This window comes from Tasmannia lanceolata, unplaced genomic scaffold (assembly GCF_043159265.1).
Source record: "Tasmannia lanceolata isolate RefF3 unplaced genomic scaffold, GAP_Taslan_0.1 ptg000015l, whole genome shotgun sequence".
NCBI lineage: Eukaryota > Viridiplantae > Streptophyta > Magnoliopsida > Canellales > Winteraceae > Tasmannia > Tasmannia lanceolata.
In genome coordinates, this window is record NW_027518692.1 from 25,338,555 (window position 1) to 25,439,893 (window position 101,339).

A 101,339-nucleotide genomic window follows, 5' to 3' on the forward strand; every position below is an offset into this window, starting at 1 on the left:
GAGGAAGCGCGTCGAGCATAGCCACTTAAAGAAGAAATCAAAGCCATTGATAGTGGTATCGAAATCCGAAACTCGGGATGGATGGATTGGAAAAACTTTATCTCCTAAGGAGCGCAAAGAATTGATAAACCTGTTTAGAGGGATTTGAGGTAGTTTTGCTTGATCCTATAATGATAAACCAGGGGAATGCCCTGTCGTTGATCAAAGCAAGACTTCATCTGCTTTAGACATCCAGTTGAGGAATAAAATTTTAAAGAGATAAGCGTCAGGCATCCTGTGGAGCTGATGAGATATTGAGAGAAGATTTTCAGACAGAGTTGTGGAATCTTGAGCATAAATTCAAGATCTTTGAGACGGGAGTGGAGCACAGTGGTTGAAGTTTTGCCAGAAAACCACCAGACTCCTCAAAAAAAAAAAAAAATTTCAAAGGCTTTGAACCTTAAACAAAAGGGCTTGTACATCAAATACATCAGGAGGCCATCCTTGATCGTTTGAGCTTTTATAGCCAAAATCCTAATGTTTTAAAATCCATTTGTAAACCCTTTGGGCCAAAAGCAAAATTAAAACAACTTCTTTTCAAACACATTATAAACCCGGGGCATTTATGCACCCGAACTACGTCGGACCTGATCCCCACCTCTTCAGGGGTACGTAGGCAACTTGATTAATTCAAGTTCGGTCAAACCTTGGGATAAAATCCCCTTTGAAAATTTTGAAGCTAAATGCTAAACCATTCTTTGAAAAATCCCAAAGCGAACTACGCGGACCTGATCCTCCATTTTTGGGGTACGTAGGTAGTCTGGCTAGACCAGATTCGGTCCAAATCTTTAGAACCTTAGGTATTCAACCCTTTGGAACCCAAGCTCACCTAGAAAGTCCTTCTGGTGAAACAAGCAAAGGTTCGAGGCGAATGAAAAGAAAAACAGAAAGAAAAGAATGAGAGTCTGAAGACCCACTAGGTTGAAAACCCGAAAGGGCGGCCTAGAGATATACATTTGCTAAGTTAACAGCCAAAAGAGTTAGCTTATGCAAAAAGTCAGGGTAGTGGTCTGCTGGATTGAAAACTTGAAGAGGTAATCCAGTCAAGGGCAAAGACTTCCCATGAACAGTTGAGTTGAATAGAAGCAGAAGGAGTTCCTCAGTTACGTAGAATTCCCAAGTTTGAGTACAAGCAAAAGTTGAGATAAGTGGTCTTTCAGACTGAAAGCTTGGAAAGCAAAAGTTATGACTTCTTTTGAAGAGAGAAATCAGGGAGACGGAGAAGCCACCTCTGCACAGGGCAGAATCCTGGAATCCGAGTAGTGTCAGCGAGACTTATTTTGACACCTTTTTAAACTAGGGGCATTAAGACCGAGCAATCCGAAAGGGGTAACAACCATGACGGAGATCCCGATGGAGGAAATTAGGTCATCTTGACATAGTTTTTGAGAGTGCTCTAAGAGTGGCTAACCTTACCATAACAAAATAACACATTTTATCTAAGGGTGAATCAAAATTTAGTCAAGTCCCTTGAATATTGTAAGTCTTCTTTGAAAGAGTCATCAGAAGTCTGTTTCTGGTTTATCATTGTTTTTCTTTTAGAATCAAAAGTGTTTGGCACTGGAGAGAATGGGTGTATACCTTCCAAAGTGAAAAGAAAATTCAAAGTAGATCCTGGTTTAAGAATCAAAGAAGGGCAAGAGATTTGTTATTCAGACCTGCCTGAAACATCAAAGCCTCAAGCACTGAGCAAAATGAAGAATTCTTACATTCAGCCTTTGTGTAGATGGTTTTACCACTATACCAAAGAAAGAACCCATGCAAACTCAAATTTTTTCTACTTACCTTGCTTTTGCCTTCTTAAGACTTTGTCATGGAAGCACATCATACTAGGGGCATCTTTTATGACTTACGTCATAAAAGATATTACACAATGATAACTGGGATATCTATTCTTAGCAAATAGAAAGCAGAGAAGCTTGAACATGCTCTTTGAGTTGAATTCCTTGATCCAATTGTTTCTTTTGGAGTCAGTTTCAGAAACTTTAATTCCCAGCGGAGTATAAAATCTACTCCTGCATCCTTCAAACCTCATCAAAATGCTTCTCACCTGTTAAAGAGAGTCAGCACCTGAAAATCTCATCAATCTATTTGAGTTTTGCTTTCAGCAAAGATCATGCGCTCCTAGTTATTCTTGGTAAGAGATGACTGGCCCATTAGTGAAATTGATCAAAGATGGTAAATTCTTCATTCCTTTTGAAAGATTTTAACAGAGTTTGAAATTACCGAACTTGCGTTACGCGGTTTGGTCTTTTTGAAAGATTTTAACAGAGTTTGAAATTACCGAACCTGTGTTACACAGTTTGGTCGTTTTGAAAGTTTTTAACAGAGATAGAAATTACCGAACCTGTGTTACACGGTTTGGTCCTTTTGAAAGATTTTAATAGAGATGGAAATTATCGAACCTGTGTTACACGGTTTGGTCTTTTTGAAATGTTTTAATAAGGAAAATATTTCCGATCCTGTGTTACACGGATTGGTCTTTTCTTCCTTCTCCCGGGTATTTAGTACCCCGATGATTAGTAGTGTAATGTCAAGTAGTGACTTACCTAATCATCGTTCCGCAATGTGCAGCTTCTTAACGAGTTAGGAGTCATGTGTATCTGCGAAGAGGTTTGTAGGGGACTGTTTAGCAGGACCTACGAATTTGGGTTTATGTGGAACTGTTTAGCAGAACCGCGTGATCCAGAGTGATTCGCTACCTTGAAAGAGAGGAGTCAGAGTTACTCGGATAGTTAAACAGATTTATTTTCAGTAATGATCTGTATAACTATCGCTAGGCTTGAGACTTAGTCTCGCCTCTGGTACTTAGTACCCAGATGATTAGTAGTGTAATGTCAAGTGGTGACTTACCTAATCATCGTCCCGCAATGTGCAGCTTCCTAACGTGTTAGGAGTCATGTGTATCTGCGAAGAGGTTTGTAGGGGACTGTTTAGCAGGACCTACGAATTTGGATTTACGTGGAACTGTTTAGCAGAACCGCATGATCCGGAGTGATTCGCTACCTTGAAAGAGAGGAGTCAGAGTTACTCGGATAGTTACACAGATTTATTTTCAGCAATGATCTGTATAACTATCGCTGGGCTTGAGACTTAGTCTCGCCTCGGGTATTAGAAGTTTGAGTTTAGCTTGAATATTCGATTACCCTAATAATTGGTCGAGTCTTTGACTGATCGGCATGATTTAAAAAAAAAAAAAAAAAAAAAAAAAAACTCTTTGAGTGTTTGGTTTTGAACTTGTTTTGGACGAGTTTCAATACATTGGTCTTTGGCCTATTTTTGTAGGTTTCTAAAAAGAAAAAAAACTCTTTGAGTGTTTGGTTTTGAACTTGTTTTGGACGAGTTTCAATACATTGGTCTTTGGCCTATTTTTGCAGGTTTCTAAAAAGGAAAAACTCTTTGAGTGTTTGGTTTTGAACTTGTTTTGGACGAGTTTCAAAACATTGGTCTTTGGCCTATTTTTGCAGGTTTCTAAAAAGGAAAAACTCTTTGAGTGTTTGGTTTTGAACTTGTTTTGGACGAGTTTCAATACATTGGTCTTTGGCCTATTTTTGCAGGTTTCTAAAAAGGAAAAACTCTTTAAGTGTTTGAGTTTGTGCTTGTCTTAGACAAATTGCAACGTGGTTTCTAAGAAAAAAAAAATGAAAGCTCTTTGAGTAATTGAAGTGATTGGTTTGTTTGTTTGGTTTGTGCTCTTTGAGCAATTGTTATGTGTACTTTGGCTTAGCCTGATATATAAAAAAAAAAGAAAAAGAAAAAATGTTTGTGTTTTTGTAATCGTTCGTTCGTTTTTTATTAATTAGTCGAGTCATGAGTATTAGGGAGAGACTATCTCTTTGAGATGTCTTAGTTGCCGAGTTAAGAGTCGGTGAGAGACTATCTCCCTATTGTTAGTAGAGTTTTATCTTTGTGAATATCGTTTTAAAACTGAAAACCCAAAAATTTGCTTTGTTTTGGTTTCGGGTCAGTCAAAATGTGTCGTCTGTTCAGCTTTGCCATTCGCGTGTTACACACGCTCTGCCAAAGAGGGGCATCTGTAGACACCCCATTTTGACCGGACCCAAGTTCGCTATGCTTGGGAGAAACCCCATCCGATCATTTCCGCCATGTTTCGCATTTTTCCGTGAGAGGTTGAGAGAGATTATTCATAAGAATCCAAGCGAGGGAGAATTTGGACCAGTTTGGTGGGCCCGCATTGAACATTTGTTTAAAATTCGAATCAACCGAGGGCCCACATTGTGGGGCCCACGTTGTGGGGCCCGCGTTGTGGGGCCCACATTGTGGGGCCTCAGTAGGGCCTCTTGTGAGGCCTCTTATGAAGAACAATAATGATGGATTCTCCACTAAAGAAACATGATGGGCCCTCCACTAAGAACAATAATGATGGATTCTCCACTAAGAAACATGATGGGCCCCCCACTAAGAAGAATGATGATGGATTCTCCACTAAGAAACATGATGGGCCCTCCACTAAGAAGAATGATGATGGATTCTCCACTAAGAAACATGATGGGCCCTCCACTAAGAAGAATGATGATGGATTCTCCACTAAGAAACATGATGGGCCCTCCACTAAGAAGAATGATGATGGATTCTCCACTAAGAGGGACAACATGATGAGCTCTCCACCAACACATCTCTCTCTCTCTCTTTCTCTCCCTATATATATCTTCCTTCCCATCCATAAAAGAGAGGAGAAAGAGGAGGAGATTTACCTTCCATTATCTCTTTCTCTTCCATTATCTCTTCCAATCACTCCCTCAAATCCCTTTCCCTATATTCTTCTTCCATTATCTCTCCCAATCACCTCCCAATCCTTCCCTCTAAGAGAAAGCAAAAGACGGCGGATCGGATCGGCGGCGGCAAGATCTTCACCACAGGTAGGTGCATTTTTCTCAAAATATTTCTGTATTTTTCCGAATTTTTCTGATTTTTTCCGCAAATTGTGTTTTAAAAATAGAAAACTCTTCAAAAAAACATCTTTTGACGAAGAAAAATTAAATTATATACCAAACAGATTCCAAATTTAATGCAATTTCGTGGGAAATTAATATGGTACTGATTCATTTTACCATGAATTTTTAAGGATTTTTGGAGTTTATTTGGTATATTATTTAATGCTTTCTTTGAAAATTATCAGATTTTGTGAGACTTGTTACTGACATCAAATCACCCTTAAAATTCTTAAAATTTTTACAGTAGTCTTATCTTCCATATTTCTTGTTACTGTAAAATTTTCGAGTGATGTGGATCTGTTTTCATATGGGATGTAGTGTTAATTCTTAATCTGGTCTGAAAATTGTAAAATCCGAAATCGGTAGTAAATAGTCTTTATAATTTATGAAATTCTCACCGTATGCTCATTTTATTGATATCTTATTTCTGTAGAAATTTCATAGAATTTATATGTCTATTTCTTGTAGTTTCTGTGTTAATTTGGCAATCTGGTCATTTAATTGTTAAATCAAGATTAAATATGAATTTAATGTAAAAATCTGCAAAACTCATCTATTAAGCTACATACATTCCCATCTTGCTGCTGTAGAAATTTGAACTCATTTCGAATTCGTTTGCAATAATTTCACTTGTAAAATCATTCATATGCTTAAAATTGATACAATCCATTGAAAATTTGAAATTAATTACTACCAAGTGATTTTCAACATTCGAAATTCGAAATTAAAATTGATAAAATCCATTGATAAAATCACATTTACTCAAACTTAATCTAACAAAACCTGAAGGTATCATAGATTGCGCGAACTTATTGCACACACTTACATCACTTGCATCTAAACCCCTGCATCTCACATGCACACACGTCCTATTTTAGGAACCCGGAGTGTTATCTAGCATGGTTGACTGGGATTTCATCACCTGGTGCCTCTGTGCTAGAGAAGCATTCCACCCTTAGCCTAGTACCTTTATGGTACGTAAACAGATCTCTTGTTCACGTACTGATACGCCGGACACTGGTACAGTATATCGAACATGGATTCGCGCTAAGGGAACTCTTGGCCTTACCCCTAGATTAACCCACACATGCATGTAGTATACGAACACATGTGCATCACGTGTGTGAGCCTAGTTTAGGATATCCTACCCATTTATGTCTAGATTAGGCCGTAGTCCATCTTCCAATGGCTACGATCGGTCCTAGGTACACAAACAAAGTCATGAGTCGAGATCCTTTCTCCACTCCGCTAGATTAGGGTTAGGGTTGATGCCTTCAGGTAACACTGATAAAATGCGCGAAGATTAAAAAACTTTTCCTTTGGGGTTAGGGTGTAAATCCCATTCATTTCCAAAGATCTCATAGGATTAGTCATTCATGATCCATCCGTTGAAAGCAATCTTATGCTATCTCATCTCATCTTGATCACAGATTTTCAATCTTCTATTATATGATTCGATCGCGTTTCCATCTCTTTTAGAGAGTCTTTTGACTCATCTGTCTTTAGTTGGTGTTATTAGAGTCTTTGACTCGTATTCCTTTTCTTTTAGGGAGTCTTTGACTCATATATCCTTTAGTTGGTGTTAGTGGAGTCTTTGACTCGTATTTTCATCTCTTTTAGAGAGTCTTTGACTCATTTATCCTTTAGTTGGTGTTAGTGGAGTCTTTGACTCGTATTTCTTTTCCTTTAGAGAGTCTTTGACTCATATATCCTTTAGTTGGTGTTAGTGGAGTCTTTGACTCGTGTTTTTCATCTCTTTTAGAGAGTCTTTTCTCATTAATCCTTTAGTTAATGTTAGTGGAGTCTTTGACTCGTGTTTCTTTTCCTTTAGAGAGTCTTTGACTCATTTATCTTTTAGTTGGTGTCATTGGAGTCTTTGACTCGTGTTTCCGTTTTTAGAGAGTCTTTGACTCATCTGTTTTATTTGCAGTATTATTAGAGAGTCTTTGACTTCGTTATCTCATTTCAGTGTTATCAGTTGCTCTTATTAGAGAGTCTTTGACTCGTTTATCCTTTAGTCGCTTTTATTAGAGAGTCTTTGACTCATTTATTCTCCAGTTACTGTCATTAGAGAGTCTTTGACTCATTTGCTCTTATAATAGTATTATTAGAGCATAGTTGATTTGCCGTAAGTGTTTGATAGGTAGAGAGTTCGTTTCGAACTACGTTGGCTTGATCCTCTTCCACGAGGTACGTAGTGCAGCTTGGGATCCACATCCCAAGTCCAGCCAAACCTTTAAAAATAAAAATTTTAAATCTTTCAAAGTTACAAAAATATTCAAACCATTTTCAAAAAGATCTTCCTCTAGAGTTAGGAGTATGTCCTAGCTGTTTAGGTTGTATTCTAGAGTTAGGAGTTTGTCTTGATTTGTATTGATATGGTATGTCCTGTCGTGTGAGTGTCCCTAGAGTTAGGAGGCCTCGAGTCGATCGGTTAGACATTTAGTCGAACCGATGGCTAGACTAGGCATATAGTCATCCCGTGGTTTTCATTAGGTTGCACGGCCTAGTTACACATAGGATTGTAGGAACCACCTGCATTAGCTTAAGGCTAATCAATCTGCATTTAGTTAGGGCATATAGGATGTCCTAAAATCCACCATTCATTGGAATTTAAATAATAGTTCAAGAAGCTTTAATAACTAGTCCGGTCTTTTAGATCGAGTCTAGGATAGAGGTCTAGGTGTCTTAGGCATCATAATTTTGAATAGGGCATCGAACTACGTGGGCTCCGATTCTTCCCGAGGCCGGGATACGTAGCGCAGCTAGGATGGATGGCCATTCTGGTCCGAGTCCAGTCCTGCATTAGAGTTAGGACTTGTCTTGTCCCGTCATACATAGCATAGATTTGTGTCTCATGTTTTGATATGTTTTCTTACTTTCTTGTACTGATACTATACCTTTGGTTGTAGCTTGCATGTGCGTGTCCACCAGAAACTTAGACACCCATTAGGCATGTCACTCATAACCTAGCTTTGCTTAGGTGACACATTTTTCATTTCATTTTACGTGTTTATTTCTCCATTCTCAGGAAATGCATGCTTAGGTAGACGATTCCTGAGGATTGTTCCCATTTCACATGATTTTTACTCAAACTTCTTTGGAATTAATGAAAATGGCATAAGAGACCAAGTGCTTGCACTCGGGCGAATTGGGGGTGCTCTCAGACCTTCCCCATTCGTAACCAGGCACGAACCCATATATATTTCTGGTTATCCATTGCACAGAGGATTTGATTTTAGGGTTCCATGGCCTATCCATGGATGGCGACTCTGAGTTCTTTTTAGGTACATCTCGGTTTCGAGCCCTGGCTCCTGATCAGGATGTATCTCATTCGTTTTGTATCGCCACTCGTGCTATGCTGTGAGGGTGGCATCCGTTTCGAGAGTTCCTTGGCAGAGCTCTCCTTCACATTGTGGAGATCTTAGAGGATTGCTGTGGGGACCTCGCGTCCCTCGCCGCACTCGTCCTCTCAGGATCGGGGTCCACATTATGCGGTCTTCGATCCCTCTATTTTCGCCAATACTTTCTCTTTGATTGTGAATCCTTGGGTAAGTGGGTGACTCAGTACCGTCGAAATCAAGGTCAGCCCATTCGAAATACTCACACCTGTAGCCCTGCATGTCGTTTCCAACATTAAAATTTATACATGTTAAGAATTAAATAGATAAAAACTACAAAATAAAATACTCACTTTGATTCTAGCGCATTTGTAATATGGCCGGCCTCTATTGTTGTTTGTGTTACTGCGAGTAATTTTGCGAACTGCCATCTCTTTACAGTCACATTCGGGCGGTCGCATGCCCCGTGAATTAGCACTGTAGTTGCTTGAGGATGCCATTTAATACGCTTCTCTAAATAGAATATACAGTCGTAAGGAACACAAATCATATGAACTCAATATTCATTATTTTACAACAAAAATTGCCCACTAATCCCTGCCCATTTGGCATTTCCACTATTCCATTCAGCTGATTACAGATGAATACATTATTTAGGTGCAAATAATGAAACTTGCAAAGTGGGAAACTAGGGTTTCATTTGGCACAAGACCACAAATAAGTAAAAAATTCCAAATTTCCAGAAAAACAAAGAAGATTAAAAATCAAGAAAATTTCACCCTATTTTTTCATGAAGATGAAAAAAGAAAAAAAATAAAAGAGATGGATAGCAGAAAGAGTAAGAAACGCACCTGGTAGAAGAGGTGAGAGATTCAGCAAGGGTTCGCTTTTTCTTCTTCCAGATTTCTGATTTTTCTGCAAAAGAGGATTTGCTTCAACGAGCAATTTGGGTAATTTTTTTGGGTGACAAATTCCAACAGAGAGAGAGACAGAAGAGCGTGCGAGAGCTTTTGGGGGTTTTTTTCACCCAAAAAATCCAACAGAAAGAGAGAGAGAGAGAGAGAGAGAGAGGGTTTGCTGGGTTTTTTTTTCACCCAAAATTTCTTCACAGACAGAGAGAGAGAGAGAGGAGCGTAGGTTTTGGGTTTAGGTTTTGTTTTTCTCCCAAATTTCTTCAGAGAGAGAGAGAGAGAGAGAGGGGTAGGAGAGCCGATGGGTTTGGGTTAATTTCTTCACAGACAGAGAGAGATCGGGGTAGGAGAGCCGATGGGTTTGGGGTTTTTTTTTTAAAAAAAACACAGTGAGAGAGAGAGGAGCTTAGGTTTTGGGTTTTCTTTGTTGGAAGAAGGTTTGCTGGAAGAAGAAGGTTGATTTCTATGTCTTCCAATGGAGTGAACCCAATAACTCTTGTGCTAGCAAACCCAGCTATGCATTCCTGAAGGAAAACATCTAAAGAAGCAAAAGGCAACGCATCTTGAAGGATACAATAGAAGCATCACAAAACCTTTTAAAAAGAGCGATGGTTTGGGTTTCTTTTTAAAAAAAAAACACAGTGAGAGTGAGAGAGGTTTTGGGTTGATTTCTATGTCTTCCAATGGAGTGAACCCAACACATCTTGAAGGATACAATAGAAACATCTAAAGAGCGTAGGTTTTGGGTTTTCTTTGTTGGAAGAAGGTTTGCTGGAAGAAGAAGAAGAAGAAGAAGAACGATGGTTTGGGTTTGGGTTTTTTTTTTTTTAAACATAGTGAGAGAGAGAGAGAGAGAGAGAGAGAGAGAGAGAGAGAGAACTCCGTGAGAGAGGAGATGAAGATGGAGAGCCGATGGGTTTGGGTTTGGGTGATCCAAACCGTGAAGATGGAGAACTCCGTGAGCCGATGGGTTTTTTTTTTCTTTCGAGGGTTTGGGTTTAAAAACACAGTGAGAGAGAGAGAAAGACGTTATTTTTGTTTTAATTTTTTTTCGAGGGTACGTCGAAGACGCACCCTCCATAACGCCACAGCATTTGTTTTCGAAAATGCCATTTGGGCCCACCATTTCAACCAATCAGAATACTTCTCTTTCCTCGAGCGTATCTAACGAAATGCGCTTCAAACGTATAATCTTTTTCCTCATATATATATATATATATATATATATATATATATATATATGAGGAATATGTTCGTGCGCTCAAGCTCTAATAAGGAATGGTGCACTTGAGTGCACCAATCACATGGGTCCCACAATTTCTGTGAGGATCCAAACCATTCATTTGCAAGGGCCTATCATAGATAGGGTGTGTACCAAAAATTAGCTCCATTGAATCATCCTAACCCCTCCAAAAGTGAAGGGCAAAAATGGGCAGATTTGTGGTCTGTCCATTTTGACCTCCACAAATGGATGGGTTAGGATGATCCTATGGAGCTGATTTTTTGTACACACCCTATCTATGTAAGGCCCTTTCTAGCGAATGCTTTGGATCATCCTAACAATGTGGGCCTCATTGGTTTGAGAGCTCAAGCTCACCAAAAGGTTCCAACGCTCAAGCTCACAATCCTTTTCCTCTATATATATATATATATATATATATATATATATATGAGAATAGAGTTCCTAACAATGTGGGCCCCTAATGTTTTGTGAGAGCCACCTCATATAAGCTATATGAGGGCACCCTTAGAAACTCTACTCTCTCTCTCTCTCTCTATATATATATATATATATAAGAAAACGGTTTCTACACATTAAGTGTAGATAAGTTATCTATACACTAGCTTAAAATACAGTGGATGGCATATTATTTGGGTGATCTAAACCATTCATTTGATTGGTCCTCACATAGATAGGGTGTCTACAAAAAATCAGCTCCATAGGATCATCCCAACCCTACGATTTGTGGAGGTAAAATGGACGTGTATAAAACCTTCACAAATCTGTCCATTTTTTGCCTCCACGGTTCGAAGGGTTAGGATGATCCTATGGAGCTGATTTTTTGTGGACACCCTATCTATGTGAAGGCCAATCAAATGAATGGTTTGGATCACCCAAACAATGTGGGCCTCCACTGTATTTTAAGCTAGTGTGTAGATAACTTATCTACACTTGTGTGTAGAAACCGTTCTCTCTCTCTCTCTCTACACTTATATATATATATATATATATATATATATATATATAAGTTTCACTTCTGAAGATTTAAATAGTTAGCCAATAATGGGTCTCTCACCCAATATATCTTGTCTCGTATACAAAATTCTACCGATACAAGTGTAGAAATCTAATTTCACTAATAGGTTTTGGTTGAAATGCTTATTATCACTTTGCAACTTTTTTTGGAATGGTATCACTTTGCAACTATATGTCTTATTTTCTACAAATAGGATTCTCTTTGAAAAACTTTTTTAGCGAATTGGCAACTTCAAATAACAATAAAATCACACAAGTGTGGTGAGTAAACCAACTTATTTTTTTCAACTCATATAAATGCTACTTTTTTTGTAAGCCTCTCAAAAAAAACCATAAAAAACACATCAAATGTTGTGAGTCTTCCCACATAAAAGATAGTTTTATTGTAGGCCCTTAAAAAAACTATAAACTACACACACAAAATGTGGTGAGGAAATAAAGTCATTCTTTCAATGTGATTCCATCTATAGATATATGTGCTACTTTCACATAGGTTGTAACAAGAAGAGGAATGAGGCTTGATAATATAATACAATTTAGGTAATTTACTTTGCTCTAAGGCAATTTATAATAGTTTAAATTAACTTTGTCATTTTACAGTTACAATATATTCCTATATAGATTTTATTATTAACGCCAAAATGTTCTTACTTTTATATTTGTTTTCTTATGTGCATATTAGGTTATTATTAAAATTTTGTTTAAATGAAAATGAGATATTGGAGGAAGCCAAACAAAAAGGTTCGTATTATTGCACCAATTTAATATATTTTTTAAAGTTTTAAAAATACTTTACTATTTCATATTTCCATTATGTTTTCATTTAATGGGACTAATTGAATTGATAAACATGTAAAATAGAGTAATAGAATGAAAAGTTTGAATCTGTCTCTTTCCTAGTAAGTTTTAGAAAATAGATCATAGATAGTATTTTTGCTGTTAATAGTTTTGAGAGAAATATGATTCTAAGATTTTTAAAGCCTTATTCCTTGCTAATGCAGTTTATATATTGTTACTAATCAATTTATATATAGTTATTTTATGTGATAAACTTGATCAATTGTCATGTTTATTAGAACAATCTACTTTGATGTATGAAATAATACTTATATTTGATTGCTCTACATGGAACTTACTACTATGGTATGAGAAAATACCATCGATCTTGGTTTGACCAATCCATTTGCATGCTATTGCTTAGTTACTATGGTTCTTGGTTTTTTTTTAATTAAAGTATTTGTTTTTTTATGAAAACTACTGTCGGTTTATGTAGTTTTACTGCTATGGATGTGTGTTTTTATTTGTACCATGAACTTATGAATACTTTTATGTACAATTTGACTAGTAATGACATAGAAAGATGATAATTGTTACATGTTCTGATGTGGTTATTGCATTTCAATAATGACTACTTGTTCAACTACAAGTAAATGGCGAAAAGAAAAGATTATGTTGTTTTGGGGCAAGTGAGTGGCATATTTTAAACTTGGCAAGTCCAAGTTAATCGTTATAGTGGAGCTATCTACTGTTAGTATAACAATAAGGAGGAGGCAGAATAATGATTCAATGCGTTTATGCGTCAAAACGTGGTAGATTCGCACGAAGAAGTGTCTTTCCAGGTTGTACCTACACCATTGAGTCTATCATGTTCCTTTGTCGAGGTTATTTTCCTTATTTTTGTAGTTGTATATTACATGTTAGACTATCACATTAGGTCCAAATGATGGTTGGAATATTTCCTTTGAGTTTCAATACAATCGAACGCATCTTATTGTATTTTTTGTTTAGTTGCTGTAGGATTTCTTGACAACTGAACAACAATCTCACAGGTTTTCTATTATGTTTCTTTTCCTTCTTTTGTTTTTCCATTTTTGTGATATCAGTTTCCTTTCCTCACCTTTCTGTGGAAAACAAATCAACAGAGCTAAGGTGAGGTTGATAAATTAGAATCCCAGTTTTTCACAAATAGAATGAAAGGATCCTTCATCGTCCATAGACATAAGCTGATAAGCACACTATCGAACCACATCAATATGTGTCTCAATTTCTCTATTTTATTTTTGCTTCTGATATTTTTTTTCTCGTTTTTTCAACATGCCTATTGAACATGGATCATTCATCATTTTTTTTTTTCAACCATACGTGTCGAGGCCAGCCCACCCATCAGAGATTCTAGGTAAGCCCACTGTAGGCCCCGGGATATGAAAAAAACCCTACCAAGAATTAGACCCTTCAAAAGCGACCCGTGCCCGTGGGTCGACCTGGCCCACCCGCAAATTTGCGGGCACGGGTCTGAGATTTAGTGACCCGTCAAAACTAACCCGCGGGTGACCCAACCTGCAAAAACACGGGTCGGGTCGGGTCAACCCGCGGGCACCCGCGTCTCTTTCTATGTCTTTCGTTTACCAAGAATAACTCTAAAATATTCGAAAAATTGAGCTGTTATACAGGTAGTGTCTGTGTATTTCCTACATAGAGGGCCCCCTATGGCCCTATGGATGAATCATGACAAAAAAAGATTTTCAGAACATGGCTCAGCAGATAAATGGTTTAGATCATTTTAGGCCCCACCTATAATTTTAAGTGAAGTAATTTAGGATTTCATGTAAATTACAAAAATACCCTTCCTTTCCTTCTCTTCATTAATGAGAGGGTAGACTCGAGGGGGCTGTCCCAGGTAAGAAAAAGGAGTGAATATATAACTTTTCATCCCACGGTTTGGATCATCCAGTGACAATATTTTCAAAAGTAAACTACTGTTTGAATTTGCGGGTGACCCGCGGTTTGACCCGGCCCACCCGCGGGCCGCGCGGGTCACCAAACATCTCCTGACCCGACCCGTGTGACCCCCACCGCATCACCAGCAGGTTGACCCGGCCCGACCCACCCGTTTGCCAGGTCTAGTTTATCGTTACTTGAAATCACTGACATAAAACTCACTCCTATTCCCTAACCCTCAAAACCCTAATCAATATGGACGAAACCCAAAACCCTCCAACCACCGAAATGCAATCCACAACCATAACCTCCGAAACCCTCCCTTTCGAGAACTTCTCTCGCCGAGTCCTCATAAAAACCATCCTAAATAGACCGGACGGAGGCCTAGGACTCGCCGGAAAAAGGGTTACCGTCGGCGGATGGGTAAAAACCGGCCGAGAACAGGGAAAAGGCTCTTTTGCGTTCTTAGAATTGAACGATGGATCGTGCCCTTCGAATCTTCAGGTTTTAGTCGATGCTTCTGTTTGGAATCTCGGAGATCTTGTTCCTACTGGAACTTGTGTTTTTGTTGAGGGGGAATTGAAGAAACCTCCTGTTGGGACTAAACAGAATGTGGAGCTTAGGGTTATTAGGGTTCTTGAAGTGGGTCCTGTTGATCCTGTTAAGTATCCTTTGCCTAAGACTAAGCTTACTCTTGAGTTTCTTAGGGATGTTGTTCATCTCAGGCCCAGGACTAATACGGTAATTTTTAATTTTTGATTTTCTATTGAGACCCATTTCGAATTTGATGCCAAAATTGGATTTTTTTTTTTTTTGTGTTGAATGCTTGTTGATTTTTTTTATGGAGGGAGAATAAGTAGATTTGTTTATTTTGAGCTGTTGACTAGATTGGAAGAGAAGCTATATGATCTGAAAATAATAATTAGAAGAAGAAAACAGTAGTAAAGATTTATTGGCATTTAGATTAAGCAAGGTAAAATTGAGTTTTTTCTAGCGTAGAGAACTTGTTATCTGTTTTTTTATGGTAAAAAGTAGTTTTTTTTTTTTTGGGTGATCTCGAGCAGTTTTACTAAATTGAAAGAAAAGCTATATGATCTGAAGATAATAAATAATTAAAAGAAGAAATAAGTACTAAAGATTTATTAAATGCCAAAATTGAGTTTTTCTGTACCGCTGCGGAAGTGGATTCAATGATTTTCTGAAAGATGACTGATCTTCAATGTAGATTTTTGATTGATTCTTGTAAGGAGATGCAAGATCACTTATATCAGGGTTAAATCTGTCACTAAACAGGATGAAAAATGAGGAAAAGAATAGAAGAAACATAACCTTCAGTTCTATTTACAAGAAGAAAACAAAGAGATAAAAGAGGAGGAAAATCTCTCTCAAAATTCGTAGAAAGCTCATTAATTTTTTTAATGGCAACAAAATAAGTCAATTTTGTTAGAAGAAGAAAAAAGGTAGTAAAGATTTATTACCAGTTAGCTTAGGTAATTCAAATTTGAGTTTTTCAGCTTTAGAGAACTTGTTCTGTTTTATGGCAGAAAAACAGGTAGATTTTTTAGTAATTTTGAGCAGTTAAAGAAATTGAAAGAAATGCTATATGGTCTGAAAATAATAATTAAAAGAAGAGAAAAGGCAGTAAAGATTTATTGGCAGTTAGATTAAGCGAGCCAAACTTGAGTTTTTCTTAGCCTAGAGAAATTGTTGTTGTTTTTAATGGCAGAAAAAATAAGTAGATTTTTGTTCTTTTGTGATTTCGAGCAGTGAACGAAATTGAAAGAAAGGCTATATGGTCTGAAAATGATAATTAAAAGAAGAAAAATGGTTGTAAAGATTTATTAACAACAAGAAAATACTAATGGGGCACACCGGTTGATATAGAAAGAGAAGGGCAAGCCTGTCAGAATAGTCTTGATCCGATTCCAAACAAACTATTAGAGCCCAATTAGAGTCTAGTTTTCTCTTGTTCTGTGCTTCAATAGATACTTTTCATAGATTTTATTGGTGTTATTGTCAGTTTAGGTGCAAACCTGAACCCAGCTTAAAGCATGCTTAGCAGGTGTTGTTGTTGGGGTTGTGGATCATACTTCTGTGAACTCCATTGCTCAAGGACTGCACTGTTTTTGTTGAAAAGGGTTGATGTTGTGGACCACAATGTGGTTCCATGAGCCAGTAACATATCAAACATAAACCCCAAATAGTTAAAAGTCTTGAAGTTTGACAACATTCTCTGGTGGGAATTTGGTCTTACAGAGCACCCAAATTCAAGGGCGAGATTGGTTTGTATGGTGTTAACTAACCGGCCATGCATTCAAAGTTCGGGGGTTTGACACAGTTAGCTGTGACATGGCGCTGTTGACGATAGCTCCAGTACTTCACAATGACTTGATGATGGGTGGTTGGGTTCCAAAATGGTCAAGGTAAAAGGAGTCTCTATATATTCTAGGCCTTGGGGTATCTACACATATCTTTACATCCAAGGCATGGCCTTTAGTTGGGTATGATCATGGCTTTGCATATGGCGATCCTGTGAAATGACTTGTAGTTGGATATTGAAGGGATGTGGTAAGCGGCAACAAGTTGCTGCTGGGTACGAAGTGGATAATGAGATGACAAAAGGTGGGTCCAGGTGGGATTGTTGCAGTTTGATAGCGTCCGGTTTATTCATTTCTATAAGTTCATCTTTATGTTTTCAAAAGAAAGATTGTTGTCTCAATTGGGCTCTTTTATCTGGCTACTGTTTCAGGCATTGTGTGTGTACATTTTTAGCCGAAGGTTATGGTTGCCAGTCAAAATATTTTTTGGGTGGGTACAACTGCCGTGCGAATTGTCATTGTCGATCATGTTAGGTCCTAGGTAGGAAAGGATCATCCAACTCTCTAATAGTGGAGCTATCTAAAAGTAGGCTTGGACATATGGTCCATGGTCCACCTTATCGCTATTGTGTGGTTATGCATTCCTTCCCCATATGTACTGTATGTTTCCAAACTTTAGACTTGGATGAAGGAACTCGGTATCTTGAGCATTTTTATCAAAGGCATGGATAACATACTCAACTTCCAGTCTAGCTTACTTCTTTCCATTCATCTATGTCAGGGAATTCATTTCAAATCTACTACCTTTTTTCCTTATCACCTAAAATTTTACCAATGTTATGACTGTTTTTTGTGCATGTTTTCAGATATCTGCAGTTGCTCGAATCAGAAATGCACTGGCTTATGCAACCCATACCTTTTTTCAGAAGAATGGATTTCTTTATGTGCAAACCCCTATCGTCACAACTAGTGATTGTGAGGGTGCTGGGGAAATGTTTCAAGTTACAACATTGCTTAGTGATGCTGAGAAGGTGGAGAAGGAGATTAAAAAAAATCCTCCTCCAACAAAAGCTGAAATAGAAGCCGCAAAGCTTCTTATTTCAGAGAAAGGGGGTGTGGTTGCAAATCTAAAATCTGCAAAAGCGAGCAAGGAAGATCTTAATGCTTCTCTGTCTGAACTTAAAAATGCTAAGGAGAATCTTTCAAGGCTGGAAGAGAGATCCAAGCTTAAACCTGGTATTCCTCAAAAGGATGGAAAGATTGATTATACCCAAGACTTCTTCGCCCGCCAGGCTTTTCTAACTGTATCAGGCCAACTTCAAGTTGAGACCTTTGCTTGTGCACTCAGTAGTGTGTATACTTTTGGTCCAACTTTCCGGGCCGAGCACTCTCACACATCAAGGCATCTGGCAGAATTTTGGATGGTAGAGCCTGAGATAGCGTTTGCAAATTTGGAGGTATTTGAAATATTGATCTATGAATCTTAATTAAGTACCAACATGTTGATTACCCCTATCTGGCTTTTTATTGGTTGGTTGGGCTATTTTTTGTAATAATTGTGTCTATTGGGTCCGGTTTAATGTTACGATGGCCTATTTTTTTTCTTCCTTGCATGTTTTTTCGCCTTATCATGATATTTTCAGAATGAACAACAATATCTTTAGGAGAGCCAAAATTTTGGGATTTTGTGAAGTATATTCAGTCATTTAAAATTTGTGTACATTTCACAGGACGATATGAACTGTGCGGAGGCATATGTGAAATTTCTCTGTCAGTGGCTGCTTGACAATTGCCTCGATGACATGGAATTCATGGTTAAAAATTTTGATAAGACGGCCATAGATCGGCTAAAGCTGGTGTCATCAAGCCCTTTTGAGCGTATTTCATATACAGAAGCGGTTGAGCTTCTACAGAATGTCACAGAGAAGAAGTTCGAGAATAAGGTGGAATGGGGCATAGATTTAGCATCTGAACATGAAAGGTATTTGAACTTTATGTTATGAATTTAAGTCTTCCTTCTCTCTTGATTGTTTCTACTGAGTTGATGACATGATGTTTTGTCCAATAATGCAGATACTTGACAGAGGTGATATTTAAAAAGCCCGTCATTGTATATAATTATCCAAAACAGATTAAAGCATTTTATATGAGGCTCAATGATGACTCGAAGACAGTAGCTGCTATGGATGTTCTTGTGCCCAAGGTATGCTGATTTTTGCCTTTGATTTGATAAATTTATTTCATTCCTAAAGTCATCCCAATCACTTCATTTGCACAGTTAGTTACAATATACAATTCTATGGACATAAGAATTGTCTCGAATCGAAACTTTCAAAGGAATCATATCCAAAAATATTCACTATTTGATTAAGATAGTGCTTTATGCAACTGGGTAGATGTCAAGTTCCATTCTCTTTTCAGGTTGGAGAGTTGATTGGAGGAAGCCAAAGGGAGGAGCGGTACGATGTCATTGTTAAAAGGTATTCAAATCTTATCCCTTTCTTTTGTTCAATGCTTGAGATTATTGGCTCCCCTCTGCTTGTACTTGCAGCCACACATACATTTAAAATGACTACACTGAGAATGTAGTTCTTTTAAATTTATGTTATGCAGAGAACTTCATTAGTTGTTGATGTGTGTGATATTCGTGGTTGGATTGTGTTATATTAAATTATTAATTAAATGTTGATATTTAATATGCGTGCAAAATAAGATGCTGCAGTTATGGTGATGTATCAAAAGACCTGCCAATGGACTCACAGAAATGGCTTTTTTTCTTCACTTGAAATTACAGTTATGCCACTTTAGGAACCTTATAACTTTAGTCTGTGGTAACTTTGGTGCGTTGTATGTCACTTCTTTGTAACTTCGAACTTGTAGAGTAGTATTTGACAACTGTAAATATGATGCAGTTAAATTCAAGAGAGAGACAATAAACTCAACTCCAAAATCATATCAAGCAATAGAAGGGGAGAACTATATACAAATAATGCTAGTCTTAGACAGGGAAGCCAAGATTCAAAGCTTAAACCAAAACTCCAATAACATCCATAATAAATGATCTTTGTAACTTTATATAGGGAAAAATGTGAGGAGGCAAAGGTACAAGCGTGGCCCACTTGCTCAATGATCCAAACCATTTATTTGCTAGACTTTGCTATGGATGGGCCATGGAGCAATCTCCACTCCTATTGGAGGATTCTAACTCTCCAATTTGTGGTGACTAAATGGACAGTGAGAAAATATAAAAAGCAATGATCTATATTCATCAAGGAAGCCTCTACAAATTGGAGGGCTAGAATCATCCAGTGGAGGTGGTATGTTTCAGTTTTTGCTCCCCTCTAGAAATCTCCATTGTGTGGGAAGAAGACAGTAATGCAATAAACCTCAATAATGCGGGTTACTCTCGACCTCTGGTGCCAGTAGATTTCATCTGGAGCAATATTACTCAACCTCCTCACCCATTCAAGTGAAGATAGAGGGAATGCTTTCCACTAAAATCTCAGTTAGCACTTGGCCCCTTTGGTCTTCAGCTTGTGAAAGACTACTCAACTTTCAAGGGCACATTTTAGGGCCTTTAATACCTCCATGGACAAATAAGCAAAAGTAGAGGTTTAACACCTTTTCTTGTAAAAACTACGTTTCGACAATATTTTGTAATTGTAAGTATCGATGCATACATTCTATAAACTCTGCAACTTTATTGTTGTTAACTTTTTGGGTAGATAGATGAGGTGATTGGAGAAGTAGGTGACAATAGTGTCGTGGTTTCATCCGAAGAATGTGTTTAACGGAATGCAAGTTGGGTCACCCAGCCCCCTGATTCTTCGAAGTTCAATTTTGATTTAAGCTCGGTTGGTTTTTTGGGCATTGCCGCTATTGGTTTTTTCAAGAAATTGGAGAGGAGAGATGGGGAGGTGTTATTGCCGTCTGATTGGTATCAAAATCTTTTGTTCTGGTAAAGTTATGACATGTGCTATGGCTTTGGTAACCCACTTTGTTTCACATAGTTGTAGTTTGGAACACATACCAGGAACATCTAGTTGGTATTTTGATTGTCTGATTGTTAGATTGTTAATTGCAGGATACTGGAAATGGAACTCCCTCTTGAACCATATGACTGGTACCTTGACCTGCGGCGCTACGGAACTGTCAAACACTGTGGTTTCGGTTTGGGCTTCGAGCGAATGGTTCTCTTTGCTACTGGCATCGACAATATTAGAGATGTGATTCCATTTCCCAGATATCCAGGGCGAGCTGATCTTTGATATCTTTACTAACCGCCTTACCATGAATGGATGTGTGCACCCTTAGATTGATTTTAACATCAGTAACATTTATTATTTATATGGATAGGTATTAAACCTACAACTTTTACTTGTATTTGTTTTAGAATTTTGTTTGACAGAATTCATTCTATACAGCCTGCTTTTGCGGACATCAGCATATGGCAAAACTTGCCTATAGGGTAACAATTTTTTTTCCTTTTGAGGGTGCAAAATTACACTTATTTTTGGTGGTCTATATGTAATGTTCGACTTAACGCATCTCAAGCAACCTTTTAAATTTCAGTTTTGGTGTAGGTTTCAGCTACCACTGAAATTGAAATATTTCGGTTGCGGTTGAAATTTTGGCGGAAATCTTTAAATTTCTGTAAAATTTGAAAAAATTTCGATGGAAATCTTTAACATTTTGGTGGATATTTTGTAAATAAGGGTAATAACAAAATTTTGGCGAATTTCTGTAAAAGTCTAGTTCGTGGTGTATTTCTATTTGCTCCACCCGATTCTCTTCTACCTGTATTACCCGTGCTGTAAAAATGGGAATAAGAAGCATTGAAGAACATGTTCTAAACTTACAGGTGGAACCACAGATTGGCCAAAATAAAGATTTAAGAATTTGGGGAGTTACGGGGTTTTCAATCAGACAGAAATTTTAAAAGGGGACTAATATCCACACTGCCATATTTTGATAATATCAGTACTCACTTTGTTTTAATCACGGCTGTTACAATACTATCGACATCCAATCAGAAGCGTAAAACAAAGTGAGTAATAACATTATCAAAATATGCCCCCCTTTAAAAATTGGATAAACATGACATCTCAAAAGAATATATAGTCTGATTGTGAAATTATTTTTTTTGAAAGATGACAATTTTATTGATACTATGAAAGGTACACTTGGGGACCAGGGGTCCCAACTTACATTACATAGCAGCAACATATTTATCTGGCTAGAAGCATACTCCTAAGCCAGTAGGGTAACTAAAAGAAGGATACTCTGTACCATAGGCACAAGTACGAACTCTTCCTCCAGACCTCGTTATACAAGTGATAATTACACACCAAATGGAGGTTTTGCTGAAAGCAGCCCTACATTCCAATTAAGAATCAACAAAACAAACACTTTTCAACCCTACACTTCATGCTGGGTGATAAATTTCAGTCATGCCCACCTTCCCAAATAGAAGTTATGACTTCCCAAGAACCTCACTAAAACTATGACCTACAGATTTCATCTTATAAAATGGAACCACTAAAACTCTGAGCTTAAACCTCACTAATGGGGTCTCATTAACTTTTGAGTATCGATTTGCTTCTTAAAATTGTACATGCACTTTTGAAAGGACTAAATCATCCTCAAGGATAGTAAATTCACAAAGAAAATATGAGAAAATATGTTCACTTCTCCTTCAGACCTATCTGCACTGGTTTGAATGCTGCCAAGACGACAGCAATCTTACATGTAAGAAACCCAGCAACCCCCACAAAGAGTTCCTGTGGAGTCAATACTATAGTTTCACTTCCAAAGCCATACTTTACTGCTATGATAGCCAAGGCTAATGTCAATGCTAGGGTTGATAAGGGCCCCTTAAATCCTCCAAAGACTTGTGGGTTCCTTTTCGTGTTCATGGCAGACAATGTAGGAGTTGGTAATCCGTCAACTGAATTCTGCAAGAGCAACAAATAAAGGAAGCCGCCAATTCCACCAATAAAGAAGGTAACAGCGGCTCTATCAGTAGCAGAGAAGGCTAAAATTGATGACCCAGTTAAGATAAGCATGGCATCATAGAGTAGCAATGAGAACTTGAGGTCTGCGTACTCCCTCATGCTTTCCTCATTTGATATGTTTTGGTTTGAGAGCAATGTTGATCGAGAGATATCCGTGTTAAATATGGTAAAAGAGTCAAGACCATCTAGTTCAGTTACAAGGCAAGGTCTTAGTTCTGCCATGGATGCACTCTCACCCTCTCCAAGCAGTATATCTTCGGCAACAAACTCGTACTGTAATCCACTGTACTGGCTTAGTTTGTTGCTATCTTCTGTTGAAGTAGACGAAAATTGTTTTGGGGTGATAACAGTCAAGGTCACGCCTCCTAATCTCCAGCAACCTGGCCTTGAAAATAAAGAGGAGAAGCCAGTCATCATGTGTAAATAATATAGCTGTTATTTATTTGCATGTCTTGTGTGCACATGCCTCTGTTTGGCAAGTGAAATCAGTGTTTGAAAACGTGGATGCGGGTCAGAACACAGCCAAAGCAAATCCTAGTTGACTGAGCACAACGTGGTCGACTACTCAGTTGACAGTTGACGTGGCTGAGTACTCAGTTGATGCAGTAATAACTCGGGAGAGTCAAAGAAGTTTTGATGGACTTTGTAGGGCGAAATGCGGAATTGGAGAAGAACACGGCCAAGGTAAAAGGGAGTCAACTCGGGGGAGTCCACGATGAGTCGGAGGAGTTTTGAAACTATAAGTGAAATAATAAAAGATTGTCGACTTGGGGGAGTCCACGATGACTTGGGAGAGTTTTGAAATCAAAAGTGAAATGATATGCGAATCAGTACAGGATGTTAAAGTATAAAAGATTAAATAACACCATCTTTAACGGCTTAAGCTTGAGTAATTAGTTTTTTCAGGTATCTGAGCAAATTGCCTGGGTTCAAACCTCCTTGATAGTAAAAATTCACATGTAATGGCCAACCCAAAAAAGAGGGGCCACATGTGCCACGTGTAGGCCAACCCTAAAAGTGTAGGTCCATGCGTGAGGGGGATGTTAAAAGTATAAAAGATTAAATAATGCCATCTCCAACAGCTTAAGCTTTTGGAGTAATTGGTCGTTTGACACAGGTGACACAAGTGGACACCAACAGATACCTTGTATGTGACACTAACCTGATTCGAGACCGATCCAAAGTGCTTCAACTTCTCCTAGTTTAGGTCCCTTAAAAGTAATCTTATCAACAGAACCTCTTTGGAAGTGGAGAAGTTCAGAAGCTGCCATCGCCTTCAAACGTCCCGGATTTTCGGATCTAGTTGAAGGTATTCTCTGTAATATTGAATCACCATTAACATCTATCAAGCAGAGTAATATTGCAGCATTTGAGTCACTCAGACTTGATCCAAAATCACGACTTGTCTGTAGCTGCACGATATAGAATGAGCATGATTCATCCACATTGAAGGAACTGTATATTTCCTCCAGTGAAGATTCTGTGCGGATATTCACTTCTGTGGCCGGAAGAAGTTGCTGAGGTTTTGCAAATCCCTGGAAATCTGTGACAAGAACTCCTTGTTATTTTCATGAAACCATCTAAAGTTTCTGAAAATTAAGTTATAGCTTTTGGTTAAAAAAAGTGCATTCAAATACTGTCATGTTAGATCTTATACAACATCCCAAAATGTTCACATTATGGTAGATAATATATTAATTTTTTTAGAGTACTAATTTAGAAGAAGAGAGCATCTGAATATTACATAAGAATAAAGGAAAATTTCCAACGCCTAGTATGATGAATTTGCGTAACTGTGCATGCAAGTTAACTAGATATATAATACATAATATAAATATTAACAGGAAGCACTTATGTACTTATGAAGGGGTAAGGGAATGTAGCTCAATTGTTGAGGCTGTTTTTCTCAACCTTGACGTCGCAGGTTCGATCCCAGCTTACCTGCTAAAAAAAGGAAGCACATATGTTCTCATCATTTAATTGATATTCTGAAAATTTTAATTCATTTAATGTATTGATGATGATATGCAATTGAAGGTAGATTGGCGTAGTTATCTATTTCCAGGAAATTTTTTTTTTTTTTGAAAAATGACATATTTCATTAATATTAAACTAGCATTTGGGACCAGGAGTCCCATTCTACGATACAATATGTTTGAATAGAGAGCTAGCACTGGCATACCCGAGACTAACAAGTAAGCACAGAGTTACAACACAAAAATCAATTACCCATCACCTCCCCCTTTCTTCTTTTTGTCAGATAACATGCGATATTAGATTAAAAGAGTTCTTGTACACCTTTGCCAGAGCCCTTCAGAAAGCGCGGTTTACTCTGATGTGGTAAGAGAAACCATGCTAGCAAATTGAAACCCTAAGGCAGAAGAGCAGCTTCAAGATTTAAAATAACCGGTAAAAATCCTGAAAGGAAACTTCAGGATATTGGCCAATATTTTCTGCTGCTGTTAACACCAGAACCTGACTTGGATAGTCATAAGAATCACTATCACCAAAACTTAAAACCTTTTAAAAGTTCCCCGAAAAGCTACCAACTCTCATGAGGCTAAACTTCAAAGAAATCCCTATCAGCTTCAAGAGAAACTAAAAGGATTCAAAACCAAAACACGTGGCTTCTCAAGCCTAGATGAATCCACAACCCGCCAGATAACCCAGCACCTAGAAACTGCAAGAAATAACTTCATTTTCCATAAATTATCTATTTCTTACCTTCCCCTCCTTAACTTCCTCTATATCTTCTTTCTTTTTTCTCACTCTTTCCTCTTCATTTCGGGCCGGAAGACTTTTAGACAGGGTTATTACCCTCAGCCCCTTTAAGCTCCTTTCCCAATCCAACATCTTTACTCTCCATCAAATTTCTAATTGCCATCGAGCGAAATAACTTTTTTGTGGCTTCCAAATCTTCATCATAATCGATTCCAAAAACATCTCCAATTGCTAATAGTTCATTCATTTCCTCACAGGGAACAACAGCATCTTTCTCCATTTCCGGAGATTACATTAAAATTGAGTTCGCCTCCTGCATTTCTTCAACGATGCCTATCCGGTTTCAGACCTCTAGGCTGACTTCCCGATCAAGAGTGTCCCTTGACTCTTGAGACACACCTTCAGGGGGACTCACATTTTTTCTAGCCGTTCTATCTCCACCGCCTTAATCTCCTCCCATCGCAAACAACGAGCATGACGCTCTTCTGCTAGAGCCATCTTGAAGAAGTCCATCTTATAAATCTGAACAAAAACTTCCTTTGGGTCGGATTTTTCTGACATTAGGAGAAATCGTTCTCTGTTGTCCAAAGCCTCCCTCTTAAACTGCTTCCATTTTTGTTTCAGAATTTTCATTGATACCTCCTTGGGTGTCGGGCACTCTTCTGATGCCAGAATTTCATTGTATTCTAAGTCTCGAAGAAACTGTAGGTCACCCACCTCAAACGATGCCGCCTCCCACTTCCTTGGGGAAGAAGAGGAAGAAGCCATTGAAGGGAAGAGAGGTCTAAAAGGTTTATCAAAATACTTCAAAATGGTGCTAAACTGATTTTTGGGGTCCTCTCTCTTACGGAAGCTCAGGAGGTTCCGTTTGAAGAGAGACAAACCGCCCTTTGTGGCTGATAAATATTTTTCCCGGTCAACGCCCCCTCCCTTTATGACATGAATCCATATTTTGGAAGCGAGAGTCTGAAATCAAGACACCTGTATCTTTCAATCGATTCTTAGTATTCTTCAAAACATTTTTCGATACAGAGAAGTTCTTTTTCTTTCTAAAGAAGCGATTTTTTATTTTGACAGCCTTTTCAACTGACACTGGTTCAAAGCTACCGTCAGATATATCCTTTCTTGAACCTTTTCCCATAAGAATACTCGATTTAGCTTTTAAAGACTTTTGACCAGATCTTTCTTTTGATCTGACCGAAATACCTTTCAATGATGGGACTGAACTTTGCAAGGCTTCAGGCTGGGTGACCATTCCTGATGTTGCAGAAAATTCAAATTCAGGGGTAGGTGGAATCAACGGTTGCTTTCCACTGGAAGTGACCAAATTGCCCTCAGAGACTACCGGAGAGGGCCCATTCACCGGCGCTTCCACTACCGGAGGGGAGTCAACGGGGGGCCCTACATCCTTAAATGGCTTTAAGGGTTCCTTTACCAACTTCAGTCCAATGGGGTAAATCATAGAATCTACCATGATATTGATGAAGGATGGCAAACAGTTCCATAAAGGAGTTAAAACCTTAACACAAGCAAATTCCATAACGGGAATCCAAAACCTGACCGAAATGTCGGCCCAGGGTTTCCACAGTTGAGAGGGACCAAGCATAAAGTGGGATGTTAGAGAATCTCAGTTTCACCGTCCTTGCACCAGTATTTAAGATTGGAGACCAAGGCTGGAGGGAAACGAGATAGCCTCCCCAAGCATCACCCCCTTTTCGAAGGATGGAGGTAGCTTGACTCTGAGATTCAAAAGTAAAAAGCATAGAAAGAGGACTCAGACAAAAAGGTTTACTAAGCAGAGGCAACTCCCATTGTCTTTTAGCCCAGAACCAAAGCTCCTCCACAAGAGCCCTTTTTCTCAAGGTCCCTATCAAGCAGCATTTTAAGAACTTCTTCCTATCATTAACGACTTCAATAGGTATAGATATTACAGGATTACCTTCCCTGGAAGGCTCAGGGAAGGTATTGTGAGGCATCTTTGGAACCCATATCTTGCCAGAGTTAGCCTTTCTTCCAAAATCTACCTTTGCACTGAGCTTCGGCTCCAAGCATTTCCTTCAGATATTCCGCAGACCAAAGTTATAGTATTTACATTTCAAACATTTCCAGTCACTGATACTATACTTTGATTCAGGCCTTCTGCCATTTACATTCCTTTTTTTAAACTCCAACCTCCTATTCATCAATCCCAAATTCTCCTGGCTCCCAAGGGTCAGGAATAAGATCTGTGGGGAATCCATGGAGGCTCTGTATTCACCCCTTGACTAAGGAAAATCAAAGATCTTTGGCAGCACCTTTTGGAGATATTAAGAGTACAGAAGGCTTCTTGAGCTGAGTAACCACAGTCCATGAGATCTAGATAGGACGGGGATACCCATTCAAGGTTACAATCACAAATGCACTGGTCTGAGAGTTTGAGCCCAGCCGGAAACTGAGCTCGCTGTCCGAAATTGGCTTGCCGACGTTTGAAAAAATCCCGGACAGACATTTTTACATTTTTCAAAAAATCTATTTCCTGCTAGATTTGGGCAGAAGATAGGAGCAACACCCACAGGCCAAAAAAAATTGATGCCACTGCTTCATGCAACATGAGAAAGGGCCACTAAAGATGGGGATGCTTGTGTAGGGATCTATTGGTTGTAATGAGGAGGCTTGCTAGAAGCAGGAGCTAAAAGGAAGTGGGAAGGGGTTTGGGGGATGGGATAAGAGAGAGAGAGAGTCCAAATGATATTTCCAGGCGATTTTTAACTAGTAAAACACAACAGAACTTATTAAAAGCTGATGTTTTCGAAAGTTTGGAAATGCTAGTTTTTTCATTGCCCTTGTAGCATTTCCAAACTTTCATAATACAATTTCCTAATTTTGAAAATTTTTGGATTCTTTCATTATCTTTATGTATATGATAAATGCATCTTCATTTTGCTTGCTTCATAGGGGTGCATAAACTTCCATTTTTTCACCTTTTTCTTTCTGCAACTATAATTACAGCAACGTCATTTCCCACGTCTGGGATGCCGAGTGAAGTCATATATGGGGTACAATATCATGTCTACATGTTGATACAGCAATAACCATTTCCATTTGATTTTCTCCAAAATTTAAAATTGTTACAAGAGTGAACTTCTCACATACAGAGAGACTATTAACTTCTAAAGAAGCCCAAGGCATCTAGGTTCGCCTTGTGTCTAAAATAGCTTCTCAATTTATGGATTTTTAAAGTACATCATTTTCAGCGTTGTCTGTGGCATCGATAGCATAAGATACTATTGTCAAGCTACTTCACAATTCTAGATCACACCTGAAACTGAAATGCCAATGAAAATTTACCTTGGAATGCAAATTCTTTCGAACAAGGAACAAAGTGAGGATGGCCAATTTGCTTGCTGATGCCACTTTTCAGGAGTGAAACTCCAAAAACCCCTCCCAGTAAGCGAGTATTTTGGTGCCATGTCATGGGAAAATCACCAGGAACAGGAGATTTTAGATGCTTCAAAGAGAGTATCTCCATTCCTATGAATTTTAACTGACAGTTCAAAAAAACAGAGTTCAATTTATTGGGATCAAGTGGTGACAATATAAACGAAGTACATAGTCAACAAATCAAAGAACCAATATCCAACTGAGTTGTTACAAAAATGATATTATAAAATCGGCCCTTATGGTAGCTGACTCACCTTCTCGTATTGGACCAAGTGATAAAACCAACCTTTTGCGGCTTCCCTAGCAATGCAAATTTGTGTATCTGATCATGTTAATCCGTGGGTTCACAGCCCATTCTAGCAATAAATTACACTATTTATGATTAACATAAAAGAAAAGGATCAAGCAGTTTAATCAACGTGCATAAACTACGATTAAAAAAAAAGAAGGGCGGCCCAATGCACGAGGCTCCCGCCATTGCAGGGTCTGGGGAGGGCTAGATGTACGCAGCCTTACCCCTGCTTTGCAGAGAGGCTGTTTCCGTGACTCGAACCCTTGACCACCAGGTCATAATGGAGCATCAGCAACCTTAACGTCCAGGAACTACGATAACAATTTTATTTTCTTTTGAACCAGTAAAATAACAAACTCTATTCACCTTTGTTTCCAAAAAGTGGAGGATCATCAGATGTTATCCTAGGGAAAATGTACCGACATACGCCCCTGAATCGATATTCCACTCCTTGCACACTGAAAACCTATCCAACCTCCCTAGCACAGAATCAACCCAATTGCTTAACTAGGTAAATTTAAAACCACTAATGAGAATGCCAACCAAATTATTCTTATTGATGAAATTTCCACACTGTTTCATATTTGTGGTTTCCCTATCATTTCTTCACTTCTAATGGGAATACGGGAGTGTATTAAAATCTCTGCCAACACACCCTGGGAGGGACCATCTGATGCCAAAGCATCCCCTTGGAGTCTTTACATTAGCCTAGTTTTGTTCATTAGTCTAGGATTTTGTCATTTGTTGCAATAGCCTGAAAGAAATTGGCAGCGCACCTCTCGGTTAGAGTCTGTGCTAACTGTTCAAAAGGATCCAGATCTGGAGTTAGATTTCTTCTTTTTTCTAGATCTATGGACGAGTTCCTTGTGATATTTTGAATCTGGAGTTAGGTTATTCCATTCCAGAGTTGGAGGTTTAAATCTGTTCATTAGTTTCAATTGGAATCGGTTTTTTCATCCCTAAACCTGCTTGCCTACAACTCACTTCACTGACACGGAGGACTCTCATGCAGGATCAAGAGACCATAGCATTTTCAGAGATTGATTACCCTGAGCAAAGAAGCAGGATTCGTACCTGAAGTTGGGGATTCGCGAATCCCCGAATCGTGAATCCAAACCGTGATTCGATTCGAATCCCCGATTCTGGGGAACCCCGATTCCCAATTTATAAAAACCCCGATTCCCACTTTATAGGAACCCTGATTCCCAGGCGATTCCCGACTCTCTGGCAAACCCACGATTCCCGCTTCCAACCATCCCAGGAGCCTTCGATTCCCGCTTTCGAATCCCGAATCGAATCCCGCTTTCGATTCCCGCCTTGGCAACCTTGACCCTGAGTTTGATGAGGGTGCCATTATTGAGGACTTCTGCATAAGTCTGCTGGAGGATGATTTTGTTGAGGAGGATTTCACGGAGCATGGTCTTGGATTAGGGCTTCCCATTGCTATTGCGCCAGTCCAAGAGTACATTGCCAAATTTCTAGCTTCCATGCTGTTCAGGAGAGACTTACACATTCATGACCATTCACAGGTGCCTTCCTTAGCTCTATTCCCCCATACATTCAGAGCCACTTCCAGAGCGCACGATGGGCATTGCAGCGAGTGGTGACTATTATGAAGTTATGGTTCTGAACTGGGATTGGATCATCTACATATTTGATCCCAGTGGAATACCATGATGGCAGGCTGGTGGCGAACTCGAGGACAAGTTCTTCAAGAAAGGGAGTTTGATGCAAGAGCATCACCATCTCCTTTTCACCTAATCCAATTCACTCCACAACATCCTCCTCCTTGGATCATTGGGCCTGACAACTGCAGTGAGCATTCATCTAAAATGACTATCAATCATTGAGAAGACAATCAATAAAGAGTAGTGTCTTCTTGGAATTCTCCTCAGCAGCATTCTCGAAGTCGAAAACGACAAGTATCCCTTGTGATCGTCCCTTGCTGCGACATGCATCAATTCAAATTGTGTCACAACTGCCAGATGGATTTTGACAGTCAAATTCTTCATCATGGGACTGCATTTAGAAGCCTCAATCAATCTTTCTGAAGAGTTGTCAGACAGAATCAAAGATAGGAAAGGAGAGTTGTACCAACATGATTTTAAGCATTTCCTTTACCTCCAGCCATTTCTTCCATCGATCTTCCTCATCCATCCAAATGGAGGTCAGCGGCTTAACTTGGCTGCTCGGAAAATCATTTACTTCCATCTTGACCTTGCTTTATCAACTTTTAACCCTCTCCTCCACATGACACATCCATAACTCTCTCTTCATCTCCCCTTGAGATAGCCACACTACCCGATTTGGATGGTTCATTAGAAAAGGAGTAGGTCCCATTGTTGTTCTCTTGGAACTTCTCAACTTCCAACAAGCCGTCTAAATCATGGGGCGAAGACTACAGTAACACTTTCCTTCATGTACCAATCTTCTGCATCCAAGGCTTCAAGCTAAAGATAACTAATGATAATAAATGATTAAAATGCTTCCAGTGGACACAATGGAAACACTAGGAATAACTAAAACCAACATTTTAAAAGAAGCATTGAATCATAGCCATTATAAGTTGCTCACCATGCCATGAGAATTTCATTCATGTGGTTTGTTTTCAAAAAGATCTTGTTATGCTATTAAAGAAACAACAGTTACAAAGTCTAGTAACAAAACCCATGAATTCAGACTACTGATCAATGATGAAAACCATACATACAATGGCAAATGAAAAAAAAAAAAGCCTGATCTACAACAAAGAGGTATTTTTTTATTGGGTTGAGCCCTTGTGATTCCTGGAAAGATTTTCTAGTTCATGGTCAGATAAGCATAAACAAAGCCAATCTTTTGGCCTTGGATGGAAGTGACAGATTTCCAGATTTCCCCGACTTAAAGCACATTCGATTCTCTATAAAACACACAATTTCCATCTCTTACAAATGAAGTCATTCGAAAACTACATAATTACAGGATAAGCCCAGAAAATTGAAATGCAACAATATCAATTGATACAGAAGAGAAAAAAAGCTTTTATATTGATCCAAATAATGTACCCATGTGATAAGGATAGAGGAAGAGGAGAAGAGGTTAGATACTCCACAAGTCCATCAGTCAATGAAAGCCATAATACACCTTGAGATTCAAGGTTTGCCATGAAAATAAATTCTACTGTTGTAGGGTTTCATTAGATTTTGATAGCTTTTGTAGATATGGGAGAGAGGAATAATAGTATATTAAATCATAAGAGCAATGAATCTCCATACCACCTTAATAGCTTTCCATCTTCATCATCCTGGGAGCAAGCAATAGACGTGTTTTTGTGTGCTTCTGAGTGTTTCACTGTGCTGTCTATGAAGATTTTTCAAGTAAGATATTCTCTTGCCAGTTAAGAAACCATAGGACAATAACTCATATTGAGAAAGGGAAATGTTATCAGCACTACTGTATTTTGATGAGGGCACTCCTCGCTCTATTAAAAGAATGGTATGGTCCGCACCATAGGATGATCCAAACCGTCCATTAGATGGGCCAAAGAGTAAATAGATTGTGCACCAAAAATTATTTCCATAGGTTGATCCTAACCCTCCGATCTATAGAGGGTTAGGATCAACCTTCTAACATTCAGATCTGAGAGTTAGGATGAACCTATAGAAATGATTTTTGGACACAACCTATTTAGGCAGTGGCCCATCTAATGGACAGTTTGGATCATCATATGATGTGGGCCATACTGTACTTCTAATAAAGTGAGAAGTGCCCTCATCAAAATACAGTAGTGCTGATAACATTTTCCATTTGAGAAATCCTCTATTTGGGGAATGAAATTCTCACACCCGAAAAACGGGAATAAGTTTTATTCCAGCTATGAGCGTAAGCGTATAGGTCAAAACGAGATGGTGGCCACAATCCATGTTTAAGCTTTTTTCTATCCAAAACAAACAACGAATGAGTGGAGTGAATTTCATTTCATTTTCTTATCCGCAGATTAAACAGTCCTCGAATAAATGATTGTAGTCCTCGGATTACCAAAGTTACGTGTCTCCCTCAACCACCTATCCTATGATGTAATTCTGAAATAAGCATGGTTTTAAATTTCGGATTTCGGTGGAGACCGACACCGAAATCACCCAAAACCAAAACGGTCATTTATTTCAGCCGAAATTTCGGTCAAAATTTCAGTTTTTCTGAAATTTTCCCCAAAAAATCTGTTTTTTTTTAATATTTCACCGAAATTTAATATTGAATGAAATATTAATTTCAGGTTTTGTACCAGATTTCGACCGAAAATTTGAAATTTCAAGGTCCGAAACCGGTACCGAAACCAAAATTTTAAACCTTGGAAATAAGTAACCCCCTCCTTCGAGGTTATATAAGACCTTAGAAAAAACATGAAAAATGAGCTTAATGTAATAAAAAGACCTAAATACCATTTATTTTTAGTGATTGAAAATACAGTATCAGTTTGCTATAGCCATTGAAAATTCACTTAATAAAGGTTGGTTTGCTATAGCCATTGAAAACTCACTAAACAAAACTTCTATTTAATTGTAATAGCCATTGAAAATTCACTTAATAAATGTTTTATCTAACAAACTCTAATGTCTATTGAAGAGTACATTCTTTTGCTTAAAACATTCAATTTTTAGTGACTTAAAATTATCATTTAAGAAGCTAATGTCTATTAAAGAGTAGTTTATTTCTTTCTTTTAATGATATTAAGAGGGCATGTTTTTCAACCATGGAATATTGGCCGGCCCATCCATGCAGTTTGGCAGGAGAGTTGAGAGAACATAGGTAGAAAGAGCATGAGAAATCCTTAAAAACAGTTTAAAAAAAATCCTACTACAAAAAAAATTCTAACAAAATTCCATTCTCACTTGGACAGAATCCGAATACCACCTCTTGGGGGTGGGAAACAGATTCCGGCAACCCTCTACTTCCACCCCAGCATCAATTTCTCCCCCCTTGATTCCATTCTATTTTTGAGCCAAACTCAAACCAAATGCGAAATTGGGCAACATATGAATTAGATTCCAATTCCAGCACCTGGTTCTGGGCCTTCTGGCAATCCAATTCATCTTTTTTCCGAGCAAAATCCCTGGCTATTTGGGTTGCCTTCACCAATTCAAGGACAGAGAATCATTGGACATCAAACTGCACAGAATAAGTGGCCATTTTACATCCTTAATGGAGAAGTGATTATTTAAGAATACCCCATACTGTAGGTGCTCTTTTTTGAGAAAACCTTATAACATATTTTAATAGCGTGGGACACGGCCTTGGAATAAATCTATAGTAGGCAGTGTCACTTTGATCTCGCAGAGTGCAAACAAGTTGCCCTGTATCATATTCCTCTTTATCAAGGAGGCCTACCCAAAAAAAAAAAAAAAAAAACTTCACTGGAAGATGCAAAGCTGTCAAAATGCTGACCAGAGCAAGAAAAAACACCTCAGGACGGACTATTTTACACAGCTAGTAAGTTGGGGATCGCTTCGAAAAGCCTACCTCAGTACTAAATCCACACGAAAAAAAAAGAAAGATATTCTATCTACTCTCCTATTGATTATTTACTGATAGACATTGATTGTACTCTGTGTTCATCTCTTTGAGTAGCCTACAGGGCTCGTTCGTCTCTTTGAGTAGTCTACAGGGCTCCGACACCTCGAGACATGAATGGAGGGCGAGCGGGAATAGGACCAGTCTCTGTGCCTTCTATCTTTACGTGAAATGGACCTGTTCCAGCAGAGGAGCAATACCCATGATTAATCCTTAAAATAATGTGACAACTTTATCTAATTACCCACAGGAAATACTTTTACATGCCTTCGTCGTGGTGAAGGTCGACAGTAGATCGGACTACGAGACCGAGATCTTGCATATCGTGGAGATCGGCAATAGCGTGGAGACAACCGGTAATCGTAGACTTGACTCCTATCAACCCAACCATGTGCAAATTAGGCCACATAAGAAAAAATTAAGAGGCATTCTCAAATACCATGTATTGGAAATTCAATCTACAAGCTAACCATTGAGTGCCCAAGCAAGAAAGGAACCCAACAGCATACATAACTAAGACAAAAGATAGGAACTATAAAGAACTAGATTGCTGATCTTGTACTTGTAGGTCAAGAGAGTTTTGAACATTAGAATATCCACTGCATATCTACTAAGCCTTAGCTTAGTTTACCTCACTCGTTCTCTTGCTCTCGTGTCAGCTGGCTTCTTTCTATTCTCCTCTGCAAATATAACAGTAAGTTCTCGGCCATGAAGGATTCGCCCATCCATTTGATACTTGGCTTCTGCCGCATCAGCAGGATCCATATATTCGACAAAACCGAAACCACGTGGTTCTCTGTAACAAATCCAAGTCTTAGTATCACAATAATGGGATGCATAAGAAACCCAATCATGGGTAAAAGAACCCAAAAATAATTATAACTGATAAAACTGCCAAGATAATCCCAAGAAATGTAGGGGGTCATATGCAAATATATGCCCTTGGCTTCAAGCAATTGCAGTAAAGCAAGCGCGTGGCTGCTGACCTTTCACAATTTAGAGTATAAAGATGACTTCAAATTCTTCAAGACTTGAATATCTTTAATATGTATAACTTCAAACCCAACCTCTTCCAATACCAACTGCCACTATCTTCACAAACACTAACATCCTCTTTAATATGTATAACTTCAATACTTTATTTTCACTGCTAGAATTCATAATAAAAACATCTAATTTTCAATAAAAGGATCATAAAGAACAAGCCCATCCATCCCAATGAAACTTTAGGGAAGGAGAAAGTTTTCAATTTATCACAAGATGGCAGCACAACTTCATTCAACATAACACCCACGCACCTTTGTCACAACATGTAGTGTGATTCCACATCCGACAGATCCAATTAAATGAACAAAACAAAACAACAGACTAAATTTGGAGTTATGGACTAAAATTCTAGAGTTTCCAATTAATTAGACTTTTTTTTTTCGAGGTTGTCCAGATGATGCTGTACGGCTCAATTAAGGAAAAATAGTTGGCAAGATATGCTTACCCCGTATGATCTCTTGGCAAATAAATGTCCTTAAGAGGACCAAATGGCCCAAATGGCCTACGAAGATCCTCCGGCCTGCAATAATGTAAACAAACAATAAAGTTAGCAGGCACAGCACAGGTAAACTGAAAACATTTGTAATATGTTATTAATGTAGAACAGAGCACCTTCAATAGAAACACATGTGACCCCCCACCCTCCCACCCGTGTGCACAAACACAACCAAAGAATTGGAAGGGAAAAGAACAAAAAAGCAATCGAAACAAAGACCACACACAGGGCATCTTGAGGGTGGATATAGAAAGTAGGTTATACATCAATTTCACTCTAAATTGTATCTTCCAGGGTAGTGAATAGTAAAAATTTTAAACAACAAAGCATGTAAATAACGGATGACGAGAGAAAGAAAAGGCGTTTAGCAATACCGATGACAATTTTCAGAGTTCCAGTGAGATGCTATACAACAGAAAGGAACAACCTTACAATGATTAAGCAATTTTTTCCGTAAGTACAATAATTACACAATTACGAATTAGAAAAGGAAGAAAGACTGGGTAACAACTATAACCAAGTCTTGTTACAAGAGAAACAGACACATAAGCTAAAGAGCAGTGGGAAAAGAATTTGAGAACAACCTACAATCATGCGGAAGGTTGCGAACTAGAAGCCTTGTTGGAAGATCCCTGCTACGACCTCCATAGCGACCCCTAGGGCTAGGGCTCCGGCCTCTTCTACCATAACCCCTTGGTGGGGAAGGACTGTAACTATATCTTCTTTCCCTCCTTTCTGCACAATAACCTAATGCATATACAATTGAGGAAAATAAGAAGCACTACTTGCAAAACTATAATAAAAGGGGAACATAAAACATTTAAAACGACTGAGACAGTAATATGTACAAATGACTAATAATATGTTTACTTTTAAACATTTCAAAAAAAATATGTTTACTTTTAATGCAATACACTTGAAATACTATGCTTTATTGACCAAACAAACAAGACAGAAAGACGTTAAGTCTTGATAAAAAAAAATTGCAATCACTTATATACTAATTCTACTATATTAGGAAGGGGTTCTTATATGATGGATGCCATACTTTGCCAAGGAAAAATTAGTGGGTAGAAGTACAAGTCTAGTTCATTAAACAGTGGCGAGAAGAAAGGTCTGGAAATTGCAGTTCAATTAAGTGAAATTGCATTGACTTATTTACTTACCACTTTGTTCAGGTAATTAATGATTAAAGGTCAGGACTAAGGAGTAAGAAATACAGATACCGACTTTCTTCCCCACTATTCTCTTAGTGCAAATACCAAACCCTTTGCTGTCTGGTTCCAAGTTTTGGATTGCTAGGACCTACTTGTTGTTTATTCTGTTATGAGAATGCATGGTGCATGGTGCATATTACCATAGATCAACCTGCGAACCCTAGATTCACATTAGTTCCTTAGATTCGTTGGAAGCATCTTCAACGGTCGAATTATGTGCATTGTCAACTGTTTCCTTCTAATCATCATGGCCGGAAGTAACAATCAATTTCCGCTTAAGTTCACTTAAAATTCTAACAGAAAGACATCTACAATACAAAAAGAGTTCCCCATCGCAACCAACCTCCACTCATAACCATGATTAAGCAACAAAAGCAAGGAACTCAAAGATTCACCCTAAAAAACAAAATCCTCAGAACCCAAAACAAAACAAAAGGATTCTATAACACCATCACAAACATGACGAAAAGGAAAGGAAGTAACAGATTACCCGAAGACGATGTCAGCTGTCCAGCGAGAGAGGCTTTGCAATCTCCGGCCTTCCTGAATTGCTTGCAACTTTCAGTGACCGCCACATTGGTGGGGGGAGACTGCGAAATCCGCTCCAGCGGGAGCAAGGACTCATCCGGCCGTAGGGGATCGAGGAATCCAAGAGGGAGAACTACGCCCAACTCTCCGTGTTTCTGCGAAGATGATGTCAGCTGTCCAGCAAGAGAGGCTTTGTAATCTCCGGCCTTCCTGAATTGCTTGCAACTTTCAGTGACCGCCACATTGGTGGGGGGAGACTGCGAAATCGGCTCCGGCGGGGGCAAGGACTCATCCGGCGGTAGCGGATCGAGGAATCCAAGCGGCAGAACTACTCCCAACTCTTCGTGTTTCTGCTTCTTGTAAGAGCCAATACCACTATTTTCTCCTTCAAAAAGCCCATCTCTTTTCCCAAAGGAAGCGAGATAGCCTTCATCGTCTAAATCACTGTCGCTGTCGCTGTCGCTGTCGCTGCTGCTGCTGCTGGCGCTGCCGAATTCGACTATCGGATCCGGTTTGGAAAACTCAAACCGCTGGTTTTCCATATCTGAGATTTCCTGCTTCAAGACGACATTCAAGTGGTTATTATAGGAATAAAAATAATCACCTAAAAAAGAAACGTATTCTTAATTAAAAGGAAATGTGTAGGAAGCGTGCTTCCCCTAAATTTGGGAAGCGAGAAGAACTTAGCTTCCGAAGCGAGTTTCCAAGGAAGTGAACTTCCCATCCAACTAGGATGCTGTAACGACCCGATTTCCGACGAGTCGCTACGAGCAAAAGAAAGCAAAAATCATGTAACTATTTTATTTTTTTTATACAAGCATCAACCACGATAGAATCTTATTACAACTGAAAGATGTCTTATCATAACAAAGTATTGATAGACATGGTAAATGACGCAAGGCGTCAAAATGTAAAAACTCAGGAACAAACTCTCTGATCACACAGTCCCTTATCCCATGGTTCCTTCATTTGCAAATGCTCCGCCATCTAATGCCTCAACCCCTGTGGTGGAGGAATCAACGTCAGAGCAGGGTCATCCAGAGATCGAGCAGAGTAAAAGAGACAATATAAACAGTGCATACAATATAATCCACATTTTCAATAATGTCTAGAAGCAATATAATAAAGATTACAATGCCCATGGCAATAAAAGGAATGACAATAATTTCAATGTATGCTATGCATGCAACAATTATGAGACAGCACATTCCCCAGGTACATCCGGCTTTTCCCCCATTTATTTTTCTGTCAGTTCTTTTCTGACTTTTTCATTTTATTTTATTTTTTTCTGCCGGTGTCCTTGCCGCACGGCTACCCACTACCCCTGTCTGAAGGTAGTGACGTTATGGACTTGGATTACGGTCTCGCATTTGCCGAGCCGGGGATACTATCCCTCGGGGATACTTTCCCTTTTTGGTTGGTTTGCCAACGAAAGACAGTACACGCTTCTCGCGTTGGCCTTTGGACCTTAGGTCCCAGGATGATTCCACCACACCCTTAAGTTCCCCTTCACTTTCCCCATGTATGCAACATGTATGCAATTACTTACATTTGCCTTTCTTCCTGCATTCATTTCAATTCATTTGATTCCAGGCAAGCGAGTATAAATTCACTAAGCAGGTATTTATCAGGCAATTTATAAGCAGAGCTACATTGCATAGACAATTATATTGAATACCATTACAAGACAAGGTCTAGCTGTCACCTGCCTTTTTGATTCCAGGCAAGCGAGTATAAATTCACTAAGCAGGTATTTATCAGGCAATTTATAAGCAGAGCTACATTGCATAGACAATTATATTGAATACCATTACAAGACAAGGTCTAGCTGTCACCTGCCTTTTTAATTTCTGAGTGAAGATAGTAACCGAAAAGTCCCAACAAGAATAGGAATGATTAACCTGTAAATAATTCTAAGTTTTATCAACTTCATGTCCTTTCTGTCCAGTATGCACTATTTATGTGGGCCCCGCATATTACTATTCATGTGGGCCTCGCATGTTACTATTCATGTGGGCCCCGCATGTTACTATTCATGTGGGCCCCGCATGTTACTATTCATGTGGGCCCCGCATGTTACTCATTCATGTGGGCCTCGCATGTTACTCATTCATGTGGGCCTCGCATGTTACTCATTCATGTGGGCCTCGCATGTTACTATTCATGTGGGCCCCGCATGTTACTATTCATGTGGGCCACCATTCTTTGGCTACTATGCTCAGCAGTTCGCCTTTCTTCGCCTTTCTTTCCTTACAGTTTACTTTACGGTTACTATGCGAGCATTTCACCGTTCGTTCAAATATGATGATAAAGTTTGCATAATCGATAGCGAGTTATCGCCTCATATGCATGCTTTATCCTAAGATGATAAAACTTGCATAATCTATAGCGAGTTATCGCCTCATATGCACGCTTTATCCATAGGTGGTAGAACCAACCATATCACCGATATTTCACTGTGTAAATAAATAACTATTGACAGACTTACCTTCTCCTCTCTCAGATTTCCTTTTCCTTCTCCTCTCTCAGATTTCCTTTTCCTTCTTCTCTCTGATTTCCTTTTTCCTTCTTCTCTCTCAGATTTCCTTTTCCTTCTCCTCTCTCAGATTTCTTTTTTCTTTTTCTTCTTCTTCTCTTCCTCTCTCTTTCTCTTTTTTTTTTTTTCCTTCTCCTCGTCTGCGAGCCTCTATTTATAGCCTTAACCTGAATTATTATTTTATTATTTTATTTATTATTTTATTTGCATGAATAGTAACTTGAATTATTATATTATTAGTTTATTTGCTTGAATAGTAACTTGAATTATTATATTATTAGTTTATTTGCTTGAATAGTAACTTGAATTATTGTGTGGGACTTACTTGTTGTGGGACCTACTGTTGGTAGGACCCGCTGATGTGGGACCCGCTTGTGTGGGACCTACTTGTGTGGCGCCCGCTGATGTGGGGCCCGCTGATGTGGGACCCGCTTGTGTGGGACCTACTTGTGTGGGGCCCGCTGATGTGGGGCCTGCTGATGTGGGACCTGCGGGTGTGGGGCCCGCTGATGTGGGACCTACTGATGGTGGGACCCGTTTGTAAATAGTACTCGGTGGGTCCTACTGTGAATAATACTTTTAAATAGTGTATCTCAATAGTGAACTTGCATAGTATTTCTGCATAGTAATCTTGCATAGTGACTATTGTGAATAGTAATTGTGAATAGTGACTATTGGAAATTTTTAACATATATATATATATTTATTCCGTTTTTGTTGACATCTGGGGTGGTGGCTTAGTGGTAGGAAGCCGTTCAATCTTAGCTTAGACTTGGGTTCGAATCGTGTACGCCCCATTATGCCAGATGTCCTCATGCCCGATTAACTTGGGGAAAATGAGTAATGGCCGATGATTACCCACCTATGAGGCCATTTTTATATTTATATATATATATCTATTTTACCGGTTCTTACAGATGCTTTTGGTAACTATCAGATCAACCCTATTGCTTGTCATTGTAAATTTGAAACCATTAATGAGAATGCCAACCAATTTTTATTTTTTTTAATGATTGCCAACCAAATTATTCTTATTAATGAAATTGCCATACTCTCGCTATGGTCTACATCTATATGTGGCTCCTCCCGCTGTGCTCGAGTCACTTGACGCTCCTTTCGCGGTGTTAGATGTCAGAGTGGTCCCGGTCTAACGACCCCTCGATGTGAATTGACCTTTTGATATTCATTGTTCAAGTTTGAGACAAAATACACCAAACCAACATTCTTATTGGCCTCTGAGTGCACCGGTCGACTACAAGGCCCTATGCCTTGGTATAGTACAGGTGGTGGTCTCTCACTGGGGCGAAGTACTGCATAGGGGTCCTTACTCTGTGTCTCTGCATCCTGACCGCTTCTTGCTATGGGACCAGCGGGAGTGCCCGCATCTTGCTGTGAAGCCCCGCTAGATTCAGAGCATCCGTATAGGCCTAAAAAACCCGGCCCAGGTTATATAGAGCGGATTGCAGGCTGCAACTCGCCTGTATGAAGCAGGAATCGGCCGGTCAGCGGCGGTGAATCCGTTCTCGGGCCTATTTCATGTTTGCGGTTGGCCTATCATTTCCTCTCTTCTAATGGGAATACAGCACTGTATTAAAATCTCCGCCAACACATCATGGGAAGGACCATCTCCTTTCCACCTAATCCAATTTACTCCACAACATCCTACTCCCCCTTGTATAATCAGGCCTGTAAACTGCAGTGAGCATCCATACGAAATGTTCATTGATCATTGAGAAGATGATCGATAAAGAGTATTGTTCTCCCCAACAGCAATCTCCAAGTCCAAAATGACAAGCATCCCATGGGATGATCCCTTGCTGTGAGACCCATCAATTCAAATTGCGTCGCAACTTCTGGATAGATAGTCAGATGAGTTCTTTATTAATCGATCTTTCTGACGAGTAGTCAGACAGAATCAAAGATATGCTACAAGAGTTGTACCAACACGGATTTTACCTATTTCCTTTACCTCCAGCCATTTCTTCCATCGATCCTCCTCATCCATCCAAATCTCAATGGCTTAACTTGGCTGCTAGGAAAATCATTCACCCCCTTCTTCCCAGATGACCTTGCTTTATCAACTGTTACCTTCTCCTCCACATGGTGTATCCATAACTCCCTCTTCATCTCTCCTCGAGATAGCCCCACAAAATGATTTGGAGTAGATTAGGTCCTGTTGCTATTCTCCTAGCACTTCTCAACTTCCAACAAACCATCTAAATCAAATCATGGGGCCAAGACTACAGTAACACTTTCCTTAATGTACCAAACTTCTATTTCTAAGACTTCAAGCTAAAGATAATTAATGACAATAAATGATTAAAATGCTGCCAGTGGACACAATGAAAACACTAGGAATAACTAAAACTAAGATTTTAAAAGAAGCATTGAACCAAATCCATTATAAGTTGCTCACTATGCCATGAGAATTTCATTCATGTGGTCCGTTGCCAGAAAGATCATGTCATGCTATTAGAGAGACAACACTTAAAAGAGTCTAGTAACAAAACCCATGAATTCAGACCACTGATCATATTGCGGCAAGACTCCGCCGCTAGAAATCCGGTTATCGGAGACTACTCCAAGCAAACAAGGACATATAGCCTCCGGCAGCCCACGGAATTAGCCCAAACGAGCGTGTGCAACAAATCAAGAGGGTAGTGAAATAAAGAAAGAAAACAAGAGAGCAAGAGACACAAAAGATTACTCCACGGGCAATTCGGCAAGTAAACTTCACTATCAATGATAAGAAATTGAAAACAAGGGTTAAAACCCTTACCTCTCCAACAATGGTGAAAACCCCACCAACACCCTCTTCTTGAAACCCAATCAAAAACCAACTCCCTATTTACAATGTTTTTAAAACCCCAAAAACACTATAAAAGGAACCCAACAACTTTGCATCAAGGCCCTAGGAAGAGAAGAAGAAGAAGAAGAAGAAGAAGAAACCTTGGTGAGAGAAAACCCTTTTCTTGTAGAGAAAAGCCCTTAACCTCTTTCTTTAGAATAATACCCCAACAACCTTTCAAATAAAAAAAGAATAGGGAAAAATACACTTAAGACCCCCTGTGGTTTCTGACACATTCAACTTGACCCCAAAAGTTTAAAAAGTTACAAGTAGACCCCCTGTGGTTTCATTTGGTTTTTTTAACTGGACGGAGCTGAAGGCATGGGGAAAAAGACCAAAATGTCCTCGTCTTCCCCAACTGAAAATTAGGGTTTTCATACTTGAAAACTAAAAATTGGGGTTTGGTTCAAACCCTTGTTGATTTATCAACATAAACCCTCCATTTAGGAGTTTTATTTGTCTTCATTCACATCATTATAATGATTTGCACAAAAACCCTACTATTTTAGGGCTTTATTTTTTGTTTTTATCAAAGTTTTTTTCTTGCAATGTGGGTTTGATGTAACCAGGGGTGGGGTTCGATTGTCTGTGTTGGAGGTGACAGCGGTGGCCCGAAATGGCGACGGCGGAGGTGGCCGAAGGTGGCGACGAAGGCGGTGGCCGGAGGGGCGATGGTGGCGGTGAGAAATGGTGTAACCCTAATCCCTCGGCAAATGAGGGTATTTCTGTTCTCAAAATATTAACCATGGTTAGTTTTAGTCTTTCCGTCAGGTTAACCTGACGACAGTCGACGGAGGGGGTGTACTTGTCACGTTTTGAACCCACAGGGGTGTACTTGTAACTTTTTAAACTTTTGGGGTCGAATGTGTCAGAAACCACAGGGGGTCTGAGTATATTTTTCCCAAAAGAATAATACCCCAGCTAAAGATAAAACGTTCTTTAGTAGGACTTTAAACACATTCCAAGAATGCCCTTCACAAAGAAGTGAATACCCAAGTGATTTTATATCACTAATTCAACAGATCAATGATGAAAATCATAAACACATACAATGGCAAATGAAGAAAAGCCTGATCTACAACAAAGAGTTGTTTTTTTTTTGTTGGGTTGAAACCTTGTGATTCCTGGAAAGATTTTCTCGTTAGCAAAACCCTTTGAAGATATGATAGAGAGGGGTATTAGTATATTAAATCATAAGAGAAGGCATAATTTATTTCATGGGAAATCCAGTCTATAAAAAGTGCTCCAATTGAAGAAAACAGAAGGGTGAATCTCCATACCTTAATAATAGCTTTCCATCTTCACCATCCTGGGAGTAGTAGTAAGCAATAGACGTGTTTGTGTGTGCGTGTGAGTTTCAGCGTGAGAGAGAGAGAGAGAGAGAGAGAGAGAGAGAGAGCGTTTTCTTTTGTAAGGCGTTACCTGTCTTTTTCAAGTAGATATTTTTTGTTCCGAGAGGCCCTGTTTGGATTCCAAGAAAAACATTTGTTACAGAAAAAAGTTTCCCCGTTTCTTCGATTTAGAGGGGTATAATGTGAGTCGACTCATGTGACTAGTATTCGGGGCCCATGCTATGCACGTTTTTGTAAGATAGTCGCACGTGATCAAAAACATGGTTTTAATTTTGTAAATTTCCACCGAAAGTCAAGACCGAGACCGAAACACACCGAAACCGAAATGTACCAAATTTCGGTCCCTTAGGCACAAAGAAACGATGCAATCCAAACAGGGCCTAAGAAACGATGGACATGATTTTAAAATCCTCTAGTTTGGGAGTGACCTTCTCACACACACACCCCAAGCAACGGGAATAAGTTTCATTCCACCTATGAGCTTAAATTGGTTGCAGGTATTTACCTCGTAGAATAGTGGTGTAAGTAGTCAACAAGGTGGAGACAAGTATTGAATTTACTAATGGTAAGTAGTGTTTGGTTGTCAACCTGGTAGGAGGTGTCATTACCAACATAAAAAGAGAAGAGAGTTAGAGAGAGAAAAAGCATAATTTCCAAGAAATTCAAGAAAAATTCTAGCTTTTGTTGTTTTAGCCTGGATTTCACGAGGAGACAAGGGTAACAAAACAACAGACATACAATGATTAATCAATAGACATTCCTAGTAGTCTCCAAGGATTTCAATGCTATATCGGCAACCAAACAGATAATTTTATTAACGTAGCACCTAAATATCAAATAAAACCCCTAAGCCATTCTGGCTCTTGTGCAACCAAACACATCCATGTTTAAGCTTTTCCATCCCAAATAAATGAGTGGCGAATCTCGGAGTGTTCATTTCATTTTTCTTATCCGCAGATTAAGCAGTCATCGAATAAATGATGGTAATCCTTGGATTACCAAAGTTAGGCGTTTCCCTCGACTGTAATCCTTGGGATATCATGTGTATTTTTATTTTGAAACGACCATCATGTGGGACCCACAATTTATATAACCTTCCTAGTCTAATATTAGTAAATGGAGCCCCAATATTACAAAATTATCACTAAGTAAATGGAGCAGATAGTTACTGATTTTGTATAACTTCTTTTAAACAAATATTTTTACCCCATATGCCAACATATGCCAAACTCGTGGCCCATTAGCCCTGTTGGTTAGAGGGACTAGCTATGCAAAAGACAACCAATCCTATGAGGTAATTCCTAAATTACCTCTCCTTTGAGGATATATAGTAATTCCTAAATTACCTCTCAATGTAATTCCATCTGGGGGTCAATTTCGCACCTTTCATTCGTTCTTTTTTCGAACCAAATGCTAGAATTGGGATGAATAAGAATCAGATCCCGGCAATCCAATTCATCTTTTTTCCCACCCAAAAAAACCTTGCTAATTGGGTTTCACCACCAACTTAACGACAAATAATCGTTTGACATCAAAACAATAATTGGCCTTTTTTACATCCTCAATGAAGAATTGATTATTTAAGATTACCCCATATAGTAGGTGGCCTTTTTTTGAAAAAACTTAATCAATTCAGTAGTTTAGGGTATGGTCATAGAATAATTCTTTAGCAGGAACTGTCACTTACATCTCAGAATGCCAACAAGTTGCCCTGGATCATTTCCTTTATAAGTAATTGTAGAATTTCAACCCAGACATGTTTTGCTTCACATTCCATGCAGTGAACAACTTCATCAAGAAATCCTACCAAAAAAAAATCAAGGGAAAAAGAAGAAGAAGAAAACCCACCAAAAACTTCAAGGAAGATGCAAAACTGTCAAAATTCAGAACAGAGAAAGAAGAACCACGCCAGGACGGCCAATTTCTACAAAGCTAGTAAGTTGGTGATCTCTTGGAAAAGCCTACCTCGGCACTAAATCCTTAAAAAGGTACAGAAACAGAACTAGAGAGACTAGGATTGTAATTTCAATCTTCTCTCGTGTTGCTTATTCACTGAAAGATATGGAACGTTCTCTGTGTGTTCGTCTCTTTGAGTAGTCTACAGGGCTCCGACTCCTTGAGCCATGAAAGGAAGGTGAGCGGGAGTAGGACCGATCCCTGTGCCTTCTATCTTGAGGTGAAATGGACCTGTTCAGGCAGAGGAGCAATAGCAATGACTAATCCTTAAAATACTGTTTTTTTGTTAAAGATAACCCAAAGGAATTACTATACATGCCTTTGTCGTGGTGAAGGTGAATCGTAGCTAGCATTACGAGACAGAGATCTTGCATATGTGGAGATCGGGAATAGCGTGGAGACCGCCTGTAATCATAGACTTGACCCCTATCAGCACAACCATGTGCAAATCAGGCCACATCAGAAAAAAATTAAGAAACATTCTCAAATATTTCCACAACAGCATTACCATCTACGTTGCATGGATTCTTTGCCCCATGCCGAATCCGAGTCGACACGTCTCCACATGCGAATGGGACATGGATTCGGGTGGGACACACCTGGATTCTTGTTGTAGATGTGTCTCGCACGAAACCTGTTTTTTTCGAGCGAATCTGAATCATCGTTGTCTCTTTAAAAATGTGAATCATGTATATTTTCTTTTTAAAAGTGTTTTCTTCTTAACTTTATTTTATATGAAAGCACAATCCATGCTCTTTTAATTGAAAAAAAAAAAAAAAAAAAACCCAGCGCCTCCACCCTCGAACATCAACCCCCCTTCCTCCTTCGACTCTGTTAATAAAAACTCGCCCTGACCCTCTACAATCAAAATTTTCATGAATATATACATATACATACATGCGCGAGACACACACATATATATTTAAAATTTTAATTTTGAAATTTTAATTTTATTTAAAAATTGAATCCACGAATCCTACTTTTTGGGGTTTGCCGAATCCAACACCTCGGATCAGTGTCGGATGATCCTACACGTGAATCCGAATCCGTGCAGCACAGATTATCATGTATTGCTTATAGGTCAAGAGAGTTTGAATAATAGAATATTCACTCCATATCTATGAAGCTTAGCTTAGTTTACCTCACTCGTTCTCTTGCTCTCATGTGAGCTGGCTTCTTTCTAGTCTCCTCTGCAAATATTACAGTAAGTTCCCGGCCGTGAAGGATTTGCCCGTCCATTTGATACTTGGCTTCTGCAGCATCAGCAGGATCCATGTATTCGACAAAACCGAAACCACGCGGTTCTCTGTAACAAATGCAAGCCTTAGTATCACAAGAATGGGATGCATAGGAAACCCAATCTTGGGGTTCCCATAGTTAAAGAACCCAAAGTAATGCTAACCGATAAAACTGCCAAGATAATCCCAAGAAATGAGGGGGGTCATAAGCAAATATATGCCCTTGGCTTCAAGGAATTCAAGAAAAGCAAGCACGTGGCTGCTGACCTTTCACAATTCAGAGTATAAAGATGACTTCAAATTCTTCGAGACTTGAATATCTTCAATATGTATAACTTCAAACCCAACCTCTTCCAATATCAAGAGCCACTATCTTCACAAACATTAACATCCTCTTCAATATGTATAACTTCAATACTTTATTTTCACTGCTAGATTTCATAATAAAAACATCCAATTTTCAATAAAAGAAAAGTAGATCATATAGAACAAGCCCATCCATCCCAATGATAATTTAGGGAAGGAGAGAGTTTTCAATTTATCATAAGATGACAGCACAACTTCATTCAACATAACACACACACACCTTTGGCACAAAATGTGGCATGATTACGCATATGACAGTTCCAATTAAATGAACAAAACAAAACAACAGACTAAATTTGAAGTTATGGCCCAAACTCTAGAGTTTCCAATTATTTAGACGTTTTTTTTGAGTTTTTCTAGGTGATGTTTTTTTTGGGTAGGTAAGCTGGGATTGAACCTCCGACCTCAAGGTCAAAGAACAAAGCCTTTGACCAATTGAGCTAGAGGCTCAACCCCATTCTAGATTATGCTGTGCGGCTCCACTGAAGAAAGTTAGTTGGCAAGATATGCTTACCCAGTATGATAATCTCGGGGCAAATAAACGTCCTTAAGAGGACCAAATTGCCCAAATGGCCTACGAAGATCCTCCGGCCTGCAATAATGTAAACACACAATAAAGTTAGCTGGTACCGCAGAGGTAAACTGAAAGCATTTGCAGTATGTTATCATTGTAGGATAGTGCAACCTAAATGGAAACTCATGTGACCCCGACACCCCCTCCCCAACACGCGCACGCACATGAATAACTAAAAAGCAAGAGAAACAAAGACCAGATACCCCTCATTATGTGGCTCCTACATTTGCTCGAAAGCACTACAGCTTGATCACTCACATCTGTGTGACTGGTAGAAATTTAATGTCAATTGCAAGAAGCTTATGACTTCTATGGGTGATTTTAGATTTTTAGGCAAAAAAATATTGAGTTGATTGCGCGCTCGCACGTGTGTGTGTGTGTGTTTGTGTGTGTGTGTGTGTGTGTGTGTGTGAGAGAGAGAGAGAGAGAGAGAGAGAGAGAGAGAGAGAGAGAGAGAGATGGGCGTATCTGTATCTCTCATTATACATGCAGAAAAATCGGGGCAAGGCAAAAACTACTGAAATAGTATGATGCCAACGTTACCAATGAACAATAATTGCAGAAAAATGTTCAGTGATAATGTTAATCAAACCTCTTAAACGTGGATATAGACACTGTAATCATACATAAGGCTAACATTTATTCTAAGTAGGTTATACATCGATTCCAATCTAAATTGTATCTTTTAGTGTAGTAAGTAGTAAAAACTTAAAACAACAAAATCTAACATTTATTCTAAGTAGGTTATACATTGATTTCACTCAAATTGTATCTTCCAGGGTAGTGAGCAATAAAAAGTTTTAAACAACGAAAGCTAACATTTATTCTAAGTAGGTTATACATCGATTTCACTCTAAAATTGTATCTTCCAGCGTAGTAAGTAGTAAAAAACTTTAAACAACGAACCGTAAATAACAGATGACGAGTGACGAAGAAAAGTCATTTGGCAATACTGATGGACAATTTTCAGAGTTCCAGTGAGTGCTAAACAACAGAAAGGAACAAACTTACAATAATTAAACAATTTCTCAATAAGTACAATAATTACACAATTAAGAACTAGAAAAGGAAGAAAGACGGGGTAACAAGTATAATCAAGTCTTGTTACAAGAGATACAGACAGATAAGCTAAAAAGTAATGAGAAAAGCATTTGAGAACAACCTACAATCACGGCGAAGGTTGCGAACTAGAAGGCTAGTGGGAAGATCACTGCTACGACCTCCGTAGCAACCCCTGGGGCTAGGGCTCTGGCCTCTTCTGCCATAACCCCTTGGTGGGGAAGGACTGTAACTATATCTTCTTTCCCTCATTTCTGCACAGTAACCCAACGCATATACAATTTAGTAAAATAAGAAGCACTACTTGCAAAACTATAATAAAAAGGGGAACATTTAAAACGACTGAGACATAGGAGAACATTTAACTATATCTTTTTTATTTTACGTTGAAATAGGAGAACAAATCATACTATTCACAGTCCTTCAACTCAACTCAACTCAACAATGCCTTTGTCCCAAACTATTTGGGGTCGGCTAAATGAATCCTTTAGGAAAAAAAATTATGAAGGAGGTAAAAGGAATTTACCCAGCTCTAATCCTGGTTCTAGTTGGGTTCTTCTACGTGGATCATTTTCTTCCATTCTATCATATCCAAGGTCATGTTCTCTATTATGTTCCTAGCTATCAAGTCTTTCCTCACCGTTTCTACCCAAGTTGTTTTCGGTCTACCCCTACCTCTTTTTACTCCATCAATTTGGCACAAGTCGCCTCTTCTCGCCGGAGCATCCAAAGGCCTACGTTGGATATGTCCAAACCATCTTAAGCGGTGCTCTCTCATCTTCTCCCCAATTGGTGCCACCCCCCACCTTTTTACGGATGTCTTCACATTCCTTCAGAAATGAAAAATATAGAATAGCTGAATCTGTTTCAATCTTGTCATTCCCTATCTATAGTAAGTGGTACTAGTATATTTGTTTTTCATGTCTTGGAATATAACTCACATTTTCGTCCAGAGACATTTATGTGCATGTGTATAGATATTCAAATATATTTAGTAAACACCCGAATAGCGTATGGTTTAAATATAACACTTCTGTCTTGCATAGCTCTTGGTTTAAATATGCTATTCAGGTGTTTCCTAAATATTTGAACATCTATAGACTACTCATGTCTTTCCTCTCCTTTGTTTGGTTAAAAGGAGATAAAAAAGAATTGGGGTTTCCATGTTGAAAATAATATAAGATATCGAGATTTCTTTCAATGGAAAGATCACAAAATAAGGATGAAAGATATGACTTATAGAGATGCTCCATTGATGTTTGTTAACTTACCAACTTCTCCAAAAGCTTAAGCTGTTGGAGAAAGGCGTTATTTATCTTTTATACTTTAACAATGTTGATTTATGCAAGTGTGAAAGAAGAAAAGCATCACATCAAATGAGTTTTTGAAAATATGATAATTAATACAGAACATCCACACCTAGTACTAATAATTGCACCACTTGCTAAAGGAGCAATTTAGGATTTCTATAGATATCTATATAGGCTATTCTCAAACAAATTAGATGATCCTAACATCAAGTGGGGTCCATGATAATCCAACCGCCCATCTTTAAATGACCCCAAATCCAACTGAGCGGGCCAACAAGATGTTCGGTTCTAATGCTATTATTTTACACATCAAATGTATCCCTCATATCGTATTTATCATGCATATATAGAAAAAGGGATTTGCTAGCACATCCGTCCAAAAGGCATTTCGCAGATGGTCTGTTGCATCTAGACCTGGCAAAAAGTGACCCGGACCCACAGGTCCACCCGGCCTGCCCGTAAATTCCGGGTCCAGGTCACCAATCTGTGACCCGTTTAAAATTGACCCGCGGGTCCACCCAGCCCGTCAAAACTGGGTCGGGCCAGGTGGACCCGCAGGTGCCGTAGAGAATTACAAAAGTTTTATTTTATTTTGGCCTTTTTTCTGTAATTGTCATATTTTTTTAATTTTCTTTGTAGTTTTTTTGGTAATTGTCATATTTTAATACATTATTTTGGTACTTTTTTGGTAATTTTTCTACTTTGCTTCCCTTTTTCCGTAATTTTTCATTTAAAACTTAGTAACCCTATGATTATTATAAATTGCTATTATTTTATTGCTAGCCACCTTTGCGCAGCTCATACTTCTGTAGGATCTTTGCAGCAAAGGATGTGGACAAGCCGAAAAGTAGACTCGGGGAAGGTGGCTAGCGAATCCCTATTAAAAAAAATTCTTAAAAATAATGTCAGAAATCCGGGCGACCCGCGGGTCGGGTCCGGGTCCAAGCATAGTGACTCGGTCTGTTTGACCCGGACCCGGACGGGTCGGGTCAAAACCGGCCCGGCCCGCCCGTTTGCCAGGTCTAGTTGCATCCTAAGATCAAAGTGCTGTCAGATGCAAGTATGCAACAGACCATCCGCGAAATGCCCTTTGTGATGGACGCTAGCAAATCTCAAAAAAAAGGGTGGTGATAAATTCGCATCCCTACGTTTGGTTGCTTGACTGGCTCGGAGAATAGTGGAAAAGGAAGTCAAAGGGAAGAGACAAGAATTTTGATTTGCCTATAATTAACTCGGAAAATTGTGTAGTAGTGTTTGGTTGCCCGGCAAATAATGGGAGAGTAGAAGCAAAAGTAGGGGGTGTCATTACCAATATATGGAGAGAGGAGAGAGAGGGAAGATAGAGCATCATTCCCTAGAAAATTCAGCAATAATTCTTTCCTTTTGGAATGAGGGGACAAGAAAGAGACGAGCAATTATTACATGAGAGAAATCCTAGGGAATCAATGGGAGTCTTGCATTTTGGCAACCAAACACGGAATGGCATGCCAAATCCAAACCAAATTTCGATGGCTGCCGAGCTTTTGTGCAACCATACGAAGCATTTGTATGTGGGAGTGTCCTACATGTGTCAGACTTTGATGCTTTTTTAACATTTAAAAGGGTGTGAATTATCCTAGAGGCTGTGCGAATTTATCATTGCCCAAAAAGAATGAAGGGTAATTTTGTATTTTGTCATTATCCATTAGACCTAGGACACTCCCACTACCTCACAACTTATGTCCATGTCCCACCCATTTAGATTTGGATCCTTTTAGGTCCTCTCAAAACCTCATGGCAATTTCATGAGGCTGAGTGCTCTATGCCACAGTGGATCCATCATTGAATGATCTAAACCGTCCATTTACCTTGTATCTCCAATTAACCAAAATTCCACACTTTTCCTCACTAAAGATGGACGATCAAAAACTACATTGAGGCAACGAAACGTTTTCGCATTCAACAACAACAACAACAAAAATACACGTTACCTGATGTTAAGATTGCTCCCATAAAATGGACGGTTTAGATCATTCAAATGTGGGGCCACTATGCTGAAGTGAGATCGCGGCCGCGTTCTACTGAAGCATTCCTCTAGTCCCTTATATATAAAAACCAAACCTAGGGTTAGGGTTTTGTCTGTCTTACCGTCTTGAGAGAGCAGCTGCCAAGAGAGATCGTCTTTTCTACTGCTTTCAGGTTCGTTCTAGTTAGGGTTTATTCTGGTTTTTCTTTCTATTGTCTATTTCGTTGTTTCTTCCTGTAGATTGCCTAGAATATTGAAGATCTATGATAACATAAATAGCTTAGTTCGGTTCAATCTCTTTTCTTTGATGTTTTGATTAAGTAATAGTAGATTTGGGGCCTTGTTTTGCCTCGTAGAAAAGAAATCTCTCTCTTCTTTTTTTATTTCATGATATGTTTTGATTTTGCAAGAACATCGTCAGATTTTTTTTCCTTTCTTTGGGATTTTTCATTTCTGTTGCAATTCCCAAAGATCTCGAGCTAGGTTCATACGATTGTGCTCGTATGGTCGTTTGATTAGATGGTTTTAATTGCAGTTTTATATGTTGACTTATGTTTCGATACGAAAAAACGTGATAAAAAGTAGAAAGCAGATGCAAAAGAAATCGTGGGGGAAGAAGGGTAGGAAATAAAGATAGAATGAGACAAGGATCAAGGATTTACCGTTGATATGCGTATGTTGGTGGGATTGTGGAGATCTCTGGTTTTTTTAGTATGTTTATAGTATTTGCTTGCTAGAATTGTTAGTACCCTGTATCATTCTTGGTAACTTGGTATATTGTTGTGTGTGGTAAGCAAATAAAAATGTATGATCTGAATGATGTTCTGTATGGTTTATTCAAACTTAGGATGGCTTAGATTTGCGTCGTTTCTATTGGTGTCATTGTTGATTCCATCGTGTGCATGGGGTATAGATGAAATGAAATTGCAGGTCCCATGAAAGTTGATTTCTTTAACATATCTGATTCTTCGGAATGGTTCACATGATCATAAGGATTAGCACTTCAATGTTAACGCTTGAGCATTGATGGTGCGAACCTCCTAGGGGTTCAAGAGTTATTCTGGAGGACCTTTTGGAGCTTAATGGGTTTATATTTACATAAAATGGCACAATCAACCTAATATCAGATTAAACGTTCGAAAAGGTAATGAATTTTTCTGTGGGGTTTTACTTTAGAGTTAGACTTTTAGGAAATTCATCAATGTTCGTAAATCTGTCCAGTTATGAAATTTCCTATATCAGTTTACCCCAAAATATGGCAATAGAAGTAAATATAGGTATCAATAATTATGGTGTCTGGATACAATTTGAAAACCAAAAAAATTGAATTCTAGAGCCCCAAAGTAACCACCAATCTATAGAGAATAGGCTCAAGGATGAGGCATGAGCAAAGATAATCATCCTAAGGGTATCAATGGCTCAAGGTAAGGTCAAATATGGATAAATCTGGGTTAGGAGGTTCTCACATGGAAAAGTCAGCATATCAATCTCGAATCACATATACCAGAGGTTAAGAGAGTGGTGAATAAGCTGGGAAGGTCGAACAATACAAGAAGCCACATTTGCTACCAATCGTATGGGCCAAAGTCCAAAGAGGGGTAGTAGATTATTGGCACACAATTTTGTTTAATTTTGGTCCAATAATCGGTTTGGGGCCTCACAATCGGCTGTCACAATCTCAAACGAAGAGGCCGTTAATAGGTGAGAAGTTTCTATGTATTATAAATTGTTCAGTCTGAACAAATTAGTTAGCAGGTCTCTCGTAAAAGGTAAGAAGCTTCTCTCACAGGCAACTTCATGCACTGGCCGTATAAGGGTAGTTGATGTTCCCATGACTAATGATATAACGACCATTTAATTGATAATATATGTACTCTGGTGGCTGCATTCTATAAAAAAAAGCCTTGAGGAGCTTGTTCACTTTGTGACTACATGCAATTCTGTTTCCTCTAATACCTAGTTTGCTGACAGCAAGTGGTAAAAGTTTTGTGCTCACATGTTGAAAAGATTCAACTCTTCTATTTCTTGCAAGCAGTATTCCCTCCTAAAAATATGCACTCATACACAAACAAAGATAACTTGAACCAACCCTATTAAATTTTTATGTAGAGGGATCTTCAATTTATGATGATATCCCTCTAAATTAACCATAATCATATCATTTCTGTCTAAATTGTAGAAAGAAAACAAAATTCCTTTGCGTTTTACCTGCAATCCAAACAGGGCCGTTATGAATGATCATGTCCCCTTTTTACTATTTGCATTTCAATCAGATTCCTTACTAACCGGCAATATTGTGTGGTACCAGCTAGCACAATGGATACTCAAGTGAAGCTTGCTGTGGTGGTCAAGGTGATGGGCCGAACAGGATCAAGAGGGCAAGTGACTCAGGTCAGAGTCAAGTTTCTGGACGATCAGAATCGACTCATCATGAGGAACGTAAAGGGACCCGTCAGGGAAGGAGACATCCTGACCCTGCTCGAGTCCGAAAGAGAAGCAAGGAGGTTGCGTTGAGGGTGGTGTGTGTTACTTTCTTTTGGGATTTTGTGATATGAGTTTGCTTTGTTGCAAGTTATTATCTTCCTGTTGAAGTGCTTTTACTTGTTTGAAACACTGTTATTTCCAGATTTGCTTTTCATCTTCAGTGATTGAGAACTCCATTTTTTCTTTAAGTGTTTCCTGAGGCTTAGTATAAACTATAAAGCTTGTGCCAGTTTTAAATCTTTATCCTTATACTATTGAATCAGGCCATTTTTCAACTAGGTAATTGCATTGAAGCAAATTGAATATAAAAAGGTGCACTTTAATCACAAAGCAGAATTAAAGATACACTATAATCTATAGGGACAACATCTTGCTAATGTTTAAATTGTTCTGATCGGCTTCTTGCTTAGCACGAATGTCCGCTTCTGATATGATCTATTAATTGTTGTTGTGAATTAAATCAACAAGGAGGAGACATGCCAAGCAGCCTTCGTATAGTAGTGGCAGAGGTGCCATTACCAAATATAGAAAAAGGAGAAAAAGAGCATCCATCCCAAGATTCTACTATCATGGAACCAGCTTTCATAGTTTGTTCCTAACCATCTGATCGTGAGCAGGGGCGGTGCCACATGTACAGCGTCAGCGTGGGCGTGGGCACAGCCCCCTAATAACTTGCAAATCCCTTTTATCACTACAACAAGAAGGGTTTTACCGGCATTCACGAACACGGCTAAAAGGCGGAAATACATTTGCTAGCGTTCGTGAATGCCGGTAATAGTAAGCTACCCAATGACCAATACAGTCCAAGTGTAAATTAGTCCCATGACAATCCCCCGTGTAAATTCCTGGCTCCGCCCCTGATCGTGAGCCAACATTTTAGAAAGTAGAGAAATGGTGGTCTATATATTGGGGGAAGAAAAACCAACAGTTTGGCTGTGATTTATGTGTACACTGCAATAGTGAAGCTCTTCAAATTGCAGTTTACACAAAGTCCATCCAGACTAATCCTAATTAGTTTTTATTAAGGAAATATATTTTTAAGACGAGCACCTTCTCATTAACAAATCTAGCCATGTCCAGCATGGACCCACTGTCTTATGTACAAAGATAGGGTCCACGAATAGTGTTGGCCATTAATCACGCATGATGGAAAAGACATCCCAATGATCTCTTTTGAGCCATCAATTTTTCATGCTTTATTCTTACTAATAATGAGATCTCCATCGGGCATCCGACGTAGATCCACTGGGTCTCCCTGTGATGGACCATCTGATCAATGGTCTTTATCACCCTGCACATATTACATGTGCATGGGATTGTGGTCATTGTCATTCATCAAATGACTAGAGTGATTTGAACCATTCATTTTGCAGGCTGTTCAAATGGGCCCCAGCTCATAATCCATATTAATCAAATGATCTTAATCAATTTCATTGTATTGTAGTAATGTTGCATGGTAAATATAGGCCATAGATCATCAAATTTTTTTGTATCTTGCATCTCAGAATCGATCATGGAAGCTCTCTAAAGTCTACAAGATTGATGGTCAGGATCTTAACTATTAGGTTTAGATGATATAAATAAAATTACTTGTAATGTGTAACAAAGCGCCTGTAGCTCAGTGGATAGAGCGTCTGTTTCCTAAGCAGAAAGTCGTAGGTTCGACCCCTACCTGGCGCGTTTTTCATACTTCATGTTTTACATTTTATCCTTTGGGCTTGGGGATGAATTCACCACCCCTTTAACGTTTATCATCCTCCAACACGAGGCTAATGACAGGTGTCGTCACCTGAAATCTAAATTTCAAAATGAGGCCCAAATCCAGAAGAGTTCATAAAACTAGAGGATCCAAGGGTGAGGGTGAAACAACCGATTACTCCAAGTGGCTAGAGTGGGCATTATTTATTCATTTCATACTTCAACACTGCCCATCACGTGTGACACCATGCCCCCCCCCCCCTCTTCTTGGTTGCACGCAGACTTAATACTAAGTTAGAGTTATGGAGAACTACTTTGGAATTCAAAGGTTTTAAACTGACTGGACAAGAGGTACCTAAGAGGAACATCTTTCGTTGTCTTAGTTTGGAGAGATTGAAGATGATGTTAACCACAGAATAAGAGTAGGTTGGTTGAAGTTGAAGCATACTTTTAGGAGTTCTGTGCGACCATAAAATACCTATGTATACACCCCATTTTGACCAGACCCTAAAATTTTCAAAATCAAATAAAATCCCTAAATCGAATAAGTTCCTAAAGTCGAATAAAATTTCGAAACCAAATCTCAAAATTCTTGAAAAATTGAGCCTTGAGCATGAAAGAACATGAAAACTCAAAAAAGGCCCATTTGCAGATCATTTTTGAAATCTTTTGAAAGCCTGAATGACCCTCAAACCCAATTAAGTCCCTTTGTTAGTTGTCCTAGACTTTCCCTTTATTTTTACAAAAATAAAAAAAATAAAAATTACAACAATACCCCTGAGTTTTGGTATTGGCACTCCCCTATGCGGATCATTGAGTCCCGATGCTTACCAGCACACTCTATTTAATGCTTACATCTACCCTCTTGTCTTTCGAGTATTTTATACTCCCTACAAGCCAAAATTGAAGAAAAGACAAGCTGACCGGGTGCCAATATCATTTCCCTAGGAAAAAAATAAAAGAGAGAGACAAATTGGCTTCCCCTTTTGTTGCTTGGACCATCCCTGTAGTGTAAAGAATAATCAACTCAAGGTTTGTCCAGAGGAAGAAAAGAGGGCCTGAATATATCATTTCCTATATAGAAGAGGGGTGGTTATCAAAGCATAGATGTGCCAATACCAATTACCGTGTGCGTATAACCAAAGGAGAAAAGACAATTGGAAGGTGCGATTATCAAAGCAAGGGAGTGCTGAAATAAGCACACCCCTAGGTTATAAAAAGACATGTGATTAGGTATTTAGGTTTCTCAAAGGGGGGCTCTCCATTTATGCTCTGTTTGGTTGCTCATTTTGGGAGGATTGTAGGAGTTTCAATTGCTTGAGATCTTCCAAAGATTTTCCCAGAGCATGTTTGGTTGTCATTTAGAACTTTGACCACTAGACAACTTTTAGACATCATTATTGGTTTTTATCCTAGGTGGCGCCTACGTGGCGGAAATGTTTCCCCCCATAATCTTCTCCCCTTTTTTCACCAAAATGGAGAAATTTGTATGAGCAATTAGGAGAAGATTCTTATCTTATTCTTTTCCTCTCTTCCCTTTGTCTCTCTTCCACCCTATATTTTGATAACAACACCCTACATCTTCCGCTAATTTTCTCGAAACACTACTCACAAACCTTCCTACTATCTTCTTCCCATCTTCTATGCTTGTCTAATTCTCTTAAGACATAGAAAGGGAATCACATTAGGCCGCCCTTTTTTAATGAGTAAAAGAAATATGTGATCGGCCCCTTGACCCCTGATCACCCTGGTCCGGGCCTATTCTTAAGCAATAAAATCTAATACTTAAGAAAAAAATCTTCCATGGGTAATTTGGTCACAGATTGATGGCAGGATGGGTTTGCAAAATTCACACAAACGTCAGACTACTTGAATTTTGCAAAACCCCATTTTCAAAAGAAAAGGGTAGAGGGTGGGTAAATATCAGCTTTATTATATAAAATCCGATGCAACGCCTGTAATTCTTCCCTGACACCTACTGCATACTTGAGGCCTAAGATACAGTCGAAAAGCTACTCAAAGATGAGACTTTTCAGTAGAAGATACGAACTTATGCTTCAAAAGATCATACAACTTTTCCTTTCTGTTTCTAGAGAAAGATCAATACGACAAGGACTGCAAATAAAAACAAGCAAAGGTTCTCTTTCTCTCGGACATCTCCTTCTCCATACGGAAAGCAACCACAGAATTTAATTTCCTGTCCCAAACTTGTCATAATATCACATGCAACTCTTTCCTGCTCCTTCTATCATTCATATCTTGGTACTAGCATTCTTTCTCTTATCCCATGGCCCATGCCATGATTTGTGTAAAACGGTGGGCCCAACCCTATTCATAAAAAAACATGAGGTATAAAATGTTGGCCCCAACCATGTTCATACATCAAACCATGGGTGTAAAATGTTGGCCCCAACCATGTTCATACATCAAACCATGGGTGTAAAATGGTGGCTCCACCCAATCAAAACATGAGGGAAAGTGATGTATTCACCCCCTTTTCTTGCCCTGGCCACCACCTCTACTGTATTCATGATTTCATGACGAGTATTCCTTTTTCCCGACTAGGGGGTGGCCTGGAGAAGAAAGGGGCCCACCATGTTTCACTTTGTTTTAAACTTTTCTGATTGGATATTGATTGCATCTTTAGTATTGTAACAGGCTATTTAAATTCTGTACTACAAAATGAGTAGTGATATTATGAAACTATGGTAGTGCGGATATCAATCCCCTATTTTTTTCAAGTGATTTATTATTATTACACACGTCCTAGTGCGGAAAACATCATGATAATTGGAGTTTTGCCGGCAAAAACATAATTTAAAATCTATATACATTTAGATTTTAGATTGCTTTTTCATCAGGCAGTGGTCCTTTAATTAGTCAAACCCTCCTTCAGCACCATACAAGCTTAGGGGTGCAACTTGAGATGGGCTGAACCCATAGTTGAGGGGTTCAACCTGATTTTAGCTCGGGTTGGGATGGGTTGGGTTAGGGTTGGAGGAAGCAACCCGATTTAGTTCCATGTTGAGTTAAATTTGAGTCCTTGGCAACAACCTAACCTGAACCAGACCCCTTCCCCCTAGTTTTATCATGATTTTCAAAGGGCGATGATATTTTCACCCCCTCCGCATTATGCATGCGGGCACCCCACTTATAACGTGATTTGACGTCAAAAAGCGTTAAAATTGCCCACTTTTCACGTCCAATCACGTTATAAGGGGAGCATGCACGTAACGGAGGGGGTGTGAAAATATCATCTCCCTTTTCAAAATATTAGGTTCATGGTTTCTTTTATAATAATTTTCTCTTTTTTTTTTGGCCCCAAGCAAACCCAAACCTAACACTCACAGCACCCAATTTAGAAAGTATGGTTAGATGGGTTATGATAGGGTTGTAAGAATTAGAGGTGCGTACGGTTAGGGTTGATCCTCCCTGACCCAAGGCTCATGTCGGGTCGAGTTAGAGCTGAGAGAATGCCTCCTCGAATTTGTTGGTGAAGGTGGGGCAATTTTGTCATGTCATTAAAATAATTTTCAGCCTGCAATCCGAATGCTTTTCCTTCTTCCCTTTTCTCGTGGACAATGTGAACTTGTTCTGATACTTTACTACTTTAGCTTTTGGAGCCAATCTCTGGAAGGCCCTTTTCGTGACCTTATCGTGGATATAATGTTCACCCCTCCATTTTGAAAGTAAGAAATTTTATGAGAAAAGCATTGTCCCGTACATTTTGGACGATTGTATTTGATTTAAGCTCATTTTGTTTTGGTAGATACAAGCCCCTTTACCTTGGAAGACATTTTTTTAGGGAAGTGATATAACCGCCCCTTTTGATTACTCGGGACAACCGGCCAGCATACGTGGCAATCAGCCCCATTGAACCTTTTGAAGTGAAGTACATCGGCCCTCTGCAGACATTGATACACTGCTGCTGGTTGTCCCAAGTAATTAGAAGGGGTGAATATATCACTTCCCTTTCTTTTTTTAATCATCCCTAGCACTCTAGTTTGATATTCGAGTAGCATGTGTAAGAAATCAAGACCGCAAGATGAACGGTTTAGATTTTGGATAATCCAATGGATATGATTTTTTAATTAGGGAAATGATATCTACACAACCATATGTTGATAAATAATGAAACCAGATTGAAAACAGGATTGCGCGTGGAAAATAAAAACGGGAGTGATATCACTGTGGATTTGACCCTTTTCAAGGTGTATTTATTGCTTTTATGGGGTTTGAGCTCCCTTACTTTGTCTTCTAGTGGAGTGGCTCTAATGGGTAAGGCTCGTGTTATTTTTCAGAAACGGGATCCCATTTTCCGAGCAGTGCTCTTGTCACAAACCATACTGTCTTTGAGTATTCGAAGAGCTGTCAAAAGGTTATTACATTTCCCCAAAAAGCTCTCGCAAGCTGTTTAAAGAAGAAAAGAAAGCTAGGTTTGTGCAAATATCAAAATATAGTTGTTCTGATAACGTTTACCTCTTTTAATTAGGGAAAGGGAAGTGATATATCCGCCCCTTTGGATTACCTGGGTGTCCCAAGTAATAAAAAAGGGGCAAATATATCACTTCCCTTAGGGAAATGATATCAGCACAACCGTATTTTGATATTTTCACAAACCATCTTTTGTCTTTTAGTATTCAAAGAGTTGTCAAAAGGTTATTACATTTCCCAAACACCTCACACAAGCCGTGTAAAGAAGAAAGACACCTGAGTTTGTGCAAGTATCGAAATATAGTTGTGCTGATAACATTTACCTTTTAATTACTGTACATTCATAATAAGTTCCACGAATAAAACACACAGGTGTTAGAGGTCTTCCTAACAGCCCTCTAATATTGCCATTTGTTAAACTTAATAATAACGGATTTGCTAGCGTCCATCGCAGAAGGCATTTCTCGGATGGTATGTTGCACCTAACAGCAGGCACCTCGTGAATGAAGACAAAATCTGCTGAAAAGTGAGCCTCTGTGGCTGCTGTTAGATGCAACAGACCATCCGCGAAATGCCTTCTGCGATGGACGCTAGCAAATCCCAAATAATGAATGGAATAACCTTGGTATCAATTTTGCGATGGACCTAGCAAATCCTAGGGTTGCGATGGACCCTAGCAAATCCTAACTCAACTTGGTATCAATTTTGCTCTGTGGCAAAGCAATTTAGGAAACTGTAAAATCTTTTGCGTATGGAAAAAAATCATTTGGTGGTCCCACAGAACTACCTGTCATATTCGGTATCCTAGTCAGCATTCCAGCTAAGAAAAATCTAAAAAGTGGCGCTATTTTCTCCGTCCTCTGCAACTCCCAGAACAAAAAGCTCTGCAACCGAAATCGGCAATCTCGACGGAGACCTCTCCTCCTTCCACGTGCCACTCATCACGTGATCGTCCTCACTCCCTTCACTCTCATTCCTTTCCTCTGTCTCTTTGTGTTCTCCTTTCAAACCCCTCTCTTCACACACACTCTCTCTCTCTCCTTTTCTTCAAATCCCTCTGTTCAATGTCTCACTGCTATCTCTCTGGCTCTGAACATCTCTGAACTCTGTTAACATGGCGTCCTTAACCCCCGGTGTACTCTCGAAGCTACTCCAGCATGCCGGAAGCGACGTAAAAGTCGCCGGAGAGCACCGGACGGCGCTTCTGCAAGTGATCGGAATCGTTCCTTCCCTCGCAGGAGAAGATACATTACAGAGCCGAGGGTTTTTCTTAAAGGTATCCGATTCTTTGCATTCTGCCTACGTCACAATCTCAGATGAAGACTCCGATCTCATATTCAGCGATAAGATCCAGCTCGGCCAGTTCGTCTATGTTGATCGGCTCGATTCCGCCTCTCCTGTGCCGGTCCTCCGTGGCCTGAAACCGGTGCCGAGAAGGAGGCCGTGTATTGGAAACCCTAGAGATATCGTTTCGAGCGATTTGCTTCTTTTTCGAGTGAATGCGGATCTGATGAAGGAGAAAAGTTCGGAGAAAGGAGTTTTTCCGGTGAAGAAGAAATCGGATTCGAAGCAGAAGCCAAAGATGAAGAGATTGGAGAGCGATGTGAAATCGTCAAGAAGGGTGTCAATGGGGAACTGTAGAATGGAGAGTGTGGAGTTGAGGAGGTTGAGTTTGGATTCGTTGCGGAAAAGCTGGGAAAGGAGTCCTCCAGGATCGAAGAATAGGGTGGTGCGGTCTCCGTCGGATGCAAAATGGAAGGAGACTTCGACTTCTTCTGAATCTGCCCTGGTAACTTTATTTTTTGTCTTCTTGTATTTGGTGTTTATTTATGTGTTTTTGTATTTGGTGTTTTCCCTCTCCTCCCTTTGGATTCATGCATTTTATAATCTAAGTTTGTAAAATCCATGGATTGTTCAACATAAAACCTAGACTTTTTAACCTAAAACCTAGATTTTAATTCCTAGAACTTGGATTTTTAATGCCCTAGATAATCAGTCTGGTAAAATCTTTTATGAAAGGTAGCCCGCACATGGTGGTAACAGACTAGTAGTCATCATCTTTTGGTGTGGGCCCTGTAAATGGCCCAAGCCACAATAGCTTCTGCCTTGTTCTGTATCTCGTAGAGTCAATTGCTGAGTAGGCCCATTTGACTCGGTGTAAATTCCTTTTACTTCAGTCAATAAAACTTCCTCCACCTAAGTCGTGTTTGTTCTATATACATTGACGTGTGAAGGAAAGAAAACTTTGACACCAAAACCCGGGTTTAAAACATCCACTGTAACCCATTTGATACCAAAACTTTTTCAGTTGATGTCACCTACGGTCTTGTTAACACCAATTTCCGGCTCTAAGATCGTGCGGTTGCTAGAGATTTGCTGTATAATTCCTGCACACTTATATGAGGAGATGAAAGATCTTGGAGAACAAACTCTAAATATTTCAAATATCTTAACCAGAAATCAATGTTCACATTCAACAACTGAGATAAGAAAAGATAACAAGTAGTAAACTAACTAGAAAACAGAAATCTTCACCGATCTGAGATTGGCCAGAGAAAATGGAGATGGAGATCTAGGAACATGCACCAGAGAGAATTCTTATGAGAGTTTACCTTCTCTTCCCCCCATATGAGCGGGAGAGTCCTCTTTTAAAAGAGGATCATACATATTTCATTGGTGTAAGGCCTATGTGTCGCTTCCCAGTTGGTTCGGAAGTTAACAGAATCATATTCGGTGTATATCCCAGTCGAAGTTTAGTGTCTTTATCACATGATCGTGAGATCCGATCTCAAACGACTTCGGCTGACATGGCCAAAGGAATCATGGGATTTGTTTAAAAAGTAGAGTGAAAGGTAATCTATTACTGACCGTCGGATCATCTCTTGACACGTGTCCAGATCGTGAAGGACGAAACCCGATTTTACCCCTAACAGGTCTGCTGTCGCCGCAAACATCCATTGGCCTTCTTAAGTACAAGCTATACACCATAGAATTATCCTTGTTCCAACTCCACTTGACTTGATCAACATAGCCAATGCAAATGCATAGCTGCCAACCGCATGATTCACCCGATCTTGGAGAGGGATCTCAAATCATCCTCCCCACTGGAGGAATTGTCACCTCCTCACCATCATTTGCAACCTGGGAACCTGGATCTGTAACAACTATGAAAGAGATCTTACACTAATACTTGTCATTCGTGCTTCATTTCCAATCATTCGTCGAGATCTTAGGAACACTAGTCACCGTGTCCCCGACTAGACGATATAATTCACTAAACTTCTCTCATTTCATCAAAATCAGACCATCGCATGTGATTTTCATGGCTCCTCATAGAACTGAATACCTACAACTCTTGGAGCCCAACAAGCCAAGTAACACTGTATTCTTCTGTATTTTTCGGGACACTAGTTGACGCCGCACCACCCAAAGTAGGAACCACTCCCTCTCTTGATCTTTACCACCCCAATTCCCGTGATGTCACCCAAGTACACTACACTTGTCCTTATCTCCTAAAACGTATGAAAATATTTCCTCATGTTAAACGAACAGAGCAATCTTAATCTAGGATCCACTCATCATAAGAAAAAGTATGATTATCTTTGGAGACTATGAGAATGTCTCCAACCACTACGACATGCATGCTCGTCAGTTAATTCCACCACTGTATCCGTAGCACCATTGTTCGACTTGGCAACTCGCTTCAGACAATCCCACTTGATGTGGCAATATTCCTTGCCACGGTAGCATTGCATGTCCTTTCCACTGAACCCGAATCTTGACCTCCCTTTTTCTGATCTGCGATCAGACGACCATCCTCTTTGATTTCTGCAACAGACAATCAACCTATGTTCTCGACTTTCATCAAGAACATTTTTCTTCTGGATCTCATTCTATAAGAGTGACACCATGACTTCCTCTAACTTCACAATATCCTTATTATATAATAAAGTTCCTACCAGGTGCTAATAAAAAAGAAGAAGTTCTTACCAGGCTGTCATATAAATCCATAAGGGAAGTAAGAAGCAAAAGAGCCTTCTCTTCTTCCTTCAACTTTTCTTCCACCTTGTGGAGTTAATCCACACGCACGTTGAGCACAATCATGTGTTCTAAAAGATTTATGCTTTCCTGTATCTACAGCTTGTACAACTGTCGCTTTAAGTACAATCGATCGACCGAGCTTTTTGACCTGTAAAGCTTTTCCGACTTCTCCTATAATCTTCCATAACGTTGACATTATCTGCCAGACTTAGTCGAATTGTGCTAACTGCCTTCGACTCAATGTCTTCTCACTCGGTATCCATCATCTTCTTTGGCTTTTCATCCTTCCCTTTAACGTCTCAGTCAGACTCTGCTGAATAAAGATGTCCTTGACCATCATCTGCCACAGGGTGAAACTTCAATTTCCGTCAAATCTGTCGATGTTAAATTGGGTAGAAACAGATTTTACCGCCATTTCATTCCACCCATGATGTGAAGCTCCAACTCAAACGAGAATCTCTCGAACAATCCTCGTACCTCTGACTATCACCCTAATTGTGATCTAACAACGGCATCCATGATCGCTCCAACCGCAACCCGATGATCGTTCCAACTACATCTCTGATACCACACTTCCTGAGAAAATCGGTCAGGCAAAATTCGATCCAATCGTGCACAAATAAATGGAAAAGTAGAAATAAATGCAAGCCACAAGATGAAGACCAAGATTTTACGTGATTCGACCAAGGTACCTACTTCTACGGATGAGAACCCTGTCTTCACTCTGAGAAATCAAAATGCGAGGATTACAACAGATTAACACAAAACCGCAAACACAAAACCTTTTCCTTGTCCTCTCAATGAACACCGTACACAAAAGAAACTAGAGAAAACCCGAGAAGAACCGAAGCAAAAAGAACCCGAGAAGAGATCAATTAACTAACCCAAATCCTAAAAGGCCTATCAGTGAATATCGTCAAGTTCTTAAGTCTGAAATAGTAACCATTGATTCATGTTAGAAATAATAATGATGTGCAAATCTGTAATTTAGGATTGGAGAATACCTTATAACAAATTAACCTCACAACTTGAAGACAGAAATCAATAATACTATTCTCTGCAATAATAATCTGTAAAGAAAAGGAGAGAAATTGTTAGACCACTTATCGAGTTGAGGCATGAAGAATATTCGCTGTCCTTAAGGCAAATCTCGCCCCCACTATGATGGATCAACGGTGCAGATGGGCGTGTCGGCGTATGCCTCCAGGATACAACAACTCTCCCTCCAGGGGTGTGCACTCACGCAGCCCGGATGCCTAAGAACTCGCTTATATTTGCCAAAAGCCTTGATCAGAAAAGTTAAGGAGAAATAGCAGAAAAGGCTGAGAGAAAACCAGAAAAGAAAGAGAGCAGAAGAAGAATCCGCTAAGGATATCTTTCTGTTTTCTCTAAAACCGATTTTATAGAAAGGTAATCAACACGTTGGGGTGAAACGTCGCACTCTTTTAGTGCGTGAAAGACGTTTCCCAAACGGTCATTAAATCACAATTAAGGAATCTCAAACGGTAAAAAAAGAGTTAAAACAAAATAAATAAACTCTTGACCGTTAAAAGAATAAAAAAGGGAAAAAATAAATAATAGAAAAAGCCCTAGTCCCACACGCGCGGCTCGACACGCGCGGCCGAGCCGCGCCGGGCAGGGCGGCGCACGTGTGTGGTAACACCAAAAGCCCGCTGAACCCAAGTGGGCGATCCGTGTGCGTAGGATTCCCATGATCTCTTGCTTATTCACAAGGCTAAGAGAGTGAAAGTATATATATGGCCACTCTCACCCTCTCACACTTCCCATCTAGGACTAAAGTTTTCTCATGACTTTAGCCTTTTTGGAGGGAAGCTTAAAAGCATAAAGCAAGTCCCAAACATTGAATTACAAAAAACACCCCATTGTAAGTTTGAATTACAAAAAGACTTTTCACATAAAAGTCAACAATTCATTCATTCCTAAAGTTAACTAACCCAAATTACTCATGATTCTCTGCTTGAAAGGGAGAAGAAAGAGGTAATCAAATAAGAATTTGACAGAAAGTTGAAGAGAGAAAAAAGGGTGGCCACATAGTTGACAACTGAAGGAAGTTTTTTTCGAACTTCTTTTTGAAAATAACAATAAAACGAAGTTTTTATAAAATACACACTATTAAGAAGTATTTTTTTTAAGTTTTTTTTAATGAAATGGTGTCACAGTCATTTTGCAAACCGACTCCGTTTAAAACGTGTGATCACGATAAAATGCAAAGTTTTACTAACTATGGTCTATCTTGGGTGAGTTCTTTTCCACATGAGTTTTTAAATATTGTGTCCACTTTGGCACATGCGATGGCCATTTCATATGATCTTCATATGTAGAACATCTGGCATAGACCACGATTTGTTTTGTAGCTAGATCTGCCACATGGCCGTTGACTCCCAAAATTCAATGCGAGAGCGTAATCAACCCATCCCCTGGGATTGGATTTTAGGCGATAGTGCGCAAAAGAGGGGTTAGGAGAGAGATGTGTTAATAAAAAATCATTATGAGAGTTTTTCACCCATTATTAAATCCAAATTAGGGTTTTTGACTTTTTATTGAATCCAAATGAGGGTTATTATTATGAGGAGTTAGGAGGTATGGGGCTTCCTTTTGTTCTTGGGTGCTGGTGATGCAATAAAAATTTGGAAATATTTCAAATAGATCAGTGTTATGGGCCGGAGAAAGATAGTTATCTGCTTTGCTTTGGTTGTTTCCCATGTCTGATTAGTCATAAACAAAGGCGGTTTTCTGTAATGTTCATTGTTCACTTGTTACTTTTCATTGTTGAGCCATTTCTTAATTATTTATGGTTCTTTATGTTTGGCATACTGTGTATTAAATTGATTTCGGTTTCCTATGTCAATTATATCATGTTTGCTGGCAGGTTCTTTCAGATAAGAAGGCTTCTTCTAGGAGTAACTCATCATTGACACATCAAAGTTCGAGCAATTCACCATTGAAAATTAAGAACAATCATGTCTCAGAAAGAATGACATGTAAATCATCAAAAAGAGACACCAAGTCATCCGAGGAGGCGGTTAGCCCTTGCAATCTAGTTAAGGTGCATCTCAGCCCTAAAAGCTGGGACCATAGCATTTCATGGGATGCACTGCCATCTAATCTTCATGATCTTGGCAAGGTATATAAGAGAATTTGTCTCATATGATAGTCAATAACACGTCATCTTTACCATTAAAAAAAATGTCATCTTTTTCAAGTCTTGACTTTTTGTAACCAATTGTACTTTTAGGATTCTTTGCGTCATCGAAATGCTGCAGTTTTGGCTTCAGTGGATGCATTGCAGGAAGCATCAGCGGCAGAGAGTGTCATTCGATCCTTGAGGTATTGAATTTACTTTCGTTCTTTTTTTTGTTTTCAAATATACTATTACTATCACCATTATGTTTATTTGTTTATCTTTCAATTCTCTACATGTCTTTTGGAAATCCTTTATAGTCTTTCTTCATTGTATCTTATTAGCTAGGGGTTTTAATATGTTCTATTATGTTCACATGTCCTTGGATTTATGTTTTTGTGTAAAGATTTTTAGGTTGTCTCTCCTCCATCTGAGTAATCCTTTATATGTGTTCTGGAATAATCCATTTTAGGAAATTTTCAGCTACCATTACTTTTTTAACTTGACATCAAGGGGATTGGAACTCTGGACTCCAGTGGCACGATCATCTTTCAATTGGATGCAGGTTTGGATGCCTTGTGCTATGCCTATGGTTCAAACTTTTCATTGGATGGTGGCTCACCAAAAGATTAATAGCGTCAATGTCTTAAAGAGAGAGAGGGTCCATTTGGCAAATCTGTGTTTTGTATAAGCTAGTTGAAGAGTCATGTAATATTTTCTTCTTCATTGTGAGTTGGCTAGAAAAGCATGGTGTCGGATACTCGTGTCATTTGACATTTGTTAGGTTTTTGCAATCATCGTTTTTGGTTTTGTTGGAGGAATTGAATTATTGCCATATTGGGGAGCAAGGTCCCATTCTTCGACTTGAGACTTCTGACACCTTCCGTGGTTTTTGGTCATGTGGAAGTGGAACGGAAAAAATTAATGGACCTTTAAGGGTAACGAGAGTTCACTCGGGCAAATTGTCAAGGATGTTAAGATTCATCTTCATGTGGGGTATTGTGAGGGGCATGTTTAATTGGTGGGTGGTAGAAGTTGCCGACCGATATTGGTATGTTTCTAGGAATCACTTAGGGATGGTAGTGCTTTCCTCCTATGTAGTTGGCTGGAATGATTTTAATGAAGATGAGGCATGTGCTTTGTCGACTAGTTTGAACCTTTTGTCACCAGCCTTGGTGAGTACCTTTTTGCGGGGGAGACTCATCTAATGGTAATTTGTGGACCGTGAAAAACTCTGTGGGCCCTTGGAGATTCATGGGAATTATTGACGATATTTGTAATGTATGCATTTTGTTTTTTCTCATGTCTCTCATAGTGACAGTGAGCTTGTGGATTCCCTAGCTAGTGGAGACAGTCATATACCACCCCAGCCACTCCAGAAGTCTGCCAATCCGATTAGTCAGTATTGGTGTCATAGCATCCCACCTGCCACAATTGTTTGTATGAGCTGGTTCAACAAATACTTATCTGAGTTTCTTAAATAGCATTGTTTAGGAGGCAGTCATCTGATCCCTTACCACACCATGGAAGGTATATATAGCTAGATGATGACTAAATCAACAAAATCTAAGTGGCTTGTACTTCTTGTATGGTGTATTATTATATTCAGTAATACCTTAATGCTGCAGTGATGATTGCATTATGTCACAGGTGACTTTGAGCCTTCGCATGATCCATTATTATGATAAGTTGTGGCAATAAATATTCCATTGGTTTAATAATGGCGCTCTAATGCTTCCCATTTGATGAACAACCACCCTGTTGCTTAACTTAACTATGCTTTGAAGGGCGAACTCCATTTTTGAGCTATTGAATTAAGCGATCCGAAAATCAAAAGGAGGCTTGGCTTTGAAGTGGTGGTAAGGCAGGATATATCTATCGGGTAGTAGACCTTGTTGGGAAAGTTGCCTTGTTTCCCATGGCTTGCATGGGAAGCAAAAGCCAAAATAGTAAAGTAGGTTTCTTAAGGTTTTTTGGAAACCGAATTATAAAGGCCCTTGTAAACCCGATCTAAGTGTTGCGGCTGCAAAAACATGGGAAGGAGAGAAAGAGAGAAGAGATAAGAGAGAAGGGAGAGTTTTTCTTGGGTTCTTTTTGTGGGTTTTCTTCTCGGGGTTTTTTCTAGGGTTACTCCAGTATACGGTCTTGGTTTAGAGGGCTAGGAAAAGGTTCCGGGCCTCTGGGTTTGGGTTAATCCATTGTAATCCTTGTATATTGTTTTTCTCATGGTGAAGATCGTGTTCTCACCCGCTGTCCTTGGATATAGGCATCTTGGCCAAACCATGTAAAATCTCGGTGTTCAGCTAGAGGCTTGCTTTTATTTTCTTCTTTTCCGTTTATTTGTGTACGATTGGATTGTATTTGCCCGGCTGATTTTCTCAGCAGACCTCGAGGTCTCGGGAAACTTATGAGTAAGGGCAGGTGCATAACCTAAACTAACCCAGACCAAGCCAAGGGAAGGGAAGGGCCCCTCCCTGCTCCGCAACCGAATAACAACTCCCAAGGAGCTGACAATTATGTAGTGGGATAAGATTCGGATGGGAAGTCTACATTTTCTTTAGCTGGAAAGGAGTGATCAAGTCTTTACTCAGATCCCTATTATCCGAACACTAGCATCATCTGTCTTCAGAGGCTCTGAATGAAATCGCTGATTCAGCTCTAGAAGATGTCTTTATTAACCAATTTTCTATTGGCTGTTAGTGCATCTTAGGAGTTGTCTCAACCTTTTAAACCTAACTAGAAAAGTGGAGTTGAATATCAGTTCCATGTTTGTATCCTGGAAAGTCTTTTATAGGTTTGCATTGCATTTATTTGAAGTTGCCAATTTTATCTGATATGAGTCGCCCAAAATAAATGTTACTATTATTTGTTCCTTTTTTGGATGTGTGTTTTCCAAACATCTTTTTTCAGAGTTACAATGATATATTTCTAACCATTTTCCACGAGTTTTCAAGGGCCAAAAATCTGTAATGCAAGTAGGTCAAATCTATATTTTTGTACTGATTAGATGCGGAGTTGAAGACTGGCAATTGAAGTTTTACACGTTAAATTATTTCTTCTTTGGAGAAATCTCCGACATTGATTCTTAGATAATTTTATTTGCTTCCATAGAAAATACTTCTTATATCACAATATTTATATGTTGTGTATGTTAAGAAACATACCACAATAAAAAAAAATATTATTGTGCATCCAATCAAGCCATTTTTCTTGTATATGAGCTCCTTACTATTCATATTTCAGACCATCTTGAATGTCTATTCTACCACTTCTGCCAAGCTGATGGTTACACACTGCATGGCTTTTCTCTAGCATGTTTGCAGAACTCTGTGAGTCAGCGAAGCAAGATTCTCCAAGGCTCTTGGTAGAGCAATTCTTAAACCTCCATCAGAGTATGCAAAAAGCAGCCACTGTGACAGACGCAATGCTCAAAACAAGATACCCTGAAACAAAAACGTGCGCCTCCATCTCCCCACTGCCCTCGCCAGAAGTAAACAAAATTTTCATCGAGAAAAAGACAGCTGCCACATCATGGATCCAAGCTGCTTTGAAGAATGACCTCTCCTCATTTTCTTTGTTAAGCAAGCAAGACAATAGTTGGAGTCTACACCATAGGCAACATCACTATTATGTCTCCTTGGAAACTTCTCCAAATCCAACTGAAACTCAACTCAAGAACAACTCAACTCCGAGAAAACAAACGTTGAAAAAGCGGGGAGTCTCGACAGATTTGAGCACAAAGAGACCCTCCTCTTCAACAGGGGCTGGGGTGAGAGAGGCGAAGAAGGTTGGCATTGAAAAGAGTGATTGGTCGAGAGGGCGAGGATTGAAAGAGACTGCATCTACTGCCAAAATGTTGGTCTCGGTTTCTCGCGAGTGGTTTTTGAAGTACTTGGAGGGTGCATTGGATGAAGGATTTGGTGAGAGAGAGGTGGATGGAGGTGGTGAGATTGCAGGTCTTCTTGGGCAGATTAAAAGAGTGAATCAATGGTTGGAGGACTCAATTGGGAAGGGATACGAGGTTGATGAGAGAGTAGAGAGTTTGAGGAAGAAGCTATATAAGTTCCTACTTGAGCATGTGGATTCTGCTGCTCTTGCTAATAGAGAAGGTTAGAACTAACATAAGATTAACTCAAAAAGAAGGATTTCTGATGAACTGACTGAAATACAGATTTGCACAATACAATAGATACATTGACAAATGACAACAGGATGTTATCTGCACATTGGGTTCTTTACTTGGAAGTTGTTGATGTTGGGCTGGAGCTTTGTAACAATGAAGGAAGCTCCACCTTGATCAATACTGTCTAACAGCTGAAGAAATCAGCAGTTGTTGATCTAATTGTATTCTGATCTTGACCATTAATCTATATATTTTAGTTAAACTTGTTTAAATTCCAACATTGGCCCCTTTTGTTCGGTTGAGAATCGCGAAGGTGGCAAGTTAGGCTGCATAGAAGGGTTATATGATGATGATACACAATTTTCTTCTATAGGTGAGCAACATTCCACAATGTTTTGAAATCGGCTAAGTATTCAACGATAATTTTGTCTTCATATTTAACTTTGAAGATTTTTTTTCTTTAATTAAAAGATGCAACCAAGATTATTTTGGGGAAGTGCCGCCTCAAGTGTATTTATGACTACTCTTTTAGTCTTTTACACTGGAAGGGGCTGTCCCAAGTAAAAAAGGGGTGATTATATCATTTCTCTTTTTTTTTGTTTTCCACAGCTTATTCAGTGTTCCACAAATTCTCAGCATTTTCAGTAAAAAGTAAATTTTGGCAACCTTTTGCTCCATAGAATTTAAAAGCCGAGACATGACACTAGTTATTGGTTTCTCACTCGTAATAGGAGGAATCATCAACACTAGGAGCTTTATTTTTTAATTAACATAATCTAACTTAAATCTTTCACACAAAGATAGAGGGGAAACCTTTGAAACTTTGACCGAGTTTAACAAGTTTACCCTTGGTACTGTAATGTTTTTCATTAATAAGGGTTTTGGTAGTAACTTCATTATTAACCATGAAAACCAAAAAGAAGAAATCTTACAACTTAGAGAGAAGACTAAACTAAGAAAATAAAAATAAAAATGCAGCCTCATATTTTCATGTAACAGCTGCGATTCTGCGAACGATCTTCAACCGAACTAAATATTAACTTGGTTTGCCTACATCCACCCAGAAGGTGAGTCGTATCTCTTTCTCTATATTGAGGGATTACATGGTCTCACCTATCATATGCAATCTATTGTGGAGAAAAAATATGAAAAGATAACATCACATCACAAAGATAAACATTGAGGGACTCCGTTTATTCGAAGTCCTCTCTCCCCATCAATATCATGGTTTAAAATTTTGGTTTCGGTAACCGTTTCGGACCCCACTGAAAACCAAAATTTCGGTCCGAAATTTGGTAATTTTGTTCGAAATTCCGAAATTTTGTAACACTCTTTTTTTAAAAATAATTAATGGCATTTAAACAAAATTTAGGTTTGAAATTTGCGAAATTTGGTAAATGGCGAAAAATGAAATTTCGGAAAATTTCGGTTTCGGTTCCATCCTCCCCATTGATGTCAATCTGTAATTTCTTTTTGCTCCGAATATAGTTATCTTTCTTCAAAAATGTTGGATCTTCGATACCTTCTTCAACATTATCGGGTACTCAAGTGCAACAAATCATACTGGGTTTATGGGCATTGAACCATCTACAGTAAGGTCTAACCTCGATCCGCTGGATCAATTTTATGAAAAATACATTCTATAAAGCATGATAATGCAATGCACCCATGATGTGTGTGTGTGTGATCATTCCTTATAAGGATTGTTCATTTTGGATTTTGACAATTGATTTGGAGTCCAAAATTGCTTATCGGACTCAAATTTAAGTGCAATTTTGAGTCCATTGATCAATTTTGGACTGAAAATTGATTCTCAGAATCGAAAATAAACCCGGCCTAAAACGTCTAACGAGACCGTGATAAAGTAATTTCAAAAAATGTGAGGAATGCTTTAGTGGGGCACGACGACCTCACTTTGATGCAATATGTCGGACCCACTATAACATAGTGGGTCCTAAATTGGATCGATCTGACCGTTCGTTTGGTAAATTTCGAAGGGCATGATTCAGATCCATCTCAGGTAGGACCCCTCACATGCAATAGAGGCGTGCTTATTACAACAATTTTGCAAGATGAGTTAGGGATATTTAAGTAATTTATGAAGGGAACCCCCCTTTTCTTCCCAGACCACGCCCTTTAGTTTAAAAAGAGTAGTCATATTCACGTTTTGTAGGTTCAGTTCAATACTTTAACCAAACTTTTTACGACCAAAATAATCTGTTTTTTCTTAAATACTTCGTTTATAAACGTATTCACATATTAAATGTATTAAAATGCAAATTTTTTTTTACGAACTTTTAAATTTGCTAGGCAATTTTGCGAAAAGTCATTTCGTGGCTGACTTTTGCATGAGAGAGCATCCAAACAGGCTCACTTTTTAGCAGATTTTGTCTTATTCATTTAATTCATCTAAGTTGGCTATTCTCTCATGCAAAAGTCAGCCACAAAATTGTTTTCCGCGAAATTGCCTAGCAGATCCCCTATTGTTTTAAACTCAATATTTTCTAGGGCTGGCAATTTCACCCGGGAAAGTGGGGATCCGCCCCGCCCCGCCCCGCTCCGCTTGGGGAGGGGATTCTCCGATTTGAGCAGGGAAGGGGAGGCGAAGGAGATGGAGTTGGCCCGCCCTGCTCTCATTAATGCCATTTTTTTCTTGTATTTTTTTTTAAGTGTTTTTTTTTTTGGGAAAACTACTAGAAACCCCTTGGATCGAAACATATCTACAAGTTTCCCCCAAAATTTTCATAATTTCCATTAGTACAGTTTTGTCCCTGAAATAACTTTTTATATTTTCTTTTACCTATAATCCATTGGGCGTTGTCCCTAATTATATTATTATATTAACCTTAGAAATCCCTAAAATCTCTCCATCGAACCATCACTGTAAGGCAACATTAAATCCTTTGAAAATCTCCCTCCCCCAAATAAAGGCAACATCTCTTTGATGAGTGATGAGATTTTATATGGTGTGCGCTCGTATAGTCCATTATTTTTCAAAAAGTAATGTACGGGCTACGCCATAGGATGATCCAAACCGTCCATTTGATAGGCTACAATTTAAAAGTACTTTACAGGCCACACCATATATATCCAAACCGTCCATTTGTTGGGCCACAACGTAAATAGATTGCGGCCTAAAAATCATTTCCATAGGACGATTGCAACCCTCCGATCTATAGAAGGCACCATAATATGCAATTCCTCTATAGATCAGAGGGTTGGGATTATCCTATGGAAATTATTTTTGGGCCACAACATATTTACGTTGTGGCCCATCAAATGGGCAGTTTGGATCATCCTACAATGTGCCCATCAAGTGGAAGGTTTAGATCATCCTATGCCTATGGTAGTATTGTGTGCCCATCAAATAGACGGTTTGGATCTTCTTATGGTGTGGCACGTACAGTACTTTTTGGCAAGTAGGATTGGGAATTAGGGATCTGCTAGGGACTATCGATCAATTAAATGAATCTGAGAGCAACCCCCTTTGTCCCTATGTTAATAAAATGAATAAGACAAAATCTTAGCCTGTGTGGGTTGTGTGGCTGCTCTCACATGCAACAGCCAAGTCACAACATGCCTGAAGTGATTGTCCCTAGCAAATCTTTAGTTTTAAACATAACATTTAACAAAGTAAAGTGATTGTCCCCAAAGGATGCGGGGCAGGGAAGGGGAGGGGATGAGGATTAGATATTCCCTGTGCCGGACAATGTTTTGCTAACTAGAGCGGTGGTCCCGGGAAAAAAAGAGGGGCGAATATATCATTTCCCCCCACTAAAGGGCATACGTTAATTTTGTTGAAATCTTCGGACTTTTTGGTAAATTTAGAAGCTCTATTCTTAATACTCGGCTGCCCTAGCTAGGGTTTTGATATTTAAGTTGTCGTCTGTTTAGTGTGTTTCTCTCTCTTTTAGGGTTTGAGTCCTTTAGATCTCTCTTTTCTTAGGGTTTTCAGTGATTTCTACAGCAGCCATGGCCATCGTCGCTCAACCCGAAGTGAAGCTCTTTAATAGATGGTCTTTCGAGGACGTTGAGGTCGGTCTCCTCAATCCTCTCATCTCCTTTTTGCTCTCTCTCTTTTCATAATCTGCTTTTAGGAACTTTGATCTGATCTAATTATAGATTCGTTGTTTTTAATTTATTTGTGGTTCACCAAGGTGATTTTCTCACATTTTTCAATCCATGGCCGTATAAAAGCTTTCTACCGTGAGGAACTGTGAAGCTATTGACGCTATTTTTATTTTTTTTCTCTTGTGTTTTTCTAGGGTTTATATTTGGTATGCTGTAAAATGTTGAAATCCTTGTTTAAAGTATATCTGCCTTGTGTGATGGAATGTGATGCTAAGAAGATCGGCATAAATAAGAGGTGGTCTTGTGCACATAGCAATAAACAAATATGGTATGACCCACTGTAGGAAATCACACACATTGGATGATCCTAGCCATCCAATCAGTCATTTCCAATAGGCTGTTATGAATAAAATTGGTTAATGATCTCCACTGGAAAGAAAATCCATTGGTTGGATGGCTCGGATTGTTGATTGTATGTGCTTTTTGTGCTGTGGCTCATCCCTACTATATTGAATGTCAGGATTGTACAACCATGCGCAGCCAATTTTACAGTGGTAATGTGGCCGTGAACCCATTTTCAGTTCATTGAGAATCACATGAAACGAACTTCACTCAAGTATTTGTGTACTTTTAATACCTTGCTTTTTTGGGTTATCATATAGTTCATTCCTTTTTTCTGCTTTCTTTTCTTGATAGTGGTAATCCTGTCAGTGTTGATAGACGTATCACGATTTGGTTTTATAACCTAAAATTGCCCAGAAGTAGTGGTTGGTTAATTTTAAGTAGTTCTGCTTTTTAGATTTTGTTTTGATTTCTCGGTCGAAGGCTTTGTATGTTTGTTTACAGAATGACATTTGGTTAATTACCCAAAATAGAAGTTTGAGATGTCTTGGAAGGGCCTCTACTTCTGCCCATTCTACATTATATATAAGCCATGTCTAGATAAGTAAAATCTGACTGTTCGCATAAAATAATGTCTAGTGCTGTAGCATGTTGGATCTGCTTTGTTATCATCAAGGATGTAATACGCTGGTACCACTCAACTTATTTTAGTTTTTCTGCACTGGTTTGCTTGGGCTGTCCCCTTTGGACTGTTATACATCCCAAGCTTATCTCAGCGTCCATTAAGCTGTTATATACATATCAAAGTTTGTTCTAAATTGATTAAAGAAGGTTTTCTACTCTTCAACGTCCATTAAGCTGTTATATTCATATCAATGTTTGTTCTAAGTTGATTAGAGAAGTTTTTCTACTCTTCAATTTAGAGGAAACCTGGAACATAGGTTTAGGTCATTGCAACATTTGTCATCTTAGTTTGAATTAAACTTATTTGGTACATGCAGATATGATAAATTTGAATCTTTTATCTGGAACTAGTTGGTGATTAAAAAATGGCATTGTTAACTGTGTGGTGCCTAAAGCCATCCCTAGAAAGGACAGGTCCAATGCTAGCTCTAATGAGTTCACATAGAAGTATGACAAAGTTTTCACTTCCTTTTGGAGAGGCAGGCCATTGTTTTCTGCTTGTCTGCTTCCGCATGCCAATAAAGCTGAGATTCTGTACAGAAATTCTTTGGTCTATGGCATTGTGATACACACGTGACACATGTCCTTCCATGTACCCTTGTCACTATTTTTCTTTGTTAGAAATTCATCTTTAATAATTTTGATTAGTTTATTTTTTTCTCCAATTCCAAACCTATATCGATTCTGCATGCAAAGGAGGAATGAGGTAAGCTAGACTGAAGTCTTTACAATTCTTGGCTCGTTCATGCCTGTTCTCTGGTGCACAACCTAGGACTTCAATGATCTTTCCATACTTTATGCCTGGGATAGAAAGAATGTCCTGACTTGATCCTATATTAGTAAGGATAGATAAATCCTATTATGGTTTGGTGAAATGGAAGACAGAGTAATCAGTCAGGACGCAGGACCATTGAACTGACCGTATGACGAGCGTATTTGCTTCTCTTAGCGGATTTGGTATGAGTGATGATATTTCCAGCCAGGACCCGTGAGCCCATACATTCGATTCGGAATAATATTTTCAACGACAGTACAGTTGATAAATTGATAAGTTCCACCCCCACGTTGGAGTGGTCTCCCTGCAGAGCAATTATGGATAACATATAATACAGATGTCGATGGACTAGTAGGTTTCTCTTTGTAGAAATGGTTCTTGGGACATATTTATTCAACAATTAGCATGACAATGTGTGTATTTCTCCTATTATTCTTTAGTTGTTTAGAATAATCGTTCAAAGAAAGATGCAAATTTTGTATTAGTTAGCTTAATAAGGGAACGGTATAGAAAATCAAGCCCGAGGAAATGAAACAACATACTTGTGTCAAGTTGTCTGTCTCAAAATCAGAAATGGAAGGTATAGCTGCTCATGTGGAAAATTCATGGTTTAACATGTGCATTGTGACTCCCATTAAAAAAAGACATGTGCCTCATGATTACTCGACACACTACCCTTTATCCTTTGCTTTTTATGATGCAACTTTCTGCTAGAAACATGTCAAATAGTTCATCAAACATGACAGCTTACCATGCCATTTGTTTGTGGACTGAATGAAACTATGAAAGTTATTTTTGGAATTTCTGAGTCCAGTGCCTTTCTAAGTCATTTTAAGGTATTCATATTAGCCTTGGCAGAGAAAGGAGCCGCTTAGGAATAACAAACATATGTTTTCAGCCTCATCTTTATGGAATTTCCAACATAAGTTCCCAATTTAGTGATGCATTTGTCACCAGTTGTGTTCATGAAGTTCTGCTGTGTTGCTATATGTTGGTCAACATTCATGTTTAATAAAGGATAGTCATTGATGTCAGGCATACTGGAGCTTCATTGTAAGTGGTGCATGATATCCTTCCACCTGCACGGAGCCTTGAATTTCATTGTTCCTTGTCAAACTCCTTAAGCTGCACAGGTCCACAGGACATGGGATTTTGCATAACCAAACATGTAATAAGCGGAAATCAATACACATAATATGCATTGTTACCAATTATTTCTTGAGGGTTCGTATGCGGTTATGCTGCTCACAATTGTAACCTTTTGCCATTGCTTTCTTTAAGAAATTGTCATTTAAGAAGTGCGTGCTTATAATACCAAGTGTAGAATCCTATGCCCCTCTAGCATTCATCATGGCATATGGGTAATGGAGGGTGACACCGAATATGCACTTCTTCACTATGCGATCTCATTTTTGTGCAACATGTCAAGATTCACTGAACTGGATTTGTTAGTCACATGACAGGAAATTTTAAAAAAAATCAAATCTATGAAATTTCTCTATTATGTTTATGATTGTCAAACCATCAGTAATCATCTGACTTAAAGTTTTTGTGCAGGTTGGGGACATATCTTTGGCAGATTACATTGGTGTGTCTGCATCAAAGCATGCAACTTTTGTTCCACATACAGCTGGGAGGTACTCAGCTAAGAGATTCCGTAAGGCTCAGTGCCCAATTGTTGAGAGGTTGACAAATTCGCTGATGATGCACGGACGAAACAATGGGAAGAAGCTGATGGCCGTCCGAATTATTAAGCATGCAATGGAAATTATCCACCTCCTTACTGACCTAAACCCTATTCAAGTTATTGTTGATGCTGTCATCAACAGGTGTAGAAGCTTAACTTCCTACTTCCCATTTCTCTGTATTTCTCTGTATTTCTCTTTCTTATATTTTCATTATTCTTTTATAGTGGGCCAAGAGAAGATGCGACACGAATTGGTTCTGCCGGTGTTGTAAGGCGTCAAGCAGTGGATATCTCTCCTCTTAGGCGAGTTAACCAGGCAATATATCTCCTCACCACTGGTGCCCGCGAAAGTGCTTTTAGGAACATCAAGACCATTGCTGAGTGCTTGGCAGATGAACTAATTAATGCTGCAAAGGGGTCATCAAACAGGTAAGGCAAACTTTTTCTACTTGTTCAGTTTTTCCTTTCCGGGTTCTCTTCCTCAGCGGTTTACAGTGCTCGTCTTAATTGGATTTAAATGTTATATTTGTATGTTTTTTCAGTTATGCGATCAAGAAGAAAGATGAGATCGAGCGTGTTGCCAAGGCCAACCGTTAAGTGCAAGATTTTTGTAGCTGTTGCCAGGGACTTTTATGAGTGAGTTTTGTTGGCTTTTCTCCTCCTGTTAGGTGAAGGATGTAGAGACTTCTCTATTGGTATTTTTCTCATGAAAACTAGTAGTTGCTGTGTTTGAAGTAGTTTCTTATGCTGGTATGTTGAAATTATTTATAATTTGCTGAAAATGAGTTTTGTTTGAAGTTAATGTCTGTCATATGCCATGCTAGAAAAATATAGAATAAATCCTTCTCTGAAAAAAGAAGAAACTGAAAAATTGAGGGCATTTTGTAGCTAAAAATGGTGTTTTCGGTATACAGAGAAAAAAAAAAAATCAGTGTTCAGGTGACTCATTTGCCATTGATTTTTTTTCCAACAAAATGCTTAATATTTCCTTGTTTTTCAAGGAAAACTGCAATCCTACTGGAACTTTATTTTTAATAATTTTTCTTGAGGAATGCTAAACTCAAGGATGCCATTGGAAAAACCAGATGAAAGGGAGTCCTCATTGGTCGACTGCAGCCAAATTGCAATTAACGTTCTATGACTGTTACATTTTATAAATGCACTTAGGTCACGTCCCACCAACTAGGGCGCCCTCCTAAAAATTGAATGAAATGGCGCCCACATTGGTTGAACGTCACCGCAGTTTATCCTATGGGGGCGCCTTTTCATTCAATTTTTACAGGGCAACATCCAGTCTAGCATTCCCCTTTTTTAAATGGAAAAACAGCATACCTAATGAGGGCTCATTAAGCTCGTTTGTTTATTTTTTCTTCCTCTTCAAATCCGTTCAAACGCTATCCAAAGATTCTTGTGATTTGCAAGGCAGTGTTGCAGAAAGCCATTTGGCAGCTCACTTTTGCAGGAGAGAACGGCCACCTCAGCCCTCGTATGAATTAAATGAGTAAGGCACATTCTGCAATAAAAGTGACCACTGTCTATGTGGCTGTTATCTCCTGCAAAATTGCCTAGCAAATCCCATGCTAAGATCAATTCTTGTGAACCATTAGAAGAAAAAAAAGGTCATTTCTTGTGTGCCACATGGTGTAATGAATGTGAAATCAAGGCCGCTGATCTTATATGAGGAGCTCACCTTCATGACTAATTAATGACTTTTAATCAAGTACTAAGATTTAATTCAGTATTAAGATCATTGAATCAAGGCGTTCTCAATTGCATTTGGGTATAAATGTTGTTGCAGAGGCACTGGGGCTTTTAATCAATTACCTATCTTAGAGCTGCTAGGAAGACCAACTCGAGTCAAGGTGCTTCCATACCCTATATTAAACCAAGATAGGGCTGTTTTGGACTACCCAAACACCCTTGGGTCTTGGTATTATTTTCCAATTTGCTATATCTGCACAAGGCCACCAGGATTAGGGCATGTTTGGCAACCATGAAAAATTATATCATGGAACATTTGTGGGCTCAATTGTAAAAGAGGACCCTGGGGAGGGAGGCGGAGAGACTTGTGAGGGCAGGACTGGAGAGAGCATGTGAAATCCCTAAAACCAGTGAAGAAATTCACTACTTAAAATTGAGTTGTTTTTTTTCTTGTTTTTTTTGGGGACTATTCATGATCCCCTCACTCCACCCTCTCAGTACACCAGGTACCGATTCTCATGCCAACCCCTATAAAGGAATTGTGGAAATTCCGTTATCAAGCGACTAATCCGCTGGAATCAGGTGGCGGATTCTGTTTCTTGTTAAGATTCTGGGGCATTTGGCCATTGTTTGAATCTGTTTCCCATCACAAGAGATGGAATTCTGATTCTTCTCTGTTCAGAATAAAAAATTTTATTGAAATTTTGTTGAACTATATCTTCTTTTTTTAAAATTTCCATTCCATTTCCAATAATCAGAATAGAATAGGATGTGGATTTCATTTCCACGAAAGCTCCTGCCCTCCTATCATGCGGATTAAGAGGGTTTGCGAAGTCCCTAGCCCTGTCATGGTTGAAGGTGACTTAGCAAATCCCTTAACTTGGTAGTTGAAAAAAGCCTCGGGTCTGTTTGCTATATTTTAGGCCATGTTCAACCATACAACCTTTTTCATGGATTACAACCTTACCATGTGTTTAGAGGGCACGGGCAAGGGAATGGTGCTAAGTGGCTAAAAAAATAAAGCTAAAACTCTATAATTTTCTCCATTTTTCAGCTACTTCACACCCTCTCCTCATTCATGCCCTCTTTAACATTCCATGGGAAAAACATTCATGGCTGCCAAACATGGCCTTTAGCTTCATGAAGCAGTCAAAAAATTCTCATGCGTGACAATTAGGCAAATGAGGGCATGGAGGAGACAGTAACGTTTTCAGGTCCCACAGTTAGGGATAGTTGAGCTGTTCCTGCAGCTGGGTGTCCGATTTTGGCATGGGGAATGGTCGTGTTTTTGTGCTCTTTAGCAGGTCCCAATTTGGATGAGTTCTAAGGCAATTTGTGTAATTGTGGGAAATCTTTGTTGGACCCCAGGTAGAACTTGCCCTTAAAACCTAGCAGTTGTGGGGAAGGTGCCCTTAAAACCTAGCATGGACCACCGCCCCCCCCCCCCCCCCAAACAATCTTGTCCATACAAACCCTTGACTAATAAAATGTCAATTTTCATAACAAAGAGAAAACTCAATTGCCAAGCAGGTAGCAGGAACTACCGTGACTGTAAAATCCTTATAAAAGAACATAAACCAAAATAGCAGAAAGATGCAGCCCCTTACCTATCATATAGCATTTGGGAGAGATGATAATGGAGACACAACAACAAAAAACGACAGAAAGAAGGTACGCAATTCCAACCGCTACAAAGATCTGCCCAAATGAAGATTACAAGTGCTTAGTAATCTTCGCCACCTTCATCATCATCCTCAACGCCCTCTGCCCCAACTTCCTCGTAGTCTTTTTCTAGAGCAGCCAAATCCTCACGAGCTTCTGAGAACTCCCCTTCTTCCATTCCTTCACCCACGTACCAGTGTACGAAAGCTCTCTTAGAATACATGAGATCAAATTTGTGGTCGATGCGTGAGAACACTTCGGCCACCGCCGTGTTGTTACTGATCATGCACACCGCTCGCTGGACCTTGGCTAGATCACCCCCTGGAACCACTGTTGGAGGCTGATAGTTGATTCCACACTTGAAACCAGTAGGACACCTGTAGTTCCACCATGCTTATCAATTGAGAAACAGGAAAGTGAAAAACATAAACAGAAGTTCGCATTCAAATTTATTGATCCTATTTATTATGAATAAATAAGAAAGGCATTCGGCATTCAGCGTCAAACACTATTAATATTTAAAGGCAAGTGATTAAGAAAACTAACAGAATTAAGAGATGTCCTGCGAGGTATTAGAATCTCAGAGGAGTTTCATAAGAAGATCGGTCATTGAGGGAGAACCCAATGTAATTAGGTAGATGCACGGTAAGCATCCCCAACTATGGAAATTTGAGGATATGATTGATGAGATTCAGAAGAAAGTGCAAGCTTTGATGTCTGTTTTCAGCATGTTAAGAGATTGGCAAATAGTTATGGACATAGACTCGCCTTAGCGGGTGTCTGCAGCATGGTTTTAAATGTCGGTTTCAGTGTTGGTTTTGGCGACCACCGAAACCAGCCAAAATATTTCGGTTTTGGTGGAAATTAATTTAAGAAAAATTCTTTGACATTTCGAGGGAAATTTTGTAAATAAGGATGCAAATCATGTAAAAAACTGATTCAGTGTACTTTTGGTTTTGGTCCAAACCGAAATCGAAATATTTTGGGCAAAATTTAAAACTATTGTTGGCAGGACCGCATTGGAAATATTTGATTAATTGTCCCTATGATCTTGATCGTGTGTTTCCCCTCTTATTTTTCATTTCTAATAAAATTTATCAATGCCATTTAAAAAAGAAAAAGAAAAGAAAAGAAAACTAGCTACTAACAAATGGTAATTAGATGCTCACCAGTCAACAAACTGAACAGTTCGTTTGGTTTTAATAGTTCCAACAGCCGCATTCACATCCTTGGGCACAACATCGCCACGGTACATTAAACAGCAGGCCATGTATTTCCCATGCCTCGGATCACATTTCGCCATCATGCTCGAAGGCTCAAACACTGCATTTGTAATTTCGGGAACTGACAACTGTTCGTGGTATGCTTTCTCCGCTGAGATAACGGGGGCATATGAGGAAAGCATGAAATGAATTCGGGGATATGGTACGAGGTTGGTCTGGAACTCGGTAACATCAACATTGATTGCTCCATCAAATCTCAATGAAGTAGTCAGAGATGATATAACCTGAGATATCAACCTATTCAAGTTGGTGTAGGTTGGCCTCTCGATATCTAGGGATCTCCTACAGATATCATAAATGGCTTCATTGTCCAAAAGAACTGCAACATCTGTGTGTTCAAGGAGGGAATGAGTGGAAAGTACGCTGTTATAAGGTTCCACAACTGCTGTAGAAACCTGAAATTAAGGAACACAAGCAATGTTAGTTGGAATTCACACTACATAAAAGCCACAAAGGGATGAATAAGATTCTAGAGCCTGAAACTTGCCGTCAAGAACTTCTGGCTTAGTAACCAAAATTGAAAAAAAGAAACTCAAAATTTCATGGATGGAATAAAACATGAGTAGAAATTATAGCATTCTACATAGCTAATGGTTATGGCTTGGAATACCCTCCCAGTTAAATAAAAGCACCTAGAGTACTGATAAGGGCATGGTACTGATAACCATGTCTGGGAATCATGGCTTATAACCGGCTACACTAAATACAGAACAATAACATAAAGGGAACATTTCAAGAGCCTAAGTGCCTCTTTGGATAACATCAAAATCACATTATTTGCAAATAAGAATATTTTAAGAAAATCTTATTTGCAAAAGGTACATTAAGTCCACTTTGGACACTATTAACTAAGGTAGATATAAAAATATTATAACCATGATTTGCTTATAAGGTTATCTGCAAATAAGACATGCATATAATATTATATGCAAATTTTTTTGAAGCGTATGCAAAGAGGCTCCAAACTGCACCTTGCCCTCAAGATGAACACAGCATTCAAAATAACTCAGCATAAACTCAAAAGCTAAAAGTTCTGTGAATTATTAGTACCTGTGGAGATGGATAAATGGTGAACCCAAGCTTCGACTTCTTCCCATAGTCGACAGACAAGCGTTCTAACAGCAACGAACCCAAACCGGATCCAGTGCCACCACCAACAGCATTAAAAACCAAAAATCCTTGCAAACCAGTGCAATTGTCTGCTAATTTTCTCACCCGGTCAAGGCATAGGTCAACAATTTCCTTCCCCACTGCAACTCACAAAAGAAAAGCAATTTAAGCTTAAAAAAAGTGTATAACAATTTCCTTCCCCACTGCAACTCACAGAAGGCATAGGTCACCACAGAAATCGTGTAAAAATATGATTACGATTTCGTTTTTTTTAAATTCCGTCGATTTCAGTGGAAATTTTGGCTATTTCAGTGGGAATTATAACATTTCGGTGGAAATTTTCTAAAAAAGGCTAAAAATGACATTTCGGTAAAATTTTGGAAATTTCATTTAGGTAGCTGCCGAAACCGAAACATTTTGGCCAAAATTTAAAACCATGCTCTTAGATCGGGAATGTTATAAGAATGAAAATTGATTACCAGTATAGTGTCCTCTGGCAAAATTATTAGCGGCATCTTCCTTGCCGGAAATAAGTTGCTCTGGGTGAAAAAGTTGCCTATAAGTCCCAGTCCTAACTTCATCAATGACGGTGGGTTCCAGATCAACAAATATAGCTCTGGGGACGTGCTTTCCAGCACCAGTCTCACTGAAGAAGGTGTTGAAAGCATCATGTGCAACACCTACTGATGTATCACTGAAAAGAAGAGAAAACACATAATGTTATACTGAGATTGAATCTCAAAGATAACCTCATCAAAAAACAGAGGGATCACACCACAACAACATATATTCTGCAAATAGAACAAGTTCAACATTAAAACAGCCAAAACAATTTGATCCCAATCTAAATGGAAAAATTGTTAAAGTCATTCTAAGATATGTAAAAATCACATGCAAAGCAGAAACCCTCATCAAAAGGACAAACTTGAACAAAGTCAACTTAACAAACACCATCGAGAAACTCCATATGTCCTTTTCAATTCCAAGAACATGGCAATTTCAGGTTCGAACAACAACACTAGCCCAAGAAGAAATAAAAAACCAAACAAAACAATCAGAAGACAGATAACTTGAAAATAGCTAATGGAATCACAATGCCGAGCGAAAAATTTACAAAATCAGCACCAAAAAAAATAAAAAAATAAATGCCTCAATAGATGGAAGACATCATATTAAGACACAAAAAGGAGAGAACAAAATAAACAAAATAAGAAAATCACAAAAATATGAAAAAGAAAAAGAAAAAATTAAGGAACCTAACAGCAAGGTTACAATGCGTCCCGGAGATCCAAGTCAGAAAAGCTATAAAATCAGTGCAAAAAATTGATTATTTTCTCTCAATAGATCCAATTCAGACACAGAAAGGAGAGGAAAAAATAAAAACAAAATCATAAAATCACCATTAAAAAACAGAAAATCACAAAAATAAAATTTTAGTGACAAAATTACCGAAACTAAGAGCAAAGGTTGCAACGCATCCTGGAAATCCAATTCAAAAAAGTTACAAAATCAGTGCAAAAAAGTGAAGATTCCCTCTCAATAGATCCAAGGTATCCCAATCAAACACAAAAAATGAGAGAACAAAATCAGAAAAAACACAAGAAAATCAAAAAAATAAAAACAAAATGGCAAAATTACCGAAACGAAGAGCAAAGGTTATACAATGCATCCAGGAATTCCATTTCAGAAAAGTTACAAAATAATAATAAAAAATCTATTTTCCCCTCTCAAAAGATCCAAGATTATCCTATTCAGACACAAAAAGGAGAGAATAAAATCAGAAAAACACAAGAAAATAAAAAAAAAAGTTACAAAATAAGAGTAAAGAATCTATTCCCCCCTCTCAATAGATCCAAGATACCTATTCAGGCACAAAAAGGAGAGAATAAAATCCGAAAAACACAAGAAAATTTTTTAAAAAAGTTACAAAATAAGAGTAAAAAATCAAATTTCCGCTCTCAATAGATCCAAGATATCCTATTCAGACACAAAAAGGAGAGAATAAAATCCGAAAAAACACAAGAAAATTTTTTAAAAAAAGTTACAAAATAAGAGTAAAAAATCTATTTTCGCCTCTATCAATAGATCCAAGATATTCTATTCAGACACAAAAAGGAGATAATAAAATCCGAAAAACACAAGAAAATTTTAAAAAAAAGTTACAAAATAAGAGTAAAAAATCAAATTTCCGCTCTCAATAGATCCAAGATATCCTATTCAGACACAAAAAGGAGAGAATAAAATCCGAAAAAACACAAGAAATTTTTTTTTAAAAAGTTACAAAATAAGAGTAAAAAATATATTTTCCCCTCTATCAATAGATCCAATATATTCTATTCAGACACAAAAAGGAGATAATAAAATCCGAAAAACACAAGAAAATTTTTAAAAAAAGTTACAAAATAAGAGTAAAAAATCTATTTTCCCCTCTCAATAGATCCAAGATATTCTATTCAGACACAAAAAGGAGAGAATAAAATCCGAAAAACACAAGAAAATTTTTTAAAAAAATTACAAAATAAAAGTAAAAAATCTATTTTCCCCTCTCAATAGATCCAAGATATTCTATTCAGACACAAAAAGGAGAGAATAATATTCGAAAAACACAAGAAAATAAAAAAAAAAAAGTTACAAAATAAGAGTAAAATATCTATTTTCCCCTCTCAATAGATCCAAGATATCCTATTCTGAAACAAAAAGGAGAGAACAAAATCAGAAAAACACAAGAAAATCACAAAACAAAGTGACAAAATTGCCGAAACTAAGAGCAAAAGCTATGCATTCAGGAAATCCATTTACGACAAGTTCCAACATCAGATCTACGATATCCTGTTCAGTCACGAAAAGGAGAGAACAAAATCAGAAAAGCTTAAGAAAATCACAAAAAAAAATGACAAAATTACCGAAACTAAAAGCAAAGGTTACAATGCATCCAATACATCCAATTCAGGCACCAAAAATACAAATGTCCGCACAAAAGCGAAGAAAACAAACAGGATCTGGTGAAAAAATCAGAAAAAAACACAGAAAATAAAGAAAATGTTAGATCTACGAACCTAGGCATGATTCCATCAGGCTGAATTCCATGCTCAAGGCAGTAAAGCTCCCAGCACGAATTGCCGACCTGAATTCCAGCTTGTCCGATGTGAATGCTTATGATCTCTCTCATTTCTCTCGATCTTTCCAATACTCTAACCCTAATTTCTCCTCTCGATCTCTCCAAATCTCAAACCCTAATTTCTCCTCTTTGTCTCGCTCTTTTTCCCGGAAAATTTATCAGACAAGTTTCATCTCAACCGTGTGTTAAATAATAACAAAAACAATGAAGGGTTGGTCCCGGTTTCAGATAAATCGTATATCATAATCTTTGGAGTCCGGCGCGGGGCCCACAACTTAACATTTGAGCGGCTATCTTTCGAACGGAAAATCCCGCCATTACCAAATAATCACCGGATGACGAAAATGCCCTTTGAGCTATAAGGATTCGAACAAGATTTTGAGGGTAGTATCGTTATTTCGTATAATGTAGCGCTCAAGTACCGGGTAAACGCGTTCGTTTCGGACACGTGGGGATGACAGAATACTTAGCTGGTTTTTGCTGGCAATCCAAACCTCCCCACGTTCTGTCACGAATTAACGAAAATGCCACGGTGCCAGCGTGGCATATTCGATTGGTGATCGAGACCGTTGATCTGAAATCACGTGAGGATGGAGAGAGCACGTGCGAGGGTTGGGTAGAAGCAAAGTATAAGTTTAGGCCTTTAGCCATTGTCAGTTTGTCACGAGTGACGAGGCCATGTTCACGGAAGATCTGCCCACGGTAGAGTGGCCTACGATGACACGTGGCTTAACAGCAGTATGCCAGGTCATATCAAACAAAACAAAGAACCAAGCTGTCCGAGTCCGACTCGTCACCAACAAAATATCTATATAGAGTGTGGGTTCGTTCCTAGTGATCAATTTGGGTCCCACATGGGGACACAGGAGTGCGATCAAGACCGTTGATCTTGTGGACCATCATAAGGGGACCCACATGATCATGTTCCGATGGTGAGTAAAAATGTCGTCCATAAGATAAAAGGGATATAAAAATCAATGGTTTAGCTTTTCTTATCAGAATATTAAGTGAGGATTGATGGAACAAGGGGCTAGGATCACTTGATTAAGGTGGGATCGACGGCAATGAGCCCGCCGGCGGTGGTTGATCAGATCAATGGAACCAATCACGTCCGTGGGACAAGCATGGGGCCCAAAACGTGGCAGTTAGGAAAGGACATAGCAGCAACCATCCTTTTAGCATTTTTTCATAGTAAATTATGAGGCTGGTTGATACCTCTGTGGGGTATTCTATACCAAAATTAGGCTGTCTCTTACTGGAAATGATAATTAAGTTATTATAACTATTCTCAATGAAATCATGCCTTTCTCCTTTATCAAGCAACACAACAATCATTGAAGGGGGGGTGCCCACATTCTACCCCACAAGAGAGATAGAGAGAGGGAGAAGATAGGGGATGCTTAATAGAGGAGATAAGTACAAGAAGTTTATCTTCTATGGTCGGGTGTTGCACTAACAAGAGTAGATGCAAACTTGTTACATGAGGTTGGCATTTTAGAGTGAGAATGTTACACATGGTGATTTGGGTGTGGATGGTTATTTGAATGGCTATATTAATGTAAATTTATCATATCTATTACTATATACCAAAATAGAAATTAGGCAATTTTCGAGAATTTTTTTGTTTTATTTCTCTCAATTTTTCTCTCTTGCCTACGAGCCTCTCCCCTAACCTGTTGATCTATGAGGTACAAATGGAGCATCAGGTTGGAAACTCTGCTAGTTAATTGGAACATCATGATCCATGCCATGTGGCGATGAAGATTGTTGGCCTTTTTCTTTTCTTTTTTTTTTCTTTTTTGGGAAATGATATCCTCACCCCCTCTTTCGTGTTCTTTAAGTTTTAAAGACAAAGAAAAACTTCAAAGGCGATGAATTTATCCTCAAGTAGTGAACCATTGTCACAGAAACCGTTGTCGGGGTGGGGTATCATTTCCCTTTGTTTTTTGTAAGCTAAAAAAAATTTATTTAATGCGCAGATAGCAAAGTTTGGAGAAATTCCTTCTGGGAGTTGGGTGAACCAGCTCTCGGATGTGGACGAGTCATCACCTAAGTTAGAACCTAAAACTCAAGATTGACTCTGTAATATGCGTTAGTGTAATTAGGGTTTAAGCAAGGATGCTTAAAGCATTACACCCAAGGTATCTAGTTTGGAATACCAAGTTTGTTGCCTCCAGCCCCTATATATAGAGATACACTAGGGTTATAAGAGGTTAATGGGCTCCAGCCCAAATGGGCCCACTACACCTGGTCCATTACCTATTGGGCTTATATTAGAACATACATGGGTTATATTATATACTCAACAATCTCCTCCTATGTTCTACATATAGCACAATCCAATTGATAGATAATGTGATGTCCAAACAAAATTATTGAATCATCCATATCAATAAAGATTTGTAATCCAACTGAAAACAAAATACTTTAAAGAATAACCAAAAGTTTTAGAAATAATCTAAACTCAAACATAAGCAGTTTCATATGTAGGTGAACTATTTAACCAACGGAAAAGAAAATAATAGTTCCCACTGCGCTATAAGGATTCACTCATCAAGTAAGTCATCCTCATCAAGATCCAAATTGAGGCAATCTCCTCCATCTTCGCCAATTCCTATAAATTATCAAATATGAATTTCATTAAAAAATGAATCCAATCATTTGTGTATTTTACTAAAAGTATCTAGTTCTACCAGAAGAACTTAGTACAATTTCATAATGGCTGAAAAATAAATATCAATATCAATAAGCATCAATGTTTTCATTCAAGAACAAGACCTAAACAGTTGCTTTACAAAGCACCATTCCATGTTTCCATTTGGAATGTTACAGGCATCATATCCAAATTGAGTTAAGCTGTATCATCAACTTTGGAATGAAACAAGCTTTCTCAAGAAGGACATGTCATCAAATGTGGAATGACATAAAGATAACTGTAAACATCATTGAAACATATCAAGTGCTTATCTTGGCCAAGATAGGGAGATTCCAAAAATTCAAAATAATATGAATGTAGGTTAAGACACGTCTACACAGTCTTTAACCCCATCTCCCCCGCAGTTTTGAATATTCGATCTTTGTTCAGTCCCTTCGTAAGAGCATCGGCCATATTATCCTTTGATCTCACATCAATCAAAGTGATAATACCTTGTTCTAGAAGATAATTCAGCGTGGCATGTTTCAGCCTGACATGTCTCATCTTACCATTAAAGAGTGAGTTTTTCACAATCATAATTGTAGCTTGATTATCACAGAACAAACTTAAAGAGTTAATCTTTAAATGGGTCAATGGAATGTCCAGGATCAGATCTCTTATCCACTCTGCTCCATCTCCTGTAGAAGCTAAGCATAAAGTTCGGATTCCATAGATGACAGAGCAATACAAGTCTGTCTCTTTGACTTCCATGCAACAGCGGCTCCACCCAGTGTAAAAACATAACCACTGGTAGATTTACTGTTTCCTAATTCTGAGCCCCATGATGCATCAGAATACCCTTCCAGAATAGGAGGATGGCCATTATAACATAGAGCATATCCTTGAGTACCCTTAAGGTATCTCATCAGCCTCATAAGGGCATCCCAGTGCTCATGGCCAGGATTACTAGTGAAACGACTCAGCATGCAAACTGTAAAGGCTATGTCTGGCCTAGTGCAACTCATAGCATACATAAGACTACCAATCAGTTTATAATAATCTAACTGATTCACACTGTCTCCTTTATTAGAGATCAGCTTCTTGGTATAATCAAATGGTGTCTCAATCGGTTTACACTCACTGTATCCTCATGTAGAAAGTAGTTTTTCAATATAATGGGCTTGGTTAAGAGTAATCATTTGCCTTTCAAAACTTACTTTCATACCAAGAATGGTGTCAACCACACCAAGATCTTTCATGTCGAATTCTTGAGCCAAAGTTGTTTTCACATCACTCACTACAGAGAGATCGGAACCAAGAATCAACATATCGTCTACATACAAACAAATAATCGCAACCTTATTCGACACAGAATGATAGTAAAGGCATTTATCTGAGTAACTGGTCTGAAAACCAAAGCTCTTTACTACCTTATCAAATTTTTGATGCCACAATTTAGGTGCTTGTTTAAGACCATACAAAGATTTGTGTAACTTACAAACTCTGTTCTCGAAACCCTCCATGACAAACCCTTCAGGTTGGTTCATGTAGATTTCCTCTGTGAGGTCTCCATTAAGGAAAGCCGTTTTACATCCATTTGATGCACAACATACTTCTCAATAGAAGCCAAAGCAAGAAGAATTCTTATCGTTGCCAAATGACAGACCGATGAGTAAACATCAAAGTAGTCTATCCCACTGACTTGAGTATAGCCCTTAGCTACTAAACGTGCTTTATACCGAGCTATGGATCCGTCAGGATTAAGTTTCTTCTTCAAAATCCACTTACAGCCCACAGTCTTAGCCCCTTTTGGCAAATCGACTGGCTGCCAAGTTTGATTTTGTAACAGAGAGCTCATTTCATCATCAATGGCTTCTGCCCACAACAAAGAGTCCCTAGATCTCATCGCTTCCTTATAGGTTGATAGATCATTCTCTACATGGTAGGTCACAAAGTCCTCACCAAAGTTCTTGGGTACTCTATCTCTTGTAGAAACTCTTAAAGGTTCTGATGTGGAAATCAGTTTAGGACAGGTGTCAGAAATATTCTGTTCAAACTCTACATGCGATTCTGTAACCATCTCAGTATCGCCAGGTAGGTTCAAACCATGATCTCTGAGAAATTTATTCTCAAAGAATACTGCATCTCTAGATTCTATAACCAAGTTGGTAGAGAGATCCAAAAACCGATCAGCAACACTATCTTCTGCACCACCTAGATAAACACAAGTGTTGGTTCTAGGTCCTACCTTAGGTCTCCTAGGGTCTTGTATCCTCACATAAGCAATACAGCCCCAAGTCTTAAGAGTGTCATATCTACAATGATGTTTATGTCATAACTCATAAGGAGTAGATGTCAACTTAAAGTGTGGTACTTTATTCAGGATGTGATTTGCAGTTAAAGCTGCTTCTCCCCAATAGCTAGTAGGCATGCCAGCTGTCAATAACATAGAGTTTAACATTTCAGTTAACGTCATATTCTTACGTTCAGCTATGCCATTAGATTGAGGTGAGTAAGGAGCAGAAGTTTCAAGGATTATGTCCTGAGAGGCACAGAATTCCTTGAACTCTGTCAAAGTGTATTCTCCTCCTCTATCACTCCTAAATCGCTTAATTTTCAAGTTCAATTGATTTTCAACAAGATTTTTAAAAATTTTAAATTTATCAAAAGCTTCATCTTTCGATTTTAGGAGATAAATATGACAATATCTAGAAAAATCGTCTATAAAAGTGATTAAATACTTCCGACCACCTCGAGTAGTAAAACTTTTAAAGTCACAGATGTCAGAATGTATTAACTCAAGAAGTTGCGTGCTCCTAGAAACCGAACGAAAATGTTTTCTAGTGATCTTGGTTTGTGCACACACTTCACATCTGTCAAATTTAATCGATGTATCTAAAGGTATATTATAAGTTCTAGCAAGTTTGACCATTTTTCTATAGTTCACATGTCCCAATCTAGTGTGTAACAACTTAGAATCAATCAAAGTGGAACTAACCTGACTAACGGTTTCATTTGCTAAACTCAGTCTATACATACCATCGATTAAGAAAGCACAACCGAAATAATAAGAGTTAACAGTTAAAGTTACTCCACCACCCAAAAAAGATGAACACATGCCGGCATTGTCCAGGAGACTAATAGAAATTAAATTCTTTTGAATAGCAGGAACTACTTTAACATTTTTTAAAGTTAGTATTTTACCTGAAGAAAGGACCAGGTTCGCAGTTCCAGTGTGAGTCACTTTTGCCTCAGCTCCACTAGCCACTGTAACGGTCTCTTTCACGCCAACAGCATCCGTAAGTAGTTTCTTCGAGTTGCAAACATGGCAGGTGGCTCCTGTATCTAACCACCAGTCTGAAGAAGTACTGGCCTTACCATTTCCTAACATGGCAGTAAAATTCTTAGGCGCAGCACTGCCCACCATCATATGAGCTTCCTTTTGTGGTGTGTCAGATTTAGCCTTCTTAGGTTGTTTACACTCTGCAGCAAAGTGACCCCATTTCCCACAGTTGTGGCACTTGCCCTTCTTTTTCTGAAAGATAGTCTTTTTGGCCTCCAACTTGGGATGGTCACTTTTAGGTGACTTGGATTTCCGAGGAAATTTCTTGGGATATATTACCGCGTTAGCAGCAGATTGTTGCTGTCTAACCATCTCCAAGTTATTCCTAGCTCGATTCTCATCTTCGATTCGAATGAATCGTTTGAGATCATCCAGTCCCACTTGCACCTTTTTTCGATACATCTCGGTTTTGAAAGAGTGCCATGCAGATGGTAACTTGTATATAATTGCACCCACAAGAAACGAATCACAGACAACTATTTTGTTTGGACGTCACATTATCTATCTATTGGATTGTGCTATATGTAGAACATAGGAGGAGATTGTTGGGTATATAATATAACCCATGTATGTTCTAATATAAGCCCAATAGGTAATGGACCAGGTGTAGTGGGCCCATTTGGGCTGGAGCCCATTAACCTCTTATAACCCTAGTGTATCTCTATATATAGAGGCTGGAGGCAACAAACTTGGTATTCCAAACTAGATACCTTGGGTGTAATGCTTTAAGATTGTTAGTGTAATTAAGGTTTAAGCAAGGATGCTTAAAACATTACACCCAAGGTATCTAGTTTGGAATACCAAGTTTGTTGCCTCCAGCCCCTATATATAGAGATACACTATGGCTATAAGAGGTTAATGGGCTCCAGCCCAAATGGGCCCACTACACCTGGTCCATTACCTATTGGGCTTATATTAGAACATACATGGGTTATATTATATACCCAACAATATGTTTGTCTATGTTTCTACATGGAACCAAGATTATGTTACGGAGTTTGAAGGTGTTAGGCATTACTCTGCCCGGGCACAACTAGACTTTATGTAGGCATCGTCACTGAATTTATCTCTCCATAATATGGTTTCCAAACCAGTCTCCAGGTAGGGGTTTAGGAATACAAGTATCATCTCTATATTGCGCTTTAAATAAGCAACACATGAATGCGAGAGAATCATCACCTAGATGAAGGCACCTAGGATACAAATATGACTTTGAAGTAGGTTGGTTCGCTTCTCCAATTGGATTCATGGTTTGGTTACAAGTTCGAAAGGTGTTAGGCATTGATCCCGCAGTCCTAAGACACATACTTTTTCGTTTTTATTAACACCATCTAGAGCATTAATACGCGCACTTTAAAATTTGATCCATGCTAACAATTATTAATGTGTGTCGAACGAAGAAGGGCCATTGTGGATCCTGAACAAAATGAAATCCAAATGTATCACTATTCACTGCGTATCTCAGGACATTCCGGGTGACAACATAATTTTGTTGGAACCTCCTTCCATCATACAATATTTTTAACACAGATACTTTCGTAATTCAATTTTTAAAAGAACAGTTTTTACAATTTTCTTGATTATTTACAAGAATTATAAATGGTTACATGAGATCATGCATTTATTATTTCATATATCATCTAGAGATTGTGAATAACAACTTTACAAGGAAGTTGATGCTAGACTATATGCTCTGAATGCCCGTGTTTTGTATTAGAACTTTTATTATAATATTGATTTCATAATTATTATTGGATAATTTGGAATTTCGGTCCAAAATTTCGGTCCTATTTTTTGGAATTTCGGTCCGAAATTTCAAATTTTGGGTCCAGAATTTGGAACCAAATTACCAAATTTTGGATTGAAATTTCGGCGAAATCCGAAATTTCGATTTTAAAACTGTTACCGAAACCGAAATTTTAAACCATGACCATGAAGACATATCATGTCCATGCATTCACGGATCTTAAGGGGCAAGTAGATACTTGTAAGTTGTAATAACACACATTTGTGTGTAATAGATTTGTATGATTTGACTGTTTCTATAATTGTGTGTGTGTGAGTGTTAGGATTTTAAGATGTTTCTATAATCAACGATGGTGCATACTATTATCAGCATACATTTGGAGAAAAAATTTCGGCTACCAGAGATAGCAAATTGGGTTCCACCTTTGATTGGTCTGGTGGTGACCTACTATAGCAAACTGGTATAGAGAAAGACGGATTTCACAACACTGAAAAATCCTCTTCTCAAATAGTGAAACCAAAGTTTACACTAGCCCAAGAATAATAACCAATAGAGAAGAAGAACAATCACCACAAGATGTAATCTAATATATATGATAGAAGAGCACAATTCAAGACAAGAACAAAAAAGAAAAGAAGAAAGCTTCAAAACCAAGCTTGCACACAAGAGAGCTTCAATGGAGCTAGGTAGTGGAGAATCTCTACAAAAGTGAAGTAATGAGAATTAGGCTTAGTCAAGGAAAGTAAAGAGAATATAGCTTAGGTAAGTGGTAGTGGGTATGAGAAAGTGGTGTCTTAAATGCTTAGGGAAGTAGTCGGTTTGGAGTTCCAAGTAAAGGTTTGAATTTGAAATAGGTAGGTAGTGGGAAAAGATGGAGCAAACATGTGTGGCTCACACATGTGCAAGCTAGGCAAAAAGACCAACATGTCCATGGACACGAAAGTACATATTTGCCCTCACTACAACACCTAAAATAAAAATAAAATAAAGCTACCCAAAAAATACACTTTAAAATTTAACACTCCCCCTTAAAGTGATTTTTTGGAAACTACTCCAAGTTTCTCCCGAAGTAGCTCAAATGGTCATTTGGAAAATGACTCAGTAACGATGTCGGCAATGTTCTTTTTGCTCCTCACTTCCGCTACACCAATTGTGCCATCTAACACTTTTTCACAAATGAAATGATGCTCGATCTCAATATGCTTTGTTCTTGCATGACAAACCGGATTTGTGGCAAGTTTGAGCGCACTTTGGTTGTCACCAAGAATAGTCGTCGCCTTGTGAATAGGTAAATGAACATCTTCAATCAACCGCCGCAACCAAACACATTCTTGAGAGGCAAGAGCGGCGGCCTTATATTTCGCTTCCGTTGTTGAAAGAGACACCGAGTCTTGTTTCTTACTACACCAAGAAACACCCGGCGATCCACACAAAAACACATAACCGGAAGTAGATCTTTGATCATCCAAGTCCCCTCCATAATCGGCATTGGTAAATCCATTCAACACAAAATCAACTCCTCTCTTGTAAAGCAACCCAAAGTCAAGGGTAGAATTCACATACTTCAAAATTCTCTTTGCCGCTTCCAAGTGTGGTTTCCGTGGCGCTTGCATATAGCGACTAACAAGTCCAACGGAAAATGAAATATCGGGTCTTGTGGTTTCCGAGACTACCCACAAGAGCATGATATGGCCGCAAATCTGGAAGAAGCTTGCCTTCTCCCCGCCTTATCTTTATGTTGGGATCAAGAGGAGTAGATGATCTTTTACTTTGACTCATCCCAAATCTTCCAACTAATTTCTCCGCATAGCCTTTTTGAGAAACTAGCACACCATCCTTCAAGGTCTCCACCTCCAAGCCAAGAAAGTGACTTAGCTCTCCCAAGTCCTTCATCTCAAAACGAATAGATAGCTTGTCTCTTAGCTTTGCAACCTCAACATCATTGTTGCCAGTAACTATCATGTCGTCGATGTAAAGAAGCACAATAACAAGCAAGCAGTTGTCTTTCTTCACAAATAAACTAGAATCGGAGTTAGATACAAAATAACCACAAAATTGCAAGTATTCGGCAATCTTACCATACCACGCCCTTGGAGCTTGCTTCAACCCATAAAGAGCTTTCTTGAGCTTGCAAACATGAGTCGGATGATCACTTGAATTGTAACCCCTTGCTCCATGTAGATGTTTTTGTCAATCTCACCATACAAAAATGCATTTTTCACATCAAGTTGAAATAATTTCCAACCATGATAAGCGGCCAATGAAATTACAACTCGAACGGAAGTCATCTTGGCAACGAGACTAAAGGTCTCCTCATAATCCTCTCCATATTTTTGAGAGAACCCTCTAGCCACCAACCTTGCTTTGAACCTATCCACACTCCCATCCGCTTTCTGCTTCAATTTGTACACCCATTTACATGTAACCAGATTCACATATTTAGGCTTAGGAACAAGATCCCAAGTCTCATTTTTCACAAGTACATTCATCTCTTCATCCATGGCATCCTTCCATTCTCTCACCCCTTTTGTTTCATCAAAGCAAGAAGGCCCATTATCATCAAATGGACCGGAAAGGAAACAAGAATAAGTGCTCACCATGTTCTCATCCCGATACCTTGCCGTCTTGACAATATTTCTTTTTGATCTTCTAAGATGTGTTGCACTACACTCATCTTCATTAGTTTCTTCATCTCGTTCATCTTCTTGAACATGACATGCAACATCACTCCCCATATCACCTTGCTCCCCCATCGGCAAAGAAGAAGAAAACCCAAATTCCATTGGAGCATTTAGTGTCAAAGGCAAGTTCATTGTTGCTTGAGGCTCAACCTCAATAAGGATGTGCTCACCTACACCCACACCATTTTTAGAACCACCATCCAAACCATGATAAGAAGAGACTTCATCAAACACAACATCTCTTGAAACAATGGACTTGTGAGTTGTAGGGTCCATGCACTTCCAACCTTTCTTCCTTTCATCATACCGAATGAAAATACACTTCTTCGCCTTAGCATCCAACTTGGTTCTCTTTTCATCCGGCACATGCACATAGCAAATTGAACCAAAAATCTTGAAATGCTTGACATTATGCTTCACCCCAAACATCAACTCATAAGGAGACTTCATATTAATCGGACTAAGAGGCACCCGATTAATCACATAAGTTGCACAAGCCATACCTTCCGCTCATAAAGCCTTGGGTAAATTCTTTGCATACAACCAACTTTTACAAGTTTCTACAAGATGCCTAATCTTCCTCTCCGCCACTCCATTTTGTTGAGGCGTATAGGCACAAGTGAAATCCCTTTGGATACCATGATCACGACAAAACATGAAAAATTCATCAGAAGTAAACTCCCCACCATTATCGGTTCTCAATCGCTTGATCTTCTCATGAAGCACACCTTCAACAGTCTTCTTAAACTCAACAAACTTAAACAATGCATCGGATTTCTCCCTTATAAAATACACCCATGTGAATCTAGTAAAATCATCAACAAATAACAACATATAGCGGAAGCCGGAAAGTGAAGGTGTCCTACAAGGTCCCATTACATCACTATGGATAAGCTCCAATGGGGCCTTGCACCTTGAAAGAGACTTATCAAATGGAAGATGATGTGCCTTATCATATTGACAACCCTCACACACCTTTCCACTACCAAAGGAATTAAAATTTGATAGCCCATACACTAGATTCTTAATCACCATGACCTTCAATTTATCCATGCTAATATGACCCAATCTAGCATGCCAAATTGAAGCGCCATCATTTGTACTCATTTTATCAACATATAAAGTTGAAGCGATAAAACAAACAAATCTTTAACTCTCTTACCGGTGTAGACAACATCCGCCTTCAAGCTTGAAATATTCCGAAGAAATTTCACCTCCTTAGGCCCGAACAAAACATAATTTTCCGCATCAACCGCATTTGCGACCGAGAAAAGATTCTTCTTCATACCGGGAACATGAAACACACTCTTAAGTATAGTATGATCCTCATTTGCACCACCAATGGTAATGACCCATTCTTTCTCTACCGGATGTATAGTGTTGTCCGCCGTGATAATAGCATCATTGCCTTCATATTTTCGGAACTTTGAGAATTTGGATTCGTTGCCGGTAAGATAATGCTCACAACCGGAATCGACAATCCAATCATCCTCAAAATTGATGGATGCCAAAG

At 38.8% G+C, this 101,339-nt stretch overlaps 7 protein-coding genes, 1 non-coding gene and 1 pseudogene across 14 annotated transcripts; 5 read left to right on the plus strand and 4 right to left on the minus strand.

Annotated features, from left to right (window-relative positions):
- The first annotated feature begins 14,429 nt into the window (after positions 1-14,429).
- LOC143845693 (asparagine--tRNA ligase, cytoplasmic 1-like) lies at positions 14,430-20,979 on the plus strand. The gene is made up of 6 exons (XM_077354099.1): positions 14,430-14,962; positions 17,406-17,996; positions 18,270-18,520; positions 18,613-18,742; positions 18,961-19,019; positions 20,624-20,979. The coding sequence occupies exons 1-6, from the start codon at positions 14,477-14,479 to the stop codon at positions 20,805-20,807; spliced, it is 1,701 nt and encodes a 566-aa protein (XP_077210214.1). The 5' UTR covers positions 14,430-14,476; the 3' UTR covers positions 20,808-20,979.
- A 1,107-nt stretch (positions 20,980-22,086) lies between these two features.
- LOC143845694 (Lipase/lipooxygenase, PLAT/LH2 family protein) lies at positions 22,087-32,388 on the minus strand. Of its 5 annotated transcripts, none has more exons than XM_077354102.1 (5): positions 32,244-32,388; positions 28,602-28,784; positions 24,465-24,497; positions 23,716-24,096; positions 22,087-22,933 (listed from the first exon to the last, which is right to left on the minus strand). In XM_077354102.1, the coding sequence occupies exons 2-5, from the start codon at positions 28,780-28,782 to the stop codon at positions 22,224-22,226; spliced, it is 1,305 nt and encodes a 434-aa protein (XP_077210217.1). In that variant the 5' UTR covers positions 28,783-28,784; positions 32,244-32,388; the 3' UTR covers positions 22,087-22,223. The 5 variants fall into 5 exon arrangements, with proteins under 5 accessions (XP_077210217.1, XP_077210215.1, XP_077210218.1 ...); XM_077354100.1 differs by having other exon boundaries at positions 28,602-28,797; XM_077354103.1 differs by having other exon boundaries at positions 32,241-32,388.
- A 2,004-nt stretch (positions 32,389-34,392) lies between these two features.
- On the minus strand, positions 34,393-44,600 carry LOC143846515 (uncharacterized). 2 transcript variants are annotated; one of them, XM_077354966.1, is made up of 7 exons: positions 44,486-44,600; positions 37,784-38,375; positions 36,661-36,811; positions 36,026-36,100; positions 35,165-35,329; positions 34,801-34,908; positions 34,393-34,710 (listed from the first exon to the last, which is right to left on the minus strand). In XM_077354966.1, exons 2-7 carry the CDS (start codon positions 38,361-38,363, stop codon positions 34,575-34,577), a joined length of 1,215 nt encoding a protein of 404 aa, XP_077211081.1. In that variant the 5' UTR covers positions 38,364-38,375; positions 44,486-44,600; the 3' UTR covers positions 34,393-34,574. The 2 variants fall into 2 exon arrangements, with proteins under 2 accessions (XP_077211081.1, XP_077211080.1); XM_077354965.1 differs by having other exon boundaries at positions 36,661-36,823.
- Positions 44,601-46,202: 1,602 nt separating this feature from the next.
- Positions 46,203-50,011, minus strand: LOC143845903 (serine/arginine-rich SC35-like splicing factor SCL30A; annotated as a pseudogene). The gene is made up of 5 exons (XR_013234559.1): positions 49,854-50,011; positions 48,632-48,709; positions 47,655-47,819; positions 46,829-46,939; positions 46,203-46,773 (listed from the first exon to the last, which is right to left on the minus strand). The product of XR_013234559.1 is annotated as a serine/arginine-rich SC35-like splicing factor SCL30A (transcript).
- Positions 50,012-53,079: 3,068 nt separating this feature from the next.
- LOC143846697 (small ribosomal subunit protein eS28) lies at positions 53,080-55,792 on the plus strand. Its single transcript, XM_077355203.1, has 2 exons — positions 53,080-53,238; positions 55,374-55,792. Exon 2 carries the CDS (start codon positions 55,382-55,384, stop codon positions 55,577-55,579), a length of 198 nt encoding a protein of 65 aa, XP_077211318.1. The 5' UTR covers positions 53,080-53,238; positions 55,374-55,381; the 3' UTR covers positions 55,580-55,792.
- A 1,364-nt stretch (positions 55,793-57,156) lies between these two features.
- TRNAR-CCU (transfer RNA arginine (anticodon CCU)) lies at positions 57,157-57,229 on the plus strand. The gene has a single exon. It is a non-coding gene; the product is annotated as a tRNA-Arg (tRNA).
- Positions 57,230-62,562: 5,333 nt separating this feature from the next.
- On the plus strand, positions 62,563-73,265 carry LOC143845647 (uncharacterized). Its single transcript, XM_077354038.1, has 4 exons — positions 62,563-63,470; positions 68,613-68,867; positions 68,979-69,070; positions 72,177-73,265. Exons 1-4 carry the CDS (start codon positions 62,796-62,798, stop codon positions 72,976-72,978), a joined length of 1,824 nt encoding a protein of 607 aa, XP_077210153.1. The 5' UTR covers positions 62,563-62,795; the 3' UTR covers positions 72,979-73,265.
- A 3,599-nt stretch (positions 73,266-76,864) lies between these two features.
- Positions 76,865-81,348, plus strand: LOC143845841 (small ribosomal subunit protein uS7). The gene is made up of 4 exons (XM_077354245.1): positions 76,865-77,022; positions 80,417-80,688; positions 80,772-80,975; positions 81,089-81,348. The coding sequence occupies exons 1-4, from the start codon at positions 76,960-76,962 to the stop codon at positions 81,141-81,143; spliced, it is 594 nt and encodes a 197-aa protein (XP_077210360.1). The 5' UTR covers positions 76,865-76,959; the 3' UTR covers positions 81,144-81,348.
- Positions 81,349-83,727: 2,379 nt separating this feature from the next.
- Positions 83,728-89,593, minus strand: LOC143845698 (tubulin alpha-5 chain). Its single transcript, XM_077354110.1, has 5 exons — positions 89,359-89,593; positions 86,782-86,996; positions 86,243-86,442; positions 85,079-85,587; positions 83,728-84,286 (listed from the first exon to the last, which is right to left on the minus strand). The coding sequence occupies exons 1-5, from the start codon at positions 89,469-89,471 to the stop codon at positions 83,971-83,973; spliced, it is 1,353 nt and encodes a 450-aa protein (XP_077210225.1). The 5' UTR covers positions 89,472-89,593; the 3' UTR covers positions 83,728-83,970.
- Positions 89,594-101,339: the final 11,746 nt, after the last annotated feature.

What these genes read in the sequence shown, in the direction of transcription:
- LOC143845694 (XM_077354102.1), bottom strand. Translation starts at nt 28,782, where the DNA reads ATGGAGATACTCTCTTTGAAGCATCTAAAATCTCCTGTTCCTGGTGAT. An exon ending in GAAAGAATTTGCATTCCAAG is followed by an intron (nt 24,498 to 28,601) that starts GTAAATTTTCAT and finishes TCCTTTTTTTAG; the next exon opens with CAGGTAAGCTGGGATCGAAC. An exon ending in ATCGAACCTGCGACGTCAAG is followed by an intron (nt 24,097 to 24,464) that starts GTTGAGAAAAAC and finishes TTCTTGTCACAG; the next exon opens with ATTTCCAGGGATTTGCAAAA.
- LOC143846515 (XM_077354965.1), bottom strand. Translation starts at nt 38,363, where the DNA reads ATGGAAAACCAGCGGTTTGAGTTTTCCAAACCGGATCCGATAGTCGAA. An exon ending in ACAGCTGACATCGTCTTCGG is followed by an intron (nt 36,824 to 37,783) that starts GTAATCTGTTAC and finishes TATATGCATTAG; the next exon opens with GTTATTGTGCAGAAAGGAGG. An exon ending in AACCTTCCGCATGATTGTAG is followed by an intron (nt 36,101 to 36,660) that starts GTTGTTCTCAAA and finishes ACATTATTGCAG; the next exon opens with GCCGGAGGATCTTCGTAGGC.
- LOC143845693 (XM_077354099.1), top strand. Translation starts at nt 14,477, where the DNA reads ATGGACGAAACCCAAAACCCTCCAACCACCGAAATGCAATCCACAACC. An exon ending in TAGCGTTTGCAAATTTGGAG is followed by an intron (nt 17,997 to 18,269) that starts GTATTTGAAATA and finishes TACATTTCACAG; the next exon opens with GACGATATGAACTGTGCGGA. An exon ending in TGGATGTTCTTGTGCCCAAG is followed by an intron (nt 18,743 to 18,960) that starts GTATGCTGATTT and finishes TTCTCTTTTCAG; the next exon opens with GTTGGAGAGTTGATTGGAGG.
- LOC143845841 (XM_077354245.1), top strand. Translation starts at nt 76,960, where the DNA reads ATGGCCATCGTCGCTCAACCCGAAGTGAAGCTCTTTAATAGATGGTCT. An exon ending in GGTCTTTCGAGGACGTTGAG is followed by an intron (nt 77,023 to 80,416) that starts GTCGGTCTCCTC and finishes GTTTTTGTGCAG; the next exon opens with GTTGGGGACATATCTTTGGC. An exon ending in GCAAAGGGGTCATCAAACAG is followed by an intron (nt 80,976 to 81,088) that starts GTAAGGCAAACT and finishes ATGTTTTTTCAG; the next exon opens with TTATGCGATCAAGAAGAAAG.
- LOC143846697 (XM_077355203.1), top strand. Translation starts at nt 55,382, where the DNA reads ATGGATACTCAAGTGAAGCTTGCTGTGGTGGTCAAGGTGATGGGCCGA.
- LOC143845698 (XM_077354110.1), bottom strand. Translation starts at nt 89,471, where the DNA reads ATGAGAGAGATCATAAGCATTCACATCGGACAAGCTGGAATTCAGGTC. An exon ending in TGCCAGAGGACACTATACTG is followed by an intron (nt 86,443 to 86,781) that starts GTAATCAATTTT and finishes TGTGAGTTGCAG; the next exon opens with TGGGGAAGGAAATTGTTGAC. An exon ending in ACTGTTCAGTTTGTTGACTG is followed by an intron (nt 84,287 to 85,078) that starts GTGAGCATCTAA and finishes GTGGAACTACAG; the next exon opens with GTGTCCTACTGGTTTCAAGT.
- LOC143845647 (XM_077354038.1), top strand. Translation starts at nt 62,796, where the DNA reads ATGGCGTCCTTAACCCCCGGTGTACTCTCGAAGCTACTCCAGCATGCC. An exon ending in ATCTTCATGATCTTGGCAAG is followed by an intron (nt 68,868 to 68,978) that starts GTATATAAGAGA and finishes TTGTACTTTTAG; the next exon opens with GATTCTTTGCGTCATCGAAA. An exon ending in AGTGTCATTCGATCCTTGAG is followed by an intron (nt 69,071 to 72,176) that starts GTATTGAATTTA and finishes GCTTTTCTCTAG; the next exon opens with CATGTTTGCAGAACTCTGTG.